We start from the raw sequence: 144179 nt of genomic DNA on the forward strand, positions 1-144179 counted from the left end.
TCATAAAAAAATTATTAAAATTATTTATTTTGCAAAAAAATACAAATTTTTTTTTAATTCACATCCAAAATAGTGAATTCGAATCACACATTAAGAAGTAATGCAAATTCAGTGCAACGGCTGTTGATATGGTGGATATCCGTCCTATGACAAGCCCATGTTAAATTCATAGCTTCTGAGCCAATTTTGCACCACTTCCCTATCCAACAAGAACATTTTCACTACTTTTTCTTTGGCGCCACACTTGTCTATAAAAACTGTTGTGTTATAAAATTCAGAGCATCGTTGCGATTTTATCAAACTATTAGAAATTTTAAAACAATTTTTGGTAAACCACAATATGTTTAACAAAAATCTTCAACAATTTTCTTTGAAAATCAAATTTTGCAAAAATTTTCTAAAGAAAGGAAATTTTTTATAAAATTTCCTATAGAAATGAAATTTTGGCAAAATTTCCTATAGTAATGAAATTTTTATAAAATTTCCTATAGAAATATAATTTTGACAAAATTTCCTATAGTAATGAAATTTTAATATAATTTCCTATGTAAATCAAATTTTGAAAAACTTTTCCTATAGAAATGAAATGTTGACAAAATTTCCTATAGAAATGAAATTTTGACAAAATTTCCTATAGAAATAAAATTTTGACAACAAGCTTAAGACCGTAGCAGTCACAGCTTGCTATTATATTTATAATTCTATTGTAAATGTAATAACTAAATAAATAAAAAGTTTTGACAAAACTTCCTATAGAAATATTATTTTGACAAAATTTCCTATAGAAATGAAATTTTAATCTTTGGAATTTTTGGAAATAAAATTTTGACAAAATTTGCTATAGAAAAGCGAAATAAAATTTTGACAAAATTTCCTATAGAAAGGAAATTTTGACAACATTTCCTATAGAAATTTTAATCTTTGGAATCTTTGGAAATGAAATTTTGGCAAAATTTCCTATAGAAATATAATTTTGACAATATTTCCCATAGAAATGAAATATTGATAAAATTTCCTATAGAAATGAAATTATGTCAAAATTTCCTATTAAAATAAAATTTTGACAACATTTTCCATAGAAATAAAATTTTGATAAACTTTTCTATTGAAATAAAATTTTGACAAAATTTCCTATAGAAATGAAATTTTGACGAAATATCCTATAAAACAAAATTTGGACAAAATTTCCTATTGAAATTAAAATTTAATAAAATTTCCTATAGAAATGAAATTTTCATAAAATTTCCTATAGAAATGAAATTTTGACGAAATTTCCTATAGAAATAAATTTTGACAAAATTTTCTTAGAAACAAATATTTGACAAAATTTCCTAAAGAAGTAAAATTTTGACAAAATTTCCTAAAGAAATAAAATTTTAAAAAAATTTCCAAAAGAAGTGAAATTTTGACAAAATTTCCTATAGAAATAAAATTTTGACAAAATTTCCTATAAAACTTAAATTTTGACAAAATTTCATATAGAAATGAAATTTTGACCTAATTTCCTATAAAACTTAAATTTTGACAAAATTTCGTATAGAAGTAAAATTTTGACTTAATTTCCTATAAAAATGAAATTTTGACCTAATTTCCTATAAAAATGAAATTTTGATAAAATTTCCTATAGAAATGAAATTTTGCCAAAATTTCCTATAGAAAGAAATTTTGCAAAACTTTCCTATAGAAATGAAATTTTAATCTTTTGAAATAAAATTTTGACAAAAGTTCCTATAGAAATGAGAAATACAATTTTTATAAAATTCCCTATAGATATGAAATGTTGACAAATTTCCTATAGAAATAAAATTTTGAAAAAATTTCCTAAAAAAATAAAATTTTGAAAAAAAATCCTAAAGAAGTAAAATTTTGACGAAATTTCCTATAGAAATGAAATGTTGACGAAATTTACTATAGAAATAAAATTTTAACAAAATTTCCTATAGAAATAAAGTTTTGATAAAATTTCCTATGGAAATGAAATTTTGATAAAATTTCCCATAGAAATGAATTTTTCATAAAATTTCCTATAGAAATGAAACTTTGACAAAATTTCCTATAGAAATAAAATTTTGAAAAAATTTCCTAAAGAAATAAAATTTTGAAAAAATTTCCTAAAGAAATCAAATTTTGAAAAATTTCCTAAAGAAGTAAAATTTTGAAAAAAATTCCTATAAAAATTAAATTTTGACAAAATTTCGTATAGAAATGAAATTTTGCCAAAATTTCCTATAGAAATGAAATTTTGCCAAAATTTCCTATAGAAATGAAATTTTGCCAAAATTTCCTATAGAAATGAAATTTTGCATAAAATTTTGATAAAATTTCGTATAGAAATTAAATTTTGACAAAATTTGCTATAGAATTGAAATTTTGACAAAATTTCCTATAGAAATGAAATATTGATAAAATTTCCTATAGAAATGAAACTTTGATAAAATTTCCTATAGAAATAAAATTTTGACAAAATTTCCTATAGAAATGAAATTTTGACGAAATTTCCTATAGAAATGAAATTTTGACAAAATTTCCTATAGAAATGAAAGTTTGCATAAAATTTTGACAAAATTTCGTATAGAAATGAAATTTTTACAAAATTTGCTATATAAATGAAATTTTGACAAACTTTCCTATAGAAATGAAATATTGATAAAATTTCCTATAGAAATGGAATTTTGACGAAATTTCCTATAGAAATAAAACTTTGACAAAATTTCCTATAGAAATGAAATTTTGACTTAATTTATTATAAAAATGAAATTTTGACCTAATAAAAATGAAATTTTTGATAAAATTGCCTATTGAAATAAAATTTTGATAAAAGTTACTATAGAAATGAAATTTTCATAAAATTTCCTACAGAAATGAAATTTTGACGAAATTTTGCTGCAAGTAGAGGATGCTGATGAGGAATGTGGTAATTTCGAAACAGCTGTACATCCAACCATCTTGCAGTCTATAGGGCTTTGCCCAAATAAATTTGACAAGGCTTTAAGCTGAGATAAAAAAAAAAAAACAAAAAAAAATCCTATAGAAATAAATTTTGACAAAATTTTCTACAGAAACAAAATTTTGACAAAATTTCTTATAGAAATGAAATTTTGACGAAATTTGCTATAGAAATGAAACGTTGACAAAATTTCCTATAGAAATACAATTTTGAAAAAATTTCCTAAAGAAATAAAATTTTGACAAAATTTCCTAAAGAAGTAAAATTTTGACAAAATTTCCTATAGAAATAAAATTTTGAACTAATTTCCTATAAAAATGAAATTTTGATAAAATTTACTATAGAAATGAAATTTTAATCTTTGGAAATAAAATTTTGTCAAAATCTCCTATAGAAATGAGAAATAAAATTTTGATAAAATTTCCTATAGAAATGGGAGCCACCGTGGTGCAATGGTTAGCATGCCCGCCTTGCATACACAAGGTCGTGGGTTCGATTCCTGCTTCGACAGAACACCAAAAAGTTTTTCAACGGTGGATTATCCCACCTCAGTAATGCCGGTGACATTTCTGAGGGTTTCAAAGCTTCATTAAGTGGTTTCACTGGAATGTGGAACGCCGTTCGGACTCGGCTATAAAAAGGAGGTCCCTTGTCATTGAGCTTAACATGGAATCGGGCAGCACTCAGTGATAAGAGAGAAGTTCACCAATGTGGTATCACAATGGACTGAATAGTCTAAGTGAGCCTGATACATCGGGCTGCCACCTAACCTAACCTTCCTATAGAAATGAAATGTTGACAAAATTTCCTATAGAAATAAAATTTTAATTTTTGGAATCTTTGGAAATAAAATTTTAACAAAATTTTCTGCAGAAATATAATTTTGGCAAAATTTTCTGCAGAAATATAATTTTGGCAAAATTTCTTATATAAAAGAATCTTTGACAAAATTTCCTATAGAAATGAAATTTTGACAAAATTTCCTATAGAAATAAAATTTTGACAAAATTTCTTATAGAAATAAAATTATGACAAAATATCCTATAAAGCAAAATTTTCTATAGAAATTAAAATGTTACATAATTTCCTATATAAATGAATTTTTGAGAAAATATCCTCTAGAAATGAAATTTTTAAAAAATTCCTATAGAAATTAAATTTTGATAATATTTCCTGTAGAAATGAAATTTTGATAACAATTTCCAATAGAAATGAAATTTTGACAAAATTTCCTATCGAAATGATTTCTTGAAATTTTTAGTTTTGTGGAATATTTGGAACATTTTTAGTTTACAAAAAATTTTGTCAAAATTCTATTTAAACTTTTTTTCTTATAATTTGTTAAAATTTTATTTTTATAGAACATGTAATCAAACCATTAGAGATTTTACACAATTTTTGGTAAATCCCAATATGTTCAAAAAATTGTTCATTAAACAAATAGTATAAAGTAAAATATTCTACGAAAGCAGAAAACTTCAACAAAATTTTCACAAATATATATTTTTCTATAGTAAAGAATTTTAACAAAAAATTCTATAGAAATCAATTTGTGACAAATTTTTGTATAGAATAAAATTTTGACAAAATTTTCCATAGAATACAATTTTTATTTATTTATTTATTTTATTTATTTATTTAAGTCTATGGATTACAATCCTTACAGACTAACAATCTTAAAAATAAATTAAATCTAAAGTATTAATAAATTTATTTAGAGAAATTGAAAACTCTAAATTAAAGATATTATTCAACTTGTTAAATTCTTTTAAAGCTCTCAAAATGGGCTCGCAAGAAGCATAATTACTCCTATGAAAAGGAATATTAAAATAGTCTTTTCTATAGAATAAAAATTTTATAAACATTTTCTAGAGTAAAAAATTTTTACAAAATTTTCTATAGAAAAAAAATTTGTAAAAATTTTTTTACATAAATAAATTTTTTCAAGTTTTTCTATTGTAGTAAATTTTTAACAAAACTTTGGACAGAAATAAAATTTTGACAAAATTTCCTATACAAAAAAAATTTTGCAAAAATTGTCTATAGAAATAAAATTTTATGTATATTTTTTTCAACAGATGATATTTATCTTTTTGTGTTTTCTAAGTATTTTGCGAATAATCCTCGACATGATTAAATGTGTATATGTAACGATTATTGAGTTCAATACTCATTCTCGGCTACTCCTTAATATGATGACCTGATACTGTAGACGAGAGAGACGCTTATAAAGGCGTACATCAACGTGTGTATCAACGACACTTGAGTTCAAATTTTATTGAAAATGGAAAATTATCATTTTATTAATAATTTCGATTTCAATGTGCGTATCAAACATTTGTAATCAATTTAATGGAAAATGCTAATAATTGAGGATAGTGTCCTCATGCATCAAACCAAAGGATGGGTCATTGGATTCGATGCATACATTAAAATTATTTACAATTGCAAATATTATGCATCGTAAATTTAAATTTTGCCACAATATAATCGTGGATTGGCAATTGGTTTGGTCCGGCCACCCTCAATAGTCCACTATTTGTTGAGGGTGTGATAATTTCCTAAGAGATGGTTGCGTGTGTATATGCTTCCATTCTAATGTAAAGGACATTTAATGTTGTCCTTTTTTTGTTTGACCAATACCTATCGTTAGGGATTGATACAAAAGAAGGTCATAAACAATTTAATTTCATTTCTCGTGACCTTTTGTTTTAGCTAATTTCATTTTACAATTAGTGGACTTGTTGTTCTGGTCAATTTTAAGGATCTTTTATTCTTCCTCACGTTCGAGTTGTTAAGATGATCTGTCTTCATGCGTTCTATTGTGGTGGGCACGAGAAGGTCATTTATCACAGATGTTATTGAAAGTAGTCCTTGGAATTCACTGTTCAATGGATGTGCTAAAGTTGCGTCCATAGGGATTTTATATAATCGACCATTAGGTGCTTATGGCTAGTGGTGAATTCTTTAGAAAATATCATCTGATGGAAAAAACTATGTATAAATTTTTATTTCTATAGGAAATTTTGTCAAAATTTCATTTCTATAGGAAATCTTGTCAAAATTTCATTTCTATAGGAAATTTTGTCAAATTTTCGCTTCTGTAGGAAATTTTGTCAAAATTTAATTTCTACAGAAAAAGTTGTCAGAATTTGATTTCTATAGGAATTTCATTTCTATAGGAAATTTTGTGAAAATGTCATTTCTGTAGTAAATTTTGTCAAAATTTCATTTCTATAGGAAATTTTGTCAAAAATTCTTTTATATAAGAAATTTTGTCAAAATTTCATATCTATAGGAAATTTTGTCAAAATTTCATATCTATAGGAAATTTTGTCAAAATTTCATATCTATAAAGTTTTTTTTCAAAATTTCATATCTATAGGAGATTTTGTCAAAATTTCATATCTATAAGATATTTTGTTAAAATTTCATATCTATGGGAAATTTTGTCAAAATTTCATTTCAATAGGAAATTTTGTCAAAATTTCATTTCTATAGGAAATTTTGTCAAAATTTCATTTTCTATAGGAAATTTTGCCAAAATTTCATTTCTATAGGAAATTTTGTCAAAATTTCATTTCTATAGGAAATTTTGTCAAAATTTCATTTCGATACGAAATTTTGTCAAAATTTCATTTCTATGGGAAATTTTGTCAAAATTTCATTTCTATAGGAAATTTTGTCAAAATTTCATTTCTATGGGAAATTTTGTCAAAATATCATTTCTATAGGAAATTTTGTCAAAATTTCATTTCTATAGGAAATTTGTCAAAAATTCTTTTATATAAGAAATTTTGTCAAAATTTCATATCTATAGAAAATTTTGTCAAAATTTCATATCTATAAATTTTTTTTTTTCAAAATTTCATATCTATAGGAGATTTTGTCAAAATTTCATATCTATAAGATATTTTGTTAACATTTCATATCTATAGGAAATTTTGTCAAAATTTCATTTCGATAGGAAATTTTTGTCAAAATTTCATTTCTATAGGAAATTTTGTCAAAATTTCATTTTTATAGGAAATTTTGTCAAAATTTCATTACTATAGGAAATTTTGTCGAAATTTCAGTTCTATAGGAAATTTTGTCAAAATTTCATTTCTATAGGAAATTTTGTCAAAATTTCATTTCTATAGGAAATCTTGTCAAAATTTCATTTTTATAGGAAATTTTGTCAAAATGTCATTTTTATAGGAAATTTTGTCAAAATGTCATTTCTATAGGAAATTTTGTCCAAATTTAATTTCTATAAGAAATTTTGTCAAAATTTCATTTCGATAGGAAATTTTGTCCAAATTTCATTTCCATAGGAAATTTTGTAAAAATTTCATTTCTATAGGAAATTTTGTCAAAATTTAATTTCTATAGGAAATTTTGTCAAAATTTAATTTCTATGGGAAATTTTGTCAAAATTTCATATCTATAGGCAATTTTGTCAAAATTTCATAACTATAGGAAATTTTGTCAAAATTTCATATCTAGAGGAAATCTTGTCAAAATTTCACATCTATAGGAAATTTTGTCAAAATTTCATATCTATAGGAAATTTTGTCAAAATTCATTTCTATAGGAAATTTTTGTAAAAATTTCATTTCTATAGGAAATTTTGTCAAAATTTCATTTCTATAGGAAATTTTGTAAAATTTCATATCTATAGGAAATTTTGTCAAAATTTAATTTCTATAGGAAATTTTGTCAAAATTTCATTTCAATAGGAAATTTTGTCCAAATTTAATTTCTATAGGAAATTTGTCTAAATTTCATATCTATAGGAAATTTTGTCAAAATTTCATTTATATAGGAAATTTTAACAAAATTTCATTTCTATAGGAATTTTTTTCAAAATTTCATTTCTATAGTAAATTTTGTCAAAATTTCATTTCTATAGAAAATTTTGTCAAAATTTCATATCTATAGGAAATTTTGTCAAAATTTCATATCTATAGGAAATTTTGTCAAAATTTCATTTCTATAGGAAATTTTGTCAAAATTCCATTTCTATAAGAAATTTTGTCAAAATTTAATTTCTATAGGAAATTTTGTCAAAATTTCATATCTATAGGAAATTTTGTCAAAATTTCATATCTATAGGAAATTTTGTCAAAATTTCATTTCTTTGGGAATTTTGTCAAAATTTCATTTCTATTCCTTTGGGAAATTTTGTCAAAATTCCATATCTATTAAAATTTTGTTTCTGTAGGAAATTTTGTGAAAATTTCATTTCTATGGGAATTTTGTCAAAATTTCCTTTCTATAGCAAATTTTGTTTAAATTTAATTTCTATAGAAAATTTTGTAATAATTTTATTTCATTTCTTTAGGGAATTGTCAAATTTTAATTTCTTCGAAATACTTTTATTTATTTCGTTTATTGTAATACACTACTCTCTGAAGATTAAATCCATTAAATCGGCAAGCTAATGGTAAACTATATGCTCCCATATTGGGGAATATTAAAAAATCTTCACATTCTAGATCGGGTAATTGAATGTTTTCAATAATCTGCAATAAATAAAAAAATAAAAAAAAAAATATAATAATAATTGGAATCCCTACAATTGGAAATTTTTATGTACTACCTTATCGGCCGAATCACAAGTAGGACCCCATAGACAAGATTTAAATCTAGGCAGTACAGATTTTTCTTCATTCTGGAAAATTTAAATATTAACTAATGATCATTTAAGACGAAATTAGAACACTTACCAAAAGATGATGAACTTCCGTATAAGCTGGTTCTGTTATGACATAAATAAATGAACAGAATACTCCATCATTAAGATAATAATGCTTGATAAGTCCATTTCCATGGGGATCTTTTGTTTCCTTTTTGCTATGAATTTTACAAATTAAAGTAAATGCAGAGGCAACAAAAAATCTGCCAGGTTCAGCTATGACTTTTACACTATCATCGGGGAAATTGAGACTCAACGAGTCATTTACAATTTTAGAGATCTACGATTTTAGAAAAAGAAAATTTTTAACATAAAGGAAGATACAAATTTGGAAGTTTACTCACTTCCTTAAATGCTTTCTCATCCGTTCCAGGAAAACCTCCACCTATATCTAATAAATGCATATTGAATCCCATTTCTGAGCCACGCCTGAAAATTTCTTTGGCAAGGGTTATGGCACGATCATAAACAGGCAATTCATTGCAACCAGAGCCTACATGGAAACTTGCTCCCACAACCTATAAAAACAAAGAAAGTGTATTTGAAAGAGAACATTTTGCAAACATTTAATTTCTAAGGAAAATATTGCAAATTTTTATTTTTATGCCAAATTACTGCAAAATTTTATTTCTATAGGAAATTTTGTCAAAATTTTATTGCTATAGAAAATTTTGTCAAAATTTATATAAAAAAACTTTGTCAAAAAGTCAATTCAATCAAAAACTGCCAAAATTTCATTTCTATAGGAAATTTTGTCGAAATTTCAATCTATTGGAAATTACGTCAAAATATTATTTCCATAAAAAATTATGTTAAAAATTTCATTTCTATGGCAAATTTTGTCAAAATTTCATTTCTATAGGAAATTTTGTCAAAATTTAATTTCTGTAGGAAATGTTGTCAACATTGTATTTCTATAGGAAATTTTGTCAAAAAATTTCATTCAATTTTGTCAAATTTTATTTCTATAGAAAATTTTGTAAAAATTTCATTTCTATAGGAATTTTCTCAAAATATTATCTCTATAGGAAATTTTGTCAAAATTTCTGTGCTATAGGATATTTGGTAAAAATATCATTTCTATACGATTTTTTTAAACTTCATTTCTTTAGGAATTTTTGTTCAAAATTTCATTTAAAATTTTTCAAAATTTTATTTCTATAGGAAATTTCTTAAAAATTTTGTCAAAATTTTATTTCTATAGAAAATTTTTGTCAAAAGTTCAATCTATTGGAAATTACGTCAAAATATTATTTCTATAGAAAATTTTGTTATTATTTTATAATTTTCAAAATTGCATTTCTATAGGAAATTTTGTCAAAATTTAATTTCTGTAGAAAATTTTGTCAAACTTTTATTTCTATACAAAATTTTGTCAAAATTTCATTTCTATAGAAAATCTTGTCAAAATTTCATTTCCATAGGCGATTTTGTCAAAATTTCATTTCTATAGGAAAATGTTGTCAAAACTTCATTTCTATAGAAAATTTTGTCGAAATTTTATTTCTATAGGAAATTTTGTCAACATTTTATTTCTATAGGAAATTTTGTTAAAGAATTCTTTTAAAGAAAATTTTTTGCTATAGGATATTTGGTAAAAATATCATTTCTATAGGATTTTTTGTTAAATTTCATTTCTTTAGTATTTTTTTTCAAAATTTTAATTCTGTAGGAAATTTTGGCAAAATTTTATTTCTATAGGAAATTTTGTTAAATAATTTTTTTTAAAGAAAAATTTTTGCTATAGGATATTTGGTAAAAAATATCATTTCTATACGATTTTTTTAAACTTCATTTCTTTAGGAATTTTTGTTCAAAATTTCATTTAAAATTTTTCAAAATTTTATTTCTATAGGAAATTTCTTCAAAATTTTGTCAAAATTTTATTTCTATAGGAAATTTTTGTCAAAATTTCAATCTATTGGAAATTACGTCAAAATATTATTTCTATAGAAAATTTTGTTATTATTTTATAATTTTCAAAATTGCATTTCTATAGGAAATTTTGTCAAAATTTAATTTCTGTAGAAAATTTTGTCAAACTGTTATTTCTATACAAAATTTTGTCAAAATTTCATTTCTATAGAAAATCTTGTCAATATTTCATTTCCATAGGCGATTTTGTCAAAATTTCATTTCTATAGGAAAATGTTGTCAAAACTTCATTTCTATAGAAAATTTTGTCGAAATTTTATTTCTATAGGAAATGTTGTTAAAGAATTTTTTTAAAGAAAATTTTTTGCTATAGGATATTTGGTAAAAATATCATTTCTATAGGATTTTTTCTTAAATTTCATTTCTTTAGTATTTTTTTTCAAAATTTTAATTCTGTAGGAAATTTTGGCAAAATTTTATTTCTATAGGAAATTTTGTTAAATAATTTTTTTTAAAGAAAATTTTTTGCTATAGGATATTTGGTAAAAAATATCATTTCTATAGGATTTTTTTTCTAATTTCATTTCTTTAGGATTTTTGTTTTTCAAAATTTAATTTCTGTAGGAAATTTTGTCAATATTTTATTTCTATAGGAAATTTCGTCAAAATTTCATTTCTATAGGAAATTTTGTCAAAATTTTATTTCTATAGGAAATTTTTTCAAAATTTCATTTCTATAGGAAATTTTGTCAAAATTTCATTTCTATAGGAAATTTTGTCAAAATTTCATTTCTATAGGAAATTTTGTCAAAATTTCATTTCTATAGGAAATTTTGTCAAAATTTCATTTCTATAGGAAATTTTGTCAAAATTTCATTTCTATAGGAAATTTTGTCAAAATTTCATTTCTATAGGAAATTTTGTCAAAATTTCATTTCTATAGGAAATTTTGTCAAAATTTCATTTCTATAGGGAATTTTGTCAAACTTTCATTTCTATAGGAAATTTTGTCAAACTTTCATTTCTATAGGAAATTTTTTCAAAATTTCATTTCTATAGGAAATTTTTTCAAAATTTCATTTCTATAGGAAATTTTTTCAAAATTTCATTTCTATAGGAAATTTTGTCAAAATTTCATTTCTATAGGAAATTTTGTCAAAATTTCATTTCTATAGGAAATTTTGTCAAAATTTCATTTCTATAGGAAATGTTGTCAAAATTTCATTTCTATAGGAAATTTTGTCAAAATTTCATTTCTATAGGAAATTTTGGCAAAATTTCATTTCTATAGGAAATTTTGTCAAAATTTCATTTCTATAGGAAATTTTGTCAAAATTTCATTTCTATAGGAAAATTTTGTCAAAACTTCATTTCTATAGAAAATTTTGTCGAAATTTTAGTTCTATAGGAAATTTTGTCAACATTTTATTTCTATAGGAAATTTTGTTAAAGATTTTTTTTAAAGAAAATTTTTTGCTATAGGATATTTGGTAAAAAATATCATATCTATAGGATTTTTTTTGTTAAATTTCATTTCTTTAGATTTTTTTTCATAGTTCTATTTCTGTAGGAAATTTTGGCAAAATTTTATTTCTATAGGAAATTTTGTTAAATAATTTTTTTTAAATAAATTTTTATACCCTCCACCATAGGATGGGGGGTATATTAACTTTGTCATTCCGTTTGTAACACATCGAAATATTGCTCTAATATATATTCTATATCTATATATTCTGGGTCGTGGTGAAATTCTGAGTCGATCTGAGCATGTCCGTTCGTCCGTCCGTCCGTCCGTCTGTTGAAATCACGCTAACTTCCGAACGAAACAAGCTATCGACTTGAAACTTGGCACAAGTAGTTGTTATTGATGTAGGTCGGATGGTATTGTAAATGGGCCATATCGGTCCACTTTTACGTATAGCCCCCATATAAACGGACCCCCAAATTTGGCTTGCAGAGCCTATAAGAGAATCTTACTTTATCCGATCCGGCTGAAATTTGGTACATGGTGTTGGTATATGGTCCCTAACACTCATGCAAAAATTGATCTATATCGGTCAATAATTATATATAGCCCCCATATAAACCGATCCCCCGATTTGGCATGTTGAGCCTCAAAGAGAAACAAATTTCATCCGATCCGGCTGAAATTTGGAACATGTTGTTGGTATATGGTCCTTAACATCCTTGCAAAAATTGGTCCACATCGGTCCATAATTATATATAGCCTCCATATGAACAAATCCCCAGATTTGGCTTGCGAAGCCTCAAAAAAAAGCAACTTTCATCCGATACGGCTGAAATTTGGTACATTGTATAAGTATATGGTCTCTAACAACCATGAAAAAATTGGTCCATATCGGTCCATAATTATATATAGACCCCATATAAACCGATTAAGAGAAGAAAATTTCAATTTCATTTACCACAATTTTATTTCTATAGAAAATTTTACCAAAATTTTATTTCTAGAAAAAATTTTATTTCTATAAAATTCTATTTGCAAAATTTTATTTCTATGATAACTTTTTTGTGCAAAATTTTATTTTTATAAAAATTGTTTTTTCTATAAAAAAAGAAAAAAGAATTGTAAAAAATGCTGCCATACCTTTAGATTTAATTTCTTAGCCAGTTCCATTAATTTAGGTGCTTCATTTTCAGGGTCACATCCAAATTTATTGCCCAAAAGGGAGAGAGCATTTTTGGCATCGCAACGAAAACGTATCACCAAACTACGAAAAAGATGGAATTTTTACAAAAAATTCTTTGAAGTCTTTTTTAAATTGCTTACTTGCATTCTGGATAATATTTATGAATTTTATAAATTTCACATTCAGTATCCACGGTGGTTGTCATAATACCATTTTCTTTGGCATATTTAATATGCGGTATCATTTTAGTGGGATGGGCGAATATTATGCGCTCCGATCGAATACCCAAATCTAAGATTTGTTTTATTTCACTCTTAGAGGCACAATCGAAATTTGTGCCCAGTTCAGCCAATGTTTTTAGGACACCAGGTTCATCATTACATTTTACGGCTGAAAAAAAAAAACATTAATTCAAATTCTTTGGATAGTGGCTGCTTTAAAAAAGGGCATCGTGGTAACAATCAAAAGAGAACTAGGGATAGAAAAATCGAAAATTTTGAGAAAAACAATCAGACACTTTCAAATTTAAAAAAAAATTAGAAAAGCCGATTTTTTGTTTTTTTTTTTTTAAATGAGAATCAGAAAGTCAACTTATCGATTTTTGCAAATTTTGGAAAAGTCTATTTTTTCGACTTCTAAAACGAAGAAGATTGGAAATCGAGTCATATAGATTTTTTATAGCAAAAAAATCAAACATCGCCTTTTTCAAAATTTTAAAAAGTCAAAAAATCAAGAGTCGATAAGGCGACATTTTGATTCTCATAACAGTCTCCCAAGTGGGAAAATTGACTTCTAGAATTTTTAAATGTTGAAAAAAATCAAAATTGTGATTCCTTTTAAAATACCCAATTCCCACCATCCAAACGCTCTTTGATATTTTATTTTTGATACTTGGATGAGGGTGGACCGATGAGTACTTAGCGTTACCGCCTGCCACTAAATTATCTTGAGAAAGTTTTCTCCAAAAGTTTCCTGCAAACCAGTTACTATAGACATTTCAACCAGCTCGACTGGGATTTTTGGTTCTACCAGGAGAGTTATTTTTAGGGGGGGCTATGTACATATCGGACCACCCACCTTTTATTTTATTTCATGATATTCACCATAATAAGGTTTAACACGAGGCATTTCCTTTATCCATAATTCATATTTTTCCTTCAATCGTTTCAAATCACAAACATATAGGGCTTCATCACTATCTTTTAAATTTTGTTCATCGATCACTTGGTGTATATTGAGTTTACTATCATAGAAATTAATTTTTTCACTGGAAGACATGTTACTCTGAGTTCTTAAATTAATAAAAAAAATTATTTGGAAAGTAATTTTCGATGGAGAAATTAATATAGGTTTGCTTTGCTGGAACTTTTACTAGCTAATAATGACATTAAAATTTGTTTGAAATTATTTCGAACTTTTTAGATACCTTTCTTTAACTTATCTCGAATATAATATGGCCCATTGAATAAAATCAAGCACTAATCAATTTTTAATATTTCTAAACGGTGTTGGATAGATTGCTTGCTATGTACACAGAAAAAAATTTCACAAAAAAAAATTCCAATTAAAAATTTAATTGAGTTTTTAAAAATATCCAATTAAAAATTTAATTGAATCAAATTTTTTAATTGGAACAAAAATCAATCACAAAAATTAATAGTACCAATTAATTTTTTAATGGGATCAATTAATTTTTTAATTGGCCTTCAATTAATTTTTTAATTGGTACTATCATTTCTGTGATTGAAGACATTTCAATTAAAAAATTAATTGGATCAATTAATTTCGTGATTGAATCAGAAATTTTTTTTGTGTGTATTCATAAAAATCACTTAATTGCTACACAGATGAAGATTGTAAGAGAAATATTATTGATATATACTGAAAAACCAGAAAGGAAATTTTGGACAAACAATTTTTATACCCACCACCATAGAATGGTGACGGGGATATAATAAGTTTGTCATTCCGTTTGTAACACATCGAAATATCGATTTCCGACTATATAAAGTATATATATTCTTGATCAGGGAGAAATTCTAAGACGATATAACGATGCCCGTCTGTCTGTCTGTCTCTCTGTTGTAATCACGCTATAGTCTTCAATAATGAAGCAATCGTGCTGAAATTTTGCACAAACTCGTCTTGCATACACAAGGTCGTGGGTTCGATTCCTGCTTCGACCGAACACCAAAACGTTTTTCAGCGGTGGATTATCCCACCTCAGTAATGCTGGTGTCATTTCTGAGGGTTTCAAAACTTCTCTAAGTGGTTTCACTGCAATGTGGAACGCCGTTCGGACTCGGCTATAAAAAGGAGGTCCCTTAGCATTGAGCTTAACAAGGAATCGGGCAGCACTCAGTGATAAGAGAGAAGTTCACCAATGTGGTATCACAATGGACTGAATAGTATAAGTGAGCCTGGTACATCGGGCTGCCGCATAACCTAACCTAACCTAACCTTGGGGTCTTGGGCTTATAGAAATCGTAGTTTTTATCCAATTTGAAATCTAGATCTAAATTTTCTATAACAATAAACTTTTGAGAAAATTTTCTATAGAAATAAAATTTTCTATAAAAATAAAATTTTGACAAAATTTTCTATAAAAATAAAATCTTGACAAAATTTTCTATAAAAATAAAATGTTGACAAGATGTTCTATATAAACAAAATTTTGACAAGATGTTCTATATAAATAAAATTTTGACAAGATATTCTATATAAATAAAATTTTGACAAAATTTTCTATAGAAATAAAATCTTGACAAAATTTCCTATAGAAATAAAATTTTGAAAAATTTTTCTATAGAAAAAAAAATTGACAAAATTTTCTATAGAAATAAAATTTTGACAAAATTTTCTATAGAAATAAAATTTTGACAAAATTTTCTATAGAAATAAAATTTTGAAAAAAATTTCTATAACAATAAACTTTTGAGAAAATTTTCTATAACAATAAAATTTTGACAACATTTTCTATAGAAATAAAATTTGCTATAAAAATAAAAGTTTGACAAAATGTTCTATAAAAATAAAATTTTGACATAATATTCTATATAAATAAAATTCTAACAAAATTTCTATAGAAATAAAATTTTAACAACATTTTCTATAGAAATAAAATTTTAACAAAATTTTCTATAGAAATAAAATTTTAACAACATTTTCTATAGAAATAAAATTTTAACAAAATTTTCTATAGAAATAAAATTTTTAAAAAAATTTCTATAGAAATAACATTTTGACAAAATTTTGTAGAAACGAAATGTTGACAAAATTTTCTATAGAAATAAAATGTTGACAAAATTTTCTATAGAAATAAAATTTTGACAAAATTTTCTTTAGAAATAAAATTTTAACAAAATTTTCTATAGAAATAAAATTTTTAAAAAAATTTCTATAGAAATAACATTTTGACAAAATTTTCTATAGAAATAAAACTTTGACAGAATTTTGTAGAAACGAAATGTTGACAAAATTTTCTATAAAAATAAAATTTTGACAAAATTTTGTAGAAACGAAATGTTGACAAAATTTTCTATAGAAATAAAATGTTGACAAAATTTTCTATAGAAATAAAATTTTGACAAAATTTTCTTTAGAAATAAAATTTTAACAAAATTTTCTATAGAAATAAAATTTTTAAAAAAATTTCTATATTATTTTATTATTTTTCTTTTCTAATTAAAAACAAGTATATACGGCCGTAAGTTCGGCCAGGCCTAATCTTATGTACCCTCCACCATGGATTGCGTAGAAACTTCTACGAAAGACTGTTATCCACAAATTTCAACTCACACGGTTGTTAAATATCATATACTACCACCACGTACCAAATTTCAACCAGATCGGATGAATTTTGCTTCTCCAAAAGGCACCGGAGGTCAAATCTGGGGATCGGTTTATATGGGGCCTATATATAATTATGGACCGATATCGGCCAATTTTTGCATGGGCGTTTGAGGCCATATATTAACATCACGTACCAAATTTCAACTGCATCAGATAAATTTTGGTCTTCCAAGAGGCTCCGAAGGTCAAATCTGGTGACCGGTTTATATGGGGGCTTTATATAATTATGGACCGATATGGACCAATTTTTGCATGGCTGTTAGTGACCATATACTAACACCATGTACCAAATTTCAGCCGGATCGGATGAAATTTGTTTCTCTTAGAGGATCCGAATGCCAAATCGGGGGATCGGTTTATATGGGGGCTACATATAATTATGGACCGATGTGAACCTATTTCTGCATGGTTGTTAGAGACCATATACTAACACCATGTACCAAATTTCAGCCGGATCAGATGAAATTTGCTTCTCTTAGAGGCTTTGCTAGCCAAATCGGGGGATCGGTTTATATGGGGGCTATATATAATTATGGACCGATGTGGACCAATTTTTGCATGGTTGTTAGCGACCATATACTAACACCATGTACCAAATTTCAGCCGGATCGGATGAAAATTGTTTCTCTTAGAGGCTCTGCAAGTCAAATTTGGGGGTCCGTTTATATGGGGGCTATACGTAAAAGTGGACCGATATGGCCCATTTGCAATACCATCCGACCTACATCAATAACAACTACTTGTGCCAAGTTTCAAGTCGATAGCGTGTTTCGTTCGGAAGTTAGCGTGATTTCAACAGACGGACGGACGGACGGACATGCTCAGATCGACTCAGAATTTCACCACGACCCAGAATATATATACTTTATGGGGTCTTAGTTAATATACCTCCCATCCTATGGTGGAGGGTATAAAAATTATGTATCTTTACTCATTCTTTATTCTTCTCTTTTATAATTTATTATTGCTAGTTTTTATTCTAATTTTTATTTTGTTATTTTTGGTCAAACTTTTATATATTTAAAGTTACTTTTGAAGTTTTTTTTTTTTTTTATAACCATTTTGTATTGGCCTAAAGGCTTGACTATTTTTACAATAAATATAAATAGAAAATAAAATGTTCTATATAAATAAAATTTTAATAAAATTTTCTATAGAAATTAAATTAACAAAATTGTCTATAGAAATAAAATTAACACAATTTTCTATAACAATAACTGTTTTTTTCTATTAAAAAAAATTGAAAAAAAATTTCTATAGAAATGACATTTTGATAAAATTATTTATACCAATAAAAATTTACTATATATAAATAAAATTGTAACAGAATTTTTTATAAAAATAAAATTTTGAGAAAATTTTCTATAAAAATAAAATTTTGAAAAAATTTTCTATAGAAATAAAATGTTGATAAAATTTTCGATATAAGTAAAATTTTAACTAATTTTTTTCTTAAATTAAATTTTCTATAGAAATAAAATTTTGACAAATTTTTCGATAGAATAAAAATTTTGACCAAATTTTCTATAGAAATACAATTTTAACAAAATTTTCTATAAAATAAAATTTTAACAAAATTTTCAATAGAAATAAAATTTTGATTAAATATTTAATAGAAATAAAATGTTGACAAAATTTTATATAGAACTAAATTTTTAACAAAATTTTCTATAAAATAAAATTGAGACAAAATTTTCTTTAGAAATAAAATTTTAACAAAATTTTCTATAGAAATAAAATTTTAACAAAATTTTCTATAAAAATAAAATTGTGACAAAATTTTCTTTAAAAATAAAATTTTGACAAAGTTTTTTTATAGAAATAAACTTTTGACAAAATTTTCTTTAGAAATTAAATTTTGACAAAAATTTTTATAGAAATAAAATTTTGACAAAATTTTCTATAGAAATAAAATTTTAACAAAATTTTCTATAGAAACAAAAAATTAACAAAATTTTCCATAGAAATAAAATTGTGACAAAATTTTTTTTTAGAAATAAAATTTTAACAAAATTTTCTATAGAAATAAAATTTTAACAAAATTTTCTATAGAAATAAAATTTTGATAAAATATTTAGTAGAAATAAAATATTGACAAAATTTTATATAGAACTAAATTTTTAACAAAATTTTCTATAAAATAAAATTGAGACAAAATTTTCTTTAGAAATAAAATTTTAACAAAATTTTCTATAGAAATAAAATTTTAAAAAAATTTTTTATAGAAATAAAATTTTAACAAAATTTTCTATAGAAATAAAATTTTACAAAATTTTTTATAGAATAAAGTTTTAACAAAAGTTTCGATAGAAATACATTTTTTGATAAAAATAAAAAGACATTTGTATAGAAACAAAATTTTAATTAAATTAAATTTACTTTAAGGAATAATTGTCTTTTTACAAATGCTTATGACTTTAACGGAGAGACACAAATTTCAAAGATTTGTGACCTAAATTTAAAGAATAAGATTTTTAAAGCAAAGATTGTGATTTTTTTTCAATTAAAATGTCATTATTTTAAAGAAATTTTAGGACAAGCAACTTGTCCTAAAATTTAAGTTACATTTTATTTTTTTTTTTGTCAAACTTTTTTTCATACTAGGTTTATAGTTTTTTCAGTGTAGGTTTGAATAAGAAAAATTGTGCTCGACCAAAACTGAGGCCTCTTATTTATATAGCTCTATCATTATTCTAAGGCTACCCCAATAAATAAATATAAATAATTATTAAATAGAATATTTGATAAGCATTTTATTCAAACCAAACCAAACCAATGACATTTTACTTGTTTAGCTTATCATAATAGATAATTTTTTCCAACATATAACCATTAAAACGACTTGCCAGAGTCAATGTGTAGGCTCCCATATTGGGAAAGATTAGAAAATCTTCACATTGTAAATCGGGTAGTTGTATGTCTGCAATAATCTATTTGGGCGAAATGTAGCGAGTTTTTAATTTTGAATGGAAAATTTGAAAGTATACCTTATCGCGGGGATCACATGTGGGACCCCATAAAATAGATGGATATTTATTAAGTGACTTTTCTTTATCCTAAAATGAGATCGAGAATATGATAAATAATTAAAATTAAAATGTTGCCAAACAAAAAAAAAATATTGGAAATACTTACCATAAAATAATCAATTACAATGGGAATAGGTTCCTGGGAAACATTCATAAAAGAATTATAGACTCCTGCATTTAGATAATAATGTCGTATGGTTTCATTTCCTATCTGCGTTTCCTTTTTGCCATGAATTTTACAAATGAGAGTGAATGCTGCTGTTACAAAAAATCTTCCTGGTTCAGCTATAACCTGGACCTTCATGTCTGCGAAATTTCGAAGCAAAGATACATTGACTATATCACAGATCTGACAACAACAAAAAAAGAGAAATATATACAGTGTTAGTTCCGACACTCAAAAAAAAAGTTTACTCAGATCCAAACATTGTAACTTTCCCTTAACTATTTTATTGATTCCCAGTCGAAAGTTGGGATTTCTTTAAAATAAGGAAAATAGTTTGGGGACCTATGTATATAACTTTAAATCTTGGCTCTATCAAATTAAAATTAGGATACAGATCTCAGTCATTGAATTTTCATTTCACTTTAACCAAGCTCTTGATGTATAAATAAAAGTCAGTCAAAATTTTTTCATATTATAACAGATATTTCAAAGTAAAAAATATTTTCTTAATTATATTTGAAGCTTTTTTATCTTTCATCCTAAGATTCACTATTTCAGTTAATTTAAAAATTATTTCTTTAAATCAAAAATGATTTTCTTTACTTTAATAAAAATTAGCCTCAAATAAGTATTCGCCAATCAATATTTCAGTCAATTTATTATTTCTTTAAATCGAATATGATTTTTTCCCTTTAAGAAAAATTAGCCTTACTTCAAAGGCATACGACTTTAACGAATGAACGCAAATTTCAAAGATATGTGTCCCAAATTTAAAGAATGCAAGTTTTAATGCAATGTTTATTAACTTTCACATAATTAAAATTTCTTTCTCGTGACCTAAAAATTAGTTGCATAATCTTTCATATTAGCACAATATTTTTTTCAGTGTATATATATTTTGTATACCAACTTTTTTGAATGTGATATCATCAGAGCCTGGAAAACCACCTCCTATATCCAGCAAATGCATATCAAATCCCAACTCCAAACCATATTTAAAAATGCTCTTGGCCATAGTTATGGCACGATCGTAAACAAGAAATTCATTGCATCCGGAACCTACATGGAAACTGACACCAATAACCTAAAACAAGAACAAACAAAACGAGATAATATTATTACTATTTTGTCAAAAAATTTTTTCTATAGAAAATTGTGTCAGATTTTATTTCAAAGAAAATTTTATCAAATTTTTTATTGCTATAGAAAATTTTACCAAAATTTTATTTTTATAGAAAAGTTTGTTAACATTTAATTTCTATAGGAAATTTTGTCAAAATTTTATTTCAATAGAAAATTTTGTCAAAATTTTATTTCTATAGGAAATTTTGTCAAAATTTTATTTCTATAGAAAATTTTGTCAATTTTATTGCTATAGAAAATTTTGTCAACATTTTATTTCTGTAGAAAATTTTGTCAAAATTTTATTTCTATAAACAATTTGGGCAATTTTTATTTCTATAGAGAATTTGTCAAAATTTTATTTCTATAGAAAAGTTATCAAATTTTTTATTTCTATAGAAAATTTTGTTAAAATTTTATTTCTATAGAAAATATTATCAAGATTTTATTTCTATCGAAAATTTCGTCAAAATTTTATTTCTATAGAAAATTTTGTCAAAATTTTATTTCTATAGAAAATGTTATCAAATTTTTTATTGCTATAGAAAATTTTGTCATATTTTTTATTGATATAGAAAAGTTTGTCAAATTTGTTTAATGCTGTATAAAATGTTGCCAAAATTTTTATTGCTATATAAAAATTTGTCAACATTTTATTTCTATATAAAATTTTGTCAAAATTTTATTTCTATAGAACATGTTTTCAAAATTTTATTTCAATAGAAAATTTTGTCAAAATTTTATTTCAATAGAAAATTTTGTCAATATTTTCTTTCATAGAAAATTTTGTCAAAATTTTATTCCTATAGAAAATTTTGTCAAAATTTTATTTCTATAGAAGTTCTGTCAAATTTTTTATTGCTATATAAAATGTTGTCAATATTTCATTTCCATAGAAAATTGTGTTAAACATTTTATTTCTATAGAAAATATCAAAATTTTTTTAATGCTGTATAAAATGTTTCCAACTTTTTTATTGCTATATGAACATTTTATTTCTGTATAAAATTTTGCCAAAATGTTATTTCTATAGAGAATTTTGTCAAAAAATTTTTTCTATAGAAAATTTTTTCAAAATTTTATTTCAATAGAAAATTTTGTCAATATTTTATTTCTATAAATAATTTTATCAAATTTTTTATTGCTATAGAAAAATTTGATAAAAATTTTATTTCTATAGAAAATATTATCAAAATTTTATTTCTATAGAAAATTTTGTCTAAATTTTATTTCTATAGAAAATTTTGTCATAATTTTATTTCTGTAGAAAATTTTGTCAAAATTTTATTTCTATAGACAATTTTGTCAAAATTTTATTTCTATAAACAATTCAAAATTTAGTTCTATAGAAAATGTTTTATTGGTATAGAAAAATTTGGAAAATTTTTTTAATGCTATATAAAATTTAGCCAAATTTTTTATTAGTATATACAATTTTTGTCAAAATTTGTTATTACTATATAGAATTTTGTCAAAATTTTATTTCTATAGAGAATTTTGTCAAAATTTTATTTCTATATAAAATTTTGTCAAAATTTTATTTCTATAGAGAAATTTGTCAAAATTTTATTTCTATAGACAATTTTGTCAACATTTTTATTTTTTTTTTATTATTTATTTAAGTTTATTTCAGAACATAATATCAAATTTCGTAGTGCCCCAGCGCCTTATAGACATTTTAGGGGCGAGTTGGCAATGTGTATTACAACAAAAAATATATATTATACAATTTATAGTTTTTCAGATATTACAGTTCATTTACTATCCAGTTGTTAAATTACATTAGAAGCATTTCAATATTTTGAAGAAGATATTGTCTTAATTGTGTTTTAAACGAGGATATTGTACATATTGTCTTCAGATGAAAAGGCATCTGATTATATTCTATAGCACCAATGTGTCCAATTCTTTGTTTCGTTAATTCTAGTCTACATCTCTTTACTAATAAGTTAGAGCTATTTCTAGTATTAAAAGCTGTCTGGTTAATGTGAAATTCTATAGGACAATGTCTAATATTACGGATAGACTTAAACATATATACAAGCAATTGCATTTTGTAGATACCATTAATTGGCAAAATAGTCTTTGCAATGTTCTGATATAAGGATATTGTTGAGTACATACGCGGAAGTTCGTATACAATACAAGGGCCTTATTTTGCATTCTTTGTAAGGATTTTTCTGTAGGCGTAGACAATAGGCAGGTAGTTCAAGTGGCTATGTATTAAACTATTATATAACAGTAAATTTGTTCCATCACTAAATTTGTACCTAAATTTGTACAACAGACCAATTGCCGGAGCAATTTTCCCCTTAATACTCTGTATGTGTAAATCCCATGCCAAATTGCTCTGTAGATTTTCTATAGAAAATTTTCTCAAAATTTTTATTGCTATAGAAAATTTTACCAAATTTTTTATTGCTATAGAAAATGTTGTCATATTTTTTATTGCTATAGAAAAGTTTGTTAAATTTTTTAATGCTGTATAAAATTTTGCCAAATTTTTTATTGCTATATAAAAATTTGTCAAAATTCTATTTCAATCGAAAATTTTGTCAAAATTTTATTTCAATAGAAAATTTTGTCAATATTTTATTTCAATAGAAAATTTTGCAAAATATTATTCCTATACAAAATTTTGTCAAAATTTTATTTCTATAGAAATTCTGCCAAATTTTTTATTGCTATAGAAAATGTTGTCATATTTTTTATTGCTATAGAAAATTTTGTCAAAATTTTGAATGCTGTACAAAATTTTGCCAAATTTTTTTATTCCTTTATAAAATTTTTATTGCTATACAAAATTTTGTCAAAATTTGTTATTGGTATATAGAATTTGTTATTGCTATAGAAAATTTTCTCAAAATTTTATTTCAGTAGAAAATTTTGTCAAAATTTTATTTCAGTAGTAAAAATTTATTTACATAAAAAATTTCATCAACATTTTATTTCTATGGAAATATTTAAAAAAAAAATTATTTCTGTATAAAATTTTGTCAAAATTTTATTTCTATTGAAAATTTAGTCAAAATTTTATTTCAATAGAAAACTTTGTCAACATTTTATTTCAATAGAAAATTTTGTCAGAAATTTATTTATATTGAAAATTTTGTCAAAATTTTATTTCTGTAGAAAATTTAGACAAAATTTTATAAGTTTGTACGAATTTATTTCGGCGCAAGCCGGCTATCAATGTAAAACCTTTTTTCGGAAAGTTCAAGTGTGGTTCATTGTTGGGTTTAATGAACTGCCTGAATTTATTCTGATAATTGGTTGATAGTTTTGCTGCAAGTAGAGGATGCTGATGAGGAATGTGGTAATTCCGGAGCGTGCGTCCATCCAACCATCTTGCAGTTTATAGGGCTTTGCCCAAATAAATTTGACAAACATTCTATTCCTCTGTTGGTTAAGCTACTCTTGTAGTTTAGTCAACGCAATGGTTTTAAAGATGAGATCAAAATAACAAATATGATTGAAGTACAAACTAACAATAAAAAAAAACAAAAACGAATTGTGTTGAAATTTTATTTAGATAGGAATTTTCGTCAAAATTTTATTTCTACAGAAAATTTTGTAAAATTTTTTATTGCCATAGAAAATGTTGTCAAAAATGTATTTCTATAGAAAACTTTATCTTATAGAAAATTTTCTCAAAATTGTTATTGCTATAGAAAATTTTGTCAATATTTTATTTTAATAGAAAATTTTTTCAAAATTTTATTTCAATAGAAAATTTTTTCAAAATTTTATTTCAATAGAAAATTGTGTCAAAATTTAATTTCTATAGAAAATTTTGTAAAAATTGTATTTCTATAGAAATTCTGTCAAATTTTTTTATTGCTATAGAAAATTTTGTATAATTTTTTATTGCTATATAGAATTTTTCAAAATTTTATTTCTATAGAGAATTTTGTCAAAATTTTATTTCTATAGAGAATTTTGACAAAATTTTATTTCTATAGAAAATTTTCTCAAAATTTGATTTCTATAAAAATTTTGTCAAATTTTTTCATTGCTATAGAAAATTTCGTCAAAATTTTACTTCTATAGAAAATTTTTTTACAATTTTATTTCTGTAGAAAATTGTGTCAAAATTTTATTTCTATAGAAAATTTTGTCAAAATTTTATTTCTATAGACAATTTTGTCAAAATTTTATTTCTATAGAAAATTTTATTTCCATAGAACATTTTGTCAACATTTTATTTCTATAGACAATTTTGTCAAAATTTTATTTCTATTCACAATTTTGTCAAAATTTATTTCTATAGAAAATTTTGTCAACATTTTATTTCTTTAGAAAATTTTGTCAAAATTTTATTTCTATAGAAAATTTTTTAAAAATTTTTATTTCTGTAGAAAATTTTGTAAAAATTGTATTTCTATAGAGAATTTTGTCAATTTTTTTATTTCTGTAGAAAATTTTATCAAAATTTTTTTTCTATAGAGAATTTTGTCAAATTGTTTCATTGCTATAGAAAATTTCGTCCAAATATTATTTCTATAGAAAATTTTGTCAAAATTTTATTTCTATAGAGAATTTTGTCAAAATTTTATTTCTGTAGAAAATTTTTCAATTTTTTACATTGATATAGAAAATTTTGTCAATTTTTTCATTGCTATAGATAATTTTGTCAAATTTTTTCATTGCTATAGAAAATTTCGTCAAAATTTTACTTCTATAGAAAATTTTGTTACAGTTTTATTTCTGTAGAAAATTGTATCAAAATTTTATTTCTATAGAAAATTTTGTCAAAATTTTATTTCTATAGACAATTTTGTCAAAATTTTATTTCTATAGAAAATTTTATTTCCATAGAACATTTTGTCAAAATTTTATTTCTATAGAAAATTTTATTTCCATAGAACATTTTGTCAAAATTTTATTTCTATAGACAATTTTGTCAAAATTTTATTTCTATAGACAATTTTGTCAAAATTTATTTCTATAGAAAATTTTGTCAACATTTTATTTCTTTAGAAAATTATGTCAAAATTTTATTTCTATAGAAAATTTTGTCAAAATTTTCTGTAGAAAATTTTGTAAAAATTGTATTTCTATAGAGAATTTTGTCAAATTTTTTATGTCTGTAGAAAATTTTATCAAAATTTTTTTTTCTATAGAGAATTTTGTCAAATTGTTTCATTGCTATAGAAAATTTCGTCCAAATATTTTTTCTATAGAAAATTTTGTCAAAATTTTATTTCTATAGAGAATTTTGTCAAAATTTTATTTCCTCAAGAAAGTTTTTCAATTTTTTACATTGATATAGAAAATCTTGTCAATTTTTTCATTGCTATAGAAAATTTTGTCAACATTTTATTTCTATAGAAAATTTTTCAATTTTTTACATTGATATAGAAAATTTTGTCAATTTTTTCATTGCTATAGATAATTTTGTCAATTTTTTTCATTGCTATAGAAAATTTTGTCAAAATTTTATTTCTATAGAGATTTTGTCAAAATTTTATTTCTATAAAAAATGTTGTCAACATTTTATTTCTGAAAAAAATATTTGTCAAAATTTTATTTTTATCGAAAATTTTCTCAAAATTTTATTTCTTTAGAAAATGTTGTCATTTTTTTTTTGCTATAGAAAATTTTGCGAAATTTTTATTTCTATAGACAATTTTGTCAAAATTTTATTTCTATAGACAATTTTTTTCCTTACATAAATTTACAAAATTTTGATGATCTGAAAATTACATGGATTTCTCATAACCTACCTTTAAATTTAACTTCTTTGCTAAAGCCATTAGGGCGGGAGCTTCTTTTTCTGCATCACAGCCAAATTTCTTACCCAAAATGTGAACAGCATCTTTGGCATCACAACGAAAGCGTATCACCAAACTACCATGTAGAAAGTAATTCATTTTAATTTTAAATATATATCATTACCAAAACTTACTTGGATTCCGGGTAGTGTTTGTGTAATTTATAAATTTCACATTCTGTATCCACGGTACTGGTCATAACGCCATTCTCTTTGGCATATTTGATATGAGGTACTAGCTTACAACTTTGGGCGAATAATATCCGATCTGGTTGTATTTGTAAATCAAAAAGTTGTTGTATTTCTCTTTTCGAAGCACAATCGAAATTTGTACCCAATTGGGCTAAGGTTTTAAGAACTCTTCGATTATCATTGCATTTCACAGCTGTAGTGATGAAGAAATCGTTTAGGAGAATTTCAAATGTCTGGCATTGTTATATTCACCATAAAAAGGTTTCACTTGAGGCAAGCATTTATTCCACAATTCATATTTCTCCTTTAATTTATTTAGATCACAGACATATAGAAGATGATCGGTTTGTTGCAAAATTTGTGCAGCAATTACTTTTCGCAAATCTACTTTCCTTCTGTAAAAGTTCGTTTTTTCAAATTCTAACATTGTTTTAAGAAAAATCGATTTTTTTAACGGGAATGAATATGAATTCAAGTTAAAATTCAAAACTCTTTGGGAATGTTGTCTTTTGTCACTTTACAACTATTGTAATAATGACCGGTGAGTTGTATTTATATGAAAAATCGTTGATGCATTTGATCACAGTAATGGGATTAGTTCTCCTATTCACCACGTTTCATTAGAATTGCCTCTGTTTGGAAATTAGTTCCAATTAATCACGTGCTGTTTATTATACACCAAGAGGAAAAGCATTTTAAAAATGAATATGAGAGCTTATTTTAAATATTGGGGTATGTTCTTGATTTCACATTAAAGGCTGGCGGGAAACTTTTCCCTTTGAGGTGGGAAATATATTCACGCCTCTTATTACAATAGTGAAAGCAAATGAAATCTTTCTTAAATGTATGCAAAGAGAAGCATTTGAAACCCAAGTAAATCTTTCTATTATCAATATGTGGGAGCCACCGTGGTGCAATGGTTAGCATGCCCGCCTTGCATACACAAGGTCGTGGGTTCGATTCCTGCTTCGACCGAACACCAAAAAGTTTTTCAGCGGCAGATGCTGGTGACATTTCTGAGGGTTGCAAAGCTTCTCTAAGTGGTTTCACTGCAATGTGGAACGCCGTTCGGACTCGGCTATAAAAAGGAGGTCCCTTGTCATTGAGCTTAACATGGAATCGAGCAGCACTCAGTGATAAGAGAGAAGTTCACCAATGTGGTATCACAATGGACTGAATAGTTGAGTTGTTGTTAAAAATTGGGAGTTATTACAAACTTGTTGTTTTTTTATTATTTATGTTCGAAACGACAGAATATAACAGCTTATTGAAAATATTACGTTATGTTCTTGGTTACACATGAGAGGCTGACGGGAAACTTTTCCCTTCGAGGTTGTTCGCCCCACAGAGGGAAAACTAATCACACGTGTTATTACGACGATGAAAGTTAAGAAAATCTTCCATATGAGCAAAGAAAAGCAAATCTTTCTAGTATCAATGTGTAATACGTTTTCTATTTTCTTGATAAATATTGGATGATAAAAACATGAAAATCCATTAAAATCAAAAATACAAAATAGCCACAAAATCGGCACGATTTTCTTTTTAATTGCTGCTACAAATTGGGAGTTGTTTAAAAGCGACATTATTTGACAGTTTTTTGTAAATATAAAGGTACGTTAGATTTTTCACATGAAAATCTGAGGGGAAACTTTTCCCCTCGTGATTGTTCTAATTCGCCCCACGGATGGGAAAACTATTCACCCCATTTAGGACGGTGGGAGCAAAGGAAATCTTTCTTATATGCAAATAGAAGCGATTGAATTTATGCTCGAAACTATAGAATTTGAGAGCTTTTTGTAGATATTGGGGTGTCATGTGAAAGGCTGGAGGGAAAACTTTTCCCCTCGAGATTCACTTTTGAACCCACAGCTGATGCTTTTTTTATACCCTCCACCATAGGATGGGGGTATATTCACTTTGTCATTCCGTTTGTAACACATCGAAATATTGCTCTAAGACCCCATAAAGTATATATATTCTGGGTCGTGGAGAAATTCTGAGTCGATCTAAGCATGTCCGTCCGTCTGTCCGGCTGTCCGTCCGTCTGTGGAAATCACGCTAACTTCCGAACGAAACTAGCTATCGACTTGAAACTTGGCACAAGTAGTTGTTATTGATGTAGGTCGGATGGTATTGAAAATGGGCCATATCGGTCCACGTTTACGTATAGCCCCCATTTAAACCGATCCCCAAATTTGGCTTGTAAAGCCTTCCGGAGCAGCAAAATTCATCCGATCCGGCTGAAATTTGGTACGTGGTCTAAGTATACGGTCTCTAACAACCATGCAAAAATTGGTCCATATCGGTCCATAATTATATATAGCCCCCATATAAACCGATCCCCAGATTTGACCTCCGGAGCCTCTTGAAGGGGCAAAATTCATCCGATCCGGTTGAAATTTGGTACCTGATGTTAGTATACGGTCTCTAACAACCATGCAAAAATTGGTCCATATCGGTCCATAAATATATATAGCTCCCATATAAACCGATCCCCAGATTTGACCTCCGGAGCCTCTTGGAGGAGCAAACTTCATCCTACCCGATTGAAATTTGGTACGTGGTGTTAGTATATGGTCTCTAACAACCATGCAAAAACTGGTCCATATCGGTCCATAATTATATATAGCTCCCATATAAACCGATCCCCAGATTTGACCTCCGGAGCCTCTTAGAGGGGCAAAATTCATCCGCTCCGTTTGAAATTGGGTACCTGATGTTAGTATACGGTCTCTAACAAGCATGCAAAAATTGGTCCATATCAGTCCATAATTATATATAGCTCCCATATAAACCGATCCCCAGATTTGAACTCTGGAGCCTCTTGGATGAGCAAAATTCATCCGATCCAATTGAAATTTAGTACGTGGTGTTAGTATATGGTCTCTAACAACCATGCAAAAATTGGTCCATATCGGTCCATAATTATATATAGCTCCCATATAAACCGATCCCCAGATTTGACCTACGGAGCCTCTTGGAGGAGCAAAAGTCATCCGATGCGGTTGAAATTTGGTACATTTCGTTAGTATATGGCCTCTAACAGCCATGTAAAAATTGTCAAATTTTATTACTATAGAAAGTTTTGTCAAAATTTCATTTCTATTTTATTTCTATAACAATGTTTGTCAACATTTTATTTCCATAGAAAATTTTGTCAAAATTTTATTTCTATGGAAAATTTTGTAAAAAATTTATTTCTGTAGAAAATTTTGTCAACATTTTATTTCTATAGAACATTTTGTCAACATATAATTTCTATAGAAAATTTTGTCAACATATAATTTCTATAGCAAATTTTGTCAACATTTTATTTCTATAGAAAATTTTGTCAACATTTTACTTCCATAGAAAATTTTGTCAACATTTTATTTCTATAGAAAATTTTGTCAAGTTTTTATTTCTATAGAAAATTTTGTCAAAATTTTATTTCTATAGAAAATTTTGTCAAACTGAATTATATACGTATTTAAACGGCCTTTTTTTGTTTAATATATACCCCTTATGGAATAACTGACAATTTAGAAGACAGTGTTAAAAAGTTTTACGATACCTTGCCATCGGCAAGTGTTATCGCAACCCAAGTAATTCGATTGTGGATGACAGCCTTTAGTAGAAGTTCCTACGCAATCCATGGTGGAGGGTACATAAGATTCGGCCTGGCCGAACTTACGGCCGTATATACTTGTTGGTTTTTAAATTCAGTCATTTTTGTTTAACATTAACATTTTTCCGCAAACCTTAGGTTTTTCAACGATTTCCATTTTTTTACGTGAAAATAATGACCACCAGATGGCAATGCAAAGTTGAAGAACAAATTTATTTGAAGCGAAACCAAGAGCATCAAAATTTTATTTCTATAGATTTTATCAAAATTTTATTTTTCATAGAAAATTTTTTCAAAATTTTATTCCTATAGGATAGGAATAAAATTATTTCCATAGAAAGTTTTTTCAAAATTTCTATAAAAAAATTTGTTAAAATTTTATTTTCTATAAAAAATTTTGTTAAAATTTTATTTTGTGGTTAGTATGAACAAAATGTTTTTTTTTTCACAGAAATGTTTTATTATAGAAGTTTATTTCAGTATTTGCCATATTATATAGTATGATCTCTCCTAGTAGCGACAATTTTTTGACAATTTTTTTATTTATATAGAAAGTCATATCATATCATATCAATTTTGTCAAAATTTTCAAAATTCTATAGAAATAAAATATTTTGACAAAATTTTATTTCTATAGAAAATTATGTCAAAATTTTATTAGAAATAGACAATTTTGTCAAAATTTTATTTCTATAGAAAATTTTTTCAAAATTTTATTTCTATAGAAAACTTTGTCAAAATTTTATTTCAATAGAAAAATTTGTCAAAATTTTATTTCTATAGAAAATTTTATCAAAATTTTATTTTTCATAGAAAATTTTTTCAAAATTTTATTCCTATAGAAAATTTTATCAAAATTTTATTTTTCATAGAAAATTTTTTCAAAATTTTATTCCTATAGAAAATTTTGTCAAAAATGTATTTCTATAGAAAGTTTTGTCAAAATTCTATTTCTATAGAAAATTTTGTCAAAATTTTATTTCTATAGAAGATTTTGTCAAAATTTTATTTTTTCTATAGAAAAATTTTATTTCAATAGAAAATTTTATCAAAAAAAATTTATTTTCTATAGAAAAGTTGGTCACAATTTTATTTCTATATTTTTTTTTCTTAATTTTATTGCTATAGAAAATTTGTAAAAATTTTATTTCTATATAAAGTGATGTCAAATTTTTATTTCAATAGATGTTGTGATTCAACATTTGGTGTTATAGGAAAACTAACCATTTAATCGGTTTGCAATATTTGAGTCTTATTCATTCAACGACCAAAACTTAAATGATTAATTTAACACCAGAAAAAAGTCAATGAATTTTTTTATAGCCGATTTAACTATAATTTAGATCAGGAAAATTAGTTGATTTTAGTTCAATTTTGCCAAATGTGGGAAAATTTTTCATATTTTAATTTTCTTACTTACTTTAATGACGTGAACTAAAAATGAAAAAAAAAATATATACAAATGAAGTACACAAGTTTACAAAGTATGAAAATAGTTCATATGTTTCTCAAAATCGGCGAAGTTCATAAGTTTCTCAAATGAGTAAATTTTACTTAAATTCTGTATGTCTAGAACTTCATATAGCGCTAAACACATTTTAACAATTTTTAATTCCAATTTTTGCTTCCGAAATACGAAATTTTATTAAACAACCGAAAAAAATTATTATTTTTAATAAATTTTCTTCAATGTGATAAAAATTATTAACTCAATTGTATCATGTTACAATTACTAAAATATTTTAGTTAAAATTTTCTAATATAAATCTACATTCAGTTTTTTCTGGATGTTGAAATTTATAGTTCATGGGAGAATTCGGTTTATTTCCTTGCCTTTTTTCAGGCGTCACAATTATCCGCTTGATAATACTATGGTTGGAGAAGGTAACCATGCACAAATTTATTAAAAAAAAATATTTTTAATGGGATCCGGTATCCAACGGAAATTATAGCACTAAAAAAGGAATTAATTAAAAAGTGGCATAGCATGGCTAATATGTGGCTAATATGTGGCACATTTTTGTGCCACTTTATCGACGCTTTGTGCTACTTTTTTACCACAAACCCTGTTAAGATTACACATCCATAATCTTAAAATCGCTGCCTTAACATATAATCGAGTTTACGCAACGTATACTATATTTGTGATCACTTTCATTTCACATGCCATAATGTTTCATGTGGACATAAGTAGCGCCTAAAACTATGCAACGTATTTTGTCTATAGTATGTCAATAGTGTTACTCCTCTGGACTGTTAACTTCAAATGGTTACTTACGATGAAATCGTAAATAATTTAAATTTAATTTGTGAAAAAGTGATTTCATAATTCTATTAAGAAAAATAAAATGCATTTAATTTGTACTTAATTTTCTTTGTGGAAAGGTATGCTACTTTTTGTGTCACTTTTTAAAATGGTCATGCCTCTTTATAATGGCACTAGTGGCACCTTTTCTGTCATTCCCAACGCTGCCCCCAGCTACAATAGATATGGAGTATCGTGATAATAGATTATAAAAATGACACAAAAGATTATTTTATTTAACCCTGGACAGTCATCCTTCGTCAAAATGACGACGCGTAATTTCATTTTCGATTTAAAATGCATTTTAGTCGTTTGGGAAATCATAAATTTAAGTTATACTAATTCAACCATTTTACGAATTTTTGTTTTATACTAATTAAAAACAAATTGAACAAGAAAATAAACACAATTTTGGTTCTCATTTTTGCTTACGATGTAAATTATAGCGTCTTGAAATAAGCCGTAGTCAAAATGACGAAGGATGACGTTAGTGTATAAAAAATAAGGATGACTTTCCAGGGTTAATTATTGCTCGAATTTTGATTTTCCTCAATCACTGATGAATTCTTTTCCACAATGTACTATAAAAAGCTTATAGAAAAAAACGTTATACAAAAATTATTCATGGATTTAATGTTGGATTTACTACTGTTTTGCAAAGATTTGCCATATTTTAACAAAAAAACAAAAAAGAAAATGGGAATTTTCACTAAGGCTCGGATAGATTCTAGTATTGTATGAAATTATAAATTCCTTACTTTTGTTGCGAAAATATTAAAACACCATTTGATATAAAATTAACCATAGACAGATTGTCTTTTATTAGCTACCTTATCATAATAAATAATTTGTCTTGACATAAAACCATTGAAGCCACACGCTACGGGTATGGTATATGCGCCCATATTGGTGAACACTATAAAATCATCACACTGCAGATCGGGTAATAGAACATTTTCGGCAATCTAAAGGGGAAAAGTAATGAAAATCCTGTAATTCTTTAAATAATAAAACTGAAGTTTACCTTATCCGCTGGATCACAGGTAGGACCCCAGAGTATGGACTTAAATTTAGGTACACGAGAATTTTCCTCATCCTGGAAAAAGAAATAATTTTTTATAAAATATCATATATCATATCATATCATATCATATATCATATCATATCATATATCATATCATATCATATCATATCATATCATATCATATCATATCATATCATATCATATCATATCATATCATATCATATCATATCATATCATATCATATCATATCATATCATATCATATCATATCATATCATATCATATCATATCATATCATATCATATCATATCATATCATATCATATCATATCATATCATATCATATCATATCATATCATATCATATCATATCATATCATATCATATCATATCATATCATATCATATCATATCATATCATATCATATCATATCATATCATATCATATCATATCATATCATATCATATCATATCATATCATATCATATCATATCATATCATATCATATCATATCATATCATATCATATCATATCATATCATATCATATCATATCATATCATATCATATCATATCATATCATATCATATCATATCATATCATATCATATCATATCATATCATATCATATCATATCATATCATATCATATCATATCATATCATATCATATCATATCATATCATATATCATATCATATCATATCATATCATATCATATATCATATCATATCATATCATATCATATCATATCATATCATATCATATCATATCATATCATATCATATCATATCATATCATATCATATATCATATCATATCATATCATATCATATCATATATCATATCATATCATATCATATCATATCATATCATATCATATCATATCATATCATATCATATCATATCATATCATATCATATCATATCATATCATATCATATCATATCATATCATATCATATCATATCATATCATATCATATCATATCATATCATATCATATCATATCATATCATATCATATCATATCATATCATATCATATCATATCATATCATATCATATCATATCATATCATATCATATCATATCATATCATATCATATCATATCATATCATATCATATCATATCATATCATATCATATCATATCATATCATATCATATCATATCATATCATATCATATCATATCATATCATATCATATCATATCATATCATATCATATCATATCATATCATATCATATCATATCATATCATATCATATCATATCATATCATATCATATCATATCATATCATATCATATCATATCATATCATATCATATCATATCATATCATATCATATCATATCATATCATATCATATCATATCATATCATATCATATCATATCATATCATATCATATCATATCATATCATATCATATCATATCATATCATATCATATCATATCATATCATATCATATCATATCATATCATATCATATCATATCATATCATATCATATCATATCATATCATATCATATCATATCATATCATATCATATCATATCATATCATATCATATCATATCATATCATATCATATCATATCATATCATATCATATCATATCATATCATATCATATCATATCGTATCGCATCATTTCCAACTCACCACAAAATGTTTGATTTCAGTGTGATTAGGTGCTATCATCACTAAAACGAATGAGCCATACGTTCCATCATTTAGATAATAGTGCTTTATGGGCATATCGCCATTTGTTACTGGGGGTTCACGTTTCGAATGAATTTTACATATGAGAGTCATTGATGTGGCAACAAAAAATCTTCCTGGCTCAGCTATAATATTCACATCATTATCGGGAAAGTAACGATTTAATGATTCGTTGACAATTTCACACACCTAATAAAAGTGAGACGTTTTTTTGTCATTAAATTCCTACAACAAAATTACCAAGTGTGCATATATGTATACCTTTATAAATTTATGATTATCTGTACCGGAAAATCCTCCACCAATATCCAAAACATGCATATCGAATCCAAGTTGTTTGCCATATTCAAAAAGATATTTCGATTTGGCAATACCTCGTTCATACGAAGGTAGTTCCGTGCATTCTGAGCCAACATGGAAACTAATACCAATAACCTGGTATTAAAAATAAATTGGTAATAGATTTAGATGGAGCTTTTATAACATACACTGAGAGAAAAAATTACTTACATTTAAATTTAATTTTTTAGCTAACAACATTAGGGCTGGTGCCTCTCGATCACCATCACATCCAAATTTCTCTCCCAAACAGGCATATGATTCTTTGGCATCACAACGAAACCGGATCAATATACTGGAAATGATTTGAAAGAAGAATAGATTTATTTATTATTCCATTATTACTGATGTTTTGATATTATGGAAAAATAAATATGCAGCTTGAAATGTCAAGAAGGCAAATATTTGGGCAATATACTGAGGTGGTGTACTTTGAAAATAAAAATGGGGTTGCTTTATTCCCTTCGTTGGGAATGTTGGATGTTTAAAGCTCATTCCTCATTATAGAATATTTTGTTCTTTATTTTTTTTTTTACCTTTTTTTTTGTTTTTTGTTTTTTTTTTTATTTTTTAATTTTTATTAAATTTAATTTCATTTCGAAAACTTACTTTGATTCTGGAAAATATTTTTGTATTTTATACAATTCACACTCGGAATCAACTGTGCTTGTCATCACTCCATATTCCTTGGCATATTTGATGTGTGGTATCATTTTACATGTATGAGCATATATGATACGTTCTGGTCCAACACCCATATCCAATATTTGTTTTATTTCACCCTTGGAAGCACAATCGAAATTTGTACCCAAATTGGCCAAAACATTGAGAACATGAGGATCATTACAACATTTCGTAGCTATAAGAAAAATAATTGGAATACAAAAATTATAATTTTTAATTTTATTACTATTTATTCAAATTATATTGTAATTAATTAATATAATTACATTGACCTAATGATTGGTATTGATTCCAACACAAAAAAAGTGTTTTTTTAATAAAAAAATTAGGAAGAAATCTGGCTTTAAATCTATGCCGTATAAAATTAAAATTAGGATACAGATCTTATTTGTCGAATTTTCATTTTCTTTTCGTGACAGAGTAACAAAGCTCTTTTCGTACAAATAAAAGTAACTAGAAAAATTCAAATTATAACAAATACTTAGAGTAAAGAGTTTTTTCTTAACTCTTAAAAAATCTTTAAATCATAGATTCAAAATCCTCAAAATATGTCTATATATTTGAAGCCTTTTTTAATCATTAATTCATAGATTCAATTTCTTAGTGAATTTAATGTATATTTCTGTGGATCAAAAATAATTTTCTTTATTTTAAGGATATATTTATTTCGAGCCTAAGAGGTTGCTTCTATAAAACTGTTTACTCAAGTCCATTAAAAACCTATTTTAATTCAATTCAATGCATTTCGTAATTGAATCAATCGAAATAGTTATTTAAAGAGAAGATAAAAATCATTTAAATTAAATTAATTGTCTCAATATTAATTACAATATTAATACAGTTTTTAAATCGATTAAATAATTAGTTGAATCAATTAAAAAATTAATTGAATGTATCGAAGAAAACAATGTTATTTTGTAAGTTTTATTATACCCTCCGCCACACTGTGGAACAGGGTATTATAAGTTAGTGCATATGTTTGCCACACCCAGAAGGAGACGAGATAGACACATGGTGTCTTTGGCAATATTGCTCAGGACCGGCCCCTGAGTCGATCTAGCAATGTCCGACTGTCCGTCTGCCCGTCCGTCCGTCTGTCTGTGAACACATTTTTGTAATAAAAGTCTAGGTCGCAATATAAGTACAATCGACTTCAAATTGGGCACAAGTATGTACTTTGGGTCAGAACAGAACCCTATTGATTTTGGTAGAAATTGGATCAGTTTTATCAGCTCCCATATATATCTTTCGGCCGATATCTACTAATATGGCCCCAGAAACCAGAATTTCAGCCTGATATACTTTAAATTTTGCACAAGAAGTGCAATTGGTAGTGTCGAAAGTATATCTTTCGCCCGATATGCACTTGTATGGCCTAGAAGCCAGAGTTTTGCCCTAATTTGCTGTAAATTTTGCATAGGGAGTAGAATTAATATCGTCGCTATGGATGCCGAATTTGGTTGAAATCGGATCAGATTTAGATATAGTTCCCATATAAAGGGTGATTCTTTTGAGGTTAGGATTTTCATGCATTAGTATTTGACAGATCACGTGGGATTTCAGACATGGTGTCAAAGAGAAAGATGCTCAGTATGCTTTGACATTTCATCATGAATAGACTTACTAACGAGCAACGCTTGCAAATCATTGAATTTTATTACCAAAATCAGTGGCAGAAAATCCGCTTTTTTATCGACAAATTTTGTTCAGCGATGAGGCTCATTTCTGGTTGAATGGCTACGTAAATAAGCAAAATTGCCGCATTTGGAGTGAAGAGCAACCAGAAGCCGTTCAAGAACTGCCCATGCATCCCGAAAAATGCACTGTTTGGTGTGGTTTGTACGCTGGTGGAATCATTGGACCGTATTTTTTCAAAGATGCTGTTGGACGCAACGTTACGGTGAATGGCGATCGCTATCGTTCGATGCTAACAAACTTTTTGTTGCCAAAAATGGAAGAACTGAACTTGGTTGACATGTGGTTTCAACAAGATGGCGCTACATGCCACACAGCTCGCGATTCTATGGCCATTTTGAGGGAAAACTTCGGAGAACAATTCATCTCAAGAAATGGACCGGTAAGTTGGCCACCAAGATCATGCGATTTGACGCCTTTAGACTATTTTTTGTGGGGCTACGTCAAGTCTAAAGTCTACAGAAATAAGCCAGCAACTATTCCAGCTTTGGAAGACAACATTTCCGAAGAAATTCGGGCTATTCCGGCCGAAATGCTCGAAAAAGTTGCCCAAAATTGGACTTTCCGAATGGACCACCTAAGACGCAGCCGCGGTCAACATTTAAATGAAACTATCTTCAAAAAGTAAATGTCATGGACCAATCTAACGTTTCAAATAAAGAACCGATGAGATTTTGCAAATTTTATGCGTTTTTTTTTTAAAAAAGTTATCAAGCTCTTAACAAATCACCCTTTATATCTTTCGCCGGATATGCACTTTTACGGCCCCCGAAACCAGAGTTTTGCTCTAATTCGATGTAAATTTTGCACAGGGAGTAGAATTAATATTGTAGCTGTGCATGCCGAATTTGGTTGAAATCGGTTCAGATTTAGATATAGCTCCCATATATATCTTTCGCCCGATATGCACTTATATGGCCCCTGAAGCCAGAGTTTTGCTCTAATTTGCAGTAAATTTTGCATAGGGAGTAGAATTAATATTGTAGCTGTGCATGTCGAATTTGGTTGAAATCGGTTGAAATCGGTTCAGATCTAGATATATCTCCCATATATATCTTTCCCCCCATTTTCACGCAAAAAAAAAAAAAAAATAATTGGACCAATTAAAACAGTAAATGAAGAATGCAACATCCTATAAATAATTCATCTATAGACTGTGAATTAGTGTTTTTATCTTTTATACTAAATTTAAAATTTGTTGAGTTATGAAATAAATCAGATATAACGAAATTAATTTAATTCACATAAAATAAATTAATAATAAAAGTATAAAATTAATATGAGAATTTATAAATAAAAATAGAAATTAAAACAAAACTAACACTAACCAAAATTAAACTTTAACTTTAGCAAAGGTATTCCCGGAGAAATAAATGTCAGCTAAAACCCAAAACTATAACAGAGACCTACAACTAAAAAAAATTTTCTTACTTCAAAAAAACGAAACTCAATCGCAAATGCAACATTATATTCTAAATAATTCATAGCATATATCTGATGTTTTTTATACCTTCCACCATAGGATGGGGGGTATATTAACTTTGTCATTCCGTTTGTAACACATCGAAATATTGCTCTAAGACCCCATAAAGTATATAAAGGGTGATTCTTTTGAGGTTAGGATTTTCATGCATTAGTATTTGACAGATCACGTGGGATTTCAGACATGGTGTCAAAGAGAAAGATGCTCAGTATGCTTTGACATTTCATCATGAATAGACTTACGATCTGCCACAACGTCGAATTTTCAGTGAATGGGCCCTAGAAAAGTTGGCAGAAAATCCGCTTTTTTATCGACAAATTTTGTTCAGCGATGAGGCTCATTTCTGGTTGAATGGTTACGTAAATAAGCAAAATTGCCGCATTTGGAGTGAAGAGCAACCAGAAGCCGTTCAAGAACTGCCCATGCATCCCGAAAAATGCACTGTTTGGTGTGGTTTGTACGCTGGTGGAATCATTGGACCGTATTTTTTCAAAGATGCTGTTGGACGCAATGTTACGGTGAATGGCGATCGCTATCGTTCGATGCTAACAAACTTTTTGTTGCCAAAAATGGAAGAACTGAACTTGGTTGACATGTGGTTTCAACAAGATGGCGCTACATGCCACACAGCTCGCGATTCTATGGCCATTTTGAGGGAAAACTTCGGAGAACAATTCATCTCAAGAAATGGACCGGTAAGTTGGCCACCAAGATCATGCGATTTGACGCCTTTAGACTATTTTTTGTGGGGCTACGTCAAGTCTAAAGTCTACAGAAATAAGCCAGCAACTATTCCAGCTTTGGAAGACAACATTTCCGAAGAAATTCGGGCTATTCCGGCCGAAATGCTTGAAAAAGTTGCCCAAAATTGAACTTTCCGAATGGACCACCTAAGACGCAGCCGCGGTCAACATTTAAATGAAATTATCTTCAAAAAGTAAATGTCATGGACCAATCTAACGTTTCAAATAAAGAACCGATGAGATTTTGCAAATTTTATGCGTTTTTTTTTAAAAAAAAGTTATCAAGCTCTTAACAAATCACCCTTTATATTCTGGGTCGTGGTGAAATTCTGAGTCGATCTGAGCATGTCCGTCCGTTGAAATCACGCTAACTTACGAACGAAACAAGCTATCGACTTGAAACTTGGCACAAGTATTGTTATTGATGTAGGTCGGATGGTATTGCAAATGGGCCATATCGGTCCACTTTTACGTATAGCCCCCATATAAACGGACCCCCAAATTTGGCTTGTGAGGCCTCTAAGAGAAGCAAATTTCGTCCGATCCGGCTGAAATTTGGTACATGCTGTCAGCATATGATCTCTAAAAACCATGCAAAAATTGGTCGAAATCGGTCCACAATTACATATATAGCCCCTATATAAACCGATCCCCAGATTTGACTTCCGGAGCCCCTTGGAAGAGCAAAATTCATCCGATTCGGTTGAAATTTGGTACGTGATGTTAGTATATGGTATCCAACAACCATGCAGGAATTGGTTCATATCACTCCATAATTATATATAGCCCCCATATAAACCGATCCCCAGATTTGACCTCCGGTGCCTTTTGGAGAAGCAAAATTCATCCGATCTGGTTGAAATTTGGTACGTGGTGGTAGTATATGATATTTAACAACCATGCCAAATGTGGTCAATATCAGTCCAGTCAGATTTGGCCTTGGAGACTGTTGGAGGAGCAAATTTCATCCGAGTGAGTTGAAATGTGGTACATTGTACTAGTATATGGCCGTTAACAACCATGCCTAACTAGGTCCATATCGGTCTATAGTTATATATAGCCCTCAGATAAATCGATCCCCAATCACACAAAAATTGGTCCATATCAAGTGCATAATTCTATATAGCCCCCATATAAGCGACCCCTGTATTTCAATTCTGGCTCTCTACGTACCGTGCAAAAAGTCCATATCGATTCGTAGTTATTTGTAGACTTAACTATACATAACCTTTTTGTCTAATATATATCACGTATGAACTAACTCACAATTTAGAAAACGATGTTAAGAAGTTTTAAGCTACCACTTGGGTTGCGGTAACACTTGCCGATGGCAAGGTATCTTAAAACTTCTTAACTCCGTCTTCTCAATTGTAAGTTAGTCCATACGTAAATAAATAAAATACGTAAATAATTTAGTTTGGCAAAATTTTCTATGGAAATAAAATTTTGACAAAATTTTCTATAGAAATAAAATTTTGACAAAATTTTCTATCCAAATAAAATTTTTACAAAATTTTCTATAGAAATAAAATCTTGACAAAATTTTCTATAGTAATAAATTTTTTACAAAATTTTTTATAGAAATAAAATTTTGACAAAATTTTCTATAGAAATAAAATCTTGACAAAATGTTGTATAGTAATAACATTTTGGTAGATTATTTTTGAGGATCGGCTATATATAACTATAGACCGATATGGGCCAATTTTTGCATGGTTGTTAGAGACCATTTACTAACACCATGTACCAAATTTCAGCCGGATCGAATAAAATTTGCTTCTCTTAGAGGCTCCGCAAGCCAAATCTGGGGATCGGTTTATATGGGGGCTATATAGACCATATAGTACCACCATGTACCAAATTTCAGCCGGATCGGATGAAATTTGCTTCTCTTTGAGGCTCCACAAGCCAAATCGGAGCATCGGTTTATATGGAGGCTATACGTAAAAGTGGTCCGATATACCATCCGACCTACATCAATAACAACTACTTGTGCCAAGTTTCAAGTCGATAGCTTCTTTCGTTTGGAAGTTAGCGTGATTTCAACAGACGGACGGACATGCCTAGAACGACTCAGAATTTCACCACAACCCAGAATATACATACTTTATGGGGTCTTTGAGCAATATTTCGATGTGTTACATACGAAATGACAAAGTTATGGTGGAGGGTATAAAAATTGCAAATAAAAATAAAACTAAAAAAAATGTTAACTTTATCAAAGATATAAATAAATAAATGTACAACGAAATTTTTTTCTTACTTAAAAAAAAAAAAAAAAAAAAAAAAAAAAACAAGACAAACTTTCAATCAAAAATGCAACATTCTTAAAATAATTCATTGCTTTTATATGAAGCCTGTTTTATCTTCAAAATTCTATAGCCTAAGTAATTTAGATATAATTTCTTAAAAATTTATTAAATTTAATTATTATGCAGGATCAGTTAAATTAATTCAATTTAATTATTAATAATAAATTAAATTAATAATAAATTAAAAATTAAACCAATAAAAATAAAATAAAAACATCATTTAATTTATTATGCAGGATCAGTTAAATTAATTTAATTTAATTTAATTATTAATAATAAATTAAAAATTAAACCAATAAAAATAAAATAAAAAATCATCATTTAATTATTATGCAGGATCAGTTAAATTAATTTAATTTAATTATTAATAATAAAATAAAAATTAAACCAATAAAAATAAAATAAAAAATCATCATTTAATTATTATGCAGGATCAGTTAAATTAATTCAATTTAATTATTAATAATAAATTAAATTAATAATAAATTAAAAATTAAACCAATAAAAATAAAATAAAAAAACATCATTTAATTATTATGCAGGATCAGTTAAATTAATTTAATTTAATTTAATTTAATTATTAATAATAAATTAAAAATTAAACCAATAAAAATAAAATAAAAAATCATCATTTAATTATTATGCAGGATCAGTTAAATTAATTTAATTTAATTATTAATAATAAATTAAAAATTAAACCAATAAAAATAAAATAAAAAATTCATCAAATTTATTCCTGAATAAAAATCCAAATAAAATATATATATAATAAATTTAATTATTATGCAGGATCAGTTAAATTAATTAAATTTAATTATTAATAATAAATTAAATTAATAAAAAATTAAAAATTAAACCAAAAAAAAAATAAAATAAAAAATCATCATTTAATTATTATGCAGGATCAGTTAAATTAATTTAATTTAATTATTAATAATAAATTAAAAATTTAACCAATAAAACTAAAATAAAAAATCATCATTTAATTATTATGCAGGATCAGTTAAATTAATTTAATTTAATTATAATAATAAATTAAAATTTAACCAAAAAAATAAAATAAAGCATTCATCAAATTTATTCCTGAATAAAAATCTAAATAAAAATCCACTTTCAAGTAAAAAAAATTTTCATAATTTAAAAAAAAAAAACACTGTGACTGAAGAATCTAATAAACTAAAAATAATTCATAGTCTATATGTGAAGGGTTTTTATCTTTAATTTAAATATGCAATATATCAAGTAATTTATTTGTTATTTCTTTAAATATATTTAATTAATTTAATAATTATGAAATAAATCAGATACAACTGAAGTAATTTAGTTCAAATAAAATTAATTAATGGTATTTTTACCATTATTGAAATTAAAGCAAAAATAAAAATACTTGTAACAAAGATATTCTTGAAGGAATAAATGCCACAAAAGTTTTCATAATTTAAAAAAAAAAAAAAACTTCAATCAAAAATGCAACATTCTCAAAATAATTCATAGCATATATGTGAAGCCTTTTTAATCTTTATTTCAAACATTCAAACTCACAAGTAATTTTAATATTATATTTTTATATTATATAAATTTTAAATGTTCTTATTAATTTATTTTATTTGTATTAAATTAAAGTTACATCTGCCAAAATAATTTAATTCAAATAAAAAAATTAGTAATAAAATTTAAATCCAAAAAAATAAAAATGAAATAAAAAATGCAGTTATTTTTGAATAAATAAAAAAGCTTAAAAATTTCGTGTAGGTATATAAAAACCAATAAAAATAATATAAAAAATTCATCAAATTTAGTCCTGAATAAAAATCCAAATAAAAATCCACTTTCAAGTAAAAAATTTTCATAATTAAAAAAAAAACACTGTAACTGAAGAATCTAATAACCTAAAAATAAGTCATAGTCTATATGTGAAGGGGTTTTATCTTTAATTTAAATATGCAATATATCAAGTAATTTATTTGTTATTTCTTTAAATATATTTAATTAATTTAATAATTATGAAAAAAATCAGATACAACTGAAGTAATTTAGTTCAAATAAAATTAATTAATCATTATTGAAATTAAAGCAAAAATAAAAATAATTGTAACATAGATATTCTTGAAGGAATAAATGCCACAAAAGTTTTCATAATTAAAAAAAAACTTCAATCAAAAATGCAATATTCTCAAAATAATTCATAGCATATAGCCTTTTTAATCTTTATTTTTAATCTTTATTTCAAAGATTCAAACTCACAAATAATTTAAATATTATTTCTTAATTTTTTTACCAATTTTATTATTATGAAATAAATTTTAAATGTTCTTATTAATTTATTTTATTTGTATTAAATTAAAGTTATATCTGCTTAAATAATTTAATTCAAATAAAATAAATTAAAAGGAAATAAAAATAAAACTAAAAAAAATGTTAACTTTATCAAAGATATAAATAAATAAATGTACAACGAAATTTTTTTCTTACTTAAAAAAAAAAAAAAACAAGACAAACTTTCAATCAAAAATGCAACATTCTTAAAATAATTCATAGCTTTTATATGAAGCCTGTTTTATCTTCAAAATTCTATTATTTTATTTGTATTAAATTAAAGTTATATCTGCTTAAATAATTTAATTCAAATAAAAAAAATTAATAAAAAAATTTAAATCCAAAAGATAAAAATGAAATAAAAGATGCAGTTATTTTTGAATAAATAAAACAGCTTAAAAATTTCGTGTAGGTATATAAAAAATCCAAATTAAAATCCGCTTTCAAGTAAAAAAGATTTTCTTTATTAAAAAACAAAAAAAATTAAATATAAAATAAATTAGACGAATAAAAAATTTAAAAAAAAATCTACTTGGTTAGGATACAATTAAGTCAAACTATCAGAATGACTTTTTCATTAATTTTAGTTTTTAATATGTGGTTCGTAAAAAGTTTGATTATTCAAATAATATTTGGAGAAAATCTGATTGGACGTTGAAAGTTTTTTTTTAATGTTTTATAAAAATATCATAATTTGCAGATTTTCCTTTTTTAGTTTCAGTTTCTTTATATTAATAGAAAACTCCATTAATATATTATATTTAATTCATAGTTTAACGATTTTATCGATTGTTTGAATAAAAAATAATATTCATTTGTTAACACATTAAAATTATTAATTTGTTTTAAAATATTGATCCAAACTTTTGGATATATCCTATTTATTAGGATTATAAATTGTTTTGTTACTATTTTTCATATTTCTTTTGATATATTTTTTAATTTTATTATTCACTAACCATAGTAGGGTTTCACACGAGGCAATAATTTATTCCACAATTCATATTTTTCTTTTATTTTACTCAAATCACATATGTAGAGCGGCGCATCACTATCTTTCAAATTTTGTTCAACAATCACTTTTTTCAAATCGATTTTATTTTCATAAAAATGTATTTTTTCCTTTATTGACATTTTTTATATAGTCAGTCCTGCGTATTTTCGATTTTGACACTTTGAGATTTGGTTAACGAATAATGATGTGAACTCCATTTGCTTACCTATAAAAGGGACAAATCTTTTTCGTATAATGGAAATTCTAGTGCAAATAATCAACAAAATATTTGTGGGTTTTCATATACAATATTTTGAGATAACTTCATATATGTTACGTCTTATCTCATATATGCATATATGTACAAAAAAGAAAAAAAGAAATTATTATAGTTACCAAAACCTAATATTTTATTTGTATTTGTATTGAATAAAACTAGGTCATTGTTTGTTTTGATGATGAATCAAAAATACGTTGTAGTCAATATATGAATTTTTCAAAAATTATACATAGCGAAAAAAAAACAATTTTCGACAAAGATCATGTTCTTTTAATTACTAGAAAACTATTCACCACAAAATAACTCATAATTCCGACGTTTGTGTATATCCCAAAAATAATATTTTCAATACTTTTTTGGCGACGTTTTTTTTTTGCTGGCTTGTTATTGAAAAATATTTTGGTATTTTGTAAAATATTTTAAATCTTCATTATCTATAGCCTGGTTCCCATTTAATCCAAATTTTGTTACATTTCCCAAAACATTTCTAGACACTATTTCATATTGTCTCCCCGAGTTAATATTTAATTTAGCGATAACCTTTGAGTCACACAAAACTCATTCAGCAGATACACAATTACAGCGAGTTCAATGCAATAGTCGTTTACCTAAGCTCTGTGAAAACACAAGCATTTTGTCTTATTTTTGTTTTAAATCTATCGTCTAAAAATGTTCAAAGAAAATGAAATTAATTTCTATGAAAATAATATCGATGCAAAAGAAATTATAAAAGCTCAAAATCTCGATAAATGTGACGAGGCTTTATTTATTTGTGATTTAAATAAATTGAAAGAGAAATATGAATTGTGGAATAAAGCAATGCCACGGGTAAAACCGTATTATGGTAAATATTTTGCAAAAAAAAAAAAAAAATTAATGGGACATTTTTCCTAAATATTCGTGTTTTTTTCTATTTAGCGGTAAAATGCAACGATGATATTCATGTGGTAAAAATTCTTGCTGAATTGGGTACGAATTTCGATTGTGCCTCTAAGGGTGAAATTCAACAAATTTTAGATTTAAATGTAACACCCGATCGTATAATCTTTGCCCAGCCTTGTAAACCTGTTTCCCATTTGGAATATGCCAAAGAAATGGGAGTAATGACAAGTACTGTGGATACCGAATTTGAAATTTATAAATTGCATAAACATTTTCCGGAATCTAAGTAAGTTTTTCAAAAACCTTTTTTATGAATAAGCAAAGTTTTAATTGCATATAATTTTCCATCTAAAAGTTTAGTGATACGTTTCCGTTGTGAGGCTAAAGATGCTCAATGTCCTTTGGGTGATAAATTTGGTTGTGATGCTGAGAAAGATGCCACAGCATTGATGCTTTTGGCTAAGAGTTTAAATTTAAAGGTAACTATAAAATTCGATTTGAGTGCAGTTGGCTGGGTTTATTTAACAAAACAAAACGAATGAAATATTTTTTTTTTTTAAATTTCTATAAAAAATTTTCTATAGAAATAACATTTTGACAAAATTTTCATAGACATAAAATTTCGCCAAATTTTCTATAGAAATAAAATTTTCACAAAATTTTCTATAGAAATAAAATTTCAACAAAATTTTCTATAGACTTACAATTTCGACAAAATTTTCTATGGAAATAAAATTTTGACAAAATTTTCTATAGAAATAAAATTTTGACAAAATTGTCTATAGAAATAAAATTGTGACAAAATTTTCTATAGAAATAAAATTTCGACAAAATTTTCTATGGAAATAAAATTTTTACAAAATTTTCTATAGAAATAAAAGTTTTACAATATTTTCTATAGAAATAAAATTTCGACAAAATTTTTTATGGAAATAAAATTTCAACAAAATTTTCTATAGAAATAAAATTTGGACAAAATTTTCTATAGAAATAAAATTTTGACAAAATTTTCTATAGAAATAAAATTTTGACAAAATTTTCTATAGAAATAAAATTTTGACAAAATTTTCTATAGACATAAAATTTCGACAAAATTTTCTATAGAAATAAAAGTTTTACAATATTTTCTATAGAAATAAAATTTCGACAAAATTTTCTATAGACATAAAATTTCGACAAAAGTTTCTATGGAAATAAAATTTTGACAAAATTGTCTATAGAAATAAAATTTTGACAAAATTTTTTATGGAAATAAAATTTCAACAAAATTTTCTATAGAAATAAAATTTGGACAAAATTTTCTATAGAAATAAAATTTTGACAAAATTTTCTATAGAAATAAAATTTTGACAAAATTGTCTATAGAAATAAAATTGTGACAAAATTTTCTATAGAAATAAAATTTCGACAAAATTTTCTATGGAAATAAAATTTTGACAAAATTTTCTATAGAAATAAAAGTTTTACAATATTTTCTATAGAAATAAAATTTCGACAAAATTTTTTATGGAAATAAAATTTCAACAAAATATTCTATAGAAATAAAATTTGGACAAAATTTTCTATAGAAATAAAATTTTGACAAAACTTTGTATAGAAATAAAATTTTGACAAAATTTTCTATAGAAATAAAATTTTGACAAAATTTTCTATAGACATAAAATTTCGACAAAATTTTCTATAGAAATAAAATTTTGACAAAATTTTCTATAGACATAAAATTTCGACAAAATTTTTCTATGCAAATAAAATTTTGACAAAATTTTCGATAGAAATAAAATTTTTACAAAATTTTCTATGGATATAAAATTTTCACAAAATTTTCTATAGAAATAAAATTTTGACAAAATTTTCTATAGAAATAAAATTTCGACAAAATTTTCTATGGTAATAAAATTTCGACACAATTTTCTATAGAAATAAAATTTTGACAAAATTTTCGATAGAAATAAAATTTTGACAAAATTTTCTATAGAAATAAAATTTCGACAAAATTTTCTATGGAAATAAAATTTTGACAAAATTTTCTATAGAAATAAAATTTCGACAAAATATTCTATAGACATAAAATTTCGACACAATTTTCTATGGAAATAAAATTTTGACAAAATTTTCTATAGAAATAAAATTTTGACAAAATTTTCTATAGAAATAAAATTGTGGCAAAATTTTCTATAGAAATAAAATTGTGGTAAAATTTTCTATAGAAATAAAATTTTGACAAAATTTTCTATAGAAATTAAATTTTGACAAAATTTTCTATAGAAATAAAATTTTGACAAAATTTTCTATAGAAATAAAATTTTGGCAAAATTTTCACAACATTTTCTATGTAAATAAAATTTCTAAAAAATTTTCTATAGACATAAAATTTCGACAAAATTTTCTATGGAAATAAAATTTTGAAAAAATTTTCTATAGAAATAAAATTTTGACAAAATTTTCTATGGAAATAGAATTTTGACAAAAATTTGGTCATAAACTTCAAAATTAGATTTTTGAAATTTGGTAGATTATTGGTAAAATTTTCTTAAATTTTTGGTATGTTCGGCATTACCACATTCCTCATCAGCATCCTCTACTTGCAGCAAAACTATCAACCAATTATCAGAATAAATTCAGGATGTTCATTAAACCCAACAATGAACCACACTTGAACCTCCCGAAAAAAAGGTTTTACATGATAGCCGGCTTATGCCGAAATAAATTCGTACAACCATATCTCTTTTCCTTTGCCACCGTCAAATCATCGATTTGAGTGCAGTTGGCTGGGTTTATTTAACAAAACAAAACGAATGAAATATATTTTTTTTTTAATTTCTATAAAAAAAAAATTTGACAAAATTTTCTAAAGACATAAAATTTTGACAAAATTTTCTATAGACATAAAATTTTGATAAAATTTTCTATAGAAATAAAATTTTGACAAAATTTTCTAAAGACATAAAAATTTGTCAAAATTTTCTATAGAAATAAAATTTTGACAAAATTTTCTATGGAAATAAAATTTTTACAAAATTTTCTATAGAAATAAAATGTTGACGAAATTTTCTATAGAAATAAAATTGTGACAAAATTTTCTATGGAAATAGAATTTTGACAAAAATTTGGTCATAAACTTCAAAATAAGATTTTTGAAATTTGGTAGATTATTGGTAAAATTTTCTTCAATTTTTGGTAGGTTCGGAATTACCACATTCCTTATCAGCATCCTCTACTTGCAGCAAAACTATCAACCAATTATCAGAATAATTTCAGGATGTTCATTAAACCCAACAATGAACCACACTTGAACCTTCCGAAAAAAGGTTTTACATGATAGCCGGCTTATGCCGAAATAAATTCGTACAACCATATCTATTTTCCTTTGCCACCGTCAAATCATCGATTTGAGTACAGTTGGCTGGGTTTATTTAACAAAACAAAACGAATGAAATATTTTTTTTTTAATTTCTATAAAAAAAATTTTGACAAAATTTTCTAAAGACATTAAATTTTGACAAAATTTTCTATAGACATAAAATTTTCTATAGAAATAAAATTTTGACAAAATTTTCTATAGAAAAAAAAAATGTTGTCAAAATTTTCTATAGAAATAAAATATTGACAAAATTTTCTATAGACATAAAATTTCGACAAAATTTTCTATGGAAATAAAATTTTTACAAAATTTTCTATGGAAATAAAATTTTGACAAAATTTTCTATAGAAATAAAATTTTAACAAAATTTTCTATAGAAATAAAATTTTGACAAAATTTTGACAAAAATTTCTATAGAAATAAAATTTTCACAAAATTTTCTATAGAAATAAAACTTCGACAAAATTTTCTACAGACATAAAATTTTGACAAATATTTCTATGGAAATAAAATTTTGACAAAATATTCTATAGAAATAAATTTTTGACAAAATTTTCTATAGGAATAAAATTTTGACAAAATTTTCTATAGAAATAAAATTTTGACAAAATTTTCTATAGAAATAAAATTTTGACTAAATTTTCTATAGAAATAAAATTTTAACAAAATTTTCCATAGAAATAAAATTTTGACAAAATTTTCTCTAGAAATAAAATTTTGACAAAATTTTCTATAGAAATAAAATTGTGACAAAATTTTCTATAGAAATAAAATTTCGACAAAATTTTCTATGGAAATAAAATTTTGACAAAATTTTCTATAGAAATAAAATTTCGACAAAATTTTCTATGGAAATAAAATTTTGACAAAATTTTCTTTAGACATAAAATTTCGACAAAATTTTTATGGAAATAAAATTTTGACAAAATTTTCTATAGAAATAAAATATGTACAAAATTTTCTATAGAAATAAAATTTCGACAAAAATTTCTATAGAAATAAAATTTTCACAAAATTTTCTATAGAAATAAAATTTTGACAAAATTTTCTATGGAAATAAAATTTTGACAAAATTTTCTATAGAAATAAAATTTTGACAAAATTTTCTATAGAAATAAAATTTCCATAAAATTTTCTATAGACATAAAATTAAGACAAATTTTCTATGGAAATAAAATTTTGACAAAATTTTCTATAGAAATAAAATTTCCATAACATTTTCTATAGAAATAAAATTTTGACAAAGTTATCTATAGAAATAAAATTTTGACAAAATTTTCTATGGAAATAAAATTTTGACAAAATTTTCTATAGAAATAAAATTTTGACAAAATTTTCTATAGAAATAAAATTTCCATAAAATTTTCTATAGAAATAAAATTTTGACAAATTTTTTGATAGAAAAAAAATTTTGAAAAAAATTTCTATAGAAATAAAATTTTGACAAAATTTTCTATGGAAATAAAATTTTGACAAAATTTTCTATAGAAATAAAATTTTGACAAAATTTTCTATAGAAATAAAATTTTGGCAAAATTTTCTATAGAAATAAAATTTTGACAAAATTTTCTATGGAAATAAAATTTTGACAAAATTTTCTGTAGAAATAAAATTTTGACAAAATTTTTTATAGAAATAAAATTTTGACAAAATTTTCTATAGAAATAAAATTTTTGCAAAATTTTCTATAGAAATAAAATTTTAACAAAATTTTCTATAGAAATGAAATTTTGACAACATTTTCTATAGAAATAAAATTTTGGCAAAATTTTCTATAGAAATAAAATTTTCACAAAATTTTCTATAGAAATAAAATTTTGACAAAATTTTCTATAGAAATAAAATTTTGACAAAATTTTCTATAGAAATAAAATTTTGACAAAATTTTCTATAGAAATAAAATTTTAACAAAATTTCCTACAGATTTTTCTATAGAAATAAAATTTTGACAAAATTGTCTATAGAAATAAAATTTTGACAAAATTTTCTATGGAAATAAAATTGTAACAAAAATTTGGTCATAAACTTCAAAATAAGATTTTTGAATTTTGGTAGATTATTGGTAAAATTTTCTTAAATTTTTGGTAGATTATTTTAAGCAAGAGTGGCAAGCTTACCTGATTGCCACCTGGTCAAGGTTGTTGTTAGATTAATTTAGATTTAAATCAATTAATTAATTCTACCGCTATTCAGAAATTCTCTATGGTAACACTAGCCTATTGTTAAAAATTTTTTAGCGTAGAATAATTTTTTTATTTTTCTTTAATTAATTTTTACACTAATAAGATAACAATATTCCATATTCAAGGTCATTGGCACTAGCTTCCATGTGGGTTCTGGCTGTAATGATTTACCGGCCTATGATCGTGCGATTACCATAGCAAAGAATCTCTTTAAATTTGGTTCATTGCTTGGCTATAACATGACATTGCTAGACATCGGTGGAGGATTTCCGGGCAGTGATGATAAGAAATTCCATAAGGTTAGTTATTAATCACAAAAAATGTCTATTACATTGGTGACATGAATTGGAAAATATTCTTTTTGTTTTTTGTTTTTTTTTGTATTAGATTGCTGATATTGTGAATAAAGCAATAATGCGACATTTTCCCGATGAGTCAGCGGTGAATATTATCGCTGAACCTGGCAGATATTTCGTAGCTTCAGCCTATACTCTTATATGTAAGATCCATGCAAAACGTGAGGCCCGTTTACCCAATGGAAAACTATTAACGAAAATGTATTATCTCAACGATGGAGTCTATGGTTCATTCAATTGTATTCTCTATGATCATCAACATGCTGAAGTTCAACATTTTGTGGTAAGTTTTAAAACCAAATCGGCGAATGTCATAAAATTTGTTTATTATTTGTTTTGTTTGGCAGCAATATATTTCAAGGTCATTAAACGAAATTTGCAAAGTATGTTTCCATGCTTTATCACCTAGGGACATAGTTATATATACAAGCAGTTATCAGTTTTCTCAATTGTCTGACCTAGTTTTTGGGGTTTTCTAACGTGTCATGGCAGTTTTGTTTTGTTATAAATATGCAGCTGATACTAAATTCTTTGAATGTTCTTACTTTTCTTTTTGCTTTTATAATTGCGTGATAGTTTGCGAATTTTTTTTAGCCATATCTCTAAATGGAATTTTTTTTATTGGTATATACCAAATGGTACCTGACCTAATTTTGATGATTTACTATCAAAAATTTGTATAATGCGCAACATGGTACGATGGATGCAGCTGAAATGAATAGTCATGTGGTCAGTGTTGCCAGATGCTGTTTGAAAAAGGAAACTCTTCAAAGCAAGGGTACCAGAGAGAAGTTCACCAATGTGGTATCACAATGGACTCTAAGTGAGTCTAAATGAGCCTGATACATCGGGCTGCAACCTAACCTAACCAAACCTAAGGGTGCCGAAAATCGGCAAAAACAATATGAAAAATTATAAAATTGTTTGAAGTTTTCGTGAAGGACCGAATTAATAGCATTTTGTTAATATTTTAGTAAAGGCCTATTTTATAAAATTTTAATTTACCTTTTAAAAATTATGCCATTTTTTGTAGGATGAAGAGAATGCCATTGTTCCGAAATTCAAATCCCTAATCTGGGGTCCTACTTGTGATGCCTTGGATAAGGTATAGAATTGTATTTTATATGTTAGTTTAATTAAATACTTTAAATAATTCTTGTAATTTTTTTTTGTAGATAGCTGAAGATGTACAATTACCGGACTTGAAATGTGGTGATTATTTGGCCTTTCCAAATATGGGTGCTTACACTTTACCCATAGCAAGCCCTTTCAATGGTTTTAAGCTACCTAAAGTTTTGTATTTTAATAAAACAAAAACCTGACTAAAACCAAACAAATATCAAATAAATTTCAAATATACCTTATAACAATATCTTTAGATTTTAATTCAAACAAGTATAAACGGCCGTAATTTCGGCCAGGCCGAATCTTATGTACCCTCCACCATGGATTGCGTCAATCGAATTACTTGGGTTGTGGTATCTTAATTCGTTTTCTAAATTGTGTGTTAGTCCATACGTGGTATACATTAGACAAAAAAAGTATGTGTAGGTAAGTCTACAAATAATTACGAATCGATATGGACTTTTGCACGGTACGTAGGGAGCCAGAATTGCAATATGGGGGTCGCTTATATGGGGGCTATATACAATTATTGATATGAACCAATTTTTGCGTGATTGGGGATCGATTAATCTGAGGGCTATATATAACTATAGACCGATATGCACCTAGTTAGGCATGGTTGTTAACGGCCATATACTAGCACAATGTACCAAATTTCAACTAATTCGGATGAAATTTGCTCCTCCAAGAGGCTCCAAAACCAAATCTCGGGATCGGTTTATATGGGGGCTATATATGATTATGGACTGATATGGACCACTTTTGGCATGGTTGTTAAATATCATATACTACCACCACGTACAAAATTTCAACCAGATCGGATGAATTTTGCTTCTCCAAAAGGCACCGGAGGTCAAATCTGGGGATCGGTTTATATGGGTGCTATATATAATTATGGACTGATATGAACCAATTCCTGCATGGTTGTTGGATACCATATGCTAACATCACGTACCAAATTTCAACCGAATCGGATGAAGTTTGCTCTTCCAAGGGGCTCCGGAGGTCAAATCTGGGGATCGGTTTATATGGTGGCTATATATAATTACGGACCGATTTCGACCAATTTTTGCATGGGAGTTTGAGGCCATATATTAACACCACGTACCAAATTTCAACTGAATCAGATGAATTTTGGTCTTCCAAGAGGCTCCGGAGGTCAAATCTGGTGATCGATTTATATGGGGGCTATATATAATTATGGACCGATGTGGACCAATTTTTGCATGGTTGTTAGAGACAATATACTAACACCATGTACCAAATTTCAGCCGGATCGGATGAAATTTGCTTCTCTTAGAGGCCTCGCAAGCCAAATCGGGGGATCGGTTTATATGGGGGCTATATATAATTATGGACCGATGTGGACCAATTTTCGCATGGTTGTTAGAGACCATATACTAACACCATGTACCAAATTTCAGCCGGATCGGATGAAATTTGCTTCTCTTAGAGGCCTCGCAAGCCAAATCGGCGGATCGGTTTATATGGGGGCTATATATAATTATGGACCGATGTGGACCAATTTTTGCATGGTTGTTAGAGACCATATACTAACACCATGTACCAAATTTCAGCCGGATCGGATGAAATTTGCTTCTCTTAGAGGCCTCGCAAGCCAAATCGGGGGATCGGTTTATATGGGGGCTATATATAATTATGGACCGATGTGGACCAATTTTTGCATGGTTGTTAGAGACCATATACTAACACCATGTACCAAATTTCAGCCGGATCGGATGAAATTTGCGTCTCTTAGAGGCCTCCCGAACCGAAACATGTACAGTCCAGGCGTGTATAGATTGGTATCTGGTGTTTTCTTTTCAATGGCTCTATTAACCATGTTCCTTAATCTATATCTGTCCATAAAGCTCGAAGAATAATTGTATAATTAGATATAATGCATTTGGACGTCAATTGCCTGTTTCGGTATCAGGCTAACATGAAATATAATGAAAAAAATTTACTGTTGTTTTTGATTTCAGCTTAAAACCATGTATTGACTAAACTACAAGTGTAGCTTAACCAACAGAGGAAAATAATATTTGTCAAATTTATTTGGGCAAAGCCCTATAGACTGCAAGATGGTTGGATGGACGCATGTTTCGGAATTACCACGAAATTTTCTAAAGATATATAATTTTGTAAAATTTTCAATAGAAATAAAATTCTGCAAAAATTTTCTATAGAACTAAAATTTTGCAAAAATTTTCTATAGCAGTACAAAATTTGACAAAATTTTCTATAGAAATAACAAATTTGACAAAATTTTCTATAGAAATAAAATTTTTATAAAATTTCTATGGAAATAAAATTTTGACAAAATTTTCTATAGCGCTAAAATTTTGACAAAATATTCTATAGAAATACAAAATTTGACAAAAGTTTCTATAGAAATAAACTTTTGACAAAATTTTCTATAGAAATAAAATTTTGATAAAATTTTCTATAGAAATAAGATTTTGCAAAAATTTTCTATAGAAATAAAATTTTAAGAAAATTTTCTATAGAAACTAAATTTTGCGCAATAAATAAAATGAATAGATAGAAATAAAATTTTGCAAAAATTTTATAAAGAAACAAAATTGTGCGCAATTTTTTAAAGAAATAAAATTTAGCAAATATTTTCTATAGAAGTAATATTGCAAAAATTTGCTATAGAAATAATTTTGCAATAATTTTCTATAGAACTAAAATTTTGACAAAATTTTCTATAGCAATACAAAATTTGACAAATTTTTCTATAGAAATATCAAATTTGACAAAATTTTCTATAGAAATAAAATTTTGATAAAATTTTCTATAGAAATCAAAATTTTGATACAATTTTCTATAGAAATAAAATGTTGATAAAATTTTCTATAGAAATAAAATTGTGACAAAATTTTCTATAGAGCTAAAATTTTGACAAAATTTTCTATAGAAATACAAAATTTGACAAAAGTTTCTATAGAAATAAACTTTTGACAAAATTTTCTATAGAAATAAAAGTTTCCAAAACTCTCCTAAAGAATTAAAATTTTTGACAAAATTTTCTATAGAAATAAAATGTTGACAACATTTTTTTATAGAAATAAAATTTTATTTGTTGTTTTGATCTCAGCTTTAAAACCATTGCGTTGACTAAAGTACAAGAGCATAGTTGGCCTCTGCCTAAATAAATCTTTGTACAAAATTTTCGATAGAAATAAAATTTTGACAAAATTTTCTATAGAAATAAAATTTTATATTACATGTTAGCCTGATACCGAAACAGGCAATTGACGTTGATAAAATTTCTATAGAAATAAAATTTTGACAAAATTTTCTATAGAAATAAAATTTTGACAAAATTTTCTATAGACTTACAATTTCGACAAAATTTTCTATGGAAATAAAATTTTGACAAAATTTTCTATAGAAATAAGATTTTGATAAAATTTCTATGGAAATAAAATTTTGACAAAATTTTCTATAGAGCTAAAATTTTGACAAAATATTCTATAGAAATACAAAATTTGACAAAAGTTTCTATAGAAATAAAATTTTGACAAAATTTTCTATAGAAATAAAATTTTGACAAAATTTTGTATAGAAATAAAATTTTGACAAAATTTTCTATAGAGATACAAAATTTGACAAAATTTTCAATATAAATAAAATTTTGACAAAATTTTCTATAGCAATAAAATTTTGACAAACTTTTCTATAGAAATAAAATTTTGATAAAATTTCTATAGAAATAAAATTTTGACAAAATTTTCTATAGAAATAAAATTTTGACAAAATTTTCTATAGAAATAAAATTTGATAAAATTTTGACAAAATTTTCTATAGAACTAAAATTTTGACAAAATTTTCTATAGAACTAAAATTTTGACAAAATTTTCTATAGAACTAAAATTTTGACAAAATTTTCTATAGAACTAAAATTTTGACAAAATTTTCTATAGCAATACAAAATTTGACAAATTTTTCTGTAGAAATAACAAATTTGACAAAATTTGATAAAATGTTGATAAAATGTTCTATAGAAATAACAAATTTGGCAAAATAGAAGTATAGAAATAACAAATTTGAAAAAATTTGCTATAACAAATTTGACAAAATTTTCTATAGAAATAAAATTTTGACAAAATTTTCAGTAGAAATAAAATTTTGACAAAATTTTCTATAGCAATAAAATTTTGACAAAATTTTTATAGAAGTAAAATTTTGAGAAAATTTTCTATAAAAAAAAATGTTGAGAAATTTTTCTATAGAAATAAAATTTTGAAAAAGTTTTCTATAAAAATAAAAATTTGCAAACATTTTCAATAAAAATTTGCAAAAATTTTCTACAGAAATAAAATTTTGAGAAAATTTCCTATATGAATAAAAATTTGCAAACATTTTTCACAAAATTTCCTATAGAAATAAAATTTTGATAAAATGTTGACAAAATTTCTATTGAAGTAAAATTTTGAGAAAATGTTCTATAGAAATAAAATTTTAACAAAATTGTCTATAGAATTAAAATTTTAACCAAATTTTCTATAGAAATAAAATTTTGACTAAATCTTCTACAGAAATACAATTTTGAAAAAATTTTCTAAAAAAAAAAAATTTTCAATAAAAATAAAAATTTGCTAAAATTTTCTACAGAAATAAAAATTTGGAAAAATTTTCTACAGAAATAAAATTTTGAAAAAATTTTCTATAAAAATAAAAATTTGCAAAAATTTTCAATAAAAATAAATATTTGGAAAGTTTTCTACAGAAATAAAATTTTGAAAAATTTTTCTATAAAAATAAAAATTTGCAAAAATTTTCTACAGAAATAAAATTTTGAGAAAATTTCCTATCGAAATAAAATTTTGAGAAAATTTCCTATAGAAATAAAATTTTGACAAAATTTTCTATAGAAATAGAATTTAGTGAAATTTTTCTCTTTGCTAACTAAATATCGATATGAGAACCTATAACGAATTTATACATACCTCTATATTACCCCTTCAAATAAAATTCATACATTTTTTATTTACTCCGCTCTAAAGTTTATTGGATGTTATCATCATTATCGCTTGCACGATTCCATTTATATATTTGGTGTATATGGTTATTGTAAAAATTATGTAAAGTACACGTTATAAAACAAATATATATTTTTTAATTTAATTTAACATATAAAGTAAACATAATTAGTATATAAAGCGAGATTATAAACTCTCAACAAGTTGACCCAATAAATATTTGTTTTGTCTATAATGAGTTTTAAATAATTTCGGTTTATATATATCCGAAATAAATTTCTTAAAATTAAATTAAAGCTTATATTCGTAATAAAATTATATAAATAATATGATATAAATTTTTTTTCTAACAAGGAACATAGAATTATAAAAATCTTATATAAATTAGTCTTTTATAAAAAATATAAACAAGAAAAACTTTTTATTATCATTTATTTGTCTCTGATGTTTTTTGCTGACCCTAGTTGATCAGAGATCTAACAAATGATTTAGAAAGTTTTGAGTATTTGGAATTGAGGAAAACAAAAATCAACAATAATATTTTTCTTTAATGTAAATATATATATATAAAAATTACAAAAAAAAAAGAACATTCTTATAAAAATTTTCATAAATTTTTAACAATTTTCGCTTTTGGTTGCTTTGAAAAATATTTGCTTTTAGTTGTGAGTTCTTAAAAAAGCCCCGTTATATTTCTTAACGTTTCTCGATTGATGTGGCACTTAAGATGATATGTTTCGTTTTAAAATATTTTTTATTTTTGGTATATTTGTAAATACGACTTGTGTGATATGTCTATAACGTATTTATGGATTTTGCTTGCCTGAAGCTATTATAGCGCATTTGTAACTAACAATATTTTTCAAAAATAGTGTTTTTGTATTCTAGCATTCTTCGAAATGAGCTACAAACCACTTATTTTGTGTGTGTGTTTTTTTTAAATCAGTTCTTCTTATAACTAGGAATGTTTTTGGTTTTTTTTTTCTATTTAAGCTTAAGCAGTTAATATTTTTTTATTTTATTCCCCTAAACTTAAAATGGGGAAAGAAAGTTTATTTTTGTGATAAACTGCTTAAGTTAAGTTTAATACTAAAAAAATTATTATTCAAAACATTTCGCAATTTTTTATTGCAATTTTAATTTTGAAATAATGTTTGTTTTTATATATCCATTTGTAAACATTGAGATTTTAGATTTAGTTTGTTTTTCAAAAAAACGAAAAGGAAAATCATAAACCATAGGTAAATGATTGTATCTCACAACAACGACGACATTTAGTTTATATTTAAAATACATATTTTTTTGGGATTTTTTTTTTATTTTTCCTTTGGCTATAGGTTATTGTTAGTAAGCATTTTTTTAAGGGTACACTTAGAAATTTTTTTTGAAAACCTTTTCAACTATTTGCCAGGAATTTGAAAGTGTAACTCATTGAGCTTCCTGTAGATGATTATTTTCTAAATGCTTTTTTCATAGTGTTAAGGGATGAGCAGACTTATTATATGAAGAAAATGTGAAAATATAGTGCACACATAAGACTCTTTTATAAATTATTAAAGGTTGTCTAACTTCCGAGAAGAAATTGCTTGATTGTGTAGCATATCAATTCGCTTGATTGTGTGATGGTGATGTTTTATGGGATGTTCGATTAAAAAAAAAATAAGTAAATTTCCGAATGCACTAATTTACAAAAACAAAAATCATATACACTTGATGAAAATCAACTTATGTATTTTGAGCTGCTGAATTCGACAAAAATTGTTAATTTTTTTTTTGTGGAACAGTTTTTGAGATATCCCGTTATTTTTAAAATTTCGCTCTTTTTTTCACTAAACACAATATATCTCGAGTTAATGTTGTTGGTACTTAAATGAAAGGTAATAAGATGACGAATAATCTTGTGTTACTAGATCTGTGATAAGTTAAGTGTTAAAAAAATATCAATGCGAAAATTCAAAATTTTCAAAGAAATCGTATTTTACAATGGAACTTTACCGTCAGAAAAGTATAAACAATTTAAAAAAAAAAATCTCTTCATTGTCGTATAGACGATACTCTAAATAAGACCAACTAGAAGAAAAACGACAGAAAAATGACAATGTTATAAGCAATTGAATGATGTGAAATCATTCAATCACTCACCCACACAAAAATGCATTTCTCTGTGGCCGAGAGAAATTTGTTGATTTTCATCAAGTGTACATTTTGAGTGTAAACTGGTGATATTAATTGCACACATGTACTGCTTTTAAAAATTATGAAAGTTCGTCTTATGCTTGAATAAATTCTGCTACAATTTAGAATATATCAATTATATTTATCAATTATATCAATTATATTTTAATAAAGGTTATGTGTAATATGCATTTCTCTGTGGCCTAGAGAAATTTGTTGATTTTCATCAAGTGTACATTTTGAGTGTAAACTGCACACATGTACTGCTTTTAAAAATTATGAAAGTTCGTCTTATGCTTGAATAAATTCTGCTACAATTTAGCATGCATCAATTATATTCGTTTTTTAATAAAGGTTTTGTGTAATATTTAGTAAAAGTGGGAATTTTTAAAATTTTATAATTAAGCTGCACTCACCCAAGATTCAGGCGTGTTAGGAAAGTATATCCGAAGATATAAAAAATTCTGAGTGCATTTTAAGAATATCAATTGAATTTAAACAATTTTTTTTTAATGATGTGATGCACACATAAAGTTCTTTAATAAATTGTGAAAGAGTGTTCAATGATTGAGAAGAAATTTTTTTATTTTGTTGGATATCAATTTATGTGGATTTGTAAATGACTTTTTTTTGGGAAGTCTGTTAAAATCGTAATGAAAAATGTGTATTTATCCGAATATTAATTGCACACATTTATTGTTTCTAAAAATTATGGAAGTTCGTCTAAAGCTTAAGTGTATACTGCAAAAATTTAGAGTTTATCAATTGTATTTGTTTTAACCCTCTAATGTCCAAGCTTCATTTAATAAGGAAGCTTTTAGTAAAACACACTTTAAGACAACCACAAATGGGCAAAATAAAAAGAAAACTTATTTGAAACTATTCAAGAGGCTTTGCAGCATATGCTGACCGTATACATTTTTCTTGCTTAGTTCTCTTGCTTTTGTGTCGTTAACATTGAAAATTTAATCAGCTGGCAAAAAATTGGGGCATTACAGGTTTTGAATAATGCTTGGTAAAAGAAGCATTTATTTTAAATTAAAGCCAAATTAAAGCTAAACTGCACACACCAAATATTGAGGCTTGTTAGGAAAGTTTATCTAAAGATATAAAAAAACTCTGGTTGCATTTGAGGAATATCAATTAAATATAAAATATTTTTCCATAGTTAATGTGATGCAAACAGAATACTCTTTTATAAATTGGTAAAGTGTGTTCACTGTTTGAGAAGAAATTGCTTGATTTTGTTGGCTATCAATTTATCTTAATTTGCAACTGATGTTTTATAAGACGTCTGTTAAAATAAAAAAATTAAAATTTCCTAACATCAATTGCACACATCTACTTCTTCTAAAAATTGTGAAAGTTCGTCTAAAGCTTATGTAAATACTACCACAATTTGGATGATGTCAATGGTGTTTTTTTTTTTTTTTTTTTAATAAAGATTTATGTCAGGTTTAGTAAAAGTTGAAATTTTTATAACTAAAGTTAGAAATAAACTGCACACACAAAATATTGGGGCATATTAGGAAGTACATCTGAAAAAGTAAAAAATCTCTGATTGAATTTGAAGGATATCAATTTAATTTAAAATGAATATGAGATCGATTTCATGGGTAACTAAAATTGATACAAATTCAAGAATATCAATTTAGTATAAAATGTTATTCGATTTTCACATGGCGAATATGAGATCCCTATATAATTTTTTTATAAGCGGATAGCATTTATAGCTAGTGCTTTAATTTTTATTATAGCTTTTGAAATTGTAATAAATAATAATTTTTTCTAAATTCTTTTCACGGACTTAAGTGACGAATTTACAGACGCCTTAACCCTTGGGTCAATTTTCACGACCTATTGCCTAACATAGTATGTTTAGCAATCTATTTTGTATTTTAATCTTCTATGCCGTATTTATTGAATGAAACTATTCACTGATATAGTGATAGACATTTGAAGTATTGATTGGTTATTTTTTGTTCCAATCAATAATTTCCAATAAACCAAATTTTACGGAATCAATTCGTTGGAAATTTTCCATCCAATTTTTTTATTGTTTTTTTTTTTTTTTGTTTTTAATCCAATGGTTTTCATGAATATTTTTGTAATTTAATTTGAAATTTTGGTAGAAAACCGAATATAGTACTCATCTCAAAGGGGAAATTAAAAGACTACACGAATTGATATTGGAAATGTGATACAAAACTATTTGTATGTTTTGTATTAGCTTTAAAAATAGAGTGGTATATATTGTGTGTGCAACGGCTATAACGTCCATGGCTGAATCATATTTTCTAATATTTTATGGTATTGAACGAATTGATTCAGGCATAAGGGGCATATTATTCAAAAGATTATGAACTCCCATATTCAAACAAAACTAAGTTTATTAAGTGTGCAGCTCATTATTCGGGGAAGTGTCAGAATAAAGTCCTATATATTTTTTTATGGAATTTGTTTGATATAATATATTTTATTTCATTTCAAGACTAATATAATTGATTGTGAAAATTTAATACAATTTAGTATTTAAGCTTTGTCTTTTCTTTCAGAAAAATAAAATTCACATCATGTGTGCACTTGGTTTTATCTTCCACGATCCGGTAATCACAACTCGCATGATTTTAACACAAACCATAAAATCTTAATCTAACATGTTGCGCATTATTCTCATTCATTAAGACTTTTAAATACTATATGGGCTTAAGCTATCCTGTGCAAGAGTTCGGTAAGTATAAGAATATCAAAGTATTGCGATTTGCAATTACGATTATATAAACATGGGGGTATATTTTACTTTCTCTTGAATGAGCGAACTATTTTTTTTCGATTGTTTTGCAATTTATAATATCCAATGAATTAATTCAAAGAATCGGATATAAACATCCGATAATACATAAACTATCATATTCGAATGATGTCATGTTTGCATTGTGTGCAGCCCGTTAATCTGGGAAGAGTCTCAGACCATTATTATTTTTTTTTGGGGAATGTGATTTTATTTTATATATTTCATTTCAAGGCTGTATGAATTGATTGCGGACATTTTATATAGTTTAACATTTACGCTTTGTGTTAGCTTTCAGTTTGGAGTGGTTCATATTATGTGTGCAAACTGTTATAAGTTTTAGCTTATTTAGTATGATCAAAATATTTATTAGTAATATTTTTGTCATTTTATAATTTTGATTTGGAGAAATTAAGGCAAATATTTAAAGGCCTGAAGGCTTCCAATTTCGAATAAAATAAAAACTGTTATGTGTGCGCACATCATTATTGTGTGAACAATTCAGGATAAAGCCAAATATATACGAATTTTTATGTTGTATTCTATAAATACTGGATATCTATCTTATGATCGTGGAAACTTTATATAGCTTAACATTTAAGCCTGTATGTTAGCTTTCAGAATAGTGTCGTTTGCATCATGTGTGCAATATCTTATAAAATTTAGCTTATATTGTATGATCAAATTATTTATTTATTATTTATTATTTTTGTTTTTTGTTTTATAATATCATGCGAATTAATTTGGAGAAATGAAGACCTATATTTAGGCCTGAAGACTTTTAATTTTAAATAAAATAATGGCTGATATGTGTGCACATCATTTTTGTGTGAAAAATCCAATATATATGATTTTATATATTTCATTTCACGGCTATACGAATTGATTGTGGAAATTTTATATAGTTTATTATTTACGCTTTGTGTTAGCTTTCAGTTTGGTGTAGTTCGTATCATGTGTGCAAACTGTTATAAGTTTTAGCTTCTATAGGATGATTAAAATATTTATTAGTAAAATTTTTGCCTTTTTATAATTTCAAATGAATTAATTTGGAAAAATTAAAGCATATATGTAAAGGCCTGAAGACTTTTAATTTTAAATAAAATAAAGAGAACTATGTGTGCACATCATTATTGTATGAAAAGAATTAAGATAAAGTCCAATATCTATAAATTTTGATATATAATTTTATAGTGATATTTTTGCCATTTTATAATTTCAAATGAATTGATTTAGAGAAATGAAGACCTACGTTTAAAGGCCCGAAGACTTTCAATTTGGAATTAAATAACGATTGTTATGTGTGCACATCATTATTGTATGAAAAGAATTAAGATAAAGTCCAAAATCTATGAATTTTGATATATAATTTTATAGTGATATTTTTGCCATTTTATAATTTCAAACGAATTGATTCAGAGAAATGAATACGTACGTTTAAAGGCCTGAAGACTTTCAAATTGAAATAAAATAACAATTGTTGTGTGTGCACGTCATTATTGTATGAAAAAAAAAAAAAACAATAAAATAAAGTCCCATATTTATGAATTTTGATATGGAACTCCTAACTCATATCCTCGTTAAATTCTAAAGTTTAAGTCCAAATTTGAATTTAATTTTGAATTTGTAAATTTTTCGTCTGGGCTATAGTCATTTCTTAAAATTTGTGGTGGTGATTTTTTAGACCAATCTCTATGTATTTTGATATAGAAATGCCATTTTATAATTTCCAACGAATTGATTTGGTGAAATTAAGACCTACGTTTAAAGGTCTGAGGACTTTCAATTTTAAACAAAATAAAAATTTTTGTGTGTGTACATTATTATTGGATGAAAAAAATTAAAATAAAATCGCATATATATGAATTTTGATATAGAACTCCTATCTCATTATCCTCGTTAAATTCTAAAGTTTAAGTCCAAATTTGAATTTAATTTTGAATTTTTAAATTTTTCGTCTGGGCTATAGTCATTTCTTAAAATTTTTGGTGGTGTTTTTTTTGGAAAACTTAGTCTGCTCAATTATTCCCTTTTGTAGATTTTTCTTTGGTATAGCCTAAAGGCTACATCATGATATGTTTTCGATAAGATTTTCTGTGAATATCTGGTAATGCGTAAAGATACTCAAATATACTATAAATGTTTCTTATTATATATTCCTAATAGCTAGTGATATGATTTCGATATAAATTTAAAGATAGTTTTGTTTTTTTTTTCTATGAAAACAATTTGTTTTTTTTTCAGTGTACAATAAGAGATACAATTTCTTTTGTTTTTTTTTTTTTTTGAAAATTATCAACCATTAATCCCTAGGAGTTACTTGATTGTTATACATACAAACCTATGTATGTATATGTGTGTATATATGTATATAGATACTATAAATTTAAATATTAAAGTAAAATCGAATTGTTACACATTAAATTGCACATATAGTAAATATTAAAGAGAGTGAGTGAGTGAGAGAGAGCTAAGGTAGGGTTTCACAAACATATGACTTATACACAAATACATGTATAGTATAGATATGTATAAATATAGAGATTTATCAAAAATCAAATAATTGATTATTTATCAGCTAATAAGAAACAAAAAAATAAAAATCTTACAAAAATAAAATAGTTCACATTTTTTTTGGGGTTTGTTTTCATTTTTCAAACCAAAGCAATAGCAATGCCTGTATCTATGACAATTGTCTTTGTCTTTAGTATGCGTTTCTTCCTTTGTAATACTAAATCTAAAGTATTTTATTCGGTTATGTATTTTGGATGTTCGAGTTGTTCTTGTTGTAGATATCTGTAGATTCGAATGTTGTTGCATTTTTAGCCTGATAAAAATTTCGAAAAAACCCCAAAAATCTTTTTCAAAATTTTCAAATTTCTTTCTTTGTTTTTTGTTTTGCTTATTATTTTTTTGGTGTTTCGGAGTTTCAGAGTTCATTTTGGGTGTGACAATTTTTTTTTTTCGTTAGTAGTTATGTCTGTTTACCACTTCCACCACATGATTCCTTTAAAAAGTACACAAAAACGTCACAAGCATATTTACTGGCAGTAAATGCCATAACAACACACCATTTGTGTCCAGTAAATCACTTGCTTCACTTGCCGACAGACCGGCACAATGCATTTTCTCCAATGGCATAGCCTGCACATAGTATTCCCGATTCTCAACGGGCATATGACAGACGGGTTTCTTTTTCTGGGCCATTTCATCATCCTTATTTTTGAGATCTTGCAATAGTTTGGGGAACCAGGTCAGCTCACACGAACACGTTAGGGGATTATCTAAAAGAAGAAAAGGTTAAATTCAAATATCTCTATACGGGCCCAAAGGGGTGGGAAATTTTGAATATCATCAATTGGGCTTTTATGGCCACAAATGCACTTGCCTGTTATATCGATTATTCGCAGGGTATCGATAATATGCTCCATAATGTCTTGTGGCAAACGTGTTAGTTTATTATTTTGAATATTTAATGTTTCCAGGGAATTTAAATTTTCAAATATCATGCTAGGTAATACCTTGATACTAAAAGAAATTGCTTATAAATAGGATTTATTTCTTTTGTGTTACAGATAGACATAGACATACATAAATAAGTGTTACGAAGCTTTTTGTTTACTACTGTTGTGTATTCCTTAAAGTAAAAATTTAAATTGTATTCTACTTATAATAGATCGATTTCAGGTTTTTCCTAAAAATCTTTGTTAACTTCAATCGATTTCCATCACCTATGATAATATCAAGTTAGAAACAACTGCCAGTTTGAATAAAAATAGGCTTGATATTAAATCTCATTATATTATGGCAAATTATCACATTTTTTTTTGGGACGAATTTAATGCCAAATTCAAATCCCTAACTTGTGATATCTTGTAAAAAATATTTTATATGTTGATAATATGCTATAAATAATTCTTAATAATATTTGTAGCTAGCTGAAAACGTAAAATTACCGGATTTTAAATATGCTGATGATTTGGCTTTTCCAAATAAACAAATTTACAAAATTTTCTACCGAAATAAAATTATGCAAAAATTGTCCATAGAAATAAAATTTTCTATAGAATTAAAATGTTGAGAAATTTTTCTATTGAAATAAAATTTTGAGAAACTTTTCTGTAGAGATAAGTATTATATTGAAAAAAAAAAATTTTGAGAAACTTTTCTGTAGAAAAAAATCTTGAAAAAAAATTTCTATAAAAATAAAATTTTGCTAAAATTTTCTATAAAATTGAAATTTGTACACAATTTTCTAAAGAAATTTTTCTACAGAAAAAAATTTTGAGAGCATTTTCTATAGAAATAAAGTTTCTATTCAAATAAAAATTTGAGAAAATTTTCTACAGAAAAAAATCTTTCTATAACAATAAAAATTTCCCAAAATTTTCTATAAAATTGAAATTTGTACAAAATTTTCTATAGAAATAAAATTTGTACAAAATTTTGTATAGAAATAACATTTTGAGTAAATTTTCTACAGCAAACAAAATCGTACAAAATTTTCTATACAAATAAAATTTTGACAAATAGAGAAGAAATTTTCACAAAATTTTCTATAGAAATAAAATATTGACAAATTTTTGGTGAGAAATTATTTTATGGAAATAAAATTTTGATATACAAATTTCCTATACAGAGTAGAAATAAAATTTTGAGAAACATTTTTTATAAATAAGCAAAATTTTGAGACAATTTTCTACAGAAATAATATTATGAGAAAGTTTTCTATAAAATTAAATTTTTGAGAAATTTGACATAAATTGCCACAGAAATAAGATTTCACAAAAATTTTCTATAGAAAAAAATTAATACAATTTTCTATAGAAATGAAATTTTATCAAAATTTCCTACAGATATATAAAATTGTGATAAAACTTTACTATATAAATAAAATTTTTATAAAATTTTCTACAAAAATGAAATTTCGACACAATTTACAATAAATATGAGATTTTGACAAAATTAGAAAATTAAATTTTGGCATCATTTTCAATAGAAATAAAATTTTGCAAAAATGAAGTTTTGAAACCATTTTCTATTGAAATTAAATTTTAACAAAAATTTCCTGTTTTTATATAAATATATAAAAAAAATGGTTAAGATTTTCTATGAAAATAAAATTTCCATTTTCAATAGAGTAAATAAAATTATGACAAAATTGCCAATAGAATAATTTAACAAAATTTTGCAAATAAATTTTCTATACAAAGTAGAAATAAATTTTTGAGGAAATTTTCTGTAGAAATAAAATTCGGGCAAAATTTTCTATAGAAATAAAATTTTGACAAATTTTATTATAGAAATAACATTTTGACAAAATTTTCTAGAGAAATAAAATTTTGACAAAATTTTCTAGAGAAATAAAATTTTGCCAAAATTTTCCATAGGAATAAAATTTTGAGAAAAATTTGTATTGAAATATTTTTTTCTATAGCAATAAAATTTCCACAAAATTTTGACAAAAATATCTATAGAACTAAAATGTTAACAAAAAATTCTATAGAAATAAAATATTGACAAAATTTTCTATAGAAATAAAATTTGGACAACATTTTCTATAGAAATAAAATTTTGACAAAATGTTCTATACCAATAAAATTTTTACAAAATTTTTTATAGAAATAAAATTTTGCCAAAATTTTCTATGGAAATAAAATTTTGACAATAATATTTTGAGAAATTTTTCTATAGAAATAAAAATTTGACAACACTTACTAGAGAAAAAAATTTCACAAAAATTTTCTATAGAAATAAAATTTTAGAAAATTTTTCTATTGAAGTAAAATTTTGCAAAAATTTTCTATACAAGTAAAATTTTGGCAATTTTTTGTTTGTAAATAAAATTTTCATAAAATTTTCTATAGAAATAAAATTTTGATACAATTTTCTACAGAAATAAAATTTGTAAGCCATTTCCTATAGAAATGAAATTTTACCAAAATGTCGTATAGATAAAGAAAATTGTGATAAACTTTCTATGGAAATGAAATTTTGAAAAAATTTCGATTATATTTACTATAAAAATTATTTTTATTTTTGACAAATATTTATATAGAAATAAAATTTGGGAAAAATTTTCTATAAAATTTTCTATAGTAATAAAATGTTGACATCTTTTTCTATAATAATAAAAATTTGATCAACTTTTCTATAGAAATAAAATTTGGACAAATTTGTCTATATTAATAAAATTTTGACATTTTTTTTATAAAGACAAAAAAAAATAATAAAATTTTCAATACAAATATAATTTGGAACACAATTTTTATAGAAGTAAGATTTGTACAACATTTGTATAGAAAAAAAATTGACAACATTTTCTATAGAAATAAAATGTTGATAAACTTTTCTAGAGAAATAAAATTTTGCAAAAATTTTGCAAAAAATTTCTATAAAAATAATTTTTCTATAGAAATAAAATTTTGAAAAAAAAATCGAATGAAATAATGTTAATGTTTCGGGAATAATCTGGTTGGTTCAACAGAAGAAAATAATCGAGTAGGTTCAGTGGTTAAAACGAGAAGTGCCCATACGTAATAGGGACATTTAGTAAAATGTGGTATAACAATGGACTGAATAGTCGTAATGTGCCTGAAAATATATCGGGTTGCCACTTTAACCTAACCTTTCAATGAAATAAAACAATAGATTTGTTTAGAAATAACATTTTGCAAAACAATTTGAATAGAAATAAAATTTTGACAATACCTTGTATCGAAATAAAATTTCCTATTTTGATAAAAAATTCTATGGAAATTAAATTTTGACTAAATTTCCTATAGAAATGGAATTTCGACAAAATATCGTATAAGAATGAAGTTTAAACAAAAAAAATTTCTTACAGAAATAAAATGTTGACAAAATTTCCTACACAAATAAAATTTTACAAAATTTTATATAGAAATAAAATTTGAACAACATTTCGCGGCCATTTTCATGTAGCTCCGTTATACTTTAACTACCAGTTAACAGAAAGTAAAATGGAAATATCTTCTCCCCGGTTAACTTTAACTGAAAAATTTTTAGCAGTTAAGTTCCTAACTGACATATAGAATATATAGGCAAGATGACAGATATATCCATAGTACGGTTTAAAAGTTCGTTAGCTAACGCAGCACTAACGGAGTTTCATGAAAATTGGGGTCAATAGGAATAAAATTCCGGCAACCATTTTCTATAGAAATGATATTTTTAACAAAATTTTCTATAGATATATAACTTTGTATAAACATTAAATTTTGACAAATTTTCCTTTAGAAATTAAATATTGACAAAATTTGCTATACAAATATAACTTTGACGAAATTTTATATAGAAACAAGTATATACGGCCGTAAGTCCGGCCAGGCCGAAGCTTATGTACCCTTCACCATGGATTGCGTAGAAACTTCTACTGAAGACTGTCATCCACAATCGAATTACTTGGGTTGCGGTAACACTTGTCGATGCACACAAAAAATTTTTTTTTCTGATTCAATCACCAAATTAATTGATTCAATTAATTTTTTAATTGAAATGTCTTCAATCACGAAAATGATAGTATCAATCACAGTTTTAATTGGGCATAGAAAAAATTCTTGATTAAAGAATTAATTGATTTTTTCAGAAAATTTCAATTAATTTTTTAATTGATTCAATTAAAAATTTAATTGATGTTGATTGCAAAACTCAATTAATTTATTAGTTAAAAAAGGTAACTATTTTTAATTACTCTCTGAATTGACTTAGAGTTTTTATTTGGATTAACAAATGATTGTTTGAAATACATTTTTAATTAAAAATTAAACAAAATCAGCACTTTTTTTAACTGAATTAGTCTTCCGAATTTGATTAAAAAGTTAATTGTATCAATTAATTTTTTAATTAAAAATTTTAAAATTTTCAATCATTGGCCTTATTAACTTAATGTTTCTATCATGATTAAAAAGTTAATTGTATCAATTAATTTATTAAGTGAAAACATTTTCAACTCCAATTAACTTTTTGATTGGAAATATTTTGATGATATTTTTTTCTGTGTGGCAAGGTATCCTAAAACTTCCTAACACCGTCTTCTAAATTACAAGGTAGTCCATACGTAGTATATATTAAACTAAAAAAGGCCTATTAAATACGTATATAATTAAGTTTAAAGTTTCTATAGAAATAAAATTTTGACAACATTTTCTATAGAAGTAAAATTTGGAAAAAATTTTCTATAGAAATAAAATTTAGACAAAATTTTCTATGGAAATAAAATTTTCACAAAATTTGCTGTAAAAATAAAATTTTTACAAAATTTTCTATAGAAATAAAATTTTTACAACATTTTCTATAGAAATAAAATTTTTACAAAATTTTCTATAGAAATAAAAGTTTTACAAAATTTTCTATAGAAATAACATTTTGACAATGTTTTCCATAAAAATAAAATTTTGGTAGATTATTTTTGGCTCGAGTGGCAACCATGAATATGAACCGATATGGACCAATTTTTGTGTGATTGGGGATCGGCTATATATAACTATAGACCGATATGGACCAATTGTGCCATGGATATTGGCGGCCTCATACTAACACCACGTTGCAAATTTCAACCGGATCGGATGAATTTTGCTCCTCCAAGAGGCTCCGGAGATCAAATCTGGGGAACGGTTTATATGGGGGCTACATATAATTATGGACCGATATGGACCAATTCTTGCGTGTTTGTAAGAGACCACATTCTAACACCCTGTTCCAAATTTCAACCGGATCGGATGAATTTTGCTCCTCCAAGAGGCTCCGGAGGACAAATCTGGGAATCTATTTATATGGGGGCTATATATAATTATGAACCGATATGGACCAATTTTTGTATTGTCATTAGAGAACATATACCAACACCATGTACCAAACTTCAGCCGGATCGGATGAAACTTTCGTTTCTTAGAGGGTCCGCAAGCCAAATCGGGGGATCGGTTTATATGGGGGCTATATATAATTATGGACCGATGTGGACCAATTTTTGCATGGTTGGTAGAGACCGGATACTAATACCATATACAAAATTTCAGCCGGATCGGATGAAATTTGGTTCTCTTAGAGGCTCCGCAAGCCAAATCGGGGGATCGGTTTATATGGGGGCTATATGTAATCATGGACCGATATGGACCAATTTTTGCATGGTTGTTAGAGACCATATACTAACACCATGTGCCAAATTTCAGACGGATCGGATGAAATTTGCTTCTCTTAGAGCGATCGCAAGCCAAATGTGCGGGTCCGTTTATATGGGGGCTATACGTAAAAGTGGACCGATATAGACCAATTTTTGCATGGTAGTTAGAGACCATATACTAACACCATGTACCAAACTTCAGCCGGATCGGATGAAATTTGCTTCTCTTAGAGCAATCGCAAGCCAAATTTGGGGGTCCGTTTATATGGGGGCTATACATAAAAGTGGACCGATATGACCCATTTGCAATACCATCCGACCTATATCAATAACAACTACTTGTACCAAGTTTCAAGTCGATAGCTTGTTTCGTTCGGAAGTTAGCGTGATTTCGGACGGACGGACGGACATGCTCAGATCGACTCAGAATTTCACCACGACCCAGAATATATATTTTATGGGGTCTTGGAGCAATATTTCGATGTGTTAGAAACGGAATGAAAAAGTTAATATACCCCCGTCCTATGGTGGAGGGTATGATAAAATTTGGAAAACATTTCTATAGAAAAACTTATTTGAAAAAAATTCTATAGAAAGAAAATTTGACCAAATTTTCTAGAGAAATAAAATGGGGTTTGGAACCATATTTGACCATCTCGAACGATATTTGTGCAAATCGGAACGTTTTGGGACTATATTTTTTCAAAGCCATCAATATTTGCACAAATCAGAACGTTAACTAAATCTTAACCGATTTTGTGGTAAATATAGCATATACAGTGTGTTGAATATGAATATGTAAAATGTAGGTACTCTGGTCATATTAGCCTAAATCGAACGAAAATTTATATTTTGGTGGTCTAGAGGCCCAATTGTTTTTTTGATTGATCATGAATTAACGTTATTAACATTTTAATATGATTTTTTTTTTTGTGAAAAACGTTGAAACCCTCCCATCAATTATGTGGTCATTAAAATATAAAAAAGATTACTTAAACAGCAAGAAATACTATTGTGAATTATCAATAAAATTTTATTGTGAATGTTCAAAGTATCAAAATTGAACTTGAAACGACAAGGGAGATTTGTAATGATGAGCTTTTCTGTGAAGAACATTATCGCAATGATCTTTTTCTCTTTTTTGCATCAGAATAAAATTTTTAAGAGAGATAAGGTGTCACATGTGATTGTCTTAAATCCTAAACTTCTTTCTTTTACCTACGTAATTGTCATACCAATTATTCTGTATTGTAGTGTGTGAAAAATGCATTTCTATCAGAACGAATGAAGCAACAGAAAAACTAATTGGTTCAACGACAAAAACTTACTCATTTTTCTGAAGATTAAGGAAGGTCAAAGAATCACCGTAACCGCTGAAAGCATCATCACTAATAACACTGATGTTGTTATTTCTCAAATCCAAATGGCGTAAACGATGTAGGGGACGTAAAGCCTCACTGGGAATGGCCTGCAGATTATTATCGCCCAAACGAAGATATTGAAGATTTTCTATAATAACACAAATTGAATCGAATTAAAAGAAGAATTCTGCAGTTAACTATTTATGAGGCATTTACGAAAAAATTAGAAACTTTGAAGCCAAACAATTCCAGTTAATCGTCTGGAAGGAAGTTTGTGAGATTTTCTATTACTTGCAAGTTTTACCCCCATATTTCGAAATTAGGAATCACAAAATTTTCCATTGACAATAATTTCTTATAAATTTCAATCTTGATAGTATAGTCCTCTTTAATGAGAAGTTCAAATTAAAATTGTTTTGGAGTATCTCTATTTTTTCGTTACAAGAAAAGTAAATTCTTGCGATTTGCGATTCCGAATATCGGAACATGGGGGTTAGATTATTTTGTGAATATTTTTTGTTCCAAATCAAATTTGGCTTCCATGGTTCAATTTTGTATGTAATGCCCCATATAGATCTAAATAAAAACCTTCCAATCCCTTAAAGGCATCTTTGTCAATGGTCGAAATTTTATTGCCTTCCAATTCCAAAGAGTTGAGAAGATTCAAATGTGAAAATACATTTGCCGGAACAGCAGTTATCATATTGTGGGCCAAGATCAAAGAGTCCAAATTTTCCAATCCTAGAATATAGAGATGCATTAGAAATAAAATAGTCCATATATCCATCCATTGATATAACTTACCAGCAAAATCTCCTTCTCGTATAATTCGGATTTTATTTTCTTGAACTTCCAATTTCTTTAAATTATCCAATATCGACAACGCCTGTTGGGGGACCATGGTTAATTCGTTGCCTCCCAAATTTAAACGTTTGAGGCGTCTACAAGAAAAATTTTAGATATTGCTAAGTTTAATATTTGTTTCTAGCCATTTTTCTTCATACTCACTTTTCCAAACCCCGAAAAGCTTCTGGTTCCACATTGTTGATTTTATTCTCATAGAGTGTTAGAATTTCCAATGTATCCAAGCCCTCAAAGGCATTATTGTGAATTACCGTAATTTTATTGTGATTTAAATTCAATATCAGTAGATGATATAAATGTTTCAAAGCGGTTGAGGGTACCGTTTTCATTTGGTTCAGAGAAACATCCAGTTGAGTGAGACCCTTACCTGAAATAAAGAATGGACAGATATTTGATTAATATAAAAAATAGATTCCTCTAAGAAAAAAAATTCTACTTTTCAGTTCTATTAATAGCATGAGAGATATTTTGTGATGGGTCCAAAATAGTAGGTGCTAGAAAAGTAAAGTCGGGAAATCGTTTCTTAGTTGTGATATATCAAACATTGAGTCTACTCATCAGTTCAGGTCAAGAGAATGAAGCGCACCTTCTTTTTTTGTCGAGGGCGACTGACACTCCATTTTTCGACTGGTTAAAATCGGCGGCTTCGTACTCTGTTCAGATAGATGAAGTACAGAAGTGAAGAGGCTTAAAACAGGCCTCATAAGGATAGCTAGGCACGTACCAGGACCAATAGATTTCCGAAAGAATTCAAAGGCCATGATGACTCAGTATGGAAGACTAATAAGGAGTATATTGAATATAGGCAGTTTAAGCGAAAGATTTCAGGGGGAGAGGATTCGCCTTTAGAAGATTCAGGCCAAAGGAATACAATAACGTTTCAACGTAAGATCCCCCCTGGAAAGTAAATCCTTTTTGAGACCTATACGCAATCGGTAGCTTCGTACTTTGCTCTGAGGGAAGAAGTACAGAATCGGAGCCTTCATATTCTGCTGTGATGGATGAAGTACAGAAGTGGAGTGGCTTAGATAAGCCCTCATATGGGTATCTGGACCAGTACCAGGACCAAAAGATTTCCGAACGAAGTCAAACTCCACGAAAATTCAGTTTGGAAGACTAATAAGGTGTAAACTGAATATAGGAAGTTTAAGCGAGATATTTTAGCGGGAGAGGATTCACCTTTAGAAGATTCACGCCAGGCTAAAGGGTTGATACCTATATCTAACCCCAGGCAATGGCAGACCATACGCAACGCAAAGCGGAGTTAATAGAGGATAACGTGATACTGTTGATAGATATCATTTCCGGTCGGCGTGGGCCATGAAAGGATCCCATCTGTACAATCCTAGCTATCCATGTTTCATCGCCAACTAATCTTATGTATGTCGGTTTGAGGTAGATGACTCATTCTGGATCACTCATGTCTTGCATATTCCCCTAAGCTTGACATGAAGCAAGGGTATCATTCATTCCCTAACCTGGAAAGGAGAGTTTTGGGAGAGTTTCCGAAGACTTACAGACTGTTAAGTATGACATTTTTCTACGGGAAGAGTAGTCATCTTTCTACGGGAAGAGTAGTCGGTGGCTAACCGAGTCGGGAAAGGAGATTTATGCGCTTCCTAAGACCCGCAGGCCGATAAGTTTGCAGAGGATAGGATAATAAGGTCTTTAGCTAGCTGCATCGCTATCAGCTGCATCCAGCTGCATCGCTATCATTTCCCAGCTGCATAGCTATAACAAGACCCAAAGATGACCCATTGTGGGTCTTATATGGAGTTGAAAGAAGCTGGAACAACACGGACCATTAAAGTATATTGCGGAAAGAGACCAGGATAAAAGGAAACGAAAACGCCAACACTCCGGCGTTTAAAGACAGTGCGATACAGGGGGTATATATAGCCAGGCCAATAAAGTCCAAGGGCACTTAGGAAATATGTAGGAGTATCGGCAGTAGGAAAAGGGTAGAAACCCACCGAAAGAGATTAAGGGTATGAGCATTATAATCGTCACAGAACGAGACTGTAACAAGACGGATCATTAATTCAATTGAGGGTGGGCGATATTATTATACAATAACGGTTGGATACCAGAGTTTCCTCTACCCTGAAAAAGGCAGCATTCTGACAGCAATCGTCAGTGGGATGGAGGAGATATGTAGATATAGAGAACGCCAAGTCCAAGTGGGCTGAGCTGAAGGAATGGTCACTGGGCACAGATGTAGTAGATTCGGAATTCGGAAATAACACTGTGGATAATCAGATAATAGTCGGTTGGATATCCGAGAAAATCATACCGGAATTAGAGGAAAAGAAAAATCCAACACAAAAAAATAACACAGCGGTGTTAAAAGACAGTGGGATATAGAGGGTCGACATGGAGAATGACAGGTCCATAGAGTCCATTGGAGCTTAATGAGTGGGCACATAAGTAGGAGACGGAAGGAGTCTGAAGTCGGAAATAACACTATAGGTAACTAAAACGAGGATATGAGAGAAAACGAATGAAAAAGATTAAGGTTCCGCAGGAGAATTCTTGCGGAGCGAGACAGGAAAAAGGACCCTATTACGGGACAGATACTTAGGGTCTATTACGGGTAATAGTGGGTATTATAGCATAGAAGACTATTGGATACCAGGAAAACCTGGTATCCACACCGGAATAAGAGGGAACAAAAAGGGGAATACTCTGGCCTTCAAACCAGTGGGAAACAGGATGTAATCAGAATGAGGGAAAAGACCCGAAACCCATCAAAAGGGATTAAGACAATTCTCACGGAACGAGACTGGAACATGACGGACAATTCGAGCATCTTGCAGGTAAAAGTGGGAGATTCTATTAAACAATAACAGATTGTTCAATACCACTAGGCAACCAGAATAAGACCAAACGAAAATGTGATATTTCGGCGTTAAATCACAGTGGAATACATGAGGCCATGTCCAAAGAGCCCAAGGCGGCTGAACTGAAGGAATGGACACTCGGTGTCTGAAGTCGGTAATAACCCTCTGATGAACCAGAACGTGCAAATCGTCAGAAAACCATCGAAAGAAATTAAAACTATGATCAGTAGAATGATGAGAATTCTTACGAAAAGAGACAGAAGGTTAAACCGAAGGAATGAGCTTACGACGCATATGTACGAATGTCTGAAGACGTAATTGATCCTCTGGGGAGTTAGAACGCGTCAGGAAACCCCGAAAGAAATTAAAACTATGATCACTTGAATCAAGAGACCGAGGCTGGAAGAAGACGGACCATTAGAGCACATTGCAGGTAAAAGTGGGAGATGCCAATAACAAATTGCTGGATACCCTAGGAAACCCTGCGTATTGCACCAGAATAAGAACAAAAGAAAATTTCGACATTTCGGCGTTAACAACCAGTGGAATACAGTAGGCAAACATAGAGAATACCAGGTCCAAAGAGTCCAAGGACGTTGAGCCGAAGGAATCGACACTGATACCCTAGGAAACCCTGCGTATTGTATCAGAATAAGAACAAAAGGAAATGTCGACATTTCGGCGTTAAAAACCAGTGGAATACAGTAGGCAAACATAGAGAATACCAGTTTCAAAGAGTCCAAAGACGTTGAGCCGAAGGAATGGGCACTGGACACATATGGACGACACTATGATCATTTGAATTAAGGGAATTGAGTCTACCCGAGACTGGAAGAAGGCGCACCATTACAGCATCTTACAGGTAAAAGTGGGAGATGATATTAAACAACAACAGACGGTTGGATACCCAAGGAAACCCTGCCCAGTGCACCAGAATAAGAGCAAAAGAAAATGTCGACATTCCGGCGTTAAAAGCAAGGGGAATACAGGAGGTAAATAAAGAGAATGCCAGGTCCAAAAAGTCCCAGGTCGCTGATTAAAGGGTGATACGGTCAAAATTTGGTCAAGGGAAAACGCGTGTAAATCGGTGAAATCGTTTATTTAAAAAATCAAATTAAATTTCTTTTTCAAGTTCAATTAGTATAAAATTCAGGAAAAATATTCAGTTAGGCTTTCGCTTTTCCAAATCCGAATGACCGAGCCTCACGCTTGACACCTGCCATCAGATTTTGTACAGCCACCTTGTCCACCTTCTTCGCCGCAGAAAGCCAGTTTGCCTTGAACTGCTGCTCGTCCTTAGCAGTTCTTTTGGTCTTCTTAAGGTTCCGCTTGACAATAGCGCAGTATTTCTCAATTGGGCGGAGCTCTGGCGTGTTGGGAGGGTTCTTGTCCTTGGGAACCACCTGCACGTTGTTGGCGGCGTACCACTCCATGGCCTTTTTACCGTAATGGCAAGATGCCAAATCCGGCCAAAACAGTACGGAACAACCGTGTTTCTTCAGGAAAGGCAGCAGACGTTTATTCAAACACTCTTTCACGTAAATTTCTTGGTTGACAGTCCCGGAAGCTATGAAAATGCTGCTTTTCAAGCCACAGGTACAGATGGTTTGCCAAACCAGATATTTCCCCAAACACTTTAATTACATTTGTAACGGTTGATTTGGCAACTTTTATCGATTTTGCCAGCTTTGCGTGCGAGTAGCTCGGATTTTCGCGATGCGCGAGCAAAATTTTGATACGCTGCTCTTCTTGCTTGGACGGCATTTTGACAACTGAAGAGTGAATTCCAAAATCAAAATAGGAGCATCATTCTACACACACACCTTCAAAATGAGGGGTGTTCAGGTTTTTTAAATGCAAAATTGAAAGAAATACGTCAAGTTTATATTGACCAAATTTTGACCGTATCACCCTTTATTTCAGCGTGAAACTCAGCGCACATATTGGAGTGTCTGGATTCGGAAATAATCCTCTGGGGAATCAGAATGAGGACCAGCCCAGAAAACCACCGAAAGAGATTAAGTGGAATGCAGGGAGCCACCGTGGTGCAATGGTTAACATGCCCGCCTTGCATACACAAGGTCGTAGGTTCCCTTCCTGCTTCGACCGAACACCAAAAAGGTTTTCAGCGGTGGATTATCCCACCTCAGTAATGCTGGTGACATTTCTGAGGGTTTTAAAGCTTCTCTAAGTGGTTGCACTGAAATGTGGAACGCCGTTCGGACTCTGCTATAAAAAGAAGGTCCCTTGTCAGCACTCAGTGATAAGAGACCATTTCACCAATGTGGTATCACAATGGACTGAATAGTCTAAGTGAGCCTGATACATCGTGCTGCCACCTAACCTAACCTAAGTGGAATCCAGGAGCTTAATAAAGAGAACGCCAGGTCCATAGAGTCCTAGGTGGCAGAGCTGAAAGAATGACACTCTGCGCACATTAAGGAGTGTCTGAAGTTGAAGATAATCTTTCGAGGAATCAGAATGACAACAATACCAAAAAATTACCGAAAGAGAATAAGGCGACGATCAGTAGAATCATGAGAATTCTAGCGGAATAACAAACGAGATATGCGGTAGTCGGTACCGAAAGGGCTACGATACTTTAAAGCATTCCCACTGCAATGATATTACACAAAATCTGAGTCTAGTTCTAGGCAACAGAGACGAAGGAAAGGATGGGAAAAACTCGCAGAGTCCGAGATCCTAAACTAGACACATAGCGGAAAGTGAGTCTTAGAGCTCACATCAAGTCTGTAGAATCCACTTTTCAAAGTAACCTACGCCTATGGTATATGCGCAAGGGCATGTCCTACGCCCATAGAAAAAATCATGAATGGCGAGCTCATTTCAAAACGATCCGTTCATGAAAGTGAATATGGGTCAAATGGTGAGCCAACGGAGTCAATCCGACGACGATGAAATGAAATCATGCGTAATGGTTACGCATTTATAAACAAACAAATAAAAATAAATCCGCTACCGTGACTCGAACCTGGATTGCCTTCACCATACGTGCTAACTTTATCGCATTGCACCACCGACGGAGTTGCCATAAGAATATCTAACGAATATTTTAAGACTTCTCATCGCCAAAGAGAAACGAAAGCTGTTCATGAAATCGTGAATGCCCGTGGACGAAACCGTGATCATTCCGTTTTGATTTTTCTGAACGGTTCCGTTTCATTTTGTTACCGTCCATTCACAATTTTGGAACGTAAATTTTTCTATTAGTGTACGGGGAATGTACTTAACGGCAATATTAGCAAGAATTAACTGTGTGTGGGAGCCACCGTGGTGCAATGGTTAGCATGCCCGCCTTGCATACACAAGGTCGTGGGTTCGATTCCTGCTACGACCGAACACCAAAAAGTTTTTCAGCGGTGGATTATCCCACCTCAGTAATGCTGGTGACATTTCTGAGGGTTTCAAAGCTTCTCTAAGTGGTTTCACTGGTTAGCATGTCCGCCTTGCATACACAAGGTCGTGGGTTCGATTTCTGCTACGACCGAACACCAAAAAGTTTTTCAGCGGTGGATTATCCCACCTCAGGAATGCTGGTGACATTTCTGAGGGTTTCAAAGCTTCTCTAAGTGGTTTCACTGGAATGTGGAATGCCGTCCGGACTCGGCTATACAAAGGAGGTCCCTTGCCATTGAGCTTAACATGGAATCGGGCAGCATTCAGTGATAAGAGAGAAGTTCACCAATGTGGTATCACAATGGGCTGAATAGTCTAAGTGAGCCTCATTCATCGGGCTGCCACCTAACCTAAGCTAACCTAGGTTGGTGAGCTGAAAGAATGACACTCAGCGCACATGAAGGAGTGTTAGAAGTCGGAGATAATCCTCTGATGACTCAGAATGAGAACAAAAAATCACAGAAGGAGATTGAGGTAATGATCAGTAGAATCATGGGAATTCTGGCGGAATAGCAAACGATAGCTACGGTAGTACACATATGTGGTGTCAAACGGAGAGCAAATGGTGTCAATCTGACAACGATAAAATGAAACCATGCGTATTGGTTACTAATTTATAAATAAAAACATCCGCTACCGTGACTCGAACCTCGACTAAATGGTTGCGTTTCATTTTGTTACCGTCCGTGCACGATTTCAGAACGTATTTTTTTCTATTACTGTATGGGGAATGTACTTCTCTGCAGTATTAACAAGAATATGAACTTACTCATGAAAATCTGTCGTATGGTAATCGAAACAGACCTGTAATGATAAGTCATTATTCTCAAGCATACGAGAATAATGACTTGGCACCAATGCTCTTGCTCAGCAGATTTCCTCCCTATCTTTGCTGGACACTTTAAAAAAATCACATGATTCACAATAATCTTCCCAATTCTCTCAAAAAAATTACTGTGGCTCATTGAGTCACGAAATTACATTCAGACTTTTCTCCATATCTACTACAAATCGAACAACAACAACAACTGCTCTCAAATAAATTTATCTTACGCTGCTAATCATACTCACCCAAAGAGCTGAGAGAATTCTCCTCGATGGCCGCTAAACTACTATTGTGAATGGTTAAATGACGTATATCCAATGCCAAAAAAAGGAAACCTTGTAATTTTGGCAAATTATTATGACGTAGCTTCAAATAGAAAATAATGGGACTTTTGCCCTTTAGAGTGCTCATCGATTTGGTGATGTGACTCAAATCCGTTGTCTCGCATAGAATATCCAAACCATTCTTCTTTACCGTACACACACAGGGAGATATTTCACTTTGCTCGGGACAGACTTGTTGTTGAGCTTGATTCGATTGAGCAGCCACTGGTTGCCAGCATAAGAGTACGATAGAGGATAAATACAATACTACGATGGCTTTGGCTGTCATGGATTGAGATACCGATGTAGATCGTATGACATGCTCTGCACTGTTTGATGGCATTTTGTCAACTAAACCCATGATGATGATGATGGTGACAAAGGTGAAAGCTTTAGGTGTTCGATGATGATGATGATGATGTTGATACTGAGGAAATGCGTTGTGTTGTGCGATCCACTCTCCTCCCTTTCTTTTCTCTATTTATGCGCTAATCCAATCTCACACCTTTTATTCCAACTTTCTACTCAGCTCTTATTGGGATTAGGATCTCCTCTCTGGGATGTTTCTCTCTTTGTCGATTTATTTAATTTAGATGGTTTTGTAGATTTCCAATTGTGTTAAATGGCCGTTGACTGACTGACCTGAGGGTGAAAACAAGTGAAAGAGAAAAAGGTAAGTAATCGTATGTATAAAAATAATTAATTAAATTTACTCATAAACTCTCTATTAGGGGTATATATAAAAATAAAGTGACTGGGCGTTTTTGAAAACACAAACAAAAAATTAAATAAAAAATAGGAAATTATTAAATACGTGCCACGTGTGGTGGTTTTATTATCGCAAAATTTAATAATTTTTATTTTTATTTGGCATATTCAATTCCAATGGCATACACGTAATTCCATAAATTTTAAAAGAAATTTATTAAATTTCCCATAGCATAATTCCCTAAATTAGTGGTCTTAAATATCTCTTAATAATAATTAAAAAATCTGTTTAATTTTTTCCGTTTGTTTGTTTCCTTATCCAAGAATATACATTGTGGCTGATATCCCTAGCGGAAATTGGTGCAAATTGCCACCGACGGACCTCCTGTGATAGGTCCAGGTGGTACAGGTGCTCTAGTTTTTTTTCGAAATTTTCAAATTTTCACATACTCTATTGATTGATTTCTAAACAGTCTTGGTATTAAAATCTGTTTGCAATTCGAACGCTTAAAATAAAACAGGTCCCTAAGAAGTTGTCCCAGACTGGTTTGGTAGAATTCTTGATGTTTTGGTAGATTTTGCAAAATATTCCTCTCTAACAAAGAGGTACTTAAATTTTCTATATATAAATAAAATATTGTCAAAATTTTCTATAAAAATTAAATTGTGACAAAATTTTCTATAAAAATAAAATTTTGACAAATTTCCTATAGAAATAAAATTTTGACAAAATAGAAATAAAATTTTCTATAGATCTAAAATTTTGAGAAAATTTTCTATAGAAATAAAATTTTGGCATAATTTTAATTCTATATTTTATACAGAAATAATTTCTATTTTTTATCCAGAAATAAAATTTTGACTAAATTTTCTATAGAAATAAAATGTTGACAAAATAGAAATAAAATTTTGACAAAATTTTCTATAGATCTAAAATTTTGAGAAAATTTTCTATAGAAATAAAATTTTGACATAATATTAATTCTATGTTTTATACAGAAATAATTTCTATTTTTTATCCAGAAATAAAATTTTGACTAAATTTTCTATAGAAATAAAATTTTGAAAAAAATTTCTATAGAAATAAAATTTTGACAAAATTTTCTATAGGAATAAAATGTTGATAAAATTTTCTCTAGAAATAAAATATTGAGAAAATTTTCTATAGAATTTAAATTTGGCTAAATTTTCTATAGAAATAAAATTTTGACAAAATATTCTATAGGAATAAAATTTTGACAAAATTTTCTATAGAAATAAAATTTTGATAAAATTTACTCTGGAAATAAAATATTGAGAAAATTTTCCATAGAATTTAAATTTGGCTAAATTTTCTATAGAAATAAAATTTTGACAAAATATTCTATAGAAATAAAATATTGAGAAAATTTTCTATAGAATTTAAATTTGGCTAAATTTTCTATAGAAATAAAATTTTGACTAAATTTTATATAGAAATGAAATTTTGACAAAATTTTCTATAGAAATAAAATTTTTACAGAATTTTCTATAGAAATAAAATTTTTTTTTAGAAATAAAATATTGAGAAAATTTTCTATAGAATTTAAATTTGGCTAAATTTTCTATAGAAATAAAATTTTGACAAGATTTTCTTTAGAAATAAAATGTTGACTACATTTTTATATAGGAATAAAATTTTGACAAAATATTCTATAGAAGTAAAATTTTGACAAAATTTTCTAAATTTTCGATAGAAATAAAATTTTGACATAATTTTATTTCTATATTTTTTTATCCGGAAATTAAATTTTGACTAAATTTTCGATAGAAATGAAATTTTGACAAAATTTTCTATAGAAATAAAATGTTGAAATTTTCTATATAAATAAAATGTTGACAAAATTTTCTATAAAAATAAAATTTTGACAAAATTTTCTGTAGAAATAAAATGTTGACGATATGTTCTAAATAAAATTTTGGCAAAATATTATATAGAAATAAAATTTTGACAAAATTTTATATAGAAATAAAATTTTGACAAAATTTTCTATAAAAATAAAATTTTGACAAATTTCCTATAGAAATAAAATTTTGACAAAATTTTCTATAGATATAAAATTTTGAGAAAAATTTCCATAGAAATAAAATTTTGACATCATTTTATTTCTATATTATATACAGAAATAATTTCTATTTTTTTATCCAGAAATAAAATTTTGACAAAATTTTCTATAAAAATGAAATTTTGACAAAATTTTCTCCAGAAATAAAATATTGAGAAAATGTTCTATAGAATTAAAAATTTTGATAAAGTTTTTTCTAGAAATAAAATATTGAGAACATTTTCTATAGAAATAAAATTTTGACAAAATTTTCCAAAGAAATAAAATTTTGACTAAATTTTCTATAGGAATAAAATTTTGACAAAATATTCTATAGAAGTAAAATGTTGACAAAATTTTCTATGGAAATAAAATTTTGACAACATTTTCTACGGAAATAAAATATTGACTAAATTTTCGATAGAAATAAAATAATGAAATAAAGTTTTGAAAATAGAAATAAAATTTTGACAAAATTTTCTATAAAAATAAAATGTTGACATAATTTTATTTCTATATTTTATACAAAAATATATTCTATTTTTATCCATAGAAATGAAAATTTGACTAAATTTTCTATAGGAATAAAATTTTGACAAAATATTCTATAGAAGTAAAATGTTGACAAAATTTTCTATGGAAATAAAACTTTGACAACATTTTCTACAGAAATAAAATTTTGGCTAAATTTTCCACAGAAATAAAATTTTGACTAAATTTTCTATAGAAATAAAATTTTGTCTAAATTTTCGATAGAAATAAAATTGTGCAACTATTTTCCATAGAAATAAATTGTGCAAAAAATTTCCACAGAAATAAAATTTTGACAGAATTTTCTATAAAAATAAAATTTTGACTAAGTTTTCTATAGAAATAAAATTTAAAATTTTGAAAATTGTTGTTGTTTTTTTATTGCAGCGTAAAACCATACATTGACTAAACTACAAGAGTAGCTTAACTAACAGAGGAAAAGAATGTTTGTCAAATTTATTTGGGCAAAGCCCTATAGACTGCAAGATGGTTGGATGGACGCACGTTTCGGAATTACCACATTCCTCATCAGCAGCCTCTACTTGCAGCACAACTATCAACCAATTATCAGAATAAATTCAGGCAATTCATTAAACCCAACAATGAACCACACTTGAACCTCTCGAAAAAAGGTTTTGTATGATAGCCGGTTTATGCCGAAAATTTTCTATAGAATTAAAATTTTCACTAATCTTTCTATAGAAATAAAATTTTGACACAATTTTTTTATAGAAATGAAAATTTGACTAAATTTTCTATAGGAATGAAATTTTGATAAAATATTCTATAGAAATAAAATGTTGACAAAATTTTCTATGGAAATAAAATGTTGACAACATTTTCTAGAGATATTAAATTTTGACTTAAATTTCCACAGAAATAAAATTTTTATTAAATTTTCTATAGAAATAAAATTGTGTATACATTTTCCATAGAAATAAAATTTTGACAAAATTTTCTATAGAAATAAAATGTTGATTAAGTTTTCTATAAAAATAAAATGTTGACTAAGTTTTCTATAGAAATAAAATTTGAAATTTTGAAAATTTTCTATAGAATTAAAATTTTGACTAATTTTTCTATAGAAATACAATTTTGACAAAATTTTTTTATAGAAATGAAATTTTGACTCAATTTTCTAAGGAATAACATTTTGAAAAAATATTCTATAGAAGTAAAATTTTGAAAAAAAATTCTATGGAAATTAAATTTTGACAAAATTTTCTACAGAAATAAAATGTTGACTAAATTTTCTATAGAAATAAAATTTTGACTAAATTTTCTATAGAAATAAAATTTTGGCTGAATTTTCGATAGAAATAAAATAAAGTTTTGACAAAAGACAAGGCAACCTGAATCCCCTCTTCAATCTAACCTTACCTAGATCCCCAAGTCCCAAGTTTCCTCTCTAACATGGTCCAAGTTGACCATTGTGCAGTAGAGTTGAAGCGAGAAATCTCCTTTTTAAATCTTGTTTAATACGTGCAGAGTGCGATAATGGTGAGTGCTGTTTACAATGTCCATGGTCTGGGGCCGATATATCTACGGAGGGATTCAATACTGTCTTTAGGACAATTTTCCAATAATATTTGGCATTCGGTTTGATCCCACGATGAAAACGGTTTAGCCTAAACTCCAAATTTTTTGAAACCACTGTGGCATAACTATGGACTGAATAGTCTAAATGAGTCTAAAATTACGAGCTGCCACTCTACCCAATCTAACGCTGGAGGGCTCTAACGATAGTCATTTGACGTTTTCCAGCTGAATATATAATGCAATCACAATATCACATTTGAATGCCATCACAAATAACTTTATTTCTGAATCAAAATACTTTTTTAAGCTTGAAAATAATACAATGAATTGTCACTGGAATAAATCTATTGAATTTGCGACGAGTAATCTGAAGTTGATTGCATTACCTATCAGCCACCCTGTAATCTTAATAGGGGATAGTCGAAATGTTTGGTATGTAAAAGAAAGGATTTTTTCTATAAGCCAATTGAACTGTGGCTTATATTCGGCCTCTCACATAGAAATGTTTGAGAGTTTTGGCGTGTCCTCTCTTTAAGTCATTAAAGATTTTCTCACGATTTAAATCCATGGAGAAATTCATATAAACTTTGGCTAGTCCTTAACTCCATTCTTACTTTTTTTCTTGGAAACACTTTCAAAGATTTCAAATGGTTTATCTTGTTGCTAAATTTTCGTCCTAATTTATTATTTCCCTAAAAAAACAATGTTCAGCAAACCAACAAAAAGTTAGAGAGTCTCATAAATAAATACCAGAGACGAGAGACGGGCAGAGAATTTTTGATTTTTTTTGTGATACTATGGGGGATTGTGATGATGATGACGACGATGACGACGACGATAATGTTGATTACTGATGGTGCGGATAATGTATTACACTTAGATGAGATGAGAATGAAAAATAAATGTACGAATATCTCGACTATGGTGTTGTTTGAGATTCATCATTCACGTATTTCTCACACGTTTTCCCCGTTTTATGTGTGTGTGAGTGTACTTGTGTTTTGTTTTTGTAATGCTGCCTTTATTGTACACGATGTCGACGAACAAAACCTGAATTTAAATTGGCCCAATAAAGATGAGATCCGTGGTTTTATAGTGCTGTGATTGTTGTCGGATGGTTGGGTCAGATTGTTTGTGTTTTTCGTTGTTTTTTTTTTTTTTGTTAAGTTGCATTATTCTGTTTGGAGCTTTTTTTGCTTCACTTTAAACTGAATTAAATATTTATAAATTAAATTTTGTTGGTTTTGTTGTATTTATTATTTTCTATGATGTTTAGGGGGATGTAGGGTCGATATCTGTGATACATTCACCTTTTATAGTATTGGGGTAATGGTAGGCGTATGATTTATGGCAATTTATTAAAAACACTATTTTATGAAGGGCTTTAGGCTAACATATACGGTTGCCACAGTTGTTAGAATTCTACCAAGAATAGTAATTTGGACAAAATTTCCTATAGAAATAAACTGTTGAGAAAAATTTCCATAGAAATAAAATTTTGACTAAATTTTCTATAGAAATAAAATTTTGTCAAATTTTGCTAGAGAAATAAAAATTGGCAAAAATTTTCTATAGAAATAAAATTTTGAAAAAATTTTAAATAGAAATAAAATTTTGACAAAATTTTCAATAGAAATAATATTTTGATAAAATTTTCTAATGAAATAAAATTTTGACAAAATGTTCTATAGAATAAAATTTTGACAAAATTTTCGATGGAAATAAAATTTTGAAAAAATTTTCTATAGAAATAAAATTTTGACAAAATTTTCTATAGAATTAAAATTTTCCATAGAAATAACTTTTGAGAAAATTTTCTATAAAAAAGAAATTTTTAGAAAATTTTCCGTAGATATAAAATTTTGACAAAATTTTCTATAGAAATAAAATTTTGACAAAATTTTCTATAGAAGTAAAAATTTTAGAAAATTTTCAATAGAATTTAAATCTTGACAACGTTTTCTAAAAAAATAAAATGTTGACAAAATTTTCTATAGAAATAAAATTTTGATGAAATTTTCCATAGAAATAAAATTTTGACAAAATTTTCTATAGAAATAAAATTTTTAGAAAATTTTCTATAGAAATAAAATTTTTAGAAAATTTTCTATAGAAATAAAATTTTTATAAAATTTCTATAGAAATAAAATTTTGACAAAATTTTTTATAGAAATACAATTTTGACAAAATTGTCTATAGAAATAAAATTTTGATAAAATTTTCTATAGAAAATTTTGACAATTTTGACAAAATTTTCTATAGAAATAAAATTTTGACACAATTTTCTATAGAAATAAAATTTTGATAAAATTTTCTATAGAAATAAAATATTGACAAATTTTTCTACAAAAATAAAATATTGACAAATTTTTCTATAGAAATAAATTTTTGACAAAATTTTCTATAAAAATAAAATTTTGACAAAATTTTCTATAGAAATAATATTTGGACAACATTTGCTATAGAAAACATATGATGACAAAATGTTCTATAGAAATGAAATTTTGACAAATTTTTCTATAAAAATAAAATTTTTACAAAATTTTCTATAGAAACAAAATTTTGACAAAATTTTCTACAAAAATAAAATTTTGATAAAATTTTCTGTAGAAATAAAATTTTGAAAAAAATTCTATAGAAATAAAATTGTAACAAAGTTTTCTATATAAATAAAATTTTGACAAAATTTTCTATAGAAATAAAATCTTGACAAAATTTTCTAAAAAAATAAAATTTTGACAAAATTTTCTATAGAAACAATATTTTGAGAAAATTTTCTATAAAAATAAAATTTTGATAAAATTTTCTGTGGAAATAAAATTTTAACAAAATTTTCTATAGAAATAAAATCTTGACAAAATTTTCTATAGAAATAAAATTTTGACAAAATTTTCGATAGAAATAAAATTTTGATAAAATTTTCTATAGAAATGAAATTTTGATAACATTTTCTATAGAAATAATATTTGGACACCATTTTCTATCGAAAATTTTTCCTCTGTTGGTTAACCTACACTTGTAGTTTAGTCAATGCATGGTTTTAAGCTGAGATCAAAAACAATAATAATGAAATAAAATGTTGATAAAATTTTCCATAGAAATAAAATTTTGACAAAATTTTCTATAGAAATACAATTTTGACAAAATATTCTATAGAAATAATATTTGGACAACATTTTCTACAGAAATAATATTTGGACAACATTTTCTACAGAAATAAAATTTTGACAAAATTTTCTATAGAAATAAAATTTTGACAAAATTTTCTATAGAAATGAAATTTTGATAACATTTTCTATAGAAATACAATTTTGATAACATTTTCTATAGAAATAAAATGTTGACAAAATTTTCTATAGGAATACAATTTTGACAAAATTTTCTATAGAAATAATATTTGGACAAAATTTTCTATAGAAATAAAATTTTGATAAAATATTCTATAGAAATAAAATTTTGATAAAATTTTCTATAGAAAAAAAATTTTGACAAAATTTGCTATAGAAATAAAATTCCGAGAAAATTTTCTATAGACATAAAATTTTGACAAAATTTTCCGTAGATATAAAATTTTGATAAAATTTTCTATAGAAATAATATTTGGACAACATTTTCTATAGAAACAAAATTTTGACAACATTTTCTATAGAAATAAAATTTTGATAAAATTTTCTATAAAAATAAAATTTTTAGAAAGTTTTCCGTAGATATAAAATTTTGACAAAATTTTCTATAGAAATAAAATATTGACAAAATTTTCTAAAAAAATAAAATTTTGACAAATTTTTCTATAGAAACAAAATTTTGGGAAAATTTTCTATAAAAATAAAATTTTGATAAAATTTTCTGTAGAAATAAAATTTTGAAAAAACAATCTATAGAAATAAAATTCTAACAAAATTTTCTATATAAATAAAATTTTGACAAAATTTTTCTATAGAAAAAACATTTCGACAAAATTTTCTATAGAAATATAATTTTGACAAAATTTTCTATAGAAATAAATTTTTGACAAAATTTTCTATAGAAATAAAATGTTGGAAAAAAGTTTTCTATATAAATAACATTTTGACAACATTTTCTACAGAATTTACAGTTTTCCAAAATTTACTATAGAAACAAAATTTTGAAAAATTTTCTATAGAAATAAAATTTTGAAAAATTTTCTATAGAAATAAAATTTTGACAAAATTTTCTATAGAAATAAAATTTTAACAAAATTTTTGATAGAAATAAAATTTTTGACAAAATTTTCTATAGAAACAAAATTTGAGAAAATTTTCTATAAAAATAAAATTTTGATAAAATTTTCTGTAGAAATAAAATTCTAACAAAATTTTCTATATAAATAAAATGTTGATAAAATTTTTCTATAGAAATAAAATTGTGACAAAATTTTCTATAGAAATACAATTTTAAGAAAATTTTCTATAGAAATAAAATATTGACAAATTTTTCTAAAAAATAAAATATTGAACAATTTTTCAATAGAAATAAAATAGAAATAACATTTGAGAAAATTTTCAATAAAAATAAAATTTTGACAAAATTTTCTATAGAAATAAAATTTGGAGAAGATTTTCTATAGACATAAAATTTTGACAAAATTTTCCGTAGATATAAAATTTTGATAAATTTTTTAAAGTAATAAAATTTTGACAAAATTTTCTATAGAATAAAATTTTGACAAAATTTTCTATAGAAAAAAATTTTGACAAAATTTGCTAAGAATAAAATTTTAACAAAATTTTCTATAGAAATAACATTTTGACAAAATTTTCTATAGAAACTAAATTTTGACAAAATTTTCTATAAAAATAAAATTATGATACAATTTTCTGTAGAAATAAAATTTTGAAAGAAAATTCTATAGAAAAAAAATTCTAACAGAATTTTCGATAGAAATAAAGTTTTGACAAAATTTTTTATAAAAATAAAATTTTTAGAAAATTTTCCGTAGATATAAAATTTTGACAAAATTTTCTTTAGAAATAAAATGTTGATAAAATTTTCTATAGAAATAAAATTTTGACAAAATTTTCTATAGAAATAAAATTTTGACAAAATTTTCTATAATAGAAATAAACTGTTGACAAAATTTTCCGTAGATATAAAATTTTGACAACATTTTCTATAGAAATAAAATTTTGAGAAGATTTTCTATAGACATAAAATTTTGACAAAATTTTCTGTAGAAATAAAATTTTTACAAAATTTTCTATAGAACTAAAATTTTGATAAAATTTTCTAGAAAAATAAAATTTTGACATAATTTTCTATGGAAATAAAATTTTGATAAAATTTTCTATACAAATAAAATTTTGACAAAATTTTCTATAGAAATAAAATTTTGACAAAATTTTCTATAGAAATAAAATTTCGAAAAAAAATTTCTTTAGAAGTAAAATTTTGACAAACCAAAAAATTTTGATCAAAAACTTCAAAATGAGATCTTTGTAAATGTGGTAGAAAATTGTCACCCTTTAAAATGTTTCGTAAAATATTAAATTTAATTTTACCTAAAAAATATTAATCTAAATTAATTTACTAAGCATAAAATGCAAGCCAACCAATAAATATGTCAAGAATATTATATATGTCATTTTTGTCCTTACATATTTCTTTGCATTTTCCTCTACGTTCAATTGAATACTCGTGACAAAAAAGTTGTTAAAATTCTTAACTGCGTCATAAATTCATATTATATCCAATTACCCAGAATTTCCATCGAAATCACGATGGAAACATGCAACATGTTTCAATCTCAGACACGACAAAACTCTTAAAGAAAAATTTTCAAGAAAAGTGGCATCAAGAATACGCATACGTATAACCCACCATCACCTTTATACAGAGCAATGACTTCGTCAGTGATGTCAATGTATTTTATTTTTATGTTTTGTTGTTTATTTGCTTTAAGAAATTAATGCGAATCGAGGGCAATGCTTTAAAAGTTTATTATTTAGGTAGTAGACTCATTCCATATTTCTTAGAGCGTAGTGTTATCGTACGTTATTTGACCCATGTAATTAGGTGATATTTTCTGTGTCTTGGGAATTAATGGATGAAATACGTTTTATAGCTTTATGAATTGAATATAGCATAAACCAAAAAAGCTAACCTGGTACATTTCCATCTTAGACTAAAATAGCTACATTAGGTAAACAAGAGAGATATATAACCAAAATACAAAAATATCATATACTACTTCATTAATAATTAATTTGTAACTTTTTCCTAATTTCATACAGGACATGGATACCACCGATATCAAATGTCACGAAATACTATTCATCATCAACCAAACAAAAAAAGTGACCACGACTTTCAATTTATATTATTCGGCAAATTTTCAGGTAAATAATAAATTATTACTAGCCCTACTAGTTTACGATTGGCATATACCTACTTTGGAATTCTATTTTCATTGTCGAATACAAACCAGCACATTATTTTCATTGTTCAAGTGTCAAATACAAAGACGTCCAGCAATGTAAGAGTGCGAGGGAGTGTGAGGGGGTGGTTTTTTTATTTTTAGATTATTATTATTTTATTTATGAATAAATTGAATGTAGCTCAAGTGTCAAAAAAATAAAGAAACAACGTCTCGTGAGTTGTTAACTTTAGAAAGCCATAAAATTTAGTCCTTAAACCATCAATGTCTGTGTATCCTTTTGCGTACCAAACAAAAAAAAAACAACAGCAACGTCAAACATATAAAATATGAAACATTCACCTACAATAACACAGACACAAATAGGCAGGAAACCGCCAGAAAACTTTTGGAAGAAAGTATGTGTGTGTGTTCGTATGACAGTGTACGGCAACAGATACATTTCTGTTGCTGATGTTGCGCGTAAACTTCATAATCTATAGGGTTGTCATTAAAGATGCCGTTTTTTTTTTATTGGACACTGGGAAAATAGTATTTTACCATATTTATCACGAAACGAAATTTTTGAGTTGGGAATTTGGGTTTTTGGTGGGGAATTTCCACAAATTTGGAGATTTTTGTGGAGATTTACTCAAAATCTGTCCAGTATAATAAATGAGGATGAAATTCTATTTACTAAAAAATAGGCACAGTGAAATCTCAAAATTACAAAAGGAAACTTTGCTCCTTTTCATTAAAAACAATTTTTTTGGAGTTCATTCACGAAATTAATTGATCCAACAAATTTTTAATTTAAATGTCTTCAATCACAGAAATTATTGTATCAATCATCGAAGTTAATTAAAAACAAGTAAGTTCGCCCAGGCCGAAACTTATGTACCCTCCACCATGGATTGCTTAGAAACTTCTTCTAAATACTGCCGATTATATATGTATATAATTCAGTTTTACACAAATTTCTATAGAAATAAAATTTTGACAACATTTTCTATAGAAATAAAATTTTGACAAAATTTTCTATAGATATAAAATATTGACAAAATTTTCTATAGATATAAAATTTAGACAAAATGTTCTATAGAAATAAAATTTAGACAAAATTTTCTATAGAAATAAAGTTTTAACAAAATTTTCTATAGAAATGAAATTTTAACAAAATTTTCTATAAAAATAAAATTTTGACAAAACTTTCTATAGATATAAAATTGAGACAAAATGTTCTATAGAAATACAATTTTGACAAAATTTTCTATAGAAATTAAATTTTAACACAATTTTCTATAGAAATAAAATTTTGACAAAATTTTCTATAGAAATAAAATTTTGACAAAATTTTCTATAGAAATACAGTTTTGACAAAATTTTCTATAGAAATGAAATTTTAACAAAATTTTCTATAGAAATAAAATTTTGACAAAATTGTCTATAGAAATAAAATTTTGACAAAATGTTTTATAGAAATGAAATTTTAACAAAATTTTTTATAGAAATAAAATCTTAACAAAATTTTCTATAGAAATAAAATTTTGACAAAATTTTCTATAGAAATAAAATTTTGACAAATTTTTCTATAGAAATAAAATTTTGACAAAATTTTCTATAGAAATAAAATTTTGACAAAATTTTCTATAGAAATAAAATTTTGACAAAATTGTCTATAGGAATAAAATTTTGACAAAAGTTGCTATAGAAATAAAATTTTGACAAAATTTTCTATAAAAATAAAATTTTAACACAATTTTCTATAGAAATAAAGTTTTGACAAAATTTTCTATAGAAATAAAATTTTGACAAAATTTTCTATAGAAATACAATTTTGACAAAATTTTCTATAGATATAAAATTTTGACAAAATTTTCTATAGAAATACAATTTTGACAAAATTTTCTATAGATATAAAATTTTTACAAAATTTTCTTTAGAAATAAAATTTTGACAAAATTGTCTATAGGAATAAAATTTTGACAAAATTGTCTATAGGAATAAAATTTTGACAAAATTTTCTATAGAAATAAAATTTTGACAAAATTTTCTATAAAAATAAAATTTTAACACAATTTTCTATAGAAATAAATTTTGGACAAAATTTTCTATAGAAATAAAATTTTGACAAAATTTTCTATAGAAATAATATTTTGACACAATTTTCTATAGAAATAAAATTTTGACAAAATTTTCTATAGAAATAAAATTTTAACAAAATTTTGACACAATTTTCTATAGAAATAAAATTTTGACAAAATTTTCTATTGATATAAAATTTTGACAAAATTTTCTATAGAAATAAAATTTTGACAAAATTTTCTATAGAAATAAAATTTTAACAAAATTTTCTATAGAAATAAAATTTTGACAAAATTTTCTATAGATATAAAATTTTGACAAAATTATCTATGGAAATAAAATTTTGACAAAATTATCTATAGAAATAAAGTTTTGACAAAATTTTCTATAGAAATGAAATTTTAACAAAATTTTTATAAAAATAAAATTTTAACAAAATTTTCTATAGAAATAAAATTGTGACAAAATTTTCTATAGAAATAAAATTTTGACAAAATTTTCTATAAAAATAAAATTTTAACAAAATTTTCTGTAGAAATAAAATTTTGACAAAATTTTCTATAGAAACAAAATTTTGACAAAATTTTCTATAGAAATAAAATTTTGGTAGATTATTTTTGGCTCGAGTGGCAACCATGATTATGAACCGATATGGACCAATTTTTGTTTGATTGGAGATCGGCTATATATAACTATAGACCGATATGGACCAATTTTGGAATGGTTGTTAGCAGCCATATACTAACACCACGTGCCAAATTTGAACCGGATCGGATGAATTTTGCTCCTCCAAGAGGCTCCGGAGGTCAAATCTGGAGAACGGTTTATATGGGGGCTATATATAATTATGGACCGATATAGACCAATACCAACATCATGCACCAAATTCTAGCCGGATCGGATGAAATTTGTTTCTCTTTGAGGCTCCGCAAGCCAAATCCGCACGCTCACAAAAAATCGCTTCTGTAACATATACTCCCAAACATATTTTGCTTCAAGCATATACATTTTTGGGTATTGCCCAAACATTTATATGTTTGATCTCTTCCAATATATAATATGTTTGAAAGCATATTGGTCTAAACAATATATGTTTGGGTAGTCTAAGTTCCACACATTTTGTATTTTTGCATCCAAATTCAATAATGTTGTCTTCCAAAAAACAATATGTTATTATGTGAACATATAATATGTTTAGAAGCATTTTGCACCCAAAAATATTATATGCTTAAAAAAATTCTCCCAAACAATATTGTGCTCAAAATTTTATTTATTTATTTATATATTTACAATCATAATGAATTATGAAAATAAACAGGTAATATAGGTGCTAACAACATAGGTTTTCGACCTGAATGCTCAAAATTTTGTTTCTGCCAAATTGTATATTCCCCCACATCTTTCTCACTTCCACGAGATTTTTTAGTTCTTAGCACCTTTTTCTGTAATACAAACATTGTAGAAGAAATTATTCAATTGCATGATTTTTTTTATTTTAATTTTACCTTTTGCCGGACGGGGATTCGAACAGCGGACCACACAGTTTGTAAGGATCAAAGAAGTAGCTGATCAATTGCCCAAGGAAAAATAAAATGTTAATTTTGTAATAACAAGCAACAACCACCAACTAAATTCAATATCGCTCCCTGTTAAATAGCGCTCCAAGCTACTAAACACATATATGTTTATAGGCTATTTCTAAATTAATATATGTTTGCATCCAAGCATATTATATTTAAAAACATTTTATGTCCCAAACATAATATGTTCTAACATATTAACATATATGTCCCAAACATGTTATGCTAGTTTATGAACATTATATGCTTGCACTCAAAAATATTGTGTTTAAAAATTTGTGTTCCAAACATATAATGTTTATAGCCAAACATATGAAAAACAGTCTTTTTCATCCGTGCGAGGATCGGTTTATATGAGTGCAATATATAATTATGGACCGATGTGGAACAATTTTATCATGGTTGTTAGAGACCATATACCAACATCATGCACCAAATTTCAGCCGGATCGGATGAAATTTGCTTCTCTTAGAGGCTTCGAAAGCCAAATCGGGGGATCGGTTTATATGGCGGCTATATATAATTATAGACCGATGTGGACCAATTTTTGCATGGTGTTAGAGACCACACGGATGAAAAAGACTGTTTTTCATATGTTTGGCTATAAACATTATATGTTTGGAACTCAAATTTTTAAACACAATATTTTTGAGTGCAAGCATATAATGTTCATAAACTAGCATAACATGTTTGGGACATATATGTTAATATGTTAGAACATATTATGTTTGGGACATAAAATGTTTGTAAATATAATATGCTTGGATGCAAACATATATTAATTTAGAAATAGCCTATAAACATATATGTGTTTAGTAGCTTGGAGCGCTATTTAACAGGGAGCGATATTGAATTAAGTTGGTGGTTGTTGCTTGTTATTACAAAATTAATATTTTATTTTTCCTTGGTCAATTGATCAGCTACTTCTTTGGTCCTTACAAACTGTGTGGTCCGCTGTTCGAATCCCCGTCCGGCAAAAGGTAAAATTAAAATAAAAAAAATCATAAAATTGAATAACTTCTTCTACAATGTTTGTATTACAGAAAAAGGTGCTAAGAACTAAAAAATGTCGTGGAAGTGAGAAAGATGTGGGGGAATATACAATTGGGCAGAAACAAAATTTTGAGCATTCAGGTCGAAAACCTATGTTGTTAGCATCTATATTACCTGTTTATTTTCATAATTCATTATGATTGTAAATATATAAATAAATAAATAAAATTTTGAGCACAATATTGTTTGGGAGAATTTTTTTTAAGCATATAATATTTTTGGGTGCAAAATGCTTCCAAACATATTATATGTTCACATAATAACATATTGTTTTTTGGAAGACAACATTATTGAATTTGGATGCAAAAATACAAAATGTTTGGAACTTAGACTACCCAAACATATATTGTTTAGACCAATATGCTTTCAAATATATTATATATTGGAAGAGATGAAACATATAAATGTTTGGGCAATACCCAAAAATATATATGCTTGAAGCAAAATATGTTTGGGAGTATATGTTACAGAAGCGATTTTTTGTGAGCGTGCATATACTAACATTATGTACCAAATTTCAGCCGGATCGGATGAAATTTGCTTCTCTTAGAAGATGTGCAAGCCAAATTTGGTGGTCCGTTTATATGGGGGCTATACGTAAAAGTGGACCGATATAGCCCATTTGCAATACCATCCGACCTACATCAATAACAACTATTTGTGCCAAGTTTCAAGTCAATAGCTTGTTTCGTTCGGAAATTAGCGTGATTTCAACAGACAGACGGACGGACATGCTCAGATCGATTCAGAATTTCACCACGACCCAGAATATATATACTTTATGGGGTCTTAGAGCAATATGTCGATGTGTTACAAACGGAATGACAAAGTTAATATACCCCCATCCTATGGTGGAGGGTATAAAAATGTCTAACTAACTACAATTTAGTTCAATTTTTTTACCCAAAGTAGTTTATTTTCCCATAAAACAGTTTAACTTTGTCTGTCTGTATTTAATTTGTTAATTTCTTCGTGCATTTTTTCATTGTATGTGAAATTCAATCACACAACTGTTGCCACAATATCAAACGGTTTCCACGAAGGGCATCCCTTGCGGCATATGTCCTGAGTGTTGTCGCGTCAGTCGACCAACTGTTTTTGTGATTTGTGTATGTATAACATGATGTGGCGGGAAAATCGATAGGAAAGTCACCCCCATAGCCGCAGGATCCATGCCAGTAATCCATCCCGTTGTCTCTCCCTCTCACTTTCAACACTCTCGTAGAAGGATGTAGAGGAATGTACTATTAGCACACTTTTGCAACAGCAAGTCATCGAGTGTGTATGTGGCTATGTGTGTGTGTATGTGTATGTTTTATTATCCTTAGGCTTTTGCCATTATTCTTTCCTCAGCTGTGTTTGTCCAGAGAGTAATTGTTGAATCTAATAAAACTATGATTTCATAGAGGATTTTCTGTTTTTTTTTTTGTTCAACTTCCACTCCTCACTCTCTGAAGTAAGGGGAAAATGCAAATGACATTAATTATATACATGGTGTTGCTTCTATACAACATGGTAAAATGGTTGGAGGTGGCGAGGCTTATAAACTTCGAGAACAGGTAGAGACAGAGTGGTAGGGGTAAAGAAAAACTTGCAACAACTTTTCTTTTTTTTATTAGATTTTATTTATAGGACATTTCTAACATGTGGAGGGTTTCCTAATGCTTTTCTTAAGAGGAGAGAATGCGGGTGGCTGTGTGTGTGTCTGCGTGTGGAAAATCCTCTTGTATTGGTGTACAGACATAATGAACTTTTAGATCTTAACTAACCATGATTTAATTTACTTTGTTGTATTTTTTCACTTTCATTCACCTGTTTAAGATTTTCGTTTCGATTTTCCAAAAGTTTACGAGTTTCGTTGTTTTATTTAAATTCTTCGTATTCGCTTATGGATACATAGAAGTAATGAGATAGGATTCATTCACTGGTAAATGCGTTTTATATAATTTATTTCCTTTTTCACTACTTCATATTTTCTTTGATTTATAATTTGTTTTTTTTTTTTTTTTGTGTTTCTTTAACACCAAAAACACTTTCCTTTTGCCAGTGGCTGCCTTCAAGATTTCGAGATTATTTTTTTTTTCTTCTTTTGAATTTTAAAAACTTATTTTCTCCATTAAATTCTTCTCTGTTCTGTCCCGAGCAACTGCTCCCTTATGTAAAAAAAGGATTTATTTCCTTTGTAAAAAAAACGAATTCCTTCTGTTGTCCAGTTTTCCTTGGTATTCCTGCAGTTCGAAATTACAACACGCGCGTACAACCGTTGACAACGTACTGAGAGATAACCCTCACTCATTCATCCAACAGTTTGCATGGAAAAACAACTGAAAAAGAGATTCCTAATGCGTAAAGCTTTGGCAAAGCTCTTTATCATCTCAATAACATTTCTCTATGAAGAGAATTATGTTACTCTCCATAATCTCTGTTAATTTTGTCTATGCTCTGTTTACCTTTTTAACAGATGTGATATCAACTTGAAATCAATGGTTAATCATTGAGATGCAATTTTGTGGGCAGATTTTTTTCAGAATAAATAGTTTTTTTGCACATACCAGAGATATGGCTTATCAGCTACTACAATATTAATTTACATCACAAACCATAAAGTGGTTAAAATTTGCCACCTTTTTATTTCAAAGCTTTATTTCTATAGAAATTTTTGTCAAAATTTTATTTCTTTAGAAAATTTTCTCAAAATTTTATATCCACGGAAATTTTTCTCAAAATTTTATTTTTCTATAGAAAATTTTGTCAAAATTTTATTTCTATAGAAAATTTTATTTCTATCGAAGTTTTTTTAAAATTTTATTTCTATAAAAGTTTATCTTAAAATTTTATTTCTATAGAAAGTTTTTCTCAAAATTTTATTTCTACAGAACATTTTGTCAAAATTTTAGTTTTACAGAAAATAGAAATAAAATTTGGGAGCCAACGTGGTGCAATGGTTAGCATGCCCGCCTTGCATACACAAGGTCGTGGGTTCGATTTATGCTACGACCGAACACCAAAAAGTTTTTCAGCGTTGGATTATCCCACCTCAGTAATGCTGGTGACATTTCTGAGGGTTTAAAAGCTTCTCTAAGTGATTTCACTGGAATGTGGAACGCCGTTCGGACTCGGCTATAAAAAGGAGGTCCCTTGTCATTGAGCTTAACATGGAATCGGGCAGCACTCAGTGATAAGAGAGAAGTTCACCACTGTGGTACCACAATGGACTGAATAGTCTAATGGTCAGTTTCTCATCTTCCGATTAATTTTAACCGGAGGATAGACCTCCGGTTAGTAAAATTTTTGTATGGGATCAGCTGTTTTATCGACAAGATAAATAATAACAAGACATTGAGAAACTGGCCCTAAGTGAGCCTGATATATCGGGCTGCCACATAACCTAACCTATAGAAAATTTTGTCAAAATTTTATTTCTATAGAAAATTTTGTCAAAAATTAGTTCTATACAAAACTTTGTCAACATTTAATTTATTTTATACGAAATTTTATTTCACACGTAACACAATCTAAACAAAATTAAATGTGAAACCTACTTATACCCTAACAAATTCCTTTGATAAACGATATTTAAAGTTGGCAATAATTTATTTCTTTAGAAATGAAGGAATTTCATCACCCCCATCTATTGGATAAGTTCTTCGTCACAGTGCGACATCTATAAGTTTATATTTTACCAAGGGGTTTGTCCAAGCTAAACGGTTAGTTGTCGCATGTTCTCGCCAGAGGTTGGTTCAGGACCATGAAACGAGTACTTGTGGCGCCATCTAGACTGAATTTGTTTAATATATCCATTATTCGCAATATTTGAACGAATCTATGTTTGCAATATAAATCGGTAGTATAGTTATGCCCTGTATTATCGATTCGGGAAGTGGAATGGTTTGAGTTTTCGCTACAGAGAAGACATTAGTAGCCGTAATGCCAAGTCTACATTATTTGTAAGTAATGCTGCCTTCTATAGGAAATTTTGTCAACATTTGATTTCTATAGAAAATTTTTTCAAAATTTTACTTCTCTAGAAAATTTTGTCAAAATTTTGTTTCTTGAAGTAAATCGGGTAAAAGTTGCAGTGTGCTCAAGAAACAAATGAGTCACATCAAAGAGTGGACTGTGAAAGTCTACAGATGGTGGACATTGTGCAGAAGAGTGGTGGTTTCTAAATGTGGCCTGAATCCAAATGTGATGAACCTTTAGAGGTTCATATAAAAAGTGTAGCCGCCATGGTTGCGACGAGATTGAATATGTGTGTAAATATAACCATAGCGATAGGCGGTAGGCGAACACTTATTTACGTGTATTTCTTATGGGAAGCCCAAAATCCGCGACGGAATACCGTGACGGCTAGCGGCGTGTCGCTAAATTAAAACTTATTCTAACTCCTTGGCGAAAACTGGTATAGTGTTGCCATCGCTTATCAATTTTTTTAAACTCACCACTAGGAATTGCTGTTGCCTGGACACGTGTAGATTATTTTTTCTTGAAATAACTCAACAAATAACAAGCCATTGTATGTTTTTATTCAACTTCATTGTTTAATATTGTCAAAGCGTGCTGTATTGACAACAAAAACGCTAGGAAACGTGAAAAAGGGAATTATTCGCCGTCAAGCTTATTGTATTTGCCGTTGCGGCAAAAATGTTTCGCCTACCGCCTATCGCTATGGTTATATTTACACACTATGTTGGGTAAATATATGGAAACACAAAATATGAAAGGTTGCGAAGATAAATGCGCGAGTTAAATTCGTGGTTTGTGTCTTGGCTAATTAAAATTCAAATTTGTGGAACGAATTTAAGTTTGTGGGACGAATTTAACTTGTGGAACGAATTCCAAATACCAGTCAGTTATTTTATGTGTAGTCATATTATGCATTGGTGGTTTTATATCGTTGAAAAATTTCCTATATCTAAGAAACCCTTTGAGAGGAATTGACCAGACCAAATGCAAATAAGAGATATTGGTGACTACAAAAAATCAAAATTGAAAAGTAAAAAATATCAGAAATACTATACATGAGACTTTGGAATTTTTAATTTTGATTTTTTGTAGTCACCAATATCTCTTATTTGCATTTGGTCTGGTCAATTCCTCTCAAATGGTTTCTTAGATATAGGAGATCCAATATCAGGGCTATATAGCCGATATCTGGCGATAATATAGCTCTAAAACTGTACATGAGACATTAAAATTTCTAATTTTGATTTTTTGCAATAACCAATATCTATTACTTGCATTTGGTCTGGTCAATTCCTCTCAAATGGTTTCTTAGATATAGGAGATCCAATATCAGGGCTATATATAGCCGATAATATAGCTCAAAAACTGTACATGAGACTTTTTATTTTTTAATTTTGATTTTTTGTAGTCACCAATATCTATTATTTGCATTTGGTCTGGTCAATTCCTCTCAAATGGTTTCGTAGATATAGGAGATCCAATATCGGGACTATATAGCCGATATCGGTGACGCTATATCTCAAATAATCTACATGAAAATGTTGATTTTTTAATTTTGGTTTTTGGTGCAGGTCAATATCTACCACTGGCATATTGTCTGGTCAATTCCTCTCAAATGGTTCCTTAGGTATAGGCGATTTAATATCGGGGCTATATATAGCCGATATCTGATGACACTATATCTCCAATACTGTGCACGAGATTTTTGAAGTTATTTAAGAATCTTATTTTGGTGTCCCTTAGATGTTTTTATTATTGTATTTTAATATCTTATGTCCATTACTTCAGGATATATTGACATTTTTATACGACTTTAGAATTATTAGGGGTTATCTCTTATGGATAAATTTTTCGACGATATAAAACCACCAATGCATACATAATATGACTACACATAAAATAACGCATAAAATAACTGGTGTTTGGCAGTTTTTCCACCACAAAGTTGCCTCTTTTTAAGAAAAACTTTTTTTTTGGAATGCGTTCCACAAGTTAAATTCGTCCCGGAAACTTAAATTCGTTTCACAAAATTAAATTTTGCTTAGCCAAGATACAAACCACGAATTTAACTCGCGAATTTATCTTCACACCCTTAAATATGACGAACCATCAAAGGATAATAGAGGAGACGGAGAGTGAAATGGTGGATGCCAACACAACATCATCATAATCGTATGTCTGAGGTGCGAATAGTTATAGAGTGCGACATTCTGATGCCAATAAGATGGACATGGGAGAATGGAATCCAAGAACAGATTCCAGAGACAAATAACGACTACACGGATGAATCTAGGATGGGTGAGAGGACGGGACTCAGCGTATATATGGAGGACCAAGACACCGAGATCTTATTTCGATTACTGGATCACAGCACAATTCTGCAGGCATAAGTACGTGCCATAACCGAATGTCTTAAATGGTTCGGAAAAAAATATTAGGCCACAAAACGTTAACATTTTGACAGATTGTCTAAGGAAAATGAAGGCAATAGCAGGCATTTGATCGCGAACCACATTGGAATGCAAAGCATGGTCAACGAATACTATTAGTACGTATGGATGCACATTATACGGGTTCCGGTGCCGGGACATGCCGGAATAAGTGATAAAAACTAAGACACATAGGGTAGTGAAGTGAATGGGCACGGGAGATCCATAAAGCGATGTGGACCAATGGTCGGAAGGGCGATGAAACTACTATAGGGTGACCCAGATAAGAAAAATACTTGATAACTATTGATACGCCATGGTGATTCGGGATCTGCTCTAGTTTATAAACAGGAAACAAATAGGGAATACGTCAGGAACAAAGAGTTCCTGGAATAAAAAAAAGGGTACGATGGAAAGAAGTTAGAACGCACAATAATCCCAATACTGCCTTAGGTGTATGTCAGCCGACATGAGACAGGATCATTCGGGGATCCTGTCTCCCGCAAATGAACTGGCGATAAGATCTATCGCAAATGAACTGGCGATAAGATCTAGGACACATAGGGAAGTGTACTTAGAAAACATATTTAGAGGAGTATTGCAACGATAGGAAGGGGGAACAAAATACTATGGGGTGACCCTGATAAAAAAATAACTGGTGAACTACTCAAGAAGAGTAGGACGAAAGTCAGGAGAACCGTGGAAATAATGAACGGGAACCTAGATTGAAAGAATATATGTGCCGTGTACGAGCTGCAGAGGTGCATGGTGCATGTAAGGCGTGTTTTGAGGATGACTAAGAATGCCCGTGGTGCAATAGTTAGCATGCCAGCCTTGCATACACAAGGTCGTGGGTTCGATTCCTGCTTCGACCGAAAAGTTTTTCAGCGGTGGATTACCCCAACTCAGTAATGCTGGTGACATTTCTGAGGGTTTCAAAACTTCTCTAATTGATTTCTCTGCAATATGGAACGCCGTTCGGACTCGGCTATAAAAAGGAGGTCCCTTGTCATTGAGCTTAACATGGAATCGGGCAGCACTCAGTGATTAGAGAGAAGTTCACCAATGTGGTATTACAATGGACTGAAAAGTTTAAGTGAGCCTGATACATCGGGCTGCCACTTAACCTAACCATATCGATGAAAAGGGTGACTCGGGACCTGGCGCAGCTAGAAACTGGGATTGAAAACAAATAGGGAATTCCTTAGATACCCAGAATTCCTGGAATAAAACAAGAGTACGATGGAAGAAGATGTTAGAGCGCACAATAAGCCGAATATGGGCTTAGGTGTATGTCAGCCGACATGAGAAAGGATGCCCATCATATGGGAATAAGTGGAAACGGAAAGGCAAGTGAACTGGCGGTAATAGCTAGTACATATAAGGAAGTGAACTTAGAGAACTCATACAGGATAGAGTCAACGGAGAACGAGTTGGATGAATTTGGCACGGGAGATACATAAAGCGATGTGAACCACTCCAACGGTTGGAGGGGCGACATATATACTATGGGGTGACCCAGATAAGTAAAAGATTGGAGAACTATTCAAGGAGAGTAGGACAAAAGTCAGCAGGACTGTGAAAATAATGACTTGACACCTAGAATAGAGAGCACATATGTGCAGAATAAGAGCAGCAGAGGATGGTGCATGTAGGATGTGTTATGCGGATTATAAGACATTGGAACACTACCTTCGTTACAGCCCTATCTTTACCAGGCAAAGAGTTAACCACTTCGGTGTATAGGTGGCTCGGAACCTGGCCCAGCAGGGAAACAGATACTGGAAACAAATTAGGGAATTCCTTAGAGATACAGAGTTCCTTGAATAAAGGAAGGGTACGATGGAAGAAGAAGTTAGAGCGTATGGTGGTGGATGTCAGCCGACATGTGACGGGATCCGCATCATATGGGAATAAGAGGCAACGCAAAGTCAAATGATAAGAGCTGCTGGGACACATAGGGAAGTGAAGCTAGAGAATTAACGCTGGTCGAGTTGGACGAATAGGAGCAGTAGCGGTTGGTGCATGTAGGGTGTATTTTGCGGATAATGAAACCTTGGAACATTCCTTTTATCACAGCCCTGCATTCACCAGGCAAAGAGTTAGCCATATCGGTGATTCGGGACCTAGTCCAGCTGAGAAACAAGAACTGGAAACAAATTAAGAAATTCGTTAGAGACTTATACTCTCTTGAAAATAAAAAGTTTTTAGATTTACTGAAACACAATTATCAGAATATTGTTCAACATAAAGGGTGATACGGTCAAAATGTGGTCAAGGGAAAACGCGTGTAAATCGGTGAAATCGTTTATTTAAAAAATCAAATTAAATTTCTTTTTCAAGTTCAATTAGTATAAAATTCAGGAAAAATATTCAGTTAGGCTTTCGCTTTTCCAAATCCGAATTGCCGGGCCTCACGCTTGACACCTGCCATCAGATTTTGTACAGCCACCTTGTCCACCTACTTCGCCGCAGAAAGCCAGTTTGCCTTGAACTGCTGCTCGTCCTTAGCAGTTTTTTGGTCTTCTTTAGGTTCCGCTTGACAATAGCCCAGTATTTCTCAATTGGGCGGAGCTCTGGAGTATTGGGAGGGTTCTTGTCCTTGAGAACCACCTGCACGTTGTTGGCGGCGTACCACTCCATGGCCTTTTTACCGTAATGGCAAGATGCCAAATCCGGCCAAAACAGTACGGATCAACCGTGTTTCTTCAGGAAAGGCAGCAGACGTTTATTCAAACACTCTTTCACGTAAATTTCTTGGTTGGCAGTCCCGGAAGCTATGAAAATGTTGCTTTTCAAGCCACAGGTACAGATGGCTTGCCAAACCAGATATTTCTTTTTTTTTTTTTTTTTTTTTTTTTTATTTAGAATTTAACATTAGTTATGAAATATTACAATATTTTGTACCTCAGCGCCCTTTAGGCTTTGTTTGAGGTTATCTGGCATTACAATTCAAATGAGCAAATTAGTAGTGTAAAAAAAAAAATCAAGAAAGGAAAAAAACAAGGTTTAAATATAAAAAAAGAGAATTTATATAAAAAAGAAAAAAAAACTTTACATTTATAATTGTATATAGAAACTCACTTTATAAGACAAGCATTTCAATATTTTGACAAAGATACTCTTTTAACTTTGGCTTGAAAATTGATATAGATCGGATTTCCTTTAAGTGTTGTGGCATATTGTTATATTCTGTACTACCCATATATTGAATACGTTGTTTCGTCATCTCCAATCGACATCTCGCAACTTCCAAATTTGTACTATTTCTTGTACTGAAACGGTGTTGGAGAGTACAAAATCTAATATTATGGTGCCCAATATTGTGTAAAACTTTATACATGTATACTAATAATTGCATCTTGTGCATACCATAGACTGGTAAAATATTCTTGCCAACATCTTTATAAAGAGAAAGTGTGGAGTACATGTGTGGTAAATTGTAAATTATTTTCAGAGCTCTATTCTGGAGTGTTTGCAATGATTTTAAGTCTTGATTTCGTCTACAACCATATAAAAGTACCAAATAGTTCAAATTACTTTGAATGAGTGACTGAAAAAGTAAAGATTTACATTCGATATTCAGTTTGTTCTTTAGTTTGTACATGATGCCAATAACAGGAGATATCTTTGAGCGGAGTTGCTCAATGTGCAGCTTCCAATTTAAGTTCTGCTGCAATATTACGCCCAAATATTTTACGCTCACTTCCTCAAAAATTTCTCTACCATCTACAAATATAGAATGATTTGTATCAACACGACAAGAATGCGGCCTAAATCGTACATATTTCGTTTTATTCGCATTTAATACAAGCCTATTAATGTGCGAATACTCTGCTATAAGCGCAGCATCCCTCTCTATGATAGTTTTCAAGAAAAGTCTCTCCTTATAAGGGTAAAACACGCATAGATCATCTGCGTACATAAACAGCCTACCGGTTAATGGAAGATTATTAATATCATTCAAGTATATCTTAAACAGTAAAGGTCCCAGAATGCTACCTTGGGGCACCCCGCACCTTACATCACTCACGGAACTTTTATGGCCATTTATGCATACAAACTGCTTCCGGTTGTCCAAATAACTCCTAAACAATTGAAGCTCCTTACCCTGTATACCATAAAACTCCAACTTACTACACAGTATCGAGTGGTCAACTAAGTCAAAAGCCTTTGAAAAGTCATAAAAAATTCCACCTACACCATAATAACCTCGGTCAATACATTCACATATATGGTTTACAACATTGACTACCGCTTCTTCGGTCCCACACCCATTTCTGAATCCATTGCGAACTTTGACAGTTTTATGTGCTTGAAAATATCTGCTACCTTTCCCCTCCTTTTGCCGTATAAAACTCCTGTCCCGGAAGCTGCTTGTAGTCGGCTTTAACGTAGGTTTCGTCGTCCATTAACACGCAGTCAAACTTCGTCAGCATCGTCGTGTACAGCCTCCGGGATCGCGCTTTGGCCGTCGTATTTTGTTTATCATCGCGATTTGGAGTCACTACCTTCTTGTAAGTCGATAGTCCGGCTCGATGCACGGTTGTCGACGATACACCCAGCTTATTTGCGGCACCTCGGAGAGAGAGGTTAGGGTTTCGCTTGAAACTACCGGCAACTCTCTTTGTCGTCTCAGCGGCTTCCGGTTTTCGATTTCCCCCCGATCCAGACTTCCTGGCTGTCGACAAATGTTCTCCACACACTTTAATTACATTTGTAACGGTTGATTTGGCAACTTTTAGCGATTTTTCCAGCTTTGCGTGCGAGTAGCTCGGATTTTCGCGATGCGCGAGCAAAATTTTGATACGCTGCTCTTCTTGCTTGGACGGTATTTTGACAACTGAAGAGTGAATTTCAAAATCAAAATAGGAGCAACATTCTACACACACACACACCTTCAAAATGAGGGGTTTTCAGGTTTATTAAATGCAAAATTGAAAGAAATACGTCAAGTTTATATTGACCAAATTTTGACCGTATCACCCTTTATACCAATTTTTTTCCTTTCTGGTGTGATTCGGATGCTCTAAATAGGAGAAGTTCTTGAGGATCTGTCCTACTAAATTCTACCAGGACTTGTCCTTGGAAAAAGAGTTCAAGCCGTGTCCTAAAGTGTAAATTTACCCAGTTAATGACAAACTCATGTTAAAATTCTGTCACTTCAGACTTTCTGAAACACAATTATCAGAATATTGTTCAACACATTCCAAAATTTTTCCCTTACTGGAGTGATTCGGATGCTCTAAATAGGAGAAATTCTTGAGGACCTGTTCTACTAAATTCTAAGAGGACTTGTCCTTGGAAAAGAGTTCAAGCCGTGTCTTAAAGTGTAAATTCACCCAGTCAAAGACAAACTCATGTTAATGTGACCGGTCCCTTCCATACGTCTTGACCATAAACGCCAGAGACTAGGCCTTTGTCGGCCCTGGTGTTGATCCATTTCCCATAGGGACATAAGTTTGGGCATTTTTCATACTTCATGTAAAATTTCTTTATTTTTTGGAATCTAGTTTTATGTTGAGTTGCTTGACTCGGAATCAATACTAATGTCATAAAGTGAAGGCTAAAATCTTTAGATCCAAGTGTGATATAGAAATATCCTTTCAAACGCTTCATTTCATTGACGACTCTTACCTCATTCTCCAAGATCTTCAGGTTTCCATTAATCCTTCCTTCCCCTCCTTATAACTATATGATCTTTGGGAGAATATCTCAATCCATTGTGGGTCTTTAGGTATTAATTAACTGAAATTTACAACACGTTTCACATTGCAATTGCCAACGCCAAAATTACGAATTCAAATTACTGAGTAAAGACTCGTTGGCTCACAGAAAATCCTCTAGAATTACACCTAATAAACCTTTCCGTGGAAGCTCACTTGACTTTAATCATCCCTTAGGTGAAACTAACAGAATTACACCTCATGAACGTTTAAATGTTGGCGCATAACTACCCAGGCATCAAAGTAACTTCAATGGGGAATCACGTGTCATGTAAATTCAATTCCTTTCATCTAATAATCATCGAAAAGTTGGCATCATCCTTCCATCCCCCTTTGGTGTGTTGCAATTTTTGGCCACCAAAAATAATTGTAATAATAATCACAACCACATCGTGGATATAACAAAGACGAATGCCAATAGCAAACTTTTAGGGAAATATTTCACTCCCTAGTATTTCATAGGAATAAGTAAATCTTAAGGGTCTATCATAAATTTTGACACATTTTTGTTCCCAGCGAAAAAAAAAGAAAAACAAAAATGAAAATTTTCATTAAGAAACTTTTGAACTATGTATATGGGGAAAATGGGTAGCCAAATGCTAGAGATGAGATGGTGTTCACAACGTGTTGATTGTCTTGCGATTATTCTGACATTGTGAAACATGTCTTTAGCATCCTTTTCCTCTAAATCGCTTGGTTTGATAAGCCAACGATAGCATCTTTTTGAGGCTGGGGCATAACATCCACCCATGCAAACACCCACTCGCACACTCTGCCAACCTTTGGATATCCCGTAAAGCAATTGCCAAGGATTAAAGAAAAAGTCAATCAGTCTCTTTGTTGCCCGATGCTTGGATGGATATAGGGTTTAGGCCATGTGAGGGGGGAAGGATTTTCATTGAGTGCAAAGAAAGAAAATAAAATTTAAATTACATGTAAATCCTTGTAGATGTTATCCGTATTCTTAGCATTAACGCCCTTCCGTTTTATGCCACCTTAACTTGATTTCCCTTCCTGGACGTCTTGTATATTCCTGCTTACACCCTGCTCACACCCTCTGCGAGAAATTTGTCTCAATTGAAACAACAGTTGCAAGTTTATTATCACCATCGTCATCATCACCACCATCAACGTCAAACAGTATCGTTGCTCTCCCCCTATTTTGCTTCCTTCCTCAGACCTTCTTTGCAATTTCTTGTGGCAAAAACAGCCACACTTATCATGAAAGTAACTTGACATGGAGTTGACATCCTTACTCTTTGAGAAATGCGTAAAGGCAAAAACCATGAGATTTTCAAAACGCTCTTACTGCTTCTGCAGTTTTTGGTATTCGCTTAAAGCCCAATTGACTTAGTTGATGCTTCTATTCATGCCATTCATATAGAGAGGCAGGTGTAATAAGGGCGGGATATAGATGGATACATAGACACATTTTGGGCAAAATCGATTTAAGTTTCTTTGCCAAGGTCGATTTTGACTAGTTCGACTTCATTATCTTAGACCATGAAAGTCTCAGTGGTGGAATTGCATATCTGAAGATCTCATTTTTGGAATTCTGGGGCACGATAGTCTCAGTTGTGAACCTTAGATTAGGCTAGGCTAGGATAGGGGTAGTGACAGCACGTTATTTCTGGCTCACTTAGACTATTCAGTCCATTCTGAATAGTCTAATAGTCTTTCTGTCACTGAGCGTTGTCCGATTTAAGTTTTTGCTCAATGACAAGTGACCTCCTTTTTATAGGCGACCTCGAACGGCGTTTGAAAGTGCGATTTAATCACTTATGCGCTTTACAGACTATCAGTTATTCCGGACGACAGTGCTCGTGTCAAACATATCCCATATATTATGCACATTATAAGTTAAGACCGAAGGCATAATCGATACTGCTCCATGTTTATGGGATCGATAACACATTTACCGATTATTTAGTCATCGCCTACATGTCGTATCGATCCGACGCACTGTAAGATTCTTTACAAACACCGACATTCCGTACGGAATAACTGATAGTCTCTAAAGCTCATTAGAGAAACTTTGAAACACTCAGAAATGCCACCAGCATTACTGAGATGAGACAATCCACAAGTGAAAATGTTTTGGTTTTGTCATATCTGGGATTGAGCTCAGAACACCTTGGTATGCAAGACGGGAATGCTAATCATTGCTTCACGGTGGCTCCCTGTAGGTTTGAAGGCCTCCGTGGTTTAGCTATAGGTCCGAAGGTATGAGTGGCGGGACTCTAGGCATGAAGGTCTATGAGATGCAACTGTAGATTGACAAAAAACTCACTTCAGGAACTGAAGGTCTCTGTAATGGAGCTAAAAATCTCAGTGGCAGAACTGTAGGCTTAGGGATCCCAGTGCTTGAGCTGTAGATCCGAAGATATCAATTGTGGAACAGTAAGACTGAAGGTGTCAGTTGTGGAACTGTAGGCATGAAGGTCTCCGTGGTTGGACTGTAGGAATGGAGGTCTAAGTGGTTGAGTTATAGGTCCGAAAATATGAAAGTCTCAATTGTAGAGCTGTAGATCCGAAAATCTCAATTGTGGAAAGGATGGACAGAAGGTGTCAGTGGTTGGACTCTAAGTTCGGAAGTATGAAAATCTGAGTGGTAGAGTTGTAGATCCGAAGATCTCAGTAGTGAAACTGTAGTTTCAGTGGTGGAAATGCCACCAGCATTACTGAGATGAGACAATCCACAAGTGAAAATGTTTTGGTTTTGTCATATCTGGGATTGAGCTCAGGACACCTTGGTATGCAAGACGGGAATGCTAATCATTGCTTCACGGTGGCTCCCTGTAAGTTTGAAAGCCTCCGTGGTTTAGCTATAGGTCCGAAGGAATGAGTGGCGGGACTCTAGGCATGAAGGTCTATGAGATGCAACTGTAGATTGACAAAAAACTCACTTCAGGAACTGAAGGTCTCTGTAATGGAGCTAAAAATCTCAGTGGTAGAATTGTAGGCTTAGGGATCCCAGTGCTTGAGCTGTAGATCCGAAGATATCAATTGTGGAACACTAAGACTGACAGTGTCAGTTGTGGAACTGTAGGCATGAAGGTCTCCGTGGTTGGACTGTAGGAATGGAGGTCTAAGTGGTTGAGTTATAGGTCCGAAAATATGAAAGTCTCAATTGTAGAGCTGTAGATCCGAAAATCTCAATTGTGGAAAGGTTGGACTGAAGGTGTCAGTGGTTGGACTCTAAGTTCGGAAGTATGCAAATCTGAGTGGTAGAGTTGTAGATCCGAAGATCTCAGTAGTGAAACTGTAGTTTCAGTGGTGGAAATGCCACCAGCATTACTGAGATGATACAATCCACCAGTGAAAATGTTTTTGTTTTGTCATATTTGGGATTGAGCTCAGGACACCTTGGTATGCAAAACGGGAATACTAATCATTGCTTCACGGTGGCTCCCTGTATTGAAGGCCTCCGTGGTTTAACTATAGGTCCGAAGGTATGAGTGGCGGGACTCTAGGCATGAAGGAAGGAACTGAAGGTCTCTGTCATGGAGCTAAAAATCTCAGTTGTAGAACTGTAGGCTTAGGGGTCCCAGTGCTTGAGCTGTAGATCCGAAGATATCAATTGTGGAACAGTAAGACTGGAGGTGTCAGTTGTGGAACTGTATGCATGAAGGTCTCCGTGGTTGTAGCAATGGAGGTCTAAGTGGTTGAGTTATAGGTCCGAAAATAAGAAAGTCTCAATTGTAGAGTTGTAGATCCGAAGATCTCAGTTGTGGAAAGGTTGGACTGAAGGTGTCAGTGGTTGGACTCTAAGTTCGAAAGTATGAAAATCTGAGTGGTAGAGCTGTAGATCCGAAGATCTCAGTAGTGAAACTGTGGTTTCAGTGGTGGAACTGTAGGCATGAAGGTCTCAGTGGTGGGTCTGTGTTAATAGAGGTCTCAGTTATTGAGCTGCAGGTCCGAAAATATGAAAGTCTTAGTTGTAGAGCTGTAGATCTGGAGATCTTAGTCGTGGTGCTTTAGGACTGAAAGTCTCAATGGTGGGACTGTGGGAATGGATGTCTCAGTGGTGGGACTGTAGGAATGGAGGTCTCAGTCTAAAGATGCATGAAAGTCTAAGTGTGGAACTGTTGATCCGAATATATCAGTGGTGGAATTGTCGTCCCGAAGATTTCTGCTGTGGAACAACGAAGTTACTGGAGATACAGATATCTTAGATTTGGAACTGTTGGCCTGAAGGTCCAAGGACTGTGGGAATGGATGTCTCAGTTGTGGGTCTGTAGGAATGGAGGCTCCAGTCTAAAGAGGCATAAAAGTCAAAGTGTGGAACTGTTGATCCGAATATATCAGTGGTGGAATTGTCGTCCCGAAGGTCCCAGTGGGGAACTATAAACCCCAACATCTCAATGGTGAGATCCAATGCTCGAAGGTCTCAATCTATGACAATCTAGGTCCGCAAGTCTCAGTTGTGGAAATGCAGGAATGAAGATATCAATGGTGGAGCTGTAGATAAGAGTATTTACGTTGGAACTGAAGACTTGAAAGTCTTAGTAGTTTTGCTATAAATCCGAAGGTTTCAGTAGAGAACCTATCGGCATGAACGTCTCAGAGGTTCGACTGTATGCATGAAAGTCTCAGTGGTGAATCTGTAGGTAGTTCCCCCAATGAGATAAAAGGTCTCAGAGGAGGGACTGCAGGCATGAAAGTGTCAATGGTGGAACTATAGGCATGAAGTTCGCAATGCTGGAAGTGTAAGCACGAAGGTCTAAGTTGTGATACGGTAGGTCCGAACGTCTCAGTTGTAGAGATGCAGGATTGAATATTTTTGTGGTAGAACTGTAGCTAAGAAAGTCTCAGTGGAGAACCCGAAAGCTTGAAGGTTTCAATAGTTGAGCTATAGGTTCGAAGGTCTCGGTTGAGGGTCTGTAGGGATGAAACTCTTAGTGGTAGAACTCTAGGCGCGAAGATCCAAGTTGGCGAAATGCGTGTATGAAAGATTCAGTGGAAGAAGATCCTGAGATCTTAGTTACGGAATTATGAGTTTGAAGGTCTCTGTGGTGGGGCTGTAAGACTGAAAGTCTCAGTCGTCGAACTGTATGAAGGTCTCAGCTGTGGGACTATAGGCATAAAAGTCACTGTGGTGCAACTGTAAATACGAATTTCTCTGTTTTGGAAGTGAAGGACTGAAGGTCTCAGTGGTGGAGTTGTAGACTTGAGAATCTCCATGGTTGGTCTATAGGTCCGAAATTCTCACTGGTGGGACTGTAAGCACGAAAGTCTCAGTGATGCAACTGTAAGACCGAAAGTCTCATGGCGGAACTGCAGGTCAGAATGTCAGCAGTAAGTAATGCAAACTACTTTAATAGCACCGTGGGTACTGTAGGATCTCTCAGTGTCTCGGTAGAGGGTCTGAAAGTGGTGGATTTGTAGGTAGGTCTCAGTGGCGGCACTGTAGGCATGAAAGTCTCAGTGATGGAACTAAGTTCTTAGACATGAAAATCTCAGTGGAAGAAAATTCGGAGAACTTAGTTGAAAGAACTATGGGATTGAAGGTCAATGTGGTGGAAGCATAAAAGTCATAGTGGTGGAACTATAGATCCGAAGATCTCAGTTTTGGAAGTGTAGGACTGAAGGTCTCAGTGGTGTAATTGAAAACTTGAGGATCTCCATGGTTGAGCTATAGGTCCAAAGGTCTCAGTGGTTGGCCAATAGGCGTGAAAGTCTCAGATGGGATTGAAGGTCTCTGTGGTGGAGCTGTAGGTACGAAGATCTATCTCTTTGGTGGATTTTTAGACCCGAAGGTCTCAGTGGTGGAACTGTAGGTATGAAGGTCTCAGAGGTTGAGCTGTAGGTCTGAACGTCTCTGTGGTGAGACTGTAGGCATGAAAATCTATATAGCGGAATTGTACGTCCGTATATATAAGTGGTGGAACAGTAAGACAGAAAGTCTCAGTGGTGGAACTGTAGACCTGAAGATCTGAGTGGTGAAGTAAGACAGAAAGTCTCAGTTGTGGAACTGTACACCTGAAAATCTGAGTAATGAAGTTGTAGGACCGAAGGTCTCAGTGATGGAACTGTTAGTCTGAAGGTCTCAAGGGTGGTCGAAAGTCTCTGTTGGGAAAATACATGACTGTAGGTCCGAAGGCCTCAGAGGCCCGAAGGTTTTATCTAATTTACCAACTAACCAACGAGGTTTCAGTGGGGACTGAAAATCTGAGTGATGGAGCTGTAGGTCGCAGTGATGGACCTGTAAGCCCGAAAGTGTCAGTGGTATGTATTTAAATCTCTCACATATGTCAATTCTCTTATGCTTATGCTAAACATGTTCCACGCTATGCATTGAATTGTCTTAAAAGTGAGCCAAAGAAACAATATCGCAAAGGAAACTTTAAATTATTTTTTTTTGTAGTAATTAACCATCATTTCATACCTACCTCTTTACAAAAAAATAATAATCTCCTTCGATTATATTGTGTGTAAATATTCGTATCTTATGAAGTCTTAATGTCAGCCAAAAAGAAAGCTCAAACAACAAAGCCACTGAAGAAATAACCGGAGGAACAACATTTGTAACTCAGCCCACAGGCATCAGTACCAAACACCCCGCCACCACCAGTAACAATATTAACTTTTAAAAACGCCACAAGAACAAAGAAAGCGTGAATGGTTTCATCCTTCGATCGGTTACTACTGAGTGAATGAACTGAGCGCGGCAAATGCAAAAGTTGTCTTGTTAATACAAGTGATTTTGGTAACATACAGGCTCACATTAGGTTGTACCGAAATATGTTTCAATGAGGGTATAAAAAACACTTTGCAAAATCATGAATGGATGCTCATTAAAGAAAAATCAATAATACACGTATTGAACCGATTTAAAAAAAGGGGTTTCGCCCCTTTTTTACACAATGTTTTTGCAAAAAGTTAAATATGTGAAAGACAAATTGGTTCAGATATCTCTGCAAAAACCAAAGATATGCTGATGAATTTTATTGTAGCCGTGCGAAATGGAATTTTGCATATTAAATTCTATTTTAAATTGGGTTTCAGGGTAGAATAACCGGTTTCAAAACGTTGATTAGCTAATAAAGTAGTTTGGATGAACGTAAACGTATCTAACCCAAAATCAGAGCAGCCGCTCCACGGGCCTTCAGTTGAAATCTAGAGTCCAGCATCTCCACACATTATCACAATTGAGACATTCGAGCTTACGGTTCCACTATTGAGACCTTCAGGCCAACAATTCTACCACAGAGTCTTTGGAAATCATAGTTCCCCACTGGGTCCTTCAGACCAACAGTTCCAACACTGAGACTTTGGGTTTTACAGTTTCAACACTGAAACTTTCGGTCTTCCAGTCCCCCAACTGAGATCTTCGGATCTAAAGTTCAACTACTTAGATTTTCTTGACTACAGTTCCACCACTGGGTCCTTCGGTCCTATAGTTCAACCCTGGAAATCCTCCACCACTGAGACCTTTAGTCCTATATTTCCAAAGCTGAGATTTACGGAACTACGGTTTCACCACTGTGACTTTTGTTCCTATGGTCCCTCCATTGACACGTTTATACCTGAAGTTCTACCACCTTCAGGCTTACAGATCCACCACAGCGGCGTTGGGATTCATAGTTCCCCACTGGGTCTTTCAGACCAACTGTTCCAACTCTGACATTTCCGGTTCTACAGTTCCCTTGTTAGATAGTAAAGTTGTTTGCATGACACTAAAGCCGACTTGAACATAGTAGTGGCCTTCAGGCTTACAGTACCACAACTGAGATCTTCGGGCCTATACTTCCACCACATAGATTTTCTTGACTACAGTCACTGAGACCTTCGGTCTTACAGTTCTACCACTAAGACTTTCATGAGACCGAAGGTCCAGTGGTAGACCTTTATTCCACCACAGAAACTTTCGGTCTTACAGTTCAACCACAGAGACTTCAGTCTTACAGTTCCACTGCTGAGACTTTCGGTCTTCGGCCATCACTGAGACCTTAATGCCTTCAGTTCCATTAATTAGAGTCCCAACACTGACGCTTTCGATCCTATAGCTCAACCATGGAGATCCTCAAGCCTATAACTCCACCACTGACACTTTTAGTCCTGTACTCCCTCAACTGAGATTTTCGGAACTACAGTTTCACCACTGCGATTTTTGTGCCACCATTGAGACATTCATACCTAAAGTTCTACCACTGAGACCTTCAGTCCTACAGTTCCACCGCTGAGACCTTCGGTCCTATAGCTCAATCATGGATATCCTCAAGCCTTTGACTCCACCACTGAGACCTTTAGTCCTATACTTCCACAGCTAAGATTTTCTGAACTACAGTTTCGCCACTGTGACTTTTGTGCATATTGTTTGTTCCTCCGTTGAGACCTTCATACCTAAAGTTCTACCACTGAGACCTTCATATCTGAAGGTCTCTGTGGTAGTGAGACCTTCGGTTCTATAGTGAGAGCTTCGGTCCTTTAGCTCAACCATGGATTCCTCAAGCCTTTGACTCCACCACTGAGACCTTTAGTCTTGTACTCCCACAACTGAGATTTTCGGAACTACAGTTTCACCACTGTGATTTTTGTCCCACCATTGAGACATTCATACCTAAAGTTCTACCATTGAAACCTTCAGTCCTACAGTTCCACCACTGAGACCTTCGGTCCTATAGCTCAACCATGGATATACTCAAGCCTTTGACTCCACCACTGAGACCTTTAGTCCTATACTTCCACAGCTAAGATTTTCTGAACTACAGTTTCGCCACTGTGACTTTTGTGCCTATTGGTCCTCCGTTGAGACCTTCATACCTAAAGTTCTACCACTAAGACCTTCATATCTGTAGGTCTCTGTGGTAGTGAGACCTTCGGTTCTAAAGTGAGACCTTCGGTCCTATAGCTCAACCATGGATATCCTCAAGCCTCTGACTCCACCACTGAGACCTATACTTCCACAGCTGAGATTTTCTAAACTACAGTTTTGCCACTGTGACTTTTGTGCCTATGGTCCTTCGTTGAGACCTTCATACCTAAAGTTCTACCACTGAGACCTTCAGTTCTACAGTTCCACCACTGAGACGTTCAGGCTTACACATCCACTAATGAGATCTTCGAACCTACAGCTCCACCTTAGAGACCTTTAATCCCATAGTTCCACAGATAAGAACTTCGGATCTTTATCCAATGCGACTTTCATGCCTACATTTCGACACTTCTACAATTGAGATCTTCGTACCTATAGCTTCACTACAGAGACCTTCAGTCATACAGTTCCACCATTGAGATCTTCGGACATCGATCTTCGTATCTACAGCTTCATCACTGATGCTTTCATGCTTTCAGTCCCGCCCGTGATACCTTCCTATAGCTCTACCACTTAGACTTTCATACCTACATATTCCCTATTGAGACTTTTGGAGCTATAGCTCTGCTACTGAAACCCTCAAGCCGACAGTTTCACCGATGAGACTTTATTTCATACAGCTCCACCACTGAGATCTTCAATCCTGGAACTCCACAACTGAGACCTTCGAACCTACAGTATAACAACTGGGACCCTCGAGCTTACAGTTCCACCATTGAGTCTTTTAGGCCTACAGTTCCACCACTGAGACGTTGTGATTTATAGTTTCCCACTGGGAACTTCAGGCCAACAGTTCCAATACTGCGATCTTCGGATATACAGTACAGTTGGTAGCTAGTAAAGTTGTTTGCATGCCACTAAAGCCAACTCCAACAAATTAGTGTCCCTCAGTCTTACAGTTCCACACCTGAGACTTTCGGGCTTACAGTCTCACCATTGAGACCTTAATGACTACAATTCCATCACTGAGATTTTCATGTCTAGAGTCACAAAACCGAGACCTTCGGTCCCATAGCTCAACCAAATCCAAAACTGAGATCATCAGTTCTATACTTCCTTGAGATCATCGGAACTACAGTTTCGGCACTGCGAGTTTTATGCCTACAGTCCCACCATGAGACCATACCAAAAGTTTTACCACTGAGACCTTCAGGCGTACAGATCCACTACAGATACCTTCAATCCCATAGTTCCACAGCTAAGATCTCCGGATCTACTATACTGCGACTTTCTACATTTCGACAACTTACATAGACCTTGGGGCTACAGTTCCATCACTGATACCTTCGTTCCTAGAGCTCCACTATTGACATCTTTAATCATGCAGTTCCGCAACAGGGCTCTACGTATCTACAGCTCCACCACTGAGACCTTCGGGCAACCACTGAGATCTTCAAGCTTACAGTTCCACCACTGAGATCTTCGTGGTTACAGTCCCACCATTGAGACCTTAATGCCTACAGTTCCATCATTGAGATTTTCATGCCTAGAGTCCCAACACTGAGAACTTCGTTCGTACAGCTCATCCAAATCCACCACTGAGATCGTTAGTCCTACACTTCCACAATTGAGATCTTCGGAACCAAAGTTCCGGCACTTCGAGTTTTATGCCTACGGTCCCACCATTGAGACCTTCATACCTAAAGTTCTACCACTGAGACCTTCAGTCCTACAGATCCACCACAGAGACCTTCAATCCCATAGTTCCAAAGCTAAGATCTCCGGATCTACTCCCTCTGCGACTTTCAACATTTCGACAATTTACATAGAACTTCGGGCCTACAGTTCCACCACTGATACCTTCGTACAGAGCTCCACTACTGAGATCTTTAGTCTTTCAGTTCCGCAACAGGGCTCCTCGTATCTACAGCTCCACCACTGAGACTTTCATGCCTACAGTTCCGCCACTGAAACGTTCACCTTCGTCCGAAGGTCTCTTTAGCAAACCCTCTACTGAGACCTTCAGACCTATAGCTCAGCTACTGAGACCGTCAAGTCTATAGTTACACCACTGAGACTTTCTTATCTACATCTTGAATCTCCACAACTGAATCCTTCGGACCTACAGTTTCACACTTGAGATCCTCGAGCTTACAGTTCCACGATGCCGTATCTTTAGCTCTGAATCAATACAAAAATCCTTAAGGTAATGTGCAAATCTATGGATCCAAGTAAACTTTCTTTTTGAATGTGCATGTGTAGCAAAATTCTCAATTATCAAAGCATCAATCTGATCTAAATAAACAAACTCTTTGAAATTTCCCATTACACTCTTATATCCTGGGTATCCATATGCTTTCATTACAGGCCTTGGCTTTTAGCTTTAGCTCAAAGACACGTGGCAATAACACCATGCCATCAGAGACCTTCTTTCTTTTCATCTCATGCCAAGTTTTACATCAAATTTCACAGTTGGTTGCTTCCGATGGATGTATGGATGGATGATGGTCGGTTGACACAAAAGGCAAGACAACAGCGACCTTAACACACAATGCCAATATAACCCATTCTTCAATTACCCTTTCGCATACATCCAAGTATACGGACTGACACACTTGCAAAATTTGTTACTATACGAATTTAAATTCCTTCTCCCACAAACACACACACACTTATATGGCTAGAATGTATCGAAAGGACATAAAGGCACATTACGGTAATCGCATCCTAATTGCAAGAAAATTACTCCCACGTGCTTGTTTTGTTGTAACCTGATCATTGTGTCCTCCTCTATCCTTTTGATTATCATCAGAGATGATAGCATACTGGTGGGCAGTATGCCTTCCTTCATCCATGGTCTTGGGTATCTCAATATTCTGCAACATGAACGACAGGCTTTCGAGTTGGCCAAGATTTTTGGTTTATGTTGAATGTCGGCTTTTCTTACAGGGCAATTATAGTGAAAGATGATTTCTTTTGGGAATGCCTTTCTTTTTTGTTGGCAATAGTTGATATATCTGTTAGGGCAAGAGATAGGGTTATTTATCAAAAGTTTCACATAGCCGTTCGGTCATCAAATCAGGGAGGGAGGAGGGAATATTTCAAAATTAAAAATTTAATACAGATTTTATCTTCAATAGCTGTTGCATAGTTTTGGGGAAATTTAGACTTTAAGAAATGGGTCTTATTTTGGTATAGAAAACAAAATGTATTTTTTTTTGATCACATCGAGGGATCGGCTTATGTGGGGACTATATCGAAACCGGTCTTCGATCTTGACTTGCTTAAAGACAAAAAACCGATTTGTGGAAAATTTCAGCACTAGCGTCATTATTGAAGGATGTAGCCTGCAGACAGACAGACGTTCGTTATCATGGTGCCTTAGAATATCACCCTGATTAAGTACATAGATGGTGTCTGATATGTAATGCAACAAAGTGAAGTGTTATACTTTTCTTATTTTTTGTAAAAATATCAGAAGAAAATGGCTACCTTTGGCTCGAGTTATGGGCTTCAAAGACTGACACGGTCATCGCACGAAAGTGGTTCTACGGTAATTGGACCCATTCCCGGCCGCTTTTGGTATTATCTACTATTGTTTAGTGCCAGCCGAACTCTCTAAAAATTCCTCGGCGTAAAAGTTCAACGGACTGAGATCCGCGGATATTGGTTGCCATTGTGCGGTATAAATGAGCCATTCTTGGATGGAGCGTGTTGAGTGAGATGGTGACGGCTCTTGTTGCAATGTCGATGCTTTGCGGCTTAAATGTTTGACCACACGACCAATGAATGCATGAGGGAAGCGAACATCTGTCGTTACAGCGGCTCAGAACATTTGCATTTTCAGGGGACCTCTTCACCCATAGAAAAAATCATGAACAGAGATATGCATATTTTATGCTAAGAAAAACTAGTATTTGCATTTTGAGGAGAAAAAATGCATTGGCGGAGCCCCTTGGGGCGGCTTATTTATGGACCCAAAGTACCTTTAGATTTTGAATTTCGGGCAAACTGGATAACAATTCGGATGAATAGACGCTCAAGAAGTCAAATCGGTTATATGGGAAGTATATCCAAGTATGGACCGACTCATAGCGTACCTTCAGATTTTGACTTTCAGGTAAATCGCACAATGCCCAAAACAAGTATATACGGCCGTAAGTTCGGCCAGGCCGAATATTATGTACCCTCCATCATGGATTGCATATAAACTGGTACTAAAGACTGTCATTCACAATCGAATTACTTGGGTTGCGGTAACACTTGCCGATGATAAGGTATCTTAAAACTTCTTAAAACCGTCTTCTCAATTATAAGTTAGTCCATACGGGGTATATATTTAACAAAAACAAGTATATACGGCCGTAAGTTCGGCCAGGCCGAAGCTTATGTACCCTCCATCATGGATTGCTTAGAAACTTCTTCTAAACACTGCCATCCACAATCGAATGACCTAAGTTGCGGTAACGCTTGCCGATGGCAAGGTATCTTAAAACCTCCTAACACCATCTTCTAAATTGTATGTAAGTCCATACGTGGTATATATTAAATCAAAAAAGATCGATCCAATGCGTATATAATTCAGTTTGAAAAAGTAGAAATAAAATTTTAACAAAATTTTCGATAGAAATAAAATTTTCACAAAATTTTCTATAGAAATAAAAATTTTGACAAAATTTTCTATACAAAGAAAATTTTGACAAAAATTTCTACAGAAATAAAATTTTAAAAAAAATTTTCTATAGAAATAAAATCTTGGTAGATTATTTTTGGCTCGAGTGGCAACCATGATTATGAACCGAATAAAATTTGAACAAAATTTTCTATAGAAATAAAATTTTGACAAAATTTTCTATAGAAATAAAATTTTGACAAAATTTTCTATAGAAATAAAATTTTGACAATGATGAAAATTTTATTATGAACCGAATAAAATTTTAACAAAATTTTCTCTAGAAATAAAATTTTGACAAAATTTCCATAGAAATAAAAATTTGGTAGATTATTTTTGGCTCTAGTGGCAACCATGATTATGAACCGATATGGACCAATTTTTGTGTCATTGGACCAATTTTGGTATGGTTGTTAGCGACCATATACTAACACCACGTTCCTAATTTGAACCGGATCGGATGAATTTTGCTCCTCCAAGAGGCTCCGGAGGTCAAATCTGGAGAACGTTTTATATGGGGGCTATATATAATTATGGACCGATATGGACCAATTCTGCCACGATTGTTAAAGATCATATACTAACACCATGTTCCAAATTACAACCGGATCGGATGAAATTTGCTTTTCTTTGAGGCTCCGCAACCCAAATCTGGGGATCGGTTTATATGGGCGCTATATATAATTATGGACCGATGTGGACCAATTTTTGCATGGTTGTTAGAGACCATATACCAACATCATGTACCAAATTTCAGCCGGATCGGATGAAATTTGCTTCTCTTTGAGGCTCCGCAAGCCAAATCTGAGATCGGTTTATATGGGGGCTATATATAATTATGGACCGATGTGAACCAATTTTTGCGCGGTTGTTAGAGACCATATACCAACACCATATACCAAATTTCAGCCGGATCGGATGAAATATGCTTCTTTTAGAGGCTCCACAAGCCAAATCTGAGGGTCCCTTTATATGGGGGCTATACGTAAAAGTGGACCGATATGGTCCATTTTCAATACCATCCGACCTACATCGATAACAACTACTTGTGCCAAGTTTCAAGTCGATAGCTTCTTTCGTTCGGAAGTTAGCGTGATTTCAACAAACGGATGGACGGACGGACGGACATGCTTAGATCGACTCAGAATTTCACCACGACCCAGAATATATATACTTTATGGGGTCTTAGAGCAATATTTCGATGTGTTACAAACGGAATGACAAAGTTAATATACCCCCATCCTATGATGGAGGGTATAAAAAAGGCTGATTAAATACGTATATAACTCTGCTTGACAACATTTTCTATAAAAATAAAATTTTGACAAAATTTTCTATAGCAATAAAATTTTGACAAAATTTTTATAGAAATAAAATCTTGACAAAATTTTGTATAATAGTAAAATTTTGACAAAATTTTCTATAGAAATAAGATCTTGACAAAATTTTGTATAGTAGTAAAATTTTGAAAAAATTTTCTATAGAAATAATATTTTGACAAAATTTTCTATAAAAATAAAATCTTGAAAAAATTTTCTATAGTAATAACATTTTGACAAAATTTTCTTTAGTAATAAAATTTTGGCACAATTTTCTATGGATCGACATGGACCAATTTTGGAATGGTTGTTAGCGGCCATATACTAGCGCAATGTACCAAATTTCACCACAAACATAATTTCAACCGGATCGGATGAATTTTACTCCTCCAAGAGCTCCGGAGGTCAACGCTGGGGATCGGTTTATATGGGGGGTTACATATAATTAAGACCGTTATGGACCAAGTTTCGCATTTCATCCAATGCGGCTGAAATTTGGTACATGGTGTTAGTATATGGTATCTAATGACCATGCAAAAATTGGTCCATATCGGTCCATAATTATAAATAGGCCCCATATAAACCGATCCCCAGATTTGACCCCCGGAGCCCCTTGGAAGAGCAAAATTCACCCGATTCGGTTGAAATTTGGTACCTGATGTTAGTATATGGTATCCAACAACCATGCAGGAATTGGTTCATATCAGTCCATAATTATATATAGCCCCCATATAAACCGATCCTCAGATTTGACCTCCGGTGCCTTTTGGAGAAGCAAAATTCATCCCATCTGGTTGAAATTTGGTACGTGGTGGTAATATATGATATTTAACAACCATGCCAAAAGTGGTCCATATCAGTCCATAATCATATATAGCCCCCATATAAACCTATCCCAAGATTTGGTTTTGAAGCCTCATGGAGGAGCAAATTTCAACCGAGTCAGTTGAAATTTGGTACATTGTGCTAGTATATGGAGCCACCGTGGTGCAATGGTTAGCATGCCCGCCTTGCATACACAAGGTCGGTGGTTCGATTCCTGCTACGACCGAACACCAAAAAGTTTTTCAGCGGTGGATTATCCCACCTCAGTAATGCTGGTGACATTTCTGAGGGTTTCAAAGCTTCTCTAAGTGGTTTCACTAGAATGTGGAACGCCGTTCGGACTCGGCTATAAAAAGGAGGTCCCTTGTCATTGAGCTTAACATGGAATCGGGCAGCACTCAGTGATAAGAGAGAAGTTCACCACTGTGGTATAACAATGGACTGAATAGTCTAAGTGAGCCTGATACACCGGGCTGCCACATAACCTAACCTAACCTAGTATATGGCTGTTAACAACCATGCCTAACTAGGTCCATATCGATCTATAGTTATATATAGCCTTCAGATAAATCGATCCCCAATCACACAAAAGTTGGTCCATATCAAGTTCATAATTGTATATAGCCCCCATATAAGCGACCCCCATATTTCAATTCTGGGTCTCTACATATCGTGCAAAAAGTCCATATCGATTCGTAATTATTTGTAGGCTTACCAATACATAACTTTTTTGTCTAATATATACCACAATTTAGAAAACGATGTTAGAAGTTTTAAGATACCACAACCCAAGTAATTCGATTGTGGATGACAGTCTTTCGTAGAAGTTTCTACACAATCTATGGTGGAGGGTACATAAGATTCGGCCTGGCCGAACTTACGGCCGTATATACTTGTTTGTTTTTCCTTTTTTTTTGCAACAGATTTTTCATTACTTCTACTGTTGGTCAAATTTGAAATGAGCTGATATAAACTGAGCTATGCAGTTTATATCAAACAATTTTTGTATGGTTCTTCTAATGAAGACATCCTACCAATTTAATTTTTTTATCATCTTGATTTGGCTGGAATTAGCCTGGTGTCCGTTAAGCTACATAAATATAATTTTAAGCTTTGTCTTATTTAACAATATTAAGATTTTGTATCGTATAAATCAAATAAATAAAGGTAATAAATTTTACCGATTTTACCGAATATTCTGGGCGGGCTTAGCATCCCCAGGACTCCCCCTTTGGTACGCTAATGGGCTCACGCCTATATTTTTGGCAGTGTAACTCTACTACATTGTTTTATTGCATATAATTATTACACATGAAATTCAATGAAAATAATTCCTTATATGAGATCTTTTGCCGTCGGTCTGGTGATTTTATTTTAATTCCCTTTTGCTCGAACCATTTTGCTTCAATACAAGTCCAATAAAACTCATACGCCTACAATAGACGTTTTGAAAAATTAAACAAAAATATGTAAATTTAAATTTGTTTCCATCATTACTTTAAAAGGCTCAAGCACGAAAACCAATAAATATCAATTCTTGTGAATTTTTGGCGTGCAATGAACCAAAAACACAAAACCAAAACGAAGCAAAAAAGAATCAAAATCAATTTAATTGAAATATCATTACAAATTCATTGAATCTCAATCTCATGTTGTCATAGTTTGATTGAGTGACTGCCAACCCATAATGGCAGTCGGGAGCTATACACCACCACCACCACCACCAACACTACCACATTAGTCAACACCAAAACCAGCTGTGGCAGAACTGTAGTATAAATAACTAAATAGCATCACTTAAATGAATTTAACCACAAGTCAAATGAAAAGATACTCCATGTATACCATCCATCCATCCATCCATGTACATACTATAAATAAATGGTGTATATCTACTCAAAGTTTATACATATACATAAAACAGAACCCCTCAGCCCAATATATCATGGTGAATATATACATATACATATACAGTATATAGATATACAACATAAATAAATCAAAGAGCGCAAACATATAAGAGATACTAAGTTCTCCGTTACATAAATGCTTTCTGGGGTGTATATATGCATGGATGGATGAAAAGAGCTATAGCTTGTATCATTGTCAATGTATATGTAAATACCCACAAAAAAAGAGAAACCAACAACTGCCATTGAAGGACTTATTTTTGCTGTTGTTGCTTTTGTACGCGAGTATAGGAACTGAACACTGCGAGTCAGGTGAATAGGGAAAATTTTATAAGGTTTGTTTTCTTTTAAAAATTTGTTTATTTTTATTTATTTATTTATTTATTGAGTTATATACCCATACAACAAGATTATTATCTTAAATATTACAGTATTGTAATCACAATGTTATCATAATCTTGATATTATTCAAATGTGGATTAAAATGAATTATAAAAGAAAAACAAAAAAACTTGACAAACATTTAATATTTAAATAAAATTAAATTAATATTTAAAATTAATACGAAGGCAAAGATGCAACATTTTTATAACATGGATAAAACGAAAAGATAGAACAAAAAGGGCTTATTCTTAAAACATTGTGTATTGCTAATGGCTTCAATAAAATTTGGGAGATAATTCCAGAGACAAATTGATCGTATGAGAAAAAAGTTTTGTAATGACATTCGACGGTATGATGTTTGATGAGGTTCTTTCTTCTAGATTCCTTGTATAAATTATTTTGTGTAAAAATAGCAGAGATTTGTATTTTAAGTACTTTTCCCAAGGTATTTTGAGCACTTGAAGTGGAAACGATGAAACACAATCAAGCTTTCCAAGTCCAAAAATATATCGTATGGCATTGTTGATGGTGGTTTGGAGTTTCCTTTTTGGAGTTTGCGTCACAGCCTGCAAATATCTTAGAACCATGAATATTACCCATTTCATTCCTAAAGCGGGGATGATATCACATGGAACGGCGAAGGATTTTAGACCAATAAGCTTATCATCCTTCTTGCTAAAGACGTTCGAGAGGATACTGAGGGCTAATCACGGCATTCGATATCGAATTCATAATCGTATCGAAAAAATTGTCGATACGATTAACAGTTTGGATCACGGCATTCGATTGAAATTTGATGCAATTTCTCTAGCATTGCCAACAGAAAAATACGAAGCATAGCGAAATGAAATGACAAAATTAAGTTAGCGGCACAAAATAGATGGTAGAAAAACACATGTTTTTGAAGATTTCAAAGTAAAAAGTAAATTGTATTGCAATATATCGTATGGACTCATATCACTTTTTACATTCCTCCGAATTCCTTCTAATTGGAGGATGAGATGAATATAAAACAAGTATGTATGGCCGTAAGTTCGGCCAGGCCAAATCTTATGTACCATCCACCATGAATTACGTAGAAACTTCTACGAAAGACTGTCATCCACAATCGAATTACTTGGGTTGTGGTATCTAAATCGTTTCTAAATTGTGAGTTAATCCATACGTGGTATATATTAGACAAAAAAGATATGTGTGGGTAAGTCTACAAATAATTACGAATCGATATGGACTTTTGCACGGTACGTAGGCAGCCATAATTGAAATATGGGCCAATTTTTGTGTGATTGGGGATCGATATATCTGAGGGCTATATACATATAACTACACACAAAAATTTTTTTTTCTGATTCAATCACGAAATTAATTGATCCAATTAATTTTTTAATTGAAATGTCTTCAATCACGAAAATGATAGTATCAATCACAGTTTTAATTGGGCATAGAAAAAATTCTTGATTAAAAAATTAATTGATTTCATTACCAAATTTCAATTAATTTTTTAATTGATTCAATTAAAAATTTAATTGATGTTGATTGCAAAACTCAATTAATTTAGTAATTAAAAAAAGGTAACTATTTTCAATTACATTCTGAATTGGCTGAGAATTTTTATTTGGATGAACAATTGATTGTTTGAAAAAAATTTTAATTAAAAATTTAAAAAAAATTCATCACTTTTTTAACTGACTTAGTCTTCCGAATTTGATTAAAAGTTAATTGTATCAATTAACTTTTTAATTAAAAAATTTACAATTTTCAATCATTGACTTAATTAACTTAATGTTTCTATATTGATTAAAAAGTTAATTGTACCAATTAATTTATTAATTGGAAAAAGTTTCAACTTCAATTAACTTTTTAATTGGAAATATTTTGGTGATATTTTTTTCTGTGTATAGACCGATATAGACCTAGTTAGGCATGGTTGTTAACGGCCATATACTAGCACAATGTACCAAATTTCAACTGACTCGGATGAAATTTACTCCTTCAAGAGGCTCCAACACCAAATCTCGGGATCGGTTTATATGGGGACTATATATTATTATGGACTGAAATGGACCAATTTTGGCATGGTTGTTAAATATCATATACTACCACCACGTATCAAATTTTAAGCAGATCGGATGAATTTTGCTTCTCCAAAAGGCTCCGGAGGTCAAATCTGGGGATCGGTTTATATGGGGGCTATATATAATTATGGACTGATATGGACCAATTCCTGTATGGTTGTTGCATACCATATACTAACATCACGTACCAAATTTCAACCGTTTATATGGGGGCTATATATAATTATGGACCGATTTCGACCAATTTTTGCATGGGTGTTTGAGGCCATATATTAACACCACGTACCAAATATCAAGTGAATCAGATGAATTTTGGTCCTACAAGAGGCTTCGGAGGTCAAATTTGGTGATCGGTTAATATGGGGGCTATATATAATTATGGACCGATGTGGACCAATTTTTGCATGTTCATTAGAGACCATATACTAACACCATATACCAAATTTCAGCCAGATCGGATGAAATTTTCTTCTCTTAGAGGCTCCGCAAGCCAAATCGGCGGATCGGTTTATATGGGTACTATATATAATTATTGAACGATGTGGACTAATTTTTGCATGGTTTTTAAAGACCATATACTAACACCATGTACCAAATTTCAGCCGGATCGGATGAAATTTGCTTCTCTTAGAGCAATCGCAAGCCAAATTTGGGGGTCCATTTATATGGGGGCTATACGTAAAAGTGGACCGATATGGTACATTTGCAATACCATCCGACTTACATCAATAACAACTACTTGTGCCAATCCCACGGCGGCGGGTTCTACGCACCGGATTGACCCGATGGATACCAGCCATCGGCCAGCGGCTGCCACCTCAGTGTACGTGTTGTCTCTTCCATTTTTTCGTGTTGGAGAAGGTGCATCCCGGGGAGCCTTCTCCGCCTGCTTTTGGTCCGAGCCGGGATAGAGGAAAACCCCGGACCATGGTACTGTGCCGTCTGCCGAAATCGAATTCACCATCGCTCGGTTTCGGTGAGGTGTAACCGGTGCATGGAATGGGTGCACTTCCGGAATTGCTCCGGCCTAACATCGCTGCGGGAGTATAGTCAAACTGACTTCGTGGCAGGATGCTGTGCCAATGACAGCAGCAGTGGGTCATCTGATTATGTGACCCCACCGACTTCTCCCGCACAACAATATTCTCCGCCGCAGCATCTTACGCCGAATATTGTTGTACCAGTTCCGGAGAGTGCATCATTTTTGCAATTTAATTGCAACGGGCTCCGTGGTAAGATTAGTGAGATCGTAGACTTTATGAATCGGAAAAGGATAAGGGTCGCGGCGATCCAGGAAACAAAGCTGAATCCCACCTGCAGCCTACGACATTGTGATGGGTACAATGTCCTACGGAAGGATCGCACAAGAAATGGAGGTGGTGGCCTGGCTTTCATATTACACCGTTCCGTGCAGTATAGACCTATCACGCTTGTGCTAGACACTAATGACCCGTACATGGAATGTATGGGGGTAGCAGTTAAGTGTGGGGCTGCCGAGATAGAGCTATACAATGTGTACATACCGCCGGTTGGTAGCTGTGCTCCTGGTTATAGCCCAAACATTGAGTGGTTGTTGAGCGGGCATAACCGATTGGTTCTAGGAGATTTTAATGCCCACCATGAACTTTGGCATTCTCTCCTGGGTAATGACCAGAGGGGCATAGCTTTGGCAGAGCAGATAGACGACTCCACATTTTGCACGGTGAACGAAGAGGCCCCCACGAGAATTATGGGTGACTGCAGCAGTTCGCCAGATTTATCGTTAGCATCGCCTGGTCTGATAAATGACGTCTCCTGGCAACCCGTCATTTCATTGGGTTCGGACCACCTCCCCATAATTCTCACCATCAACCGACCCTCCGATTTCATAACCTCTGAACGCCGGACGTTTATTAATCAAAAGAAAGCCAACTGGAAAGGCTGCAGAGAATACACCGATCGCCGCTTCAGTGAGCTCCCGTCCCCCTCACATGTTCATGTTGCCCAGAGGGAGTTCCGGGACATCATCAACGCAGCAGCCGCTCGCTTCATACCCGCTGGTCGAATTGCCCAGGTGAGGCCCAACTTCCCAGCCGAATCGGCGGGACTCGCAGACGAGCGTGATGAACGCCGTCGTGCTAACCCTGCTGATCCTAGAATCAGAGAACTAAATCTAGAGATTAGTAAGATAGTCGACGAGCACAAGCGGAACACTTGGTTAGAGCACCTGAAGCAATGTAACTTAGGAACAGGAACTGGTAAATTGTGGTCTACAGTTAGAGCCCTCTCGAACCCCTCCACAAGGGATGATGGGATTTCAGTCACATTTGGCGACGTGACTGTGACTGATCCGAAGAGGTGCGCCAAATACTTCAACCGACAGTTTGTCGAGCATCCCGAGAGTGATAGAGCGAAAAGGAGAGCCACCCGTCGTGTACGTGGTCTCCGAGCCGATGACACACCACAATTTACTGCAGCCGAAGTTACCAATGTCATCAACAGCGCGAAACCATCTAAGGCGCTGGGCCCTGACGGAATTTCAATGCTAATGCTGAAGCATCTGGGAATACTGGGAGTTGAGTACCTGACCAGACTCCTCAATTTGTCTTTGGAATCACACATTATACCCGATGTCTGGAAAATGGGAAGGGTGATTCCACTACTGAAACCGGGCAAAGATTCGAGCAAAGGTGAATCGTACAGACCGATATCCCTTCTTTCGCCAGTAGCCAAGACACTTGAGGCATTACTCCTCCCCAGCCTTGTGGAGAATTTTCCAGCTGCCCACCATCAACATGGATTCCGTAAGGTACATAGTACGACAACAGCCTTACATGCCATTTCGACACATATTAATAAGGGACTTAACCAGCCCAGGCCGTGTCACAGGACGGTCCTCGTGGCGCTTGACCTATCGAAAGCATTCGATACGGTCAACCATGCCACATTATTTGAGGACATCGAGAATACGTCCCTACCGGCAGGAGCGAAGCGTTGGGTGCTGAATTATATGTGTGGACGCCAGTCGTACGTGGAATTCAGGGACAGAAAGTCAAGACCGCGTAGAGTTAAACAGGGAGTTCCCCAAGGTGGGGTGATATCTCCGGCACTGTTTAACCTCTACATGTCCTCGATTCCACCCCCTCCTGACGGCGTCGAGATTGTATCATATGCGGATGACTGTACAATCTTGGCATCTGGGCCCAATGTTGATGACATTTGCGATCGGTTGAACGTCTACATAGCTAATCTTACCAGTTATTTCACTGCGAGAAACTTGAGGATATCCCCCACCAAATCCTCAGCCACACTATTTACTACATGGACGGCAGAAGTGCGCAGGCAGTTGAATATCAGAGTCGATGGAGTAATAATTCCGACCACAAATTACCCCAAGATTCTTGGGGTCACATTCGATAGCCTTTTTAGGTCATCTGCCCATGCCACTGCAATTTGTAATAAGCTCCGTGGTAGAAACAAGGTCCTCAAGTCACTAGCCGGCAGTACTTGGGGTGCGGACAAAGAAACCTTGCTAACTACTTATAAGGCAATTGGCCGGTCAGTGGTAAACTATGCAGCGCCAGTGTGGACACCGCAGACCAGTGATACGCAGTGGAATAACATACAAACCTGCCAGAACGCTGCTCTTAGAACTGCGACTGGGTGTCTCCGCAGCACACCCCTGGATCACCTTTATGTGGAGACAAAGATCATCCCTGTGCGAAGACACAACTACATGTTGTCAAAGCAGTATCTCCTGGGTTGTTATCGCAGTAATCATCCAAACCACCATCTTATGGATACACAACCACCACCCAGGAACGTAAGGGTTGATATACATAATCTAGAGCGCGAGATTCAGCGCTATAAAAGAGAGCCTCTAGATCAAGCAGCGTACCAGGCAGGTTTGAACAGGATTCATGAGGATACTGTAGCTGAAGCGGTGAGAAGCTACAAGGTTAATCCTGTTCTTGGAGTCCGACCACCGCCTATAGCACCGGAGGAAAGAGACCTCCCACGGCAGACTAGGGTAGGTTAGGTTAGGTTATGTGGCAGCCCGATATATCAGGCTCACTTAGACTATTCAGTCCATTGTGATACCACAGTGGTGAACTTCTCTCTTATCACTGAGTGCTGCCCGATTCCATGTTAAGCTCAATGACAAGGGACCTCCTTTTTATAGCCGAGTCCGAACGGCGTTCCACATTCTAGTGAAACCACTTAGAGAAGCTTTGAAACCCTCAGAAATGTCACCAGCATTACTGAGGTGGGATAATCCACCGCTGAAAAACTTTTTGGTGTTCGGTCGTAGTAGGAATCGAACCCACGACCTTGTGTATGCAAGGCGGGCATGCTAACCATTGCACCACGGTGGCTCCCTACTAGGGTAGTTTTGGCCCAATTAAGATCAGGCAAGTGCAGCCGCCTCAATTCCTACTTATCGGTGATTGATAGCAGCGTAGCTGACGTTTGTCCAATTTGCAACCAAGGGCCACACGACACGCGTCATCTTTTCTCTTGCCCAGCCAAACCAACCCGACTTACCACCAGATCACTCTGGACACACCCCATCTTAGTCGCAGAGTTCCTTGATCTGCCAACATGCTGATGTACCAAGCGTATGACATGAAATGGATGAGATCACAATAAACTGTTACAACAACAACAACAACTTGTGCCAAGTTTCAAGTCGATAGCTTGTTTCGTTCGGAAGGTAGCGTGATTTCAACAGACGGACGGACATGCTCAGATCGACTCAGAATTTCACCACGACCCAGAATATATATACTTTATGGGGTCTTAGAGCAATATTTCGATGTGTTACAAACGGAATGACAAAGTTAATTTACCCCCATCCTATGGTGGAGGGTATAATAATTCGGCGACAAATAAGGAATAAATGTGCACATTGTTATTGGTGTATGTACATGGGTTTGAAATGGTGTGCACTGTTAGAAAGTCACCTTTTTGCAGGCTTTAATTGCCGATTTCAGCTGGCGAAGGAAGCGTTCAAATGGAAAATAATTTTTGGTGGCATGTCAACGTCAATTCTATCGCTTTACAATTGTCTGCTGTCTTAAAAAATTTTTTTTTGCCAATGGAAGCCTTCATCATTCACTATTTTTACAAGGTGGTCCAGAAGCGTTATGTTGTCACGGAATGGTACGGTAATTGGTTGATCACAATCTCTTGGATAACGATCTAGCATGTGCACTTTATATGTTGTGTGGTGCTTTGCCAAGCTAGGATGCTCGCTCCCGAACTTCACAAGTAGGGCTAGGACCACTAGAGGATTACCACAGGGAGGTGTAATATCACCTTTGCTATGGTCATTGGTGGTGAACGAGGTTTTGATTGGGCTGACCAATAAGGGCATCAAGGTGGTGGCATACGCGGATGACATTGTGATAATCGTATCGGGAAAATTCCTGGATTCTATTTCGGATGTACCGAGTGAGTCTTTGCAGTATCTTTCGGAGGATGCGTATTAGGGATGAACCCCGGAAAGACAGAGCTAGTACTGTTCACCTGGTGGAGAAAGGTTATCGGATACAAGTCTCCTAAATTCCAGGGCACGAAGTTGAGCCTCTCGAAATCTGCAGTTCTTCTTGGGAGTTCTTTTGGAGTCCAAACTGAACTGGTTGGAGAATACTGCGGATCGCATAAACAGGGCCTATGCGGCATTATACTCTTGTCAGAAATTGGTCGGGCAAAGATGGGGAATGTGGCTTTCTCTTTTTGGCTGGCTTTATGCCGCGGTTGTAAGAACTGTGGCCACATATGGTTGTCATGTTTGGTTGACAATCGTTAGACACCAAAATCATATGTCGAGAATAAATAGGATAAGTAGGTTAGGTTAAGTTAGGTGGCAGCCCGATGTATTAGGCTCACTTAGTCTATTCAGTCTATTATGATACCACATTGGTGAACTTCCCTCTTATCACTGAGTGCTGCCCGATTCCATGTTAAGCTCAATGACAAGGGACCTCCTTTTTATAGCCGAGTGCGAACTGCGTTCCACATTGCAATGAAACCACTTAGAGAAGCTTTGAAACCCTCAGAAATGTCACCAGCATTACTGAGGTGGGATAATCCACCGCTGAAAAACTTTTTGGTGTTCGGTCGAAGCAGGAATCGAACCCACGACCTTGTATATGCAAGGCGGCAAGGATAAGTAGGACTGCACTTATTTATATTACAGGCGCTATGAGGACCACAGCCACTGACGTTTTGGAGGTACTGATGGGGGTTATTCCACTTGATTTACACGTAAGGAAGACAGTAGAGCTGACACTTCTGAGACTTAAGAACTTGAACACGCTGGAGAGGACTGCCTGCAGGCATATTGAAATACTTGCCGGGCAGTATCTATTGTAGGAATCTATTGTAATGATCTGGAAATAAGGGAGTCTTACACGCTGGATAGTGATTGCATTATTTTTCATGTTGAGATCTCTGCGGTCACAAAGTCTGCTGAGTCGCTGTTGATGAGGCCGTTATTCAGAAGCGATATCAGCTTCTTCATCGACAGTCAGGCAGCTATAAAGGCATTGTGCAGTGCTGACATAAGGTCTAAGGTCGTCAGTCGCTATAGTAGAGAACTCAAGGTTCTCACTGAACAGCATAATATAACTCTGTGCTGGGTATCTGATGATGAGGCCGCTATTCAGAAGCGATAAAAGCTTCATAATCGACAGTCAGGCAGCTTTAAAGGTATTGTGCAGTGCTGACAAAAGGTCTAAGGTCGTCAGCCGCTGTCGTGGAGAACTCAAGGTTCTCACTGATCAGCATAATATAACTCTGTGCTGGGTATCTGGGCACTGTGGGATAATAGGAAATGAGGAAGCGAATGTTCTGGCTCGTGGAACAAATAACCACTACCTTCTTATCATTACAGGATAGAGGGCAAATACGATGAACTATGGCGAAGACGCTGGGTCTCTTTGGATGATTGCGAGCAAACCAAGTTGATATGGGACGAAAAGAAACGTAAGAACTGCGAAATTTTAATGTCGACGAACAGAGAGGAATTGTGGCCATTGATTGTTATCATAACTGGACATAACACACTTGGGAAACACATGGTATGAATAGGCCTTAAAGATGATGATATCTGTAGATGGTGTCTGGACCCGGAAGTTACGGAGGACTCGTACCACTTCCTGTGCCAGTGTCCAGCTTTATCCTTTAGAAGAAACAAGATACAGGGCTCCTTTTTCTTTCAGGCTGGAGTGCAGCTTAAGGAACATACTTACATTCATCAGAGCCTCTAGTTGGTTGTTCTAGGTTAGGTGGCAGCCCGATGTATAAGGCTCACTTAGACTATTCAGTCCATTGTGATACCACATTGGTGAACTTCTCTCTGATCACTCAGTGCTGCCCGATTCCATGTTAAGCTCAATGACAAGGGACCTCCTTTTTATAGCCGAGTCCGAACGGCGTTCCAAATTGCACTGAAACCACTTAGAGAAGCTTTGAAACCCTCAGAAATGTCACCAGCATTACTGAGGTGGGATAATCCACCGTTGAAAAACTTTTTGGTGTTCGGTCGAAGCAGGAATCGAACCCACGACCTTGTGTATGCAAGGCGGGCATGCTAACCATTGCACCACGGTGGCTCCCGTTGTTCTAAGATTCTAAGATTTCTTGTAAAGAAGACGAGCAGATGGAGGTTCTGGAACTAAACCGCATCGGAAGGAAGAAGATGGTAAGATCATATCGAGGAATCACAATGGATCTATACTGGTCTAAGTGGACATCAATTCAACACAAAATATATGTCATCCTCTAAAACCTAACCTAAGATTACCCATAAAATCGATGTTTTGAGTACTTAACAAGTATATACGGCCGCAAGTTCGGTCAGGCCGAATCTTATGTACCCACCACCATGGATTGCGTAGAAACTTCTACGAAAGACTGTCATCCACAATCGAATTACTTGGGTTGTGGTATCTTAAAACTTCTTATTCCTGCATGGTTGTTGGATACCATATACTAACATCACGTACCAAATTTCAACCGAATGGGAAGAATTTTGCTCTTCCAAGGGGCTCTGGAGGTCAAATCTGGGGATCGGTTTATATGGGGCCTATATATAATTATGGACCGATATCGACCAATTTTTGCATGGGAGTTTGAGGCCATATATTAACACCACGTACAAAATTTCAACTGAATCAGATGAATTTTGGTCTTCCAAGAGGTTCCGGAGGTCAAATCTGGTGATCGGTTTATATGGGGGCTATATATAATTATGAACCGATGTGGACCAATTTTTGCATAGTTGTTAGTACCATATACTAACATCACGTACCAAATTTCAGCCGGATCGGATGAAATTTGCTTCTCTTAGAGGCCTCGCAAGCCAAGTCGGGGGATCGGTTTATATGGGGGCTATATATAATTATGGACCGATGTGGACCAATTTTTGAATGGTTGTTCGAGACCATATACTAACACCATGTACCAAATTTCAGCCGGATCGGATGAAATTTGCTTCTCTTAGAGGCCTCGCAAGCCAAATCGGGGGATATTTTTATATGGGGGGCTATATATAATTATGGACCGATGTGGACCAATTTTTGCATGGTTGTTAGAGACCATATACTGACACCATGTACCAAATTTCAGCCGGATCGGATGAAATTTGCTTCTCTTAGGGGCCTCGCAAGCCAAATCGGGGGATCGGTTTATATGGGGGCTATATATAATTATGGACCGATGTGGACCAATTTTTGCATGGTTGTTAGAGACCATATACTAACACCATGTACCAAATTTCAGCCGGATCGGATGAAATTTGCTTCTCTTAGGGGTCTCGCAAGCCAAATCGGGGGATCGGTTTATATGGGGGCTATATATAATTATGGACCGATGTGGACCAATTTTTGCGTGGTTGTTAGAGACCATATACTAACACCATATACCAAATTTCAGCCGGATCGGATGAAATTTGCTTCTCTTAGAGGGCTCGCAAGCCAAATTTTGGGGTCCGTTTATATGGGGGCTATACGTAAAAGTGGACCGATATGGCCCATTTGCAATACCATCCGACCTGCATCAATAACAACTAATTGTGCCAAGTTTCAAGTCGATAGCTTGTTTCGTTCCGAAGTTAGCGTGATTTCAACAGACGGACGGACGGACGGACGGACGGACGGACGGACGGACGGACGGACATGCTCAGATCGACTCAGAATTTCACCACGACCCAGAATATATATACTTTATTGGGTCTTAGAGCAATATTTCGATGTGTTACAAACGGAATGACAAAGTTAATATACCCCCCATCCTATGGTGGTGGGTATAAAAATGAAGCCGTTTGAGCCGATGTGTGAAAGCTCGCATTGTCGGGGTGAAGAGTAATTTCTTGGAAGATAACTCACAAAAAATGGTTGTGTACCACTCAGAACTATCTGTTCTGACTTTAGGACATTTAACCGATAATATTGGGCATTTATTTTGACCACATGGTCGATGAATGCGAGCGGGGAGCGACCGCGGCCCACACCATTACCATCGGCGGCAATTCTGGTTCTGGTGACCAATAGAAGGTGTAAATTTGCAGTTGATATCTTTGGCAAGTAAACCCGATCATTTTGTTTATAAACAGAATGCTCAATTCTTAATGACTTCTGATCGAAAAAAAACGAAATTAGCAAACTGGCCGCTTTCGTGCAAGTGACTCAACTCCTTCCCCTCTAACTTTTTTGTCCAAATGCTCTAAAAATACAATACCGGTGCTTCGATACACGTTTTTGGCATCGTGACAGGAGGTATATCGTGGATTTAGGCGTAAATAGCAGTCGACTACGTGGGTTTTTGAATATGACGCAAAATGACAACAAGAGTTGTTCTCACACGCAGCACTTCCATGGAAATGATCGCTTGTTTTTTCGGGAAGAGTGGACATGTCGCAATCGTGCCACTAGAACAACAGAGCACAGTTAGGTTAGGTAGAGTGGCAGCCCGATATTTCAGGCTCACTTAGACTATTCAGTCCATTGTGATACCTCAGTGGTGAACTTCTCTCTTATCACTGAGTGCTGCCCGATTCTATGTTAAGCTCGATGACAAGCGACCTGCTTTTTATAGCCGAGTCCGAAAGGCGTTTCACATTGCAGTGAAACCACTTAGAGAAGCTTTAAAGCCCTCATAAATTTCACCAGCATTACTGAGGTGGGATAATTCACCGCTGAAAAACTTTTTGGTGTTTGGTCGAAACTGGGTTTGAACCCACGACCCTGTGTATGCAAGGCGGGTATACTAATGCGCGTTACAGACTATCAGTTATTCCGGACGGAATATCGGTGTTTGTAAAGAATCTTACAGTGTGTCGGATCGATACGACTTGTCGGCGATGACTAAATAATCGGTAAATGTGTTATCGATCCCATAAACATGCAGCAGTATCGATAATGCCTTCGGACTTAACTTATAATGTGCACAATATATGGGATATGTTCGACACGAGCACTGTCGTCCGGAATAACTGATAGTCTGTAAAGCGCATAACCATTGCACCACGGTGGCTCCCTACCATGATGCAATGTAGCCCTAGACCGAAAAACATTTCGGAACTCAGCACCATGATAGTCTGCACCATACATGGCTTAAAAAAATATGTTTCTTGCTTCATTTGTACCGCACAATGGCAAACACAAAAAAATGTTCTTATCTTAGGCGCCTGGGGCGTTTTAGAGATACCAATGTTTCGATCTTCTCAAGACGGTGATTTACACTAATAGAAAAAGTTTCGTTATATTAACGAAATGTGTCGTTAAAAGTCAGCCAATGAAAAAAATTCGTTAATACAACGACTTTTTTCGATAATATAACGAATTTTCTGCCAATCAACGTAACGTTTCGTACTATTAACGAATATTTTCATTGTATTAATGAAAATGTTTCGTTATATCAATGAACATATTTCGTTGGCGGACTTTTAATGAAATTTTCTTTGTGTGTACCGGGAATGGGCCAAAATACCGCATATGCACTTTCGTACAGCGTGTAATGCCGGTGTCGACCTTTTGAAAGTCAATTGCTCTAACGAATTATTCTAAGAAAATATTAACTAATTTTAGTTTATTGTAATACGATATAATTTTGGTGGATAGTAAGCAAACAGGCAGAAGGACTAAAACAATTTGCGTGATAGTTTTCTTTCCATTACCATCCCTTCATAATTTTCCAGCGTCAGTTTTTCTATAATCCTACGGTTTGTTCACATTTAACAGATACTCGCTTATGAGATGCGTCTTACAACACTGATCTGCTTTTGAGAGGTATCCACTTTATGAAGTGGAAGAATCTATAGATTCTCCGATTTTCAGAGGTTTTACTGCAGATGAGTTCATCTGACCTTAGTCATTTCTTTAATTGCCTTGTTATCTCTATTATCGTGCCAGTGCACTATCATTTCCAGCCACTTTACTTAATCTAAACAAGATATATATAAATGCAAAGACTACATCGGAAAGGTGTGTCAAAATACTTTTCCAAGAATAATCCAGGTAAGTTATTGAAATGGAAATTAGATGTGCTTATTGAAATTTAAATTTTTTTTTTTTTGAGGGGAAAATAAAGCACATGAACATATCTACCTTCAAATTGCGCAAACAAAAGCGCAAAACCTTAACTCTTTAATTAAATCTATTCACAGGGTCGTAAATAATGCCAAAGAGAAAATCGACCAACATATCACGAACACAAAAAACTCATGGCTAGTCATAGCTACATAAATACATACTACGATACATACATATAACAAAAAATGTCTCCTCTCACCTTAGTATGTATGCATATGAGAGTATAATGGATTCATCCATGTATACATTTTGGTAACACAAAATAAAGAAAACAGCTACAAAGTATTAATATCCATTTTGTGTGTTACATACCTATAATAAACCATGCTATTACATACTTACATGGTAGTATATATAACGGATTATTTACACAAAATAGATGTGTGTATGTGTGTAGCAATAAACGTAGACAGTTCCTTTGTTAAATAAAGAAACATAAAAATAATCAAACAAAATGACATAGTATAGCAAATGTTGTTATTGTTGAGCAATATGATCCATCTCTCACACATACATATACACAGATTAACGAATATATAAAGATAGATGTAAACACCCACCCACCCATTTTTTCTAGTAGAGATACTTCCCTTTTGTTGGTTTTTCTTTATACGAGACAGCCAGACAGACAAACCTCCCTTTTAACTTGAAACAAGTATACAATGAATTCTCAGTACTCATACGAAATGGTTTTATGTGTATCTAGTTGTCCCTTTCTAACCTATAGTCTAACATCCATAAACCACCATAGCTAGGGTGTAACACACCACACCACCATTATTTGTCGCTGTTGGCTTGGTTTTCATAAAGCAAAGGCTACGTTGACTTTGTATATCAGCGGAAATGTTCTGCTGCGTCATTAGGGCAGAGGATGGCTTATGGTTTTTAACATACATTCATGAGGAAATGTACTCGAGTGCGTATGGTGTGTGAGACTGATTGAGTGAGTGTGTGTGTGTTGAGATGAGATGAGTACTACAAAGTTAAACAGTAGCATATTGTAAAAGTTCTGTGTTTCTGTGTTTTTATATCTTCTCAAATTGGGAGGGAGTGAACTCTCAGCTGTGGTGTGTTTTTCTTCTTGGTTTTGGATTCTAGTCTAAATGAGGTTCACTTTGAATGTTCTTCTACATTGTTGTTGTTGTTGTTGGTGTTGTTATTTTCTATAGTACTACTATCACAATCATCGTCGCCATT

At 30.7% G+C, this 144179-nt stretch overlaps 5 protein-coding genes across 8 annotated transcripts; 1 reads left to right on the top strand and 4 right to left on the bottom strand.

Moving 5' to 3' along the window:
* Positions 1-8285: 8285 nt before the first annotated feature.
* Positions 8286-14504, bottom strand: LOC142241132 (ornithine decarboxylase 2-like). Its single transcript, XM_075312877.1, has 7 exons — positions 14257-14504; positions 13294-13543; positions 13111-13234; positions 8972-9145; positions 8659-8907; positions 8532-8603; positions 8286-8454 (listed from the first exon to the last, which is right to left on the bottom strand). Exons 1-7 carry the CDS (start codon positions 14429-14431, stop codon positions 8308-8310), a joined length of 1191 nt encoding a protein of 396 aa, XP_075168992.1. The 5' UTR covers positions 14432-14504; the 3' UTR covers positions 8286-8307.
* Positions 14505-19738: 5234 nt separating this feature from the next.
* Positions 19739-27789, bottom strand: LOC142241133 (ornithine decarboxylase 1-like). The gene is made up of 7 exons (XM_075312878.1): positions 27540-27789; positions 27231-27480; positions 27049-27172; positions 21111-21284; positions 20141-20383; positions 19993-20061; positions 19739-19935 (listed from the first exon to the last, which is right to left on the bottom strand). Exons 1-7 carry the CDS (start codon positions 27712-27714, stop codon positions 19789-19791), a joined length of 1182 nt encoding a protein of 393 aa, XP_075168993.1. The 5' UTR covers positions 27715-27789; the 3' UTR covers positions 19739-19788.
* A 6198-nt stretch (positions 27790-33987) lies between these two features.
* On the bottom strand, positions 33988-46674 carry LOC142238759 (ornithine decarboxylase 1-like). Its single transcript, XM_075310483.1, has 7 exons — positions 46459-46674; positions 36876-37125; positions 36438-36561; positions 36189-36362; positions 35868-36116; positions 34227-34298; positions 33988-34167 (listed from the first exon to the last, which is right to left on the bottom strand). The coding sequence occupies exons 1-7, from the start codon at positions 46631-46633 to the stop codon at positions 34000-34002; spliced, it is 1212 nt and encodes a 403-aa protein (XP_075166598.1). The 5' UTR covers positions 46634-46674; the 3' UTR covers positions 33988-33999.
* A 690-nt stretch (positions 46675-47364) lies between these two features.
* LOC142237562 (ornithine decarboxylase 1-like) lies at positions 47365-94903 on the top strand. 2 transcript variants are annotated; one of them, XR_012722509.1, is made up of 7 exons: positions 47365-47617; positions 47692-47941; positions 48011-48134; positions 53325-53498; positions 53587-53838; positions 64402-64577; positions 94503-94903. XR_012722509.1 is itself a non-coding variant. In XM_075308924.1 (7 exons), the coding sequence occupies exons 1-7, from the start codon at positions 47443-47445 to the stop codon at positions 54875-54877; spliced, it is 1194 nt and encodes a 397-aa protein (XP_075165039.1). In that variant the 5' UTR covers positions 47367-47442; the 3' UTR covers positions 54878-54925. The 2 variants fall into 2 exon arrangements, 1 of the variants encoding a protein (XP_075165039.1); XM_075308924.1 differs by lacking the exons at positions 64402-64577; positions 94503-94903 and adding exons at positions 54589-54660; positions 54731-54925 and having other exon boundaries at positions 47367-47617.
* On the bottom strand, positions 59672-101614 carry LOC142237561 (uncharacterized). 3 transcript variants are annotated; one of them, XM_075308923.1, is made up of 9 exons: positions 101155-101614; positions 83333-84052; positions 76149-76371; positions 75945-76081; positions 75729-75881; positions 75108-75288; positions 68026-68165; positions 67709-67921; positions 59672-67644 (listed from the first exon to the last, which is right to left on the bottom strand). In XM_075308923.1, the coding sequence occupies exons 2-9, from the start codon at positions 83769-83771 to the stop codon at positions 67622-67624; spliced, it is 1509 nt and encodes a 502-aa protein (XP_075165038.1). In that variant the 5' UTR covers positions 83772-84052; positions 101155-101614; the 3' UTR covers positions 59672-67621. The 3 variants fall into 3 exon arrangements, with proteins under 3 accessions (XP_075165038.1, XP_075165035.1, XP_075165036.1); XM_075308920.1 differs by having other exon boundaries at positions 59672-67921; XM_075308921.1 differs by having other exon boundaries at positions 59672-67921; positions 101112-101614.
* Positions 101615-144179: the final 42565 nt, after the last annotated feature.

Source organism: Haematobia irritans, chromosome 5 (assembly GCF_050003625.1).
Source record: "Haematobia irritans isolate KBUSLIRL chromosome 5, ASM5000362v1, whole genome shotgun sequence".
In the NCBI taxonomy this organism is placed as follows: Eukaryota; Metazoa; Arthropoda; class Insecta; order Diptera; family Muscidae; genus Haematobia; species Haematobia irritans.

What these genes read in the sequence shown, in the direction of transcription:
- LOC142241132 (XM_075312877.1), bottom strand. Translation starts at nt 14,431, where the DNA reads ATGTCTTCCAGTGAAAAAATTAATTTCTATGATAGTAAACTCAATATA. An exon ending in AAATATTATCCAGAATGCAA is followed by an intron (nt 13,235 to 13,293) that starts GTAAGCAATTTA and finishes TCTTTTTCGTAG; the next exon opens with TTTGGTGATACGTTTTCGTT. An exon ending in CTTGTGATTCGGCCGATAAG is followed by an intron (nt 8,455 to 8,531) that starts GTAGTACATAAA and finishes TATTTATTGCAG; the next exon opens with ATTATTGAAAACATTCAATT.
- LOC142241133 (XM_075312878.1), bottom strand. Translation starts at nt 27,714, where the DNA reads ATGTTAGAATTTGAAAAAACGAACTTTTACAGAAGGAAAGTAGATTTG. An exon ending in TCAAGTGAAACCTTTTTATG is followed by an intron (nt 27,481 to 27,539) that starts GTGAATATAACA and finishes TCATCACTACAG; the next exon opens with CTGTGAAATGCAATGATAAT. An exon ending in ATGATATCACATTCAAAAAA is followed by an intron (nt 20,384 to 21,110) that starts GTTGGTATACAA and finishes TGTTGTTGTCAG; the next exon opens with ATCTGTGATATAGTCAATGT.
- LOC142238759 (XM_075310483.1), bottom strand. Translation starts at nt 46,633, where the DNA reads ATGTCAATAAAGGAAAAAATACATTTTTATGAAAATAAAATCGATTTG. An exon ending in AAATATTTTCCAGAATCAAA is followed by an intron (nt 36,562 to 36,875) that starts GTAAGTTTTCGA and finishes AATCATTTCCAG; the next exon opens with TATATTGATCCGGTTTCGTT. An exon ending in CTAAAAAATTAAATTTAAAT is followed by an intron (nt 36,363 to 36,437) that starts GTAAGTAATTTT and finishes TTTTAATACCAG; the next exon opens with GTTATTGGTATTAGTTTCCA.
- LOC142237562 (XM_075308924.1), top strand. Translation starts at nt 47,443, where the DNA reads ATGTTCAAAGAAAATGAAATTAATTTCTATGAAAATAATATCGATGCA. An exon ending in CTAAGAGTTTAAATTTAAAG is followed by an intron (nt 48,135 to 53,324) that starts GTAACTATAAAA and finishes TCCATATTCAAG; the next exon opens with GTCATTGGCACTAGCTTCCA. An exon ending in CTGAAGTTCAACATTTTGTG is followed by an intron (nt 53,839 to 54,588) that starts GTAAGTTTTAAA and finishes CATTTTTTGTAG; the next exon opens with GATGAAGAGAATGCCATTGT.
- LOC142237561 (XM_075308920.1), bottom strand. Translation starts at nt 83,771, where the DNA reads ATGGGTTTAGTTGACAAAATGCCATCAAACAGTGCAGAGCATGTCATA. An exon ending in TGCCTTTAAGGGATTGGAAG is followed by an intron (nt 75,289 to 75,728) that starts GTTTTTATTTAG and finishes GTGTTATTATAG; the next exon opens with AAAATCTTCAATATCTTCGT. An exon ending in CTTAATCTTCAGAAAAATGA is followed by an intron (nt 68,166 to 75,107) that starts GTAAGTTTTTGT and finishes AATTTCTTTTAG; the next exon opens with TATCAAGGTATTACCTAGCA.